Source organism: Ranitomeya imitator, chromosome 1 (assembly GCF_032444005.1).
Source record: "Ranitomeya imitator isolate aRanImi1 chromosome 1, aRanImi1.pri, whole genome shotgun sequence".
NCBI lineage: Eukaryota > Metazoa > Chordata > Amphibia > Anura > Dendrobatidae > Ranitomeya > Ranitomeya imitator.
In genome coordinates, this window is record NC_091282.1 from 160,809,070 (window position 1) to 160,953,248 (window position 144,179).

Sequence of the window (144,179 nt, forward strand, 5' to 3'; positions counted from 1 at the left end):
GTTCTTTGGTGCCAAGTGTGGAAGTTGTATTGTTTTTAACATTACTTCTGCAAATATCAGAAACATGCAGATGTGAAAGAGGTCTGAGTATTAAGAAATAGGAATCAGTTAGTTAGGACCCATCAGTTCAAAGGCTACCGTGATGTGGTTGATGGGCATGCTTATATTAGCCCATTGGTGTACTATGAACGTTGATTTCTTAAATTTTACACTTCTGTAAAAATAAACACAAAAAATTTGGGTACACAAAAAGGCTTTTATTTCTGTTGTACCTATTAGAATTATTTAATATGAAGGCTTAGCTAAGCCCAAGAGATGATTAAAAACGTTTCATACCAACCCATCAGATGTAAAATTACTGTGAAAATACCTGATGGGCACACAAGTATGCGCCAGTATGGGTACTAAGAGCCTTTCCACATAATAATGAAATATTTTAAAATGTCATAGAACATACCAATATACAGTTATTTATACATATTATTTATTATTTACATTATTGTTCTTAAGCAAAGAACCGTTGTTGTGGCATTTGCCACAACACGCAAAGTTGTCGTCTGATGTCTTTCATCCCTCCCCTCATAAGCATGTTCATGGATCCTGTGTAACTGTACCTTAAATAACAAGAATTGTCAAGAGCTGGTGAGTGCAGCCATTTTTTGTTCTTTCTTACTATTATTTATTAATTGTATTATTCTTACATTTGAATAAATAAAGTATATATGGATTCTAGACTCCCGATTCTTTAGAATCGGGCTGCCATCTAGTTAATATATAATTGCCAAAAATAACCTCATGGACTCACTATCCAAATAAAGCACTCACTTGTTACTAGACAATTACTGAGTGTGTATTTCTGCCAATTGAGCCTATTAAATGTCCTTCCTTACTGATGGTAAAAATTAGGGTGTAACAAAATAAATGCAAGCATGAGAGAAGAGCAAAAAAAAAGTCTGATAGTCTAATCCAGATATGCTTACATTTACTAATAAAACCAAAACGTTGAGAATACTTTGAGGAGATTTATTTAGATATTAACTCATCTCCTTTATTTTGATTAATAGGTCTCCACAGTACACTATATTGACCGTGGTCATCACAGGTCTACAGGTTATCCGTACCATTAAAATGCAAAATATGTTCATCAGCTTGCAAATTAAATAGGAATGATCATACCCATTTTGTAGATGGATACAGGTGAAATCAGTGTCATGGAGGCATCAGTGGGTCAATTAGCCCCCAATAGCTTACTGGCACAATGAGGCCTTTAAAATCTTTCCCTAAAAGCCTTCCAACACTTTTCATCAGGGGACCTGCTTCTATGGAAAAGGTATAATTCCTAGAGCATTATAACGTGCCAAAAAGTACTATATGCTCACTGTCTTTGCCAGCATTCCATGCTCACATCTCATCTAATCTGATGAGCATAACACTAATGTCTGCTCAGACTCACATAGTAGCTAATTGCAAACAAATTTTCATCTAACTACATTAAAGGGGTTGTCCACTACTAGAGCAACCCCTTCTCAATCTAAATCTTTGGCCCCAATAAAATAAAAAAGCCTATACTAACCTCCCATGCTGGCGCCGTTCCAGCGGTGTCGACACTCACGGTCCCAGGGCTATCGTGCGGTTGTATGCAGACTCAGACTGGCCCAAAGGGTAACAGGGGAATCCCCCGGTGGGCCCCTGTGCCGATCTGGACCCCCAACCCCACTATATAGGCAGTACTTGGCATAATTCACTTGATTCAAAACAGCATCTCATCATTCATTTACCAAACTTCCCAGTTTATTATTATATAGAGATATAGGTACATTTGTGAACCAGGGTAGTGTAATATTTGAATGCAGATGAAAAGTGGGCCTCCAAAGTCAGTTACTGGTGGGCCCTTGGCACCCCAGTCCGACACTGGTTGTATGACACATGGTGCCCGGCGCCCAATCAGCACTGATGTCACTGGCCTTGCCTTCGTACAAATTGAATATGAAAAGAAAGTCAGAGATTAGCTTAGCCTTGGTTTTCTCTTCATGTTCAATTCGTACAAAGTCGCCAAACATTTAGCTCGAGAAGGGGTTGTCCTAGCACGGTCAAGTAGACAACAAAAATGTCGCTCACAACTGCCAGGAAAATTTTTGGGGACGCAAAGAAAAAGACGAATAACATCAGCTGATATACAGGACTGTCTAAAAACTAGTGGCGTGGCTGTTTCAAGATGCACAATAAGGAGGCACTTGAAGAAAAATGGGCTGCATGGTCGAGTCACCAGAAGAAAGCCATTACTGCACAAAAGTCACAAGATATCTCACCAACAATAAACAAAACAGCACAGAGACAAGCCTCAAAACTTCTGAAACAAGGTAATTTGGAGTGATGTGACCAAAATTTAACTTTTTGGCCAGAATCATAAACGTTACATTTGGAGAGAGGTCAACAAGGCCTATTATGAAAGGAACACCATTCCTACTGTAAAGCATGGAGGTGGATTGCTGATGTTTTGGGGATGTGTGAGCTACAAAGGTAAAGGCAACTTGGTCAAAGTTGAAGGAAAGATGAATGTGCAGCACCCCAGGTAACCAGTTGCTGCAGTGATGTTGCTTTTCCTTCAGGGAAGGTAATGTCATGCTCGGAAGCAATGAAGTTCTCTATACCAGGAAAGGCACACACATGCAACACATTCTGAATCCAGGCCAGGAGGGGGAGCTCAAGACTCCGATTCAGGGGAGCTTCCCTAAGCTATATGTATCCTGACCTGGAGGAGGAGCTAGAACAGTGTGGGAGAGACACTGAAGTGGAAAGAAGTCTGGACCTGAGTGTAGGCAGAGAGGCCTGGCAGTCACGAGAGAGCTGCAGCCTCTGGAAGGAGGAAGACCTGTAGGGTTGGATGTGGAGTAGCTGGAAGGGAAGGAGCAAAGGATAGGAACAGGGCTAAGAGGGGAACTGTGCCCGGGCACCTTCAGAGCCATAGTGCAGTAGCCGAGTACTGGGAGCCCGAGGCCTTAGTGGAACTGTACGACACTTGGCAGAACCGAAGGACTAAGAACTTTATGTGATTGGCCCACACCACACCTGAGACGCAGCAGCACCTGAGGAGCCCGGGGCATGATAGAGTCCCTGTAAAAAGGCTTAAGCTGCCCATCATGCAGGTACCTGTCTTAGGAAAGGGGAATAGAGGACTCTGCAGGAAGCTTTAGGCAGCAGGGACCTCACCTTTAACGGTGTTAGTTGGAAAGGCTCACGGACCTCTACTGGAACAAGGGAACCCTCCATTGCCTCTGAGTCGGCCGGACCACCATCATCCATGCCTGGTACCCTGGACTGTGGCCTGCCAACTACAGTAAACCAGGTAAAGACCTATTACTTGTCTCCTCCATTTATTCATCGGCACATACCATCATCTTGGCTACACACCATAGGACCCCTGGGGATCCTGCTTCACCTGTGGGAAGTGTAACACCTGTGCTGCCACAACATCCTCAAGGGGATCTCTTCAATGCAGTGTCGGTCCCCCTACTGACCGAACACCACAGGTGGCGTCATGACAGACGTTGAACATTTTCCCCTTTAAAGACCGTTCTCCTTTATCGTTGAGCCCCAGGGCCATGGACTGGGTCGCAGCCACCGTGACATCCCCCTGCATACTGGACCCGGTACCAAGTACCCCACTGCCATGGCTGGGCGACTCAAATGCAGCACGTTAACAGCAAATACTGGAGGCAAATTTGCACTCATCTGCCCAGAAGCTGCACATGGGACGTACTTGGAAGTTCCAATATGACAATGATCCAAAACACAAGGCCAAATTGACCTGTTATTGGCTACAGCAGAACAAAGTGAAGGTTCTGGAGTGGCCATCTCAGTCTCCTGCCTCAATATCATTGAGCCACTCTGGGGAGATCTCAAGCACGCAGTTCATGCTAGTCAGCCCAAGAATTTACAGGAACTGGAGGCTTTTTGCCAAGAAGAGTGGGTAGCTTTAGCATCTGAGAAATAAAGAACCTCATCCACAACTAGCACAAAAGACTTCAAGCTGTTATTGATGTAAGAGGGGGCAATACACAGTATTAAGAAATGGGGTATGTGAACTTTTGATCAGGGTAATTTAAATGTTTTGGGTTGTCATTATTTAAAAAGAGAAAACACAGTAGTTTGACAATAAATGGTTTCACCCAACCACTAACCATGAGTAAAAAAAGTTCTATATTCTCTGAAAAAGGACCAAGAATGCAAAAAAAAACTTTTGAGCACAACTGTTATTGCCTTTGCCACCACAATAAATGCTCATGTTGTCATGATACCTTCACTGTCACTCTTATACAGAGAGTTTGGCTTGCTCTACCTGCGTCGGCTCTAGTGCAGGAAGTGGAGCTTGCGGCAAGGTTGGAACTGACCTGGGAGGTTCCCTGAAAATAGAAGATACTTGAGCTTGTTCCAGAGCTAGCTCATGGAAAAAGAGATCAATCCAAATAGTGACGTGTATTAGAGTATCCATATACGATGGTAGATCTGTGCCTGCCAACTAATCCTTAATTTGACCAGACAGACCTTGCCGGAAGGTCGCCATTAGGGCCTCTTCATTCCAGGCCAGCTCCACCGCCAGGGAGCGGAAGCATGAGGCATCCTGAGCCACAGTATCTGTGCCCTGTCTTAAGAGAGAGTCAGCAGGGACGAGGTGAAAGACAAGTGCTGCCATCTTCTTTGAATACTGCCCGGAACATCTACAAGAATCCCCCAACATCACGAGTCTTGTGATGATAATGAGCTCCCATGTGGGATTTGACAAAGCCATGGCTTGTTCAGACAGCAAAGAGACCATGAACACAATCTTGATCTGATTTGAAGTGAAAAGATGAAGCTGAAGCTTTGCAGTTCTACTAGACACTGGACTCAAGGCAGCTCTCCTGGAAACAATGTCAATTCTGAGGAAGGAAGTCCTGTTGCAGTTGAGGCGTGGTGCTGGGTGGACACAGATGTGGATAAATCCTGTAGCGGAGTTGCCTGTTTGTTAGGCAATCCCCACATGTATTCAAGCTGTCTAGCAGCAGCAAATCATGCAGCTGCGTCAACATAAACTAAATCTCAGAGCATGCCGAAATACTTGGAGACCACTTGAGAATGCTCAGGAAATCATCACTTGCTCATCACTACTTGTAGCCAAAAATCATACCTTCAACATCCAAAGCCAAGTGACTCAACTTGTGCACAAAAAACATAGGAACTGGAGTCAGAAAAAGCATGCGCTCTGGACTGATGAGTGCAAATATCAAATATTTGGCTGTTAAAAAGGCAGCTTGTTCCCCAAATGGATGGTGCAATAATGAGTATCTGCAGGCAACAGTGAAGCATGTGGAGGTTCCTTGCAAATTTGGAGCTGCACTTCAGCAAATGGAGTTGCGTATCTGTTCAAGATTAATGGTGATCTCACTGCTGAGAAATACAGGCAGATAATCATCCATCAGGGAGGCGTGTGAAGGGGTGGTCAAAGATTCCAATGCACCTCTGGAACTGTTTCTGTGTTTTATCTCAAAATATGTTATTTATGATATGGCCTCTAGATGGAAGTGCTGTTTCATAATGTAACAGATTTTGCCTGCATATCCTGTTAGATGTACACAGGGTTAACTTAGGTGGGTGTCAGTTTTACTGAGAGATCAATGCGGGATTTGGTATCCATATTGGTCAGTTAGTGAGTAGCTGAGGAGACCAGTGTGTGTGGCGAATACCAAGAAATAGGAACAACGGGGACAGACAGAACAATCTTACCTGAAGAGGCCAATTTGGAGATTTCATATATGTTCGAGACTGGTTAGCCTAAGGCTACTTTCACACTTCCGTCTTTTTTGCTCCGTCGCAATCCGTCGCTATGGGCAAAAAACGGATCCTGCAAATATGCTTGCAGGATGCGTTTTTTGCCCATAGACTTGTATTAGCGACGGATCGTGACGGATGGGCACACGACGCATCCGTCGTGCGACGGATCCGTTGTGTTTTGGCGGACGCGACGCACAAAAAAAGTTCAAAGTAACATTTTTTGTGCGACATGTCCGCAATTTTCGACCGCACATGCACGGCCGAAACTCCACCCCCTCTTCCCTGCTCATCGCAATGGGCAGCGGATGCATTGTAAAACTGCATCCATTGCCCACGTTGAGCTAAATTTAGCACAACATCCGTCGGTACGTCGGGCCGACGGTTTGCGACGGCCCCGTACTGACGGATGTGTGAAAGAAGCCTTATCTGTAAGGTGGATCCAAGAAAGTCAGGTAGTGGGAACATTAGAGTGGTAGTAGGAACTCCCTTACAAGTTTCAGGGAAAATTAAGTAACCCTTAGGGCTGAAGCATGCTGCAATCTTCTTTGTTTCAAAGGCTGTATTTGTGTCCATCACCATTGGAAAGGTGCCAATTTGACAGTTGCTGTTTGTAAAAAGCACTTTACGTTGTTAAGCTGGTGTAGTTTCCTCATTCTGAAGACCAACAGAAATGGCGCCCAGGACGCCAGGTCAGAAGTGAGTATGGATATCTCCTTCACTGAAGTACCATAGCACACACACACCTAGGGACCTGAATTTTTCCTTATTTCCCTTATTTCTGTAGCATGCTAGAGTGAAGAAGCATGCTACATTACATTAGCAACACTCTCCCATGGCTACCACCCTGTCCCCCATTTTTAGGCTGGGGGGCAATATCCATGTCCCCTTACCAGCCTGAGAATATCAGCACCCAGCTCTCAGCTTTAGCAAGGCTGGCTGGCAGGAATGGGTGAAACCCCATTCCGCTTTTATTAATTACTAGATGGCAGCCCGATTCTAAAGAATCGGGAGTCTAGAATCCATATATACTTTATTTATTCAAATGTAAGAATAATACAATTAATAAATAATAGTAAGAAAGAACAAAAAATGGCTGCACTCACCAGCTCTTGACAATTCTTGTTATTTAAGGTACAGTTACACAGGATCCATGAACATGCTTATGAGGGGAGGGATGAAAGACATCAGACGACAACTTTGCGTGTTGTGGCAAATGCCACAACAACGGTTCTTTGCTTAAGAACAATAATGTAAATAATAAATAATATGTATCAATAACTATGTATATTGGTATGTTCTATGACATTTTAAAATATTTCATTATTATGTGGAAAGGCTCTTAGTACCCATACTGGCGCATACTTGTGTGCCCATCAGGTATTTTCCCAGTAATTTTACATCTGATGGGTTGGTATGAAACGTTTTTAATCATCTCTTGGGCTTAGCTAAGCCTTCATTTTAAATAATTCTAATAGGTACAACAGAAATAAAAGCCTTTTTGTGTACCCAAATTTTTTGTGTTTATTTTTACAGAAGTGTAAAATTTAAGAAATCAACGTTCATAGTACACCAATGGGCTAATATAAGCATGCCCATCAACCACATCACGGTAGCCTTTTAACTAATGGGTCCTAACTAACTGATTCCTATTTCTTAATACTCAGACCTCTTTCACATCTGCATGTTTCTGATATTTGCAGAAGTAATGTTAAAAACAATACAACTTCCACACTTGGCACCAAAGAACTGACCTACAACACACTTTCAGCAAGTGCCATGCAATGTAGATGAAGCTTGGAGTTAACTTGCAGTAAATGCAGCAAACGCGGCTTCGGCAATTGCATTAAATGCAGCCACAACAAAAACACTGGTAAGTGGAGATTTTGTGGCGAAAACAGCAGAAACCACATGTGCTGCACCTGCCGCAAGTGAAGTACAAATTCCGTATACATTGCATGCAACTTACAGCAAGAGTGGCGTGGGTCAGCCCTTAGGCAGGAAGTGCAGAAATAGCCTTTTTTCCACCATAAATTCTCCAAATAGCAGAAAAATGTTGATGTGAAAGCAAAATCTCTATTCTTTCCCTATCTATCTAAAAATGTACCTATCTATATATCTATTTCTATGTACAGAACACACCTGAAGATAGAGATGTGTGTGAACAGCCATCCCACCCGTCTCTTACCTGTTCACAAAAACCTCACCCTTTTTAAAAACAAAATGAAATCTCTCAGCAGCTATACTGCTGGAGCTTCAAATACAGGTTCCTATCACCAAATACAGGCATTTGAATGATACACATCTTACATCTTGTACTTAATGTGTGTTCTACTTACCTATAAAAATATGTATTGATATATCATATTTCTAAATTTATGTACATATGATATAGAGTTATTAACCCTATATGCTAATGAGTACGTATGTTATATACGTATTTCCTACATAAGTACTTAAAATCTATGTCTATACTAATTTTTTTTTTTTTTTTCCTTATCTCTACACATAGAATTTGCCTATTGCTGTCTATGTTATTAGAAAAACTGAATAATGAAAAAAAAGAAAATTAAGTTTAAACTAAAATATTTTTGTACACAATATTACGTGTGAAGACTTTAGTACTATCAGCCAATAATTGTCCTTGAAGTGGTGTATTAACCACTTTAACCCTCACATTGCAACATTGCTTCACCCTGGAAAAAGCAACATACAATTGACCATGGGCAAAAGCAGGTTCTGGTAGATAAATGCCAACTCGATGGAGGGTCTGGCCTTGAGATTTATTTATGGTCATTGCAAATGCGGGCTTGATGGGAAATTGTCTCCGTCTTAATTTAAAAGGTAATCCAGTCTCTGATGGACACAAATCAATTCGTGGAATGAATACCACATTTCCTGCTGCTGACCCACTAATTACTTTAGCCAGTATGATATTGGCATGTAAGGCAGTGACAATGAGCCGCGTACCATTGCAGAGACCTTTGTTCGTGTTCACATTACGTAATAACATGACAATGGTGCCAATTTTAAGTTTCAGCCGATGCGAAGGCATACTAGTTGGTGTTAGTGAATTCAAAAACTCAAGTGGGTATTGATCGAGGTCATCAGCTTCATCAGGATCGATGGAATCATCACTGATATATTCAGTATAGTCACCTATCAATAAATCCATGACTTGGGAATTGACTTTCTCAACGTCCTCATTTTTTGGACATAAAATTGCATGAGATGCAGCTGTATTTATACTTTCGGTGTCATTCACATCAATACAAAGATTATCTCCAAAAATTTCAATTATTAGAGCCAGTACATACCATGTCTGGAGGAATTTCAATTACATCATCTCCAAGGTTATGTTCATTAGATAGTTCACCATTTCCCAGTTGAAGCAACCAACTGCTGTAGTGAGGATCAATGGAGCGCATGTTGTTAATAAGTGGCAGGCGAGTAAAATGTTGCCAGTGTTGTGAATATTTTATACAGCTCTCTACAACATCAGTTCTTGTCACATGAGGGATGACAGGAAGACATTGTCTAAAGTCGCCTCCAAAAACAATCACTTTACCTCCAAACGGTGTTTTTTCTTTGTGAGCTACATTTGTTGTCATGACATCACGTAAAACTCTATCAATGACATGCAATGCATATTTGGATAGCATTGTGCACTCATCAATAATAAAAAGTTTAGTGCTGTGCAAATCTTTTGCTGCATCGGTATCATTCTTAATCCTGGAAACAGATGTTTCATTCACAGGAATTGGAATCCCATAAAGAGAATGAATGGTTCGTCCACCTTGTAGCAAGTTGGCGGCAATTCCAGTAGTGGCAGCAGGTGACACAATGTCTCCTTGTCCTCTTAGCTGATGTAGGAGTAGATGATATAGGTACGTTTTTCCGCTGCCACCAGGACCATCAAGGAAAAAACACTTTGCTGTAGAATTAGTGTCTTCTAAAGCTCGAGTGATAGCATCAAAAGCAAAAAGTTGGTCCTCATTTAGAGTAGCTTTCATTTCAGCAGCTGCTGATAACTCATAATCTTTATCATACTGTGGGAGGAGGTGTTGTTTCTTGACTGGACGTGGCAAATTAAAATCAATATAAGTTTTGCCATGAGCTTTAAGAACATGTTGGACATCTGTCATAGCATAGCCTTCACAATTGACACACTCCAGAGTGTCGGAGTGGTATGCATGGCAGTAGTCTTCTACAAAGTGTTCCTTAAATTCATCCCATAAGTCCCGAGGTTTAGCTGGAGGACCAAAAATACAAATGTAGGCAAACATGTCACGTAGCTCTGCTGGCATGTTGAGAATACTGGCATCAAGTAATGTATTTCTCCACAGACTATCATCAAATAGTAAGCCAAGAGCTAATGCCGCATCTTTGAAGGTTTCATGTGTGACTCCGTGTACAGTTTTTATGCTGTCAAAACTGGTTGCACCTTTGACATGTAACAATAACAATCTTAAATAGTAGCGTTCTTGGTCTTTCACACTGACAGTATACATTCGTCCAATCACAGAACCACCTGCTCGCTTTCCAACTTCCCAAGAACCTTCTTTCCAAACATAGTTTTCGGGAATTTCACGGTATAAATAAATATGAGCATGATGGTCGTTCTGATTAAGCTTGAAGTAGGCCATAAGTGTAGAATTTTGATGGAGCTTTTGTTTGATGTTTCCAATAGAGTCATCCTCATGAAAATAGAGTGGCTGAGAATGCGGTAGATGTACAGCAAGGCGAATGATGCTATGAGATTGTTTATGCATTGGATATGAGAATATTCGCCAAGCTGCCTCTGGTGCACTGACATATCTTGAATCCATGAATTGGTGTGTTTCATCATGTTGGATGTTAGTCTGGCAGATTTCAAGATTGGCTTTATCATGTCCTTTGTAGACGTATTTAAATAAATATTTCACAGCCTGAATGGAACCACAAACTTCGACATTTATATGGCACTTGTATTTTAATAGCAGGAACGGATTATATGGAACCACCCACGAATTATCAATCATGTTAGAATGGTGTTGAAAAGATGGGCCAAAGTGTCTGCGGTAAGTAGGATAGGCGTCCTTAGCTATGATGGTTCTTGGTTGCAAATCTTTAGGGAAACCTTTTGTACACTTCCCCAGATCCATATAGGGAGAATTTGGGTTGTGTTCTCCACACGGACCATGAATCATATGTTGGAGAACAATTTTATGGAGCTGAGTGTAGTGGGTAGGATTGGGAATTTCAGCCCACACTTTATTGTCTATGTCCTCCTCAGTCCTTAATTTGGAGTTGCTGTCCAGAATAATCAAAATGTGAGCGTGTGGAAGGCCACGTTTTTGAAATTCAATTACATGAACCATAGCGCAAACTTTCCCAAATAATCCATTGTTAATGTCTTTTAAGAGTGCTTCCAGTTTTATTTTGAAAACACGTGCCACCAAATCAGGTCTATGTTCCACACGCTGCCAAGGTTCCAAATTCTCAGTAATCTCATTCCATTTCGGATTACAGGTCATGGTGATGAATAGATCAGGACGACCATATTTAGTCACAATAGCCATGGCATCCTGGTACCGCTGCTGCATATTCCTGGGACTGCCTTCAAACGAAGATGGTAAAATGACCGTTTTTCCAATGGGGATGCCCTTCTCAATGGATTTTTTCTGGAGATGTTCCTGGAGTACACAATAATCCTCTACTTTCAAATCCTTTTGGTGTTGACGGATATAATTTAGGCGATTTGCCTCGATTTTCACATAAGCATCCACTAAGTACTGCTGAGTGAGTTTGCCACCATTCAGGAGTGGATTAAACTGATTACGGACAGACATCACATAGCAGTAATATTGCAGTTGTGTAACTCTGCGTGGACTTTGCCCTTGTTGCTTGAGGCCATCATGCCAGCCCTGGTCTCCGTAAGGGAAAAATAAAGGATAGAGTAAAGCATCTAAATTACTGTGTAGAATGATGACCTGTTGTGTTCTTGGCGCCAAAGGATTTTTGGGGTCCGGTTGTAAATGTATTAAAATATCACGATTAAATGGTGGCTCTCCATTGTCATTTTCAAATACGACAGCAACTTCATTGACAGTTGGATTATTATATCGGCGAGGGTCTTGATTCCGATCTTGTTTAAGGGCCATGATGATATTTGGCATGAGAGTGCCATTAGCTTCAGCTTTAAGATGTTCTTCATGTTCCACATCTCGTAACATTTTGTAGGCAGCAACAAAGGGATTCACATTGTCTAACTGAAGAGCAATTATACTCATCAAAGTGGGATGACATTTTTGATTTTGTTCACAGTTTAAACGTTGTTCATTCGCGGTAGCGGTATCCAAAATATACAGTTGGGCATAAGCTGGAACTTGATCATCACTGGGATGTAGAGTTCCAGTACGATGATATATTTGTCCATGTATACGGAAACAGTAAGGGCCATGTCCAGGTGGAGGGGATATATTGGCACCCATGGAGGCGAAAGCAAATGAGCTGTTAATACTACGAATATTTTCCATGAGATTCTTACTGAACTCACTCTCCCCTGTCAGCAATCGTTTAAAGACCTCGGGATATTGGGGTATAGGTATATGCACTTTACTCTTGTGACAACACAGAGTAAAATTTTTATCTGCTGGTATCTCAGCATTAAAATGTAATGCTTGACAATGTTCACATAAATAGTTCATAGGACCACAGGAGTGTTCTACTATGGTACTGTCATCATTAGTAAAACCTGTAGGATGTTGAGGTACAGGTTGTGATAACGGAGCATTGGAATGTTTCTGTAAGCCAACATATATAAAGCGTGGACCTGGTAGAGGATCTTCACTGTCCACAGATTCAATCACTGAGGAGTTGGAAGGTGTATCGTGGTCAGAGTTTATTAATATGGAGGTGCAAGCGGTTTTTTTGCGCCATTCACGGCGTGCACCAGCTGCATTTGGTAATGGTTTGTTTGTTGCCTTAGAAGAGTCAGGTGTGAAGCATGTCTTATAAGCAGACTTAACAGTGTGCAGGCGACGGCGTTTATCATTTGGAGTATAAGTAGGACAGTGTTTGCGCTTACGTGCAGATTTACCAACGGTTAAAGGAGCTTCAAGCTGCACACATTCTATGAATGGAGACAAAGAAGCTGTATTGTGGGCAGAATCTATGACTGAGGACGTGGAAATATTATGTTTGCAACGTTTAGAGCGTGCAGCAGCAGCTTTATTACTTAATCTATTAGTTTTGTCCTCAAAAGACTCATTAGTAATGCGTTTATTGCAAGCAGCATTAACAGTGTCCAGGCGCTTATGTCTGTCCTCTGTAGTCTCGTACGCTGTTTGTGCTTATGTGCGGCATCGGCGGCTTTTCGCTCAGCGTCATTGGTATACTTATTATCAGACCTGATGTTACGTGTCATGATTCCAATGGCAGGGAATCACAAAAGGACAAGCACCAACGAGCTCTAGGGTGATGGAACCTGAGCTGACCGCGACCCTAAACCTGAACACACAAATAACAATAGCCGGGGAACGTGCCTACGTTGATCCTAGACGTCTCGCACCAGCCGAAGATCTAACTTCCCCTATTAGAAGAAACACAGACCTCTCTTGCCTCCAGAGAAATACCCCACAGAAATAGCAGCCCCCCACATATAATGACGGTGAAATGAGAGGAAGGCACATACACAGTATGAAAACAGATTCAGCAAAATGAGGCCCGCTAAATCAAGATAGCAGAGGATACAAAAGTAAACTGCGCGGTCAGCAAAAAACCCTTCAAAAAACCATCCTGTAATTACTTGAACTCATGTTCCAACTCATGCAACATGAGGAGCAATTACAGCCCACTAAAGCAACCAGCAGCAAAGAGACAATTACATGCAAGCTGGACAAGACAAAAATAAAGCAAAACGTGGAACAAGAAAATCAAAACTTAGCTTGTCCTGAAGATTACTGAAGCCAGAAGCTGAGGTAACAAAACACTCTGATAACCTTGATAGCCGGCGGGAAATGACAAGAAAGCCCGGTTAAATAGGAAACTCCCAAATCCTAATAGAACAGGTGGACACCAGAGACAGCAGAACACAAATCACCCAGTACCATCAGTAACCACCAGAGGGAGCCCAAAAACAGAACTCACAACAGTACCCCCCCCTTGAGGAGGGGTCACCGAACCCTCACGAGAACCACCAGGGCGACCAGGATGAGCCCTATGAAAAGCGCGGACCAAATCATCAGCATGAACATCAGAGGCAACCACCCAAGAATTATCCTCCTGACCATAACCCTTCCACTTGACCAAATATTGGAGTTTCCGTCTGGAAACACGAGAATCCAAGATCTTCTCCACAACATACTCCAATTCTCCCTCCACCAGCACCGGAGCAGGAGGCTCAAGCGAAGGAACAACAGGTACCTCATACCTCCGCAACAACGACCGATGGAACACATTATGAATAGCAAACGATGCCGGGAGATCCAAACGAAACGACACAGGGTTAAGAATTTCCAAGATCCTATAAGGACCGATGAACCGAGGCTTGAACTTAGGAGAAGAGACCTTCATAGGAACAAAACGAGAAGACAACCACACCAAGTCCCCAACACGAAGTCGAGGACCCACGCGGCGACGGCGATTAGCAAACTGCTGAGCCTTCTCCTGGGACAACTTCAAATTGTCCACCACATGACTCCAAATCCGATGCAACCCATCCACCACCATGTCCACTCCAGGATAATCAGAAGGCTCCACCTGACCAGAGGAAAAACAAGGATGAAACCCCGAATTACAAAAGAAAGGAGAAACCAAGGTAGCAGAACTAGCCCGATTATTAAGGGCAAACTCGGCCAGCGGCAAAAAGGTAACCCAGTCATCCTGATCAGCAGAAACAAAACACCTCAAATAAGTTTCCAAGGTCTGATTAGTTCGCTCCGTCTGGCCATTCGTCTGAGGATGGAATGCAGACGAAAAGGACAAATCAATGCCCATCTTAGCACAGAACGTCCGCCAAAATCTAGACACAAACTGGGATCCCCTGTCAGAAACGATGTTCTCCGGAATCCCATGCAAACGAACCACGTTCTGGAAAAACAGAGGGACCAACTCAGAGGAGGAAGGCAACTTAGGCAAGGGTACAAGATGAACCATTTTAGAAAAGCAGTCACACACAACCCAGATGACAGACATTTTTTGAGAGACAGGGAGATCCGAAATAAAGTCCATGGAAATGTGCGTCCAAGGCCTCTTCGGGATAGGCAAAGGTGACAACAATCCACTGGCTCGAGAACAGCAAGACTTAGCCCGAGCACAAACCTCACAAGACTGCACAAAAGAACGCACATCCCTCAACAAGGAAGGCCACCAAAAAGACCTGGCCACCAAATCTCTAGTACCAAATATTCCAGGATGACCTGCCAACGCAGAAGAATGGACCTCGGAGATGACTCTACTGGTCCAACTATCCGGAACAAACAGTCTCTCAGGCGGACAACGATCAGGTTTACCCGCCTGAAACTCCTGCAAAGCACGTCGCAAGTCTGGGAAGACGGCCGACAAAATCACCCCATCCCTAAGGATACCAGTGGGCTCAGAATTTCCAGGGGAGTCAGGCACAAAACTCCTAGAAAGAGCATCCGCCTTCACATTCTTTGAACCTGGCAGGTATGAAACCACAAAATTGAAACGAGAGAAAAACAGTGACCAACGAGCCTGTCTAGGATTCAGACGCCTGGCAGACTCAAGGTAAATCAGATTTTTGTGATCAGTCAAGACCACCACACGATGTCTAGCACCCTCCAGCTAATGACGCCACTCCTCAAATGCCCACTTCATGGCCAAAAGTTCCCGATTACCCACATCATAATTCCGCTCAGCGGGCGAAAATTTTCTAGAAAAGAACGCACATGGCTTCATCACCGAGCAATCGGAGCTTCTCTGTGACAAAACCGCCCCCGCTCCAATCTCGCAAGCATCAACCTCAACTTGGAAAGGAAGCGAAACATCAGGCTGACGCAACACAGGAGCAGAAGAAAACCGGCGTTTAAGTTCCCGAAAGGCCTCCACAGCCGCAGGAGACCAATCAGCAACATCAGCACCCTTCTTAGTCAAATCCGTCAAAGGCTTAACAACACTAGAAAAATTAGTTGTAAAACGACGAAAGAAATTAGCAAAGCCTAAGAACTTCTGCAGACTCTTAAGAGATGCAGGCTGCGTCCAGTCACAAATAGCCCGAACCTTGACGGGATCCATCTCAATAGTAGAAGGGGAAAAAATATACCCCAAGAAAGAAATCTTCTGGACTCCAAAGAGACACTTTGAGCCCTTTACAAACAAGGAATTAGCCCGCAGGACCTGAAACACCTTCCTGACCTGCTGAACATGAGACTCCCAGTCATCAGAAAAAACCAAAATATCATCCAAATACACAATCATAAATTTATCCAGATATTCACGGAAAATATCGTGCATAAAGGACTGGAAGACTGAAGGAGCATTAGAAAGTCCGAAAGGCATTACCAAATACTCAAAATGGCCCTCAGGCGTATTAAATGCGGTTTTCCACTCATCACCTTGCTTTATTCGTATAAGATTATACGCACCCCGAAGATCAATCTTAGTGAACCATTTAGCCCCCTTAATGCGAGCAAACAAATCAGTCAACAAAGGCAAAGGATACTGATATTTTACGATACATACATGCTAGCCACCTTAGGGAGAGACCCAAGTTGGGCTATATGTAGCGGGACGAAAGAGACCGAAAAGCCCTCTACTTAAAGGAAATACATAGTGGATGCTTTCCTGAAACGGAAAGTACTTGCAAGCAGCATAATACAAAGAATAGCAGGTTTACCCAGAATCCTTTGCAGTAGGCGGAGCTATGCAAATCATCTCTTTCCACCCCTGTCTAATCCACAGCGCTTGGAACCGCCAAGCGTGCAATGCTGCGGATTAGTTTCTAAATTTACACAGCCAACCAATTCCTACCTGTGGACACGTGTTTCGGGCTTTAGGCCCTCATCAGCACAGGGCTGGAATTGGTTGGCTGTATGGAGTGGGGCTCGGTGAGCAAGCGATACATACATGCTAGCCACCTTAGGGAGAGACCCAAGTTGGGCTATATGTAGCGGGACGAAAGAGACCGAAAAGCCCTCTACTTAAAGGAAATACATAGTGGATGCTTTCCTGAAACGGAAAGTACTTGCAAGCAGCATAATACAAAGAATAGCAGGTTTACCCAGAATCCTTTGCAGTAGGCGGAGCTATGCAAATCATCTCTTTCCACCCCTGTCTAATCCACAGCGCTTGGAACCGCCAAGCGTGCAATGCTGCGGATTAGTTTCTAAATTTACACAGCCAACCAATTCCTACCTGTGGACACGTGTTTCGGGCTTTAGGCCCTCATCAGCACAGGTAGGAATTGGTTGGCTGTGTAAATTTAGAAACTAATCCGCAGCATTGCACGCTTGGCGGTTCCAAGCGCTGTGGATTAGACAGGGGTGGAAAGAGATGATTTGCATAGCTCCGCCTACTGCAAAGGATTCTGGGTAAACCTGCTATTCTTTGTATTATGCTGCTTGCAAGTACTTTCCGTTTCAGGAAAGCATCCACTATGTATTTCCTTTAAGTAGAGGGCTTTTCGGTCTCTTTCGTCCCGCTACATATAGCCCAACTTGGGTCTCTCCCTAAGGTGGCTAGCATGTATGTATCGCTTGCTCACCGAGCCCCACTCCATACAGCCAACCAATTCCAGCCCTGTGCTGATGAGGGCCTAAAGCCCGAAACACGTGTCCACAGGTAGGAATTGGTTGGCTGTGTAAATTTAGAAACTAATCCGCAGCATTGCACGCTTGGCGGTTCCAAGCGCTGTGGATTAGACAGGGGTGGAAAGAGATGATTTGCATAGCTCCGCCTACTGCAAAGGATTCTGGGTAAACCTGCTATTCTTTGTATTATGCTGCTTGCAAGTACTTTCCGTTTCAGGAAAGCATCCACTATGTATTTCCTTTAAGTAGAGGGCTTTTCGGTCTCTTTCGTCCCGCTACATATAGCCCAACTTGGGTCTCTCCCTAAGGTGGCTAGCATGTATGTATCGCTTGCTCACCGAGCCCCACTCCATACAGCCAACCAATTCCAGCCCTGTGCTGATGAGGGCCTAAAGCCCGAAACACGTGTCCACAGGTAGGAATTGGTTGGCTGTGTAAATTTAGAAACTAATCCGCAGCATTGCACGCTTGGCGGTTCCAAGCGCTGTGGATTAGACAGGGGTGGAAAGAGATGATTTGCATAGCTCCGCCTACTGCAAAGGATTCTGGGTAAACCTGCTATTCTTTGTATTATGCTGCTTGCAAGTACTTTCCGTTTCAGGAAAGCATCCACCTGATATTTTACGGTAATCTTATTCAAAAGACGATAATCTATACAAGGCCTCAAGGACCCATCTTTTTTGGCCACGAAAAAAAAACCTGCTCCCAAAGGGGACGAAGATGGACGGATATGTCCCTTTTCCAAGGACTCCTTAACATAATCCCGCATAGCAGTATGCTCTGGCACTGACAGATTGAACAAACGACCTTTATGAAATTTACTACCAGGAATTAAATCTATAGCACAATCGCAATCCCTGTGAGGAGGAAGCGAACTGAGCTTAGGCTCCTCAAAAACATCCCGATAATCAGACAAAAATACAGGAACCTCAGAAGGAGTAGATGAAGCGATAGAAATCGGAGGTGCATCATCATGAACCCCCTGACATCCCCAGCTTAACACAGACATCGTTTTCCAGTCAAGGACTGGATTATGAGTTTGTAACCATGGCAGACCAAGTACTAGAACATCATGTAAATTATACAATACCAGGAAGCGAATCACCTCCTGATGAACGGGAGTCATACGCATGGTCACTTGTGTCCAGTACTGAGGTTTATTCATAGCTAAAGGTGTAGAGTCAATTCCCTTCAAAGGAATAGGGACTTCCAGAGGCTCAAGACTAAACCCACATCGCTTGGCAAATGACCAATCCATAAGACTCAGGGCAGCGCCTGAATCTACATAGGCATCGACGGAAATGGATGATAATGAGCAAATCAGAGTCACAGACAGAATGAACTTAGACTGTAACGTACTAATGGCAACAGACTTATCAACCTTTTTTGTGCATTTAGAGCATGCTGATATAACATGAGCTGAATCACCACAATAAAAACACAACCCATTTTTCCGCCTATAGTTTTGCCGTTCACTTTTAGACTGAACTCTATCACATTGCATTGTCTCAAGTGCCTGTTCAGAAGACACCGCCAAATGGTGCACAGGTTTGCGCTCCCGTAAACGCCGATCAATCTGAATAGCCATAGTCATAGACTCATTCAGACCCGTAGGCGCAGGGAACCCCACCATAACATCTTTAATGGCCTCAGAAAGGCCATCTCTGAACCTTGCAGCCAGGGCGCACTCATTCCACTGAGTAAGCACTGACCATTTCCGAAATTTTTGACAATATATTTCTGCTTCATCTTGTCCCTGAGAGAGAGCTAATAAAGCTTTTTCAGCCTGAATCTCCTGGTTAGGTTCCTCATAGAGCAAACCCAATGCCAGAAAAAACGCATCCACATTAAGCAACGCAGGATCCCCTGGTGCCAATGCAAATGCCCAATTTTGAGGGTCACCCCGCAGGAAAGATATAATAATCTTAACCTGCTGAGCAGGGTCTCCAGCAGCGAGATTTCAAAGAAAGGAACAGCTTGCAATTGTTCCTAAAATTCAGAAAACTAGATCTATCTCCAGCAAAGAACTCTGGAATAGGAATTCTAGGTTCAGACATAGGAGCATGTACAACAAAATCTTGTATATTTTGAACCTTAGCAGCAAGATTATTCAAGCTGGAAGCTAAACTCTGGACGTCCATGATAAACAGCTAAGGTCAGAGCCATTCAAGGATTAAGAGGAGGAGAAAAAAAAAAAAAAATCAGCCTGGCTGCAATTAAGGCTAGGCAGCAACCTAAGAGGAGAGAAAAAAAAAAAAACTTCCTCAGACTACTTTTCCTCCTACTTCAGCCCAAACATTTTGGCCGGCTATACTGTCATGATTCCAATGGCAGGGAATCACAAAAGGACAAGCACCAACGAGCTCTAGGGTGATGGAACCTGAGCTGACCGCGACCCTAAACCTGAACACACAAATAACAATAGCCGGGGAACGTGCCTACGTTGATCCTAGACGTCTCGCACCAGCCGAAGATCTAACTTCCCCTATTAGAAGAAACACAGACCTCTCTTGCCTCCAGAGAAATACCCCACAGAAATAGCAGCCCCCCACATATAATGACGGTGAAATGAGAGGAAGGCACATACACAGTATGAAAACAGATTCAGCAAAATGAGGCCCGCTAAAACTAGATAGCAGAGGATACAAAAGTAAACTGCGCGGTCAGCAAAAAACCCTTCAAAAAACCATCCTGTAATTACTTGAACTCATGTTCCAACTCATGGAACATGAGGAGCAATTACAGCCTACTAAAGCAACCAGCAGCAAAGAGACAATTATATGCAAGCTGGACAAGACAAAAATAAAGCAAAACGTGGAACAAGAAAATCAAAACTTAGCTTGTCCTGAAGATTACTGAAGCCAGAAGCTGAGGTAACAAAACACTCTGATAACCTTGATAGCCGGCGGGGAAATGACAAGAAAGCCCGGTTAAATAGGAAACTCCCAAATCCTAATAGAACAGGTGGACACCAGAGACAGCAGAACACAAATCACCCAGTACCATCAGTAACCACCAGAGGGAGCCCAAAAACAGAACTCACAACAGTTACATGCGCCATCAGCAGCTTTGGGCTCTGTGTCATTAGTATACTTAACAGTGTCCAGGCGCTTGCATCTCTCCTCTGTACTCTTGTTAGCACGCTGTTTGCGCTTACGTGCGGCATCGGCGGCTTTTCGCTCTGCATCATTACCATACTTTATATCAGACCTGATCTTACGTGCGCCATCAGCAGCTTTGGACTCTGTGTCATTAGTATACTTAACAGTATCCAGGCGCTTGCATCTATCCTCTGTACTCTTGTTAACACGCTGTTTGCGCTTACGTGCGGCATCGACGGCTTTTCGCTCTGCATCATTACCATACTTTATATCAGACCTGATCTTACGTGCGCCATCAGCAGCTTTGGGCTCTGTGTCATTAGTATACTTAACAGTATCCAGGCACTTGCATCTATCCTCTGTACTCTTGTTAACACGCTGTTTGCGCTTACGTCCGGCATCGGCGGCTTTTCGCTCTGCATCATTACCATACTTTATATCAGACCTGATCTTACGTGCGCCATCATAAGCTTTGGACTCTGTGTCATTAGTATACTTAACAGTGTCCATGCACTTGCATCTATCCTCTGTACTCTTGTTAGCACGCTGTTTGCGCTTACGTGCGGCATCGGCGTCTTTTTGCTCTGCATTATTAGTATACTTTCTATCAGACCTAATCTTACGTGCGCCATCAGCAGCTTTGGGCTCTGTGTCATTAGTATCCTTACTATTAGAGCTCATGTTGGCTAAGCTAAACAGCTTTAAGCGTGGTGGTGGCAAACAACAGGTTAATAAGAGGCAGTGTCAGGTAGTAGGAAAATAGCCAGTTAATAATAGGCAATAGTTCTTTGCAGGAATGCAGATATTAATAAATAGGCAGTTTATATTGCAGAGAAATTGCTGGGCAATAATGGACAATGTCCTTATGTGGCAAATAATAGAGCAATATACCCAATGTGGCAAAGAAGAGGTTAATAAACGGCAGTCTCTCAGTAAAACAGTCAGTGAATAATAGGCAGTATATGGAGAAAACACCAAACAAGAGTTCAAAATTGGTGTGAAAATGTCACTGAACCACTTCACAACTAAATATATATAGTTTTGGTAAATGGTATTATCATTTTTTTGACGAAATTCGGCAGGAGCTTGAAGAGCAACGTCACTGGGCCCGCCTCCACGCAGTAGAAACTTGCTGTGAGGTAAAAATTCAAAAATCACACCAAAATGGCGGGCGGAGTGTGTCACAGTACGGCACGTTTCTGATTGGTCGCTCGCAGCAGGCGGCAACCAATCAGACACTGGACACTGTTGACGTCACTTATCTCCGGACATTAGCTCCGGACATTAGCTCCGGACATTAGCTCCGGACATTATCTCCGCACATTAGCTCCGGACATTAGCTCCGGACATTAGCTCCGGACAAAGCCACGGAAGTTGGCACAAATTGCAGGAAGTAGTATTCTAGGCAATTAATCTCCGGACATTAGCTCCGGACATTAGCTCCGGACATTAGCTCCGGACAAAGCCACGGAAGTTGGCACAAATTGCAGGAAGTAGTATTCTAGGCAATTATATATTAGATTTAAATAATTTAAAAAAAACAGCGTGGGGACCCATTTATCCTTGATAACCAGCACTGCTGAAGATGATAGCTGAGGGTTGCAGCTGCTGTCAGTTTTGCCTGACTGGTTATCAAAAATACAGAGGAACCCACGCTGGTTTTTCTATTTATACTCCCATCAGCCTCCGCCTGCTCTTACTGTTATTAGCGGCAGCAGGTGTAGGCTAATGGGAATAATAGTCTCATCAGCTGCCGCCTGGTCTGGCTGTTACCAGTTGAATATAACTCTCAATATTCTCCCCTGCTCCCACTGATCTCCGGCAGAGCAGGGGAGAATGATGAGAGCTGTCTTCAGCACCCGGTGCTGTGGAACAGTGCTAACTGTACCACTGCTTCCCAGGTGCCGTTACGTGTGGTACTGATGCAGCACACGTGCAGCACATGGTTGCCACACGTATTACATACAGTGACACTGATGTCTCTAGTACTGGTTTTTTGCTACTAGAAATACAGTGGAGAAAAAAAGTATTTAGTCAGCCACCAATTGTGCAAGTTCTCCCACTTAAAAAGATGATAGAGACCTGTAATTTACATCATAGGTAGACCAAAATTATGAGAGTCAAAATAAGAAAACAAATCCAGAAAATCAACTTGTCTGATTTGGCAAGATTTATTTTGCAAATTATGGTGGAAAATAAGTATTTGGTCATTAACAAAATTTCATCTCAATATTTTGTTATATATCCTTTGTTGGCAATGACAGAGGTCAAACGTTTTCTGTAAGTCTTCACAAGCTTGGCACACACTGTTGGTGGTATGTTGGCCCATTGCTCTATGCAGATCTCCTCTAGAGCAGTTAATTTTTTTTTCAATAAATGTCAATGTTTTTTGCCCCCAATACTGTTATACGGTTATTTGTGTATTTCGCTGCCAGCAACACACACCGTGCGCAGAATAAACACACTGCGCCGTACACTTTGTGTTTTTGCCACCTCATAGCTCCAGGAGTTATTAAGTAGAACACTGCAGCTTTGTGTGTTTGGTATGGAGCTATGAGTTGTCAAAAACTAATATAACTTGTATTTTCTCCATAATCTCTTCAGTCTGCTTAATCTATGTGACGCAGACTGAAGAGACAATGGCAGTAATACAAAGCAGATCTATACACAACAGGTCATGTGTCATAAATAGTGAGTTCATGATGCACAAAACTCTGCGTCTTGAAATCATTATTTATGACACCTGACCTGGTGAGTAGAGAACTGCCTTGTATAACCTCCATTTTCTTTCAGTCTACGTAATCTATTTCACACAAACTGAAGAGACAATAGAGGACATACAAGGCATATCTATACTCACCTGGACAGGTGTCAAAAATAGTGAACTCATGAGGCTGGGTTTTGTGCATCATGAAGTCCTTATTTCTCACACATGAACCGGTGAGTACAGATCTACTTTGTATTATACCTCTATCGTCTCTTCAGTGTGCGTCCAATAGAAACTGCAGAAGAGATTCAGGATGTAATGACGTCAACTACCTTACCACTAACAACATAAGTGGTTTTTAGTGGAAAGACATAGGAGACTCGGTATAGGTATCAAAACACGTTGTTTATTAACAACAAATATTAGTAAAATTTAAAACATAACTGGTACAGACCCAAACCCAACAGCACATTTTACACAATATTATCTTGCCATGCCACATGTCCGATGTCAGAAACAAAATAGGCAGACAATTGGTCCTGCATGCGGGCAACTTCAACAGTTGACCGCAGAGGGTGATGCTGGTAATCTGGCAATGGGTTTGCAACTGGTTCATCCAGTTCAATGTTGGGTCGCTCCTTATGTAATTGTGGAGAACCACACAGGCTTTGAGAACCTCATCGACTGCCTCCTTTTTTTTAGATTAATGGCTGTCCCAAGAATGAGCCATTTTGAGACAAGAATCCCAAAGGTACACTCAACTGTTCTTCAGGCCCTGGTCAGTCTGTAGTTATAAATCCTTTTAGTGTGGTTTAAGTCCTGACTGGAATATGGCTTCAGTGGGTTTTCACACATCTGAAAGGCCTCATCCCCAGCCATAATAAATGGCATCCGTGGGCCTTAAGTGTTAGGGAGAGGTCGTGGCAGGGGAAAATTTAAATTTTTGCCATACAAAGTTGGCCCCTATCCGAGTTCTTGAAAGTCTGAGAGTCATTGCCACGGCCAAAAGCTCCAATGTCCACAACGATAAAGCGACAGTCCGCATCTGCTATTGCCATGAGCACTACAGAAAAATATTTCTTGCAGTTAAAGTACTCCGATCCAGGTCTGACAGGTTTGATAATCCATATGTGCGTTCCATCCACTGCTCCCAAACAGGAACTGCACTGCACTGCAGCTACACAGCTCCGTAAACCGTCTTCTGCCTCAGACTGATCCACTCTGTTTCCTGGCAAGAACTGTCTAACTTTCCCTACAGACCACCATATATATGGGGAGTCACCTAGTAAATAGAATCAAAAGCTCCCCCTGGTGGCCTGGAGTGTGAATGTGTTGCATGCTTGTGTTACCTGGTTACAGTTATCCCTTCTTGCCTCCAAGTGTAACATCACTCTCCCCGTGTGGAAAGCAATGCTACTGTGATGACAAGGACCATGGGGGCCACATATGCGTCTAAAAAACGCTGCGTTTGCATGCGGTTTATCATGTGTTTCAGGTTGTGGCATAAACGCTGTGGATTCTACTGCAAATGTGAAATATGTAAACTCTGGGTTGTACTGCTGGGCGTCCTGACCCTAGAGCTATCTCGCATCGATCACTCTTTTCCTTCAGTCACTTCACTGCTCAGGATCTGGCTATCTGTGACACTGTGTCCTCTCTCAATAAAAACACCCACATAATATGGCACTGGTCACATTAAACCTTAGGCCCTTTCTCTATGTTCACTGGGCCCTTTCTGACATTCCAACTTGAAACTGTGATTGTCCCTTGAGGTTAGCACCTCCCTCTCTGGGGTAGTCCCAAACATTAACTCAATTCACAATATCAACATCATTAATGCACATAACAGTTCACATTACAATAACAGTTGTTTCTTCAAGAGGGAACATGGGCAGTATGTCCATCTCCTTATACTGGCCCAGCCCCCTATCTACAGAGGGACCCCTCCTGGGACCCCACTTGCGCTGTGAATGCATGCACCATTACTGCCGGCAGTGGATGAATAGACACAGGGCTGCCACCAAGAATTTTGAGGCCCCATACTGGCAAAATTTTCGGGCCCCTTTGAGACTCTGCCCAGGCTCCACTCCAGCTCCGCATCCAACCCTCAAACATTCCACAGTCCCACCACCCACTCACAGAAAAACTCCACATCTGCCCCATGTTCTCACCAATCACACATTAACAGTTCCCATCTAACACCAGATCACATACATAGCTGCAGGTTTTGGCTTTTCAGTTTGCCATTTTTCATTTGCCAATTAAATTTTTTCAGTGTACATATAATACATTGATTTATATTAGTATAATGCCATCCCATAGTCATATATAGTAGTATAATGTACCCCATATTCATATATAGTAGTATAATGCACCCCATAGTTATATATAGTAGTATAATGCACCCCATAGTAGTATAATGCACCCAGTAGTCATATGTAGCAGTATAATGCACCCCCATAGTAGTAATGCACCCCCATAGTAGTATAATGTGCCCCCTTAGTAATAAAAGAAAAAAGTTTCTCCTTACCTGGCCAAGATCCAGCCGTGTCCTCTGCTAGATTAATCTGAGACGTAGACCGTTGTCCCGACATGGTGGAAAGGACAATGATGGTGGTGGTAGAAAGGCAATAATGGGGTAGTGAGGGAGGAGGAAATGATGAAGGTGGTGGAATGGGCAATGATGGGAGTGGTGGGGAAGGAGTGAATGATGGAGGTTGTGGAATGGGCAATTATATGAGGTGCGGGAGAAAGCAATGATAAAGGCGGTGGAGAAGGCAATGATGGAGGTGGTGAAGAGGGCAATGATGGGGTGGGGTAGAGGACAATAATGGGATTCGGGGGGAGGAGGACAATGAGGGGTGTTGGGGATTGGGATGGGAGGAAGGAGGACTTACAGCTGACTTAGGAACAGGGGGAGGAAGACAATATTATTGTTTATTATGTCTAACACAGTCCCTTAGTATAGAGTGTACGTACTTATTATGTATAACACAGTCCCTTAGTATATAGTGTACTCACTTATATATAGCACAGTCCCTTAGTATATAGTGTACTCACTAATTCTGTATAACACCATCCTTAGTTACATAGTTTCCTCTTTTATCATGTATTACATCATCCCCTATTAAGGACCATTCTCTCTAGTTATATATAGTGCCGTCCCTTATTATATACAGTTGTGGCCAAAAGTATTGACACCCCTGCAATTCTGTCAGATAATACTCAGTTTCTTCCTGAAAATGATTGCAATCACAAATTCTTTGGTGTTATTATCTTCATTTAATTTGTCTTAAATGAGAAAACACAAAAGAGAATGAAGCAAAAAATTGATCATTTCACACAAAACTCCAAAAATGGGCCAGACAAAAGTATTGGCACCCTCAGCCTAATACTTGGTTGCACAACCGTTAGCCAAAATAACTGCGACCAACCGCTTCCGTAACCATCAATGAGTTTCTTACAATGCTCTGCTGGAATTTTAGACCATTCTTCTTTGGCAAACTGCTCCAGGTCCCTGATATTTGAAGGGTGCCTTCTCCAAACTGTAATTTTTAGATCTCTCCACAGGTTAGAAGTCTCCAGTGCCTTCTCTCAAACCATTTTCTAGTGCTTTTTGAAGTGTGTTTTGGGTCATTGTCCTGCTGGAAGACCCATGACCTCTGAAGGAGACCAAGCTTTCTCACACTGGGCCCTACATTATGCTGCAAAATTTGTTGGTAGTCTTCAGACTTCATAATGCCATGCACACGCTCAAGCAGTCCAGTGCCAGAGGCAGTAAAGCAACCCCAAAACATCAGGGAACCTCTGCCATGCTTGACTGTAGGGACAGTGTTCTTTTCTTTGAATGCCTCTTTTTTTCTCCTGTAAACTCTATGTTGATGCATTTGCCCAAAAAGCTCTACTTTTGTCTCATCTGACCAGAGAACATTCTTCCAAAACGTTTTAGGCTTTTCCAGGAAAGTTTTGGCAAACTCCAGCCTGGCTTTTTTATGTCTCGGGGTAAGAAGTGGGGTCTTCCTGGGTCTCCTACCATACAGTCCCTTTTCATTCAGATGCCAAAGGATAGTACGGGTTGACACTGCTGTACCCTCGGACTGCAGGGCAGCTTGAACTTGTTTGGATGTTAGTCGAGGTTCTTTATCCAACATCCGCACAATCTTGCGTTGAAATCTCTTGTCAATTTTTCTTTTCCGTCCACATCTAGGGAGGTTATCCAGAATGCCACGGGCTTTAAACTTCTTGATGACACTGCGCACGGTAGACACAGGAACATTCAGGTCTTTAGAGGTGGACTTGTAGCCTTGAGATTGCTCATGCTTCCTCACAATTTGGTTTCTCAAGTCCTCAGACAGTTCTTTGGTCTTCTTTCTTTTCTCCATGCTCAATGTGGTACACACAAGGACACAGGACAGAGGTTGAGTCAACTTTAATCCATGTCAACTGGCTGCAAGTGTGATTTAGTTATTGCCAACACCTGTTAGGTGCTACAGGTAAGTTACAGGTGCTGTTAATTACACAAATTAGAGAAGCATCACATGATTTTTCGAACAGTGCCAATACTTTTGTCCACCCCTTTTTTTATGTTTGGTGTGGAATTCTATCCAATTTGGCTTTAGGACAATTCTTTTTTTTGTTTTTTCATTTAAGACAAATTAAATGATGATAATAATACCAAAGAATTTGTGATTGCAATCATTTTCAGGAAGAAACTGAGTATTATTTGACCGAATTGCAGGGGTGTCAATGCTTTTGGCCACAAGTGGAGCTTCCTCTGTTGTTATGTACAGTGCTGTCTCTTACAGGGGGACTTATAATGTTTGGGGACAAATTGAGTGAGGATAGGGGGATTTATTATGTGTGTGTAGAATTTGAGTGGGGATGGGGGGATTTATTATATGTGGGGTGAGATTTGGAGTGGGAATGGGGGATTTAATGTGTGTGGGGAGATTTGAGGACACAAAATTAAGAGCAAAGGGGAAGATCGGGGCATATATGATTAAACAGTACAGGGGAATAGGGGCATGTATGAAGAAACAGCACGGGGGAATTGGTGGCATGTATGCAGAAACAGTACAGAGGAATTAGGGACATGTATGAGGAAATAGTATAGGGGAATGGGGGGCATGTATGAGGAAACAGTATGCGGGATGGGGGGCATGTATGAGGAAACAATATGGGGGAATGGGGGGCATGTATGAGGAAACAATATGGGAGAATGAGGGCATGTATGAGGAAACAGTACTGGGGAATGTGGGGCATGTATGAGGAAACAGTATCCGGGAATGGGGGGCATATATGAGGAAACAGTATGGGGGATGGGTGCAGACAGTATGGGGAGCGAACGGGGGAATGTATGCAGACACAGTATGAGTAGCAATGTGAAAAATGTATGTGGACAGAGTACGGGGAGTGAGGGTGATGGGATGTGTGCAGACACAGTATGGGGAGTCAGGTGAGCAGACAGTATAGAAAGTGAGGGGGTAAATATATATGAGGAGACAGTATGGTGAACAGGGGGATGAGAGAGGAGACAGTATGAGGAGGGAGGGGAATAGTGTGAGGAGACAGTATGGGGGGAGAAAAGTGAATGGGCACAGAATAGAAACTGAGTAGTGGGGGGCATAGCATGAAGGGACATTGTAAGGGCACTGCCAGGAGGGGACAGTATACCAAGGAGGTTGAGTGTGATGAGAGAGTACAGTATAAATACTGGTCCCCATAGGAGGACACAGTAAGAGAGGACAGTGTGAAGAGGGGGCCGGTATTGAAAGGAGAGGTCAGTGTGAAGAGCATGTACCATAAGAGGGACAGTGTGGGGGTCATATTTTGTGCAGACAATATAGTGAGGGGCAATTTATTATTCAGTAGCTTTATAATGACACTTCTATCTTTAAGGGCATCCCATGGAAATTTTCTGCAAAGGAGTGAAGAAGATGGAAGTCTGCAGAGACGAGCTGTGGATGAGAAAACTCATCATGGGGTCTGGAGAAGATGAAGAAAAGAAGGAGAACGACTCCAGAGATGACGTCATCTATAAGGTACCTGGATGTAAATGTTATGTGTGATACTAATTCTCATGTTTTTATTTATGTTAGGAGCATTACAGGGGGATGTCCAGGTTTGTAATGAGTCTGTAGTCATTCTTTCTGACTGCAGACTTCTGAATTTTCACACTGCTCACTGCACGCTGTCAGGATTCTCTTGTGCCGGCGATTTACATACATGTGGTCACATGCTGACTAGACATGTGTGGCCTCACTCAATGAAAATGAACTGAGCGAGGCTAGGCACATCTAGTCGGAATGTGGTCAGAAGTATACAAATCGCATGCTTGTGCTGACATGACCGTCCACCGGCAAGGTGGATTAGTGTGAGAATTAAGAAGGCTGCACAATGTCAGGATTCAGCTCTGCAGGTTCCAGTAGTCATCACATGGACACTTCACTCACATGCGACTTTCATACTTATGGTCCTGTGACAACGAGCTTCTCTTCCTGCTTCTCTCAGTTTTTCACTGAATATTGAGAGCATTAGGGAGAGCAGCGCGTCGGTGCATGACTAAGTGTGCAAATCACATATGTCCTGGGGGGGGGGGGGGGGGGCGCCAAAATGAATTCTTTCCCCGGGTGCCAGAAACCCTATATACACCTCTGCATGCTGGAGTATCAAAACACGCTTGTAGACAGTCTTAGGAGTGGTTTTTCCCCAAGACAGCTGTGAGGCACACAGTGTGCATCACAGTTTTAGACTTCCAACCCTGGGAACGTCAAGTCAAGAAACGCAAAAACATTAGCATCAGCAGCAGTGTAAGTGGCAGAAGCAATTTCTGTGAGTAGTTTACATATTTTTTAGACCAAGTCTCACACATAGTGAACTAATGGTGTAGGAGTAGGGTTGAGCGAAACGGATCGGACAAGTTCAAAAATCGCCGACTCTCGGCAAAGTCGGGTTTCATGAAACTCAACCCGATCCTAGTGTGGGAACGGCCATGAGGTCGGCGATCTTCGCGCCAAAGTCGCATTTCGTATGACGCTTTTAGCGCCATTTTTCAGCCAATGAGGGAGGACGCAGAGTGTGGGCAGCGTGATGACATAGGTCTCGGTCCCCACCATCTTAGAGAAGGGCATGACAGTGATTGGCTTGCTTTCTGCGGCATTCTGCGTGCACGCCGACCGCCATCTTACCTCTGCCGATCGTAGCATAGGGAGAGGTTGTCGCAGCTTCATCAGAAGAAGGGATATAGTTAGGGAGGGAAGATTAAGCCCCCAAACTGCTTGTGCTGTAGCGATTTCCACTGTCCAACACCACCTTTTCTTTGCAGGGACAGTGGAGGATATATTTTTGTGCATAAGCTCTGTAGCTTATTAGGCTGCCTTATACGGCTCCCTGATAGCTGCATTGCTGTTTGCTGTGCAAACCAACTGCTTTTTTAAAAGCAAAAATCCTGTTGCTCCTTTCTGCACAGTTATCTTGTATATTTGTCCACAATTTTGTGTGCAGCAGTCCTTTTCATTGCTGCCATACTTTTCCTGAGATCATTGTAGGGAGATTGAAATTGTACTACAGCCCTTGTATTTTTTCATATATCTTCCAGCCACTTTCTGCCACTGCATCAATTCAAAGTGACAGGAGACAGCATTTGTCCAGTATGGTTACAAACTACTTTTCCTCCCTTATCGATGTTCTCCCTCACAGGTCATTCCCCTTTGATTACTGGGCATCTAAAATAGACACCTGGCCTGAATTGGCAGAATATGCATTACAGGAGCTCGCTTGCCCTGCTTCTAGTGTAAGTAGCCCATGTGTTTCTGGTTCTATAATTGTTCTCTTGTTTCTACAAGACTAGGGAGTCCACCACTCCTTATGGGTCATTTGCATCAAAGCTGTTCCATCCAGCATGTCCACATGGATATTCCCTCTCTGAACCCTGCTTATACAGGTACTATACAGATGATCAGGTTTTTAAATACATCAGATAGGGATTATATTCATTAGTTAGGACTGCTCCATATGGGTATACCTTGACGACTGGTGGAGCAGCTTAGTATACATTTTTTTGCAAAAAAACGTATCAACTAAATACCCTGTTTTTTTCCGTCTTTTGACTAGCACTTGCTTATTACTGTGATTTTTTACAACAGAGGATTTTTTACCTCACTGTGCTCTTTTGTATCTAAAATAGACACCTGGCCTGAATTGGCAGAATATGCATTACAGGAGTTCGCTTGCCCTGCTTCTAGTGTGCTATCAGAAAGAGTCTTCAGTGCTGCTGGTTCAATACTGACCGAAAAAATGACATGTCTGGCTACCCAGAATGTTGATGATCTAACCTTCATTAAAATGAACCAATCATGGATTTCAAATTATTTTGCCCCACCTTCTCCTGCTGACACGAAGCTTGCCTGAAAAATGTCTTGCTTATGGCCTCCTCTTACTGACTTCTCCAATTCCGCCATTTGCAGCTGCTGAATGTCCACCATAGGCCATTTTTATACCTCACTAAATGGGCTGACTCCCCCCACAGGGCCGTGGTCACCACCTGGTGCAAGCACCCGTGCGAGTGCCATTTGCCTGGACAGGTGGGTGCGCCCACTCTTGGACGATGGCACTGACACAGGGTCCCTCATAGTACAATGAAGTGTCTCTGACTGTGGTGGTGCACAACCAATGTCAGACACACCGTCATAATATGAGGGGCCCTGTGCCAGTACCGCCGCCCATGAGAGTGTTCCCCCCAGCTCGAACAGTGCTCTACCACTTGCAAAACTTACCTCTCCCTGCTCCACCACTGTGTAGTCTGTGCTGTTAAATCCTTCAATGGCACTGCCAATACAAATTTTTTTTTACAAAGTCGGGTGTCGCGAAACCCGACTCGATCCTAAAAAAGTAAAAGTCGCTCAACTCTATGTAGGAGCATCTCGAGCTCAATATCAATGCCATCGGGGGGAAGTTGGACCCTTTTGCATTTAGGTCTTCAAAAATGGAAGCGTCGCCTGTCACACCTTGGAGATTTTAGTACACGCCTTGCGCAGGCGTGTACTACGGAGGACAGAGAATGAACTTCAATCCAGTATTGCAGCCAGCATGCAGCCAGTGGGTAAGGAAAGGGTGAATCAAACACCCGAAAATCTCACCTCTATGGCTGAAAATTGTTCCCTCCAAATTCAGGTGACAGAGTCCCTTTAAGTGTGCTGTGGCTGCTGTTGCTACTGCTGCTGATGTTACTATCAAATTTTTGAAATGTGGAGACTCCAAGTTGGGTCTCCATCTGGTGAGTTTCCTGTAGTGGAAGGTTTATCAGAGCCCAATTATAGTATTTGTGCAGAAATTGCTGCCACTTTTCCTGGTGTCTGCCCCTAATTTTTGGATATGTTTGGACTCCAAGTTGGGTCTCCTTCATATGTCTTGCCTGTAGCAGTAGGACTCCCAAACCGCCAGGCCTGCACTTACTTTCAGTCAACTACCTGTGATACTATCCTTAAATGTTTCTAACCATAATAGTCTACGAAGATGATATTTGTGCCACCTAAGTGTGGCTGAGCAGAAAAGTAGTTTGAGCTATTGCATGAGGTATCAGAGCTCCCAGCACAGCAGGCTTACACAAGTTCCTCACCCACCTTTTAATTTGAACTTAAATTCAAACCTGTAAATGCTGGCCCAGACCCTGTCTCATGTATGGCCCATGCCTGACTGCTGCATCATTATAACCTTTCTAGTGTGGGCCAATTGATGACACTTTTCCTGGTATCTGACCATAATTTTTTGGAAATATTTGAACTCCAAGTTGGGTCTCTTTCATGTGTGTTGCCTGAATTTGTCAAGGGTCTCCGAACACCAGGCCTACACCTGTCACTCATCCACCTGTTACTAATCAATGTGTAAGGTAGAAATGCTGGCCCAAACCTTGCCCCATGCATCCATGCTTTGCAATTATACTATTTGAACTTTGGGTCAAATTGATGCCACTTTTCCTGGTGTATGTCAAAAATTTGAGCTGTTTTGGCAGCTTTTGGACACCCTGAAGGTGTTGTCTATTCATTTAATTTTGCCTCCCATTGAATTCAATGGAGTTCAATACTGTTCTCCAACATTGGGAAGTTTGCCAATCCAAACTAAACCTTGAAAGGTACGCTCATCTCTACTCCTGGCAACGTAGTCCTCACGTTACACAGCAGCGCCTGTCAGGACACAATACAGCTGCTGTTTTGCCAACCAGGAGAAGTCTGCCTTTAGCCAGCACCAAAGGACTGATAACGTTTATACTGCACCAACACCAGTCACACACACAAAAAAACACAATAGGCAGTAACCTTAAACCCTAATGTAATAAATGTAAAAAAAATTAAAAATAAGTAAATAATTAAAGAAAAATCCCAAGCGTAAAGTGATAAAAATAACAAAATCAGTATACCTGCTCAGGACAGATGATAATTTACTGATCGGTGAGTGTCCGACTTCTGGAACCCACAACCCATAGTCTGAATGGTGAAAGCTTGATTGCCGATCCTTTCAATCTCTGTGAGGCTGCCAGAAAAAGCCGAGCACAGAGGTCTGCAGTCCCATAGGAGATGAATAGAGCCCAAGTTGCATATGCACACTACTGCTTCATTCTATTAAGGATAACAGTGCCCTTTTCTGGGATAGGTGCAGGGCCAAGTGGTTGGACCCCCACGATCAATAAGTTATCATCTATCATGTGGATTCATTGTATAACCCCTTTAAGTGAAAAACTTGACTTAAAGTGCTTAACCATCAGTACTCATTGTTGTATCGGGAGGTGACATGAGCTGATGATATCACATCTACACATAATAATAATAATAGAGAAGAAATTAAGCCACTCACTAAGCTGCATAAAAAAAACAACTAAAAAGTACCCAATTGCACCCCATGTAACTTTCCCATGATATGCCCTTATATTGGAAATAGCAGAGGTTTTTAATGCAGCTTGGTGAGTGGCATAATTTCTTCTCTATGTGATGCCATCAGCTTATGTCATCTGCCCTGGCAGATCTTATTTTCACACTGATGTTAGTGTTTGGCGTTAGCGCTTACTTTTATTTTTTTACTCACATTTACACGTACCTGGTGGTACGTATGATCGCCAGGTATCATCCACGTGTCTTATTAGATAAGCTATGGGTTAGTGGATATACTGTTATTATGATAATATGAGTGCAGAATTTGGGGCCCCACTTTAATTTTTATTTAAAATCAGCCCTGCTTTTGTGTAGCAGAAACGATCATTTCACCCGAGAAATGTGTCTTGCTCATTCATCAGGTGATTGGCAGCCTGTTAAGTGTGCAATAATATTTTGAAACGGGCAATCCTACGAATGCTTGCTCCTGATAATCTTCCAGTATAAATGGACCTTAGCCCCTTATTATTTTATTTATTTATTTATAGACATATGACTTATAGATACGTCACATGCCGGCCCCCTGACCTTTCCCAAGTCTGCATCTTTCACGGCAGATGATAGCTATGATACTCAGCCATCATCTGAATCTAACAGCCGTGATTGTTAACCTCTTAAATGCTGTTGTCAATCTCTGATAGCAGCATTTACAGTGCACTATTCCATCACCAGGACGCCGATGGGTCGCAATGACAGGAAGGGGTCTGCTGAATTTCGCTGTCCTTATCATGATGGTTCTCCTTTGAATGCCAGCTTCTAGCCCAGTGTTCACACAGCGCTGTGTACAGTACAAGCAATTAAATGATCACAGGTTCAGGTCCCCCAAGAGGACTAATAAATACAGTGAAAATTAAAAAACATGTTTTTAATAATATAAGGAAAAAAGTTTTAAAATAAAGAAATAAAAAATAAAATAAAAGCATACACATGTGGTATCATTACATCTGTAAAAGTTAAATCTATCAAAATATAAAATTAGTTAACTAAATCGATAAACGGTGTAATGAGAAACAAAATCTAAACACCAGAATTATAGTTTTTGGCTAATGCAACATTGCATTGAAATGTGAAATAAGAGGCAATAAAAACATTGTACCTATCCCAAAATGAATACAATCAATACAAATGTTAGGCCATGGAGCAAAACCATAGCCCTCGCATAGCCCCTTGGTTTAAAAATGTAAAACATTATGGATCTCAGAAAATGGCGACACAAGCACAATTTTTCCTCACTTTCCAGTTCATCACATGATAAAATGAATGGCGTCATTCAAAAGTACAACTCATCCCGCAAAAAACAAGCCCTCATATGGCTATGTTAATGGAAAAATTAAAAAAGTTATGGCTCTTGGAAGAAAAAGAATAGGAAAAAGTAAAAATGCAAAGACAGAAAATTGTCCTGTCAGGAACAGATAAAAAAGGGAAAAAAATGGTCTCAATGCGCTAACACAGGTAAAAAGTTTTCTCCTTTTCACAAAACTTAATAAATTATTCTCAATCAGTAATTTGATAAAGTGCATTTCTATTAAATGGAAAAATGAAATCATTTTTAGTCTTTTGATTATTGCTGTAAAAAAAAAAAAGATTTCTTATTCGGCGTAATTTCCTTTATGCCAGAATTGTTTTAAATTACTCATATTTTAGGTAATGAATGGTGATCAGAAATGGTGATTTCCAAAATTATAGCAAATAGTTGCTTGTAGTAGGAAGGATATCTAGAACTATATGCTTATTTTGTAAGCCATGGGGGGGGGGGGGAAACAAGTGGTACCACTGAAAATACTGCTGAACATCAGAGCCGTGATATCCTGTAGAGGTTCCCTGAATAACTGCTGCCATCGTGTTATCTTGCATAGATATTGATACCATAGATTATAGGTAATAGTGTAAAGATACATATCTTGTACTACTAAATTACTAATTGAGAAGCAAAAGAATGTCATACTGTAATTCACCCAAAGGCATGTCTTGACCTGGAAAGGAACCACCGCATAATGGAGCCGTAAACATTTATCACAGCACATTTTCAAGGATCAGTAATAATATATGGAGGCTATCAATAGTGGAGCTACCAGGCAAGGGGCAGAGGGTGCGGTTGCCCTGGGCCCCACGCTCAGGGGGCCCACCTGGAGCTATGCTACCTTTAACTGTATCAAGTCACCGATACTGATAAGCATTGTCGGAGATGCGGGAGATATGATTTCCCTGCACTACTGCTCTCTGTTCTATAGGCAGCATGTCACCTTAAACCCGCGGTCTACAGAACGGCAGAGGAGCTGATACATGCGCAGAACATCAAAGCCCTGGTAACGTCTATCATCAGGGTTATGCATATTAACCTAAAGCCATAGCCATAATGATGCTGGTATACAGATTTAATAGAATGCAGAGGGGCCATGGCAAAGCTGAAGACCCTACCCACAATCCCGCTCATGATAGAAGACCCCTCAGGGATTCTTGATCCTGAGGAAGACACATTTATGATATGTGTGGAGTGCATTTCCCTTGTCTAACTAGTCTTTCGTACACAGGGGTCTAATATCATGGACTGCTAAGTATTTTGTTCCTCTTTTGCTATGCAGATTTTTTTGCTTGCAGCTCTATTTGAATGATCAATCTATAGCGATTCCTATATATAAATTTTATGAATCATCTTTTTTCACTTTATCACATCATTTATGTGTATTGTGCTGGGAACACATTTTCTGCATTTAGCATGTTCTGCCGTTGGGTGGACTCTACTTAATCTTGTATGGTTTTACAGATAATATTAATTCTATGCATAAGAGTGGCTTCTTGAATGGTAATTGAATACTTTACCTCTGTGTTTTAATATATTTTTGGTTAACAGGGGATTAATACAACACCATTATGGGTTGTATGGTTTGGTTTTATAGCCATGGGCTTTTTAATTTTTTTAATCTTCTTTTTGGCTTGTTATATATTAAATAAAAATCAATTCATTAGGTGATCCCATTTATATTTGGTGGTGGCCGCTACTCTTTATTTTTTCCCCGTGTCATACCCAACAGTTGGCCCCAATAAAATAAAAAAAACTTATATTCACCTCCCGCGCCTATGTTGTTCCTGCGATGACGGCACTTGCTATCCCCGGGGCTCTCGTGCTGTTGTTGCGACAAGTGAGCCCGGCGCCCAATCACCTTCTGTAGAATAGTGGAGGTATTTCCTCTTATGGTGTTTTTGTAGAATTGAACAAGAAGAGGAAGTCAGAGATCAGCTGCAGCCTGAACGTCCTCTTCATGCTGAGTTCAACAGTGACACCAGAGCTGATTGGGCGCCGGGTTAACATGTCAAACAACCGCACGGGAGGCCCAGGACAGCGAGTGCCGACACCACTGAAACGGTGCTGGAACAGTAGGTGAGTATTAGCTTTTGTATTTTATCGGGGCCAAACATTTAGATCAAGAGGAGGTTGTCCTAAATAGTGGAGAACCCCTTTTAGCCTAACAGTCATTTCACCTGACGAACCTTTGCTTGTTTGCAGAGCACAATAATTGGGAAATGAGTTTCCAAGAACATACGGTTCATTGTGATTATCGTGCTGTGTAAATGCAGCCTAATCATCCCAAGGGCAAGTGCAGATGATCATATATTCTCTCATCTGAAAGAATCGAGCCGATTATGCTGATCAAAGTCTGAATAGAACTTGATCAGAGTGTGATTATAGTGTGATCTGATTCTTTCCAATGAGGAGAAAATGTCTCCATCTCCTCCATTCTGTAAGCCGGTGAAAATCAGACTGCAATCAGATGTCATCTGAGTGCTGTCCAATGGTTTCCACATACTCATCGACTTGGAGGTTCGAGTGCAATCTGAAAATCAAAGTCGATCATGTAGCAATTTTTTTCTTGGACCAATATCTGACATGTGCATGGGCCCATAGACTAGCATTGCTTCGAGTTCGATCCAATGTTTTGTCGGATCACACTTGGACCGAAAATACAACCATGTGCTTGAGCCCTTATACAAAGCTGTAGAAGGGACAGTTGTGATGGATATATGTCTTATTCATACTCTGTCTTTCCACAATACTAGATACTAAAGATGATCAAATCTTTTGAAATTCAAATTCACCAAGTTTGTCGAATTTTTCACATTAATGTGATTTGCAGCAAATTGATTTGCCATAAATTGCAATACTGCATAGCATCCAGTTGTCCTGAAAAATGTATAACAATCCCCTTCAAGCTCTTTAACGCAAAACACAGCCTAAGTAATGTGAAAGTGACCTCACCATAGAAACGGATGATAACTAGTAGTAATCAACAGTCCATTTAATAACATCGTGCACTGACAGACTTTGCATGTTTTGTAAATGGAAACAAAGGCCAAAAATCCTATTACTCCACACACAGCACTTCTTCAGCATCTGTGCCTTCTCTTTGGGGACGTCGGCCGTCTCTGACAGCCAGATACCCACTTCTTGACTCCTATACAGTGACATTTTAGAGCATCAATGCAGAGTAGGAGTGGGACCACGCAGACTGTTAAAGTCTATGGACAGTCCGGTAGCGGTTAAAGACACTTGCATGAAGATATTTAAACCATTGAACTCTGATACTGCGAAATAACATAGAACCAATGTCAAAGAATATCATAGAATATCATAGAACCAATGTGCGCAGTACTTAGAGGGGTATTCCCATCTCCAAAATCCTATCTCAAAATGTAGTAGGTGTAAAAATAATAATATTATTATTAAATACCCCCCATTAGAAATGTAGTATAGTTCTTCTGATTTGCTATGTTGCTTACCCCATGTGCAGGACATTGCAGTAGCTTAGGTATCCATGGTTGTGTCTGTCACTATATGGCCGGGATCACACATGCGAGAAACACGTCCGTGTCTCGCATGTGAAATCCAAGCTCTGGCGCCGGCACTCCAGAGCGGAGCGTGCGGCTCCATGTGTTGCTATGCGGCCACACGCTCCGCTCCACAGTGCCGGCACCAGAGCTTGGATTTCACATGCGAGACACGGACGTGTTTCTCGCATGTGTGATCCCGACCTATGAGTGGTCGTAACCATGGTTGCCTAAGCTTATGCAATGCCCTGCAAATGGGGTAAACAACATAGAGAATTGGAAGAACTATACTATGTTTCTAATTGGAAGCATTTGCTAATATTATTACCGTACATCTACTACATATTGGGATAGGATCTTGAATATGGGAATGCCCCTTTAATTAATTGAATAATAATAAACTGATGCAAAACTGCAGAACATGGAATAAATAAATAAGTAATTTGTTAATAAAATAAAAAAAAACTTATGAACAATAATAAAACAGCAAAATAACTCGTAATACTGTAGATAGACTGACTGTACTGTATATGGATATATACTGCACTGGCTGTTTTGGCTCACATGGAAAAATGTGTTCTTTTATGCAACATTTTTCAATTGATGGCTAGATAAATGTAACTGTCTAAATTGTGTTCTTCGCTATACATTCTGTTATTTCAGAAGTTTCATATTATGCCTCTCATTTTTTTTTAAATTTCTCCCATGAATACCTTATTGAGTTAATTTATTTTAGAGTTGTTAAAAGTAATATATATTGTATCCTTATTTTAGATACAACTTGTAATTTTGTAACATTTTATAACTGTCCAATAAGCAAAAAAAAAAAAAACCCCTCTGAAAGCAGGTTTCAATGCTTTGCCCTTGTTATCAGAAGGGCGGGACCTTTACCAACAAGACTGAATGGCGTGAGTCACTTACTTTTATCGCTATCATTCACACAGGACTACGGGACATTGATCAGGATTTTGGTGAGTGGTGTAAATGTTACATAGAAAATCATATTTATGGAAATGTATAGTGAGTGCATCAGCTGTATAATAAGGCATACGTGGAGGGTGACGTAGTGCTAGCATGCAGGCTTGTTTTAACTTACTAATTAAAAAGCATAATTAGAAATTTAGAGATTGGAAGCAAATCGTCCTGTGTTCTTCTACCTGTGCTTGTTGTTTGTTGTTGAGTTTTATCTTAATTTTGTATTAATCCATAATCATATAAAGACGAAATCATATGGGTAAGAATAGAATACAGTACATCAGCATTTATTTTCTGTCAATATAAAGTTTAGTGAAGCCAAGAAATGGGGAAATGAAGTATTGCAGACATAGCTAGAGTATGCCAGGCACGCTGCAGGTGCTCATCATTCATTTACAAAGTAACTATGCCTCCTCAATTTATACCATTTGGATAATTTTGCAGCAAATTGTAAAAGCTTATGTAAGGGCATTTTCATGGTCAAAAACTACTACAGTCATTTACAGATGTTGATCCACCAGACTGACCACTGTGCCCGAGAGCCAGTTACTAAAAAAGTCCAAGTGCCGCCTACACCGGTTAGTTTAATTTCTGGTCTTCTTTCTCTTTATTTTTGCAATTTTTCCCATTCCCGGCTGTGGCTAAAAAAAACCTGCATTAAATGACCCTGTGATAAACTGGACTTAAGTCATATCCAGTTTGGTTTTGGCACCCATTGAGCAAGACGAAAGTGTCAGTCTACAGTTCCAGAGCTTGGCACAGCTGCCCTCAAACAACCGGCAGTTACTTCAGATGAACTGATGGCCCGGATTGACACTGCTCTGCTGCTTATGTCGTGTTCTTGGCTTTCAGGCTCTGATAAGAATATTGTCTCACGCAGCAGATTTAGAAATTTTGATGACTGAATTCATCTGAAAGTCTGAAATACGTGCTCCTGATAAAAAAAAAAATAATAAAGAAACTCCTTTTGTGAACATGCTATTAACGAAATGTTGAAAAAGTGCTTATCAACTGTCTGTCGCTGCTCTTTTTTTAATTAACCCTTTTCATTTTTGTCATAGATTGCTAAGGCCTCTATGAAGAAGGCTCAGGTGTTCTGCTTGCTCCATTCCCCACTCATTTGCAAAGTTTGAGATCTCGCTTGTTAGGTCGGGGTCACACTAGCGTAGAATATGGACGTGTGCTATGTGAAAAAACATTGCACAGCACTCGGACCAGTGTTAATCTATGGGGCAGCTCACATCACCATATTTTTTCTCATGTGTATTCAGTGTGCGAGTGAAATCACAGCATGCTGCGATTGTACGCGTATATCGCCCGAATCTCGCCAATGCAAGCCTATGGGTGCAAGAAAAAAATCGGACACCACACGACCATCAGTGTAGCTTGCGAGGAATACGCAACCATTTCCCTATTTCAGTCCATTGAGCCATAAAATTCAATGGGGAAAATCAGTGAAAATGTAAAGCCATACGCGTATCATACATATTTCATACAGATACATAGGTGCGAGAAAATCACATCATCACATTGCATTACACACGGATGACCATACGGACAACACTTGTGCGATCCTCAGCAGAGAGACTCGGACCGATTTTCCATACGGTAAGGCTATGTGTACACGTTGCGGATTTACTGCGGATCCACAGCGTTTTTTCCGCGCAGAAAAGCTGCAGATCCGCAAGTGATTTACAATACAATGTAAATCAATGGAAAAAAATAATGCTGTGCTAATGGTGTGGAAAATTCCACACGGAAAACACTGCGGATTAAAAGAAGGAGCATGTCATTTATTTGTGCGGATCTGCAGCGTTTTTTGTACCCATTCCATTATAGAAATCCGCAGGGGTAAAAACGCATGAAATCCGCACAAAATCCGCACAAAAAACGCATCAAATCCGCACCCGCGTTTTCTGCCAAGAGATGCAGAATCCACACAAAAAAATCCAGAGGCAAATCCGCAACGTGTGCACATACCCTAAGTATGACCCCAGCCTTAACGTGAGATCTTTAAACAAAAACAGCACTAAAAACAGTTTTCGATCAGTAACAGCTATAATGTCGGGTAAACGGGGAATTTAGTGGTTCGTTTGTCCATTTTTACAAATTAGTTTTATTTATCAAAATCACCTAATCTGCAACTGCTCACTGTCATTTCTCCTTTAAAAGTGCAACCCCAGAGAGGTGATGAAAGGTACTCCTTAAATTAGGAACAGTCTTTTATAAGCATTGCAGTTGTTTCTTATAACAGGTGTCACAGGTGCACTTTACTGTTTTTATTTTCTGCCATTCTCTAGTGAATAAAGAACATGGGCCAAAAGCAAACTATTGTCGCAGAGCCAGTAGAATTGGATGAATCTGCGGTCCTTGTGGGGAAGGTGGAAGACTTTAAAGCATCCAGGCGGATCAGAACCACAGTGAATGACAGAGAAATCGTGTTATTTCATCATCTGGGGTATTTCCACGCCCTGGACCTTCGCTGCTATCGTAAGTGAATCCTAGAAACTACAGCAACATTCAGACTGATAAAGTAAATCCCGGCTAACCTCGCATGAATGTGTCTCTGTTATAGATGCTGGTGGACCTCTTCATCTGGGAGAAATTGAGGTTAGTTCATTTACAAACATAACTATAGATTGCTAAGGTGCAAAAAAAGAATATAGTCACTAAGGCTGAAAAATGAAACGTCCATCACGTTTCCTAGATCAAGTCTTATATTTCATTTATTGTTTAACTATAACTCTCACTGTCATGAGATTATCATGCAGCGCTCTTATAAATGCTGGCATAGTATCTGCCAATGCTACATCACTTTAACTGTAAAGAACACTTTCCTATATTGATATCTGAATCTCTTTTCCTTTAATGAATGTCTCAGGCTAATTTTACAGTTCCGAGAATTAAAGGAAATCTTTCACCAAATTTTCCAACATAAATTAAAGCCACCACTTTAATCTGGTCCATGACCATAGCCCATAAATCTGTACATAAGTGCCCCAATTGCCCCCTGCATATAATAAAAATTACTCTTTATTAGGCTGCCGTCACACTAGCAGTATTTGGTCAGTATTTTACATCAGTATCTGTAAGCCAAAACCAGGAGTGGGTGATAAATGCAGAAGTGGTGCATATGTTTCTATTATACTTTTCCTCTATTTGTTCCACCCCTGGTTTTGGCTTACAAATACTGATGTAAAATACTGACCAAATACTGTTAGGCTATGTTCACACTTTGCAGATTCCACTGCGGATTTTTCCGCAGCAGAATTCCAAAATCCGCAGTGAAAACCCGTCGCGGTTTTTACTGCGGATTTATCGCGGTTTTCACTGCGGTTTCTTCTGCGGATTTTCATCTGCAGTTTTCTATTGGAGCAGGTGAAAATCCGCAGAAAAGAAGTGACATGCTGCGGAATGTAATCCGCAGCGTTTCCGCGCGGTTTTTTTCCGCAGCATGTGCACTGCGTTTTTTGTTTCCCATAGGTTTACATTGTTCTGTAAACTCATGGGAAACTGCTGCGGATCCGCAGCAAAATCCGCAAAGTGTGAATATAGCCTTAGTGTGACCCCAGTCTACGTCTCCTGCGCCGTATGCTAATCAGCACAGTCTCGTCTGATAGGCATCACTGGTCTGGGGTCTATACTGACTCTTAGGGCTCATTTCCACTTGCGAGGAAAACGGACGAGTGCAATCCGATAAAAAATCGGATTGCACTCGGACCAATGTTATTTAATAGGTGTCTTTTCATTTGCTTTTTTTTTACTCAGCCGAAATCGGACTGAAAAAAATCTGGGTCGGCTGAGAAAAAAATCGCAGCATGCTGCGATTTGCTGCGGGTCTCGGACGAGACTCGCCAATGCAAGTCAATGGATGCGAGAAAAAAAACGCATGGAATACGGACCATCCGTATTCCATCCGTTTTTTACGGATACCTTACCATTCTGTGGCACAGAACACTGTAAATAGTCCTGTAAATTACTGTAAAAAATAGTTGCAGAGAAAAAAAACGGATTGCATACGGATGTAAAAACGGATGATGTGAATAAAAATCACATTACACTCGCATGACACTCGCATGACAATCGCACACGTTACATCCGTTTTTTCGGTCCGTAAATTGGACCTTTTTTTCTCACACAAGTGGAAAGGGGCCCTTATCAGCAGAATCACCGTCCACCTGCCTTGCTGTGGATGATGCACCCTATGTCATCCTCATGTCCCTGCAAATCTTCTGCTTGCATAGTTGTAGCGCAGGCCTGCGTAGGTGCACTTTGCTTTGCCTTACTAAGGGCACCGACTTCACTTCTGGTCAACCCCTTCCCAACATGTGATTCACAGTTACATCGTATGTTGGGTCAATTTCAACGCACTTGGAATTTTTTCCCCCACTTTCTAGTGCATCACATGATAAAATTAATGGTGTCATTCAGAAGTACAACTTGCCCCACAAAAAAAGTTATGGTTCTTAGAAGGGGAGAAAAAAAACAAAAACAGAAATTGGCCGTGGCATGAAGGAGTTAATAGGAGGTGGCATTTTCCCTTTAACCCCTTCACGACTTTGGACGTATCCATACGTTTAGGTCGATAGGCACTGAACTTGGACTTTATAGATACATCCAGGCGATTTTGCACATACAGGGGCTGTGCGTGCTTGATCACCACCGGGTATTCAGCAATTCTGACAGATGACACCCAGCACTTTAAACCCCTATATATGACAATAAATTTCTGAGCCCTGCTGTGTGCTCAAACATTAGTTTACCCAGATATTGGGTGTCTGCATACTCAGAAGAAATTGTACAACAAATTGTAATTTCTCTTGTTACCCTTGTGAAAATAAAAAAATTGGGGCTAAAAACATTTTTGTGCAAAAAATTTGATTTTTTTTCTTTTCATGGCTGAACGTTATAAACTTCTGTGAAGCACATTCAAGGTGCTCACCACACATTAAGATACCGTATTTTTTGGACTATAAGACGCACCGGACCATAAGATGCACCCCAAATTTGGGGTGAAAATTGCAGAAAAAAATATTTTGTATAAGATGGGTGTCCGTCTAATTGTCTGAATTTACAGTATCTTACCTGAGGGCTGGCGGTGGCAGAGTAGGGTCACAGGAGGCATGGTGTCGGCAGAGGTGGGGTGATGCGGTATGGCGTGCACATGAGCAGGGTCCCTTTCTGCTTAGGTGGGTGACGCCACGGCCTGGTGTCCATGGGGGGGTTGCAGCAGTGGTTTGGCGACGGCAGAGGTGCAGGGATAATGAGCGGTATGGCGTGAGCAGGGTCCCTTCCACAGGTGAGGTGACACAACGGCCCGGTATCCATTCCAATGTGAGCAGCAGAGCCGGGTTAATTACCGGTTTATCTGCTGCGACGGCCATCTTCCTGAGGCCGCGCGTGCGCAGATGGAGTACTCTGCTTCCTGGGGCTTCAGGAAAATGGCCGCGGGAGGCCATGCGTGCGCAGATGGAGATCGCAGCGGCCATTTCCCTGAAGCCGAGATCTAAATCTGCGAACTCGGCTTCAGGAAAATGGCCGCCACGATCTCCATCTGCACACGCGTGGCCTCCCACGGCCATTTTCCTGAATCCCCGGGAAGCAGAGCACTCCATCTGCGCACACGCTGCCTCAGGAAGATGGCTGCCACCACCGATAACGCCATGATTCATCTGGCTCTGCTGCTTACCGGGCTGCTGCGTCACCTCACCTGTGGAATGGACCCCGCTCACAACGTACCGCCTCCTCATCCCCGCACCTCTGCCACCGCACCTCTGCCGCCCCCACACCACTGCCGGTAAGCCTGTATTCCAACTATAAGACGCACCACCCATTTTCCCCCCTTTTTTCGGGGGGAAAAAGTGTGTCTTATAGTCGGGAAAATGCGGTAAGTTCCCTGAGGGGTCTAGTTTCCAAAATGGGGTCACTTGTGGGCGGTTTCTACTGTTTAGGCACATCAGGGGCTCTTGAAACGCAGCAAGGCATCCACCAATTATATTATTTCAACAAATATTACAATCAAAAAGTCAAATGGCGCACCTTCCCTTCCAAGCCCTGCCGTGCATCTGAACAGTGGTTTTGCTCCACATATGGGATATTAGCATGCTCAGGAGAAATTGCACAACAAATTTTGGCATCCATTTTTTCCTGTTACCCTTGTGAAAATAAAAAAAATGGATCTAAAGTAAAATTTTAGTGAATAAACGTTAAATGTTCATTTTTTCCTTCCGCATTCCATTAATTCCTGTGAAGCATCTAAAGAGTTAATAAACTTTTTGAATGTCGTTTTGAGCCCCTTGGGTGGTGCAGGTTTTCGAATGGTGTCATTTTGGGGTATTTTCTGTCATATAAACCCCTCAAAGTCACTTCAAATGTGATGTGGTTCCTAAAAAAGGTTTTGTAAATTTTGTTAGAATATTGAGAAATCGACGGTCAACTTTTAACCTAAAACAGCCCTACCCCTGACCCTATTCCCAACCCTAACCACAACCCTAACACCACCCTAACCCCAACACCCCAACCGTAACCCCCAACACAACTGTATCCCCAACACAACCGTATCTCCAACACAACCCTAACCCCAACACAACCTTGACCCTTAACCCCACCACAACCTTAACCCCAACTGTAACCTCAACACAACCCTAACCCTAGCCCAACCCTATCCCTAGGCCCACCCCAACCCTAGCCCAACTCTAACCATAGCTCTAACCACAACCCTAGCCCTAGCCCCCACCCTAACCTCAACACAAACCCTAGCTCTAACCCTGACCCCAACCTCAACCCTAACTTCAAAGAATGGAAAAAAAACACTTTTTTAATTGTATTATTTCTACCTAACTGAGGGGGTGATACAGGGGAATTTGATTTACTTTTTTTATTTTAATCACTGTGATAAGGTCTATCAAAATGAACCAATAGGAAAAATCTCCTATTGTTGCTGGGTCCCGACCGGCAGATCTCGGCGGGCGCACCACGCATGCGCCCGCCATTTTCTTCCAAGAAGACCCAGAGGGCCGAGGACAGAACCTGAGAGTCCAGGGACACAGGAAGTACCGAGGGGGGGCTCGGGGGACGCCATTTCTCTCTCCTCTGGTATGCTAGATCATATCAGAGGAGAGAGAAATTAATGGGAAATCTGACTTTTTTTTGCGATCGGTGTTGTTTGGTAAATAACGGTGATCACAAGACTGGGGACAGTAAAAACCGACCCGACATAGTATTGCCATGTGAGGGGAGGCCTGGGCGTCCATCACATGGCAGCACCACTCAGGTAATGACTATTGCTATTTACCCTATCTTATGTCTGACTAACAGGATTAGTTTAGCGGCTATTGCCGCATTTACCCATTAACACGTCAGCACATGGTGGATATTACCTTTGTTGTTGTTATTTTTACCTGGTCTGCCTCCAGGGTGGTAATTTGGACATTGAGATTAATTTGTAAGGAAGGGAGTTACCACACTACTGTGTATTTTTGTTTTTGGATCCAACAGTATCCTTCCTAAAACTCTACTTATATATTCATAACATATTTTTCTGCCTTTTATTTTTGCCCAACGTCCCCTACGGTATTACTGCTTTATGTTATGTGATTTTCTACATTGTGTGTTTTTATCTTTTACCTTTAATAAAATTTAATATTTTAATGTTCTCAGTGGATCTCTCCTTTTTCCCATATTTATGTCCATATGGGTTTTGCTGTTATTTCTAGAAAATGTGTCACATCAAGAAGCTTTTCTGCTGTGGACACTTTGCCCTTTGGGTAATGTTCTGTGTCCCAATATGTAACTTGAATATTTCTTAGAGATATACATTCATTGCAGTAGTGTATGTTCCCAGTATTAGCGAGAAGTCCTAAAGTGGAATATCACACTGGAAATATATGTTCTGCGTAGACAACTTATGGTTTTTCACAGTAAAAGTAAGGATAGTGTCTTATCTCTTTATACAGAGGAGAACATTTGCTTCTGGGTGTTATCTCTACTAGCAGACGTAGACTGACTGACCCTGCCATGTATGCATGTATCATCTGAATCTTAGACATGAGATTTTCTGCTTAGTAAACGTGTGTGAAATTTGCTTCATTGCTGACTACAGTTGCATTAAAGCTGACACATTAGATCTCAGTTCTCTAACTTCATAATGTTAATAATACCAGCAAATATAAGAAACATGGTAACATATCAGAGAAATCAGTTTCTTTCCCCACTTATGAGACATTTCTACCTCCCAGTATTTACACTGAAAAATAAGCTCAAATCCGTCTTGCTCAAGACAAGACAGACTGGCAGCATAATAATATTTCAGGTTCAATTTCTTGTTATACTCTATGGAGAAGGGAGGAGGATGATCAAGGAGCAGAGCGAGATACATTGTATAGTTTCTAACTAGCCTGTTTCAGTGCTGGATTCACAGCAACTCTGCTTAGTATTGTTGTATAATTTCCTCGATGCCTCTGCTGCTTCTGTCTATGGGCCGCAAAGTCGAAGAATAACAGGAATCCTCTTTCTGTTTGTTTAGCATATGGGGGACATGATTTTAGCCAGGATACACACACGCGCTCAGAGTCAATTGAAAATCATAGACACTGCAGAGGAGAAAACTTTTTAAAATTGAAGGTGATAATTCATAGTCATCAGAAATCGTGTTATTTCTCATGTACACATATGACCGCTTATTCTGTAAAGTTACTTGAAAGTACGGTACCTCCTTTAAGTTCTCGTGCTTGTTCATTCATCTACTGTTGCTAGCCAAGCTTTCGGCCAGGGAGGGTGACTGTCAAGTAAAGGCTATGTCACTACTCCAGTTCCGAGAACTAGAGTTGAGCGACCTTGACCTTTTTAGAGTCGAGCCGGGTTTCGCGAAACCCGACTATCTCAAAAGTCGGGTTGAGTGAAATCGGCCGATTATGACGTAAAGTCGGGATCGACCGAAACACGAAACCCAATGCAAGTCAATGGGGCAGCATAGTCGGCAGTGAGTGGGGGCCAGGAAAACACCTAGAGTGCCCATTTTAATGTCAAAACCATCCATTCTTCTTAATGAAGCTTGTCAAGCGTAATTTACCTTATAATAATTGGAAGGCATTTGAAATTGGGGGTCATTTGGCTAAAGTTGTGGTGGGTAGGGCTGGTTCAAGTAATTAGTGGGCCCAGGAAATCTGGACCACGTCACGGCAGTGGAGCAGGGAGAGGTAAGTATTTCAACTTTGCAAGTGCTGTGAACCTGAGCAAGCAGGGGGGGCCCACTCGTTGGCATTGGCACTGGCACAGGGCCCCTCAAAGTACAGCGGTGTGTTTGCACGGCGGGGGCGCCTCCCACCGGCAGCAACACTTTTGCGTACCATGAGAGGCCCTGTGCCAGTGACGTCGCCAACTAGTATTCCTCCCCCCACCTGATGAAGGAACCTGCACTTTCATCTGCACCTTCCTGTTTGTCCCCGTGTAAGGTGGTATGGTATGCGGGAAGGGGGACCTGACTTTCAGCAGGGTCACAATCTTGCAGTGTAGCGTGCACGGGAAATGTTGCATTATGGGTCAATGTACCAGCAGACTCATCTATCACTGGCTGGGCAATGGGCAGGATGAGGAGGAAACACAGATATAGGCCCAAAGAATAAAGTGGGCTAAATGCAGTTCAAAATTGGTAACACAGGACTAATCAGGGGGCATTGCAGTGGAGGACAACTGGAATGAGAGGCTGACACAGAGAGTAGGCCCAAATCAGTAAGTAGTCGAAATGCAGTTCAAAATTGGCAACAGTAGTAAACAGGCGGCACAGCTTTGTTCAGTGGAGGAGAACAGCAAGGAGTGGCAGACACCGATAGTAGGCCCCAACCCAACTAGTAGGCCAAATGCAGTCTAACATTAACAACTACTTAACGAGCGCCTGAAAACGGAATTTCAGGACAGGAAACCAGGAGAACAGCAAGGAGCGGCAGACACCGATAGTAGGCCCCAAACCAACTAGTACGCCAAATGCAGTTGTTCCGTTTAACCACAATTTAATGAGAGCCTGAAGATAGAAGTTCAGGAAAGGCAACCTGGAGAACACCTTGGAGTGGAACACACCATCTCTCTACACCCCATACCCAATTTGTAGGCCTAATGCAGCGTAGTTTCCAACAACTACTAAACGAGAGCATGATGATCGAAGCATTGGCGAGGAAACCTGGGGAACACCTTGGAGTGGAACACACCATCTCTCTACAGTGGAACACACCATCTCTCTACACCCCATACCCAATTTGTAGGCCTAATGCAGCATAGTTTCCAACAACTACTAAACGAGAGCCGGAAGATCGAAGCAATGGAGAGGAAACCTGGGGAACACCTTGGAGTGTAACACACCATCTCTCTACACCCCATACCCAATTTGTAGGCCTAATGCAGCGTAGTTTCCAACAACTACTAAACGAGAGCCGGAAGATCGAAGCTCAGGAAAGGCAACCTGGAGAACACCTTGGAGTGGAACACACCATCTCTCTACACCCCATACCCAATTTGTAGGCCTAATGCAGCGTAGTTTCCAACAACTACTAAATGAGAGCCGGAAGATCGAAGCAATGGAGAGGAAACCTGGGGAACACCTTGGAGTGTAACACACCATCTCTCTACACCCCATACCCAATTTGTAGGCCTAATGCAGCGTAGTTTCCAACAACTACTAAACGAGAGCCGGAAGATCGAAGCAATGGAGAGGAAACCTGGGGAACACCTTGGAGTGGAACACACCATCTCTCTACAGTGGAACACACCATCTCTCTACACCCCATACCCAATTTGTAGGCCTAATGCAGCGTAGTTTCCAACAACTACTAAACGAGAGCCGGAAGATCGAAGCTCAGGAAAGGCAACCTGGGGAACACCTTGGAGTGGAACACACCATCTCTCTACACCCCATACCCAATTTGTAGGCCCAATGCAGCGTAGTTTCCAACAACTACTAAACGAGAGCCGGAAGATCGAAGCTCAGGAAAGGCAACCTGGGGAACACCTTGGAGTGTAACAAACCCTCTCTCTACACCACGGAAGGGCTGATTCTTAGGAAGGAAGGCTGTCGGAAAGAAGCAGGGCGCGTCCGAGGGTGATTATATTCTTATTAGGTATATACTCACCCTCTGACGCGCCCTGCTTCTTTATTTGTAATGAATGTTTATTTGCAATGTGGTTTTGACTTACTCTATTTTTTTGGTAAATAATGATTTTATTATTTTCATTGTTTTGCATCTTCTTGGCAATAATATAAAGAAGACGCGACAGGACAACACTCGGTGGATGCCATATCTGTGTTTAAAATTGAAAAAACCTTTCAGTTAACTACTTGCAGGAGAAAGTTATTGTAGCTGGTGGCCATTTTTAGTACTGTACCAGATTTTTGTTGTATGTGTTTGTTTTTAATGTTAAAATGTCTGCATTTGATATCTCTCCAGTATTTTCTTTTTTATAAGCAAAATACTTATTTTTATATTTTCTGATGTTGGTTCCAGGGGTACACGGGCAGCAGTGGTGTGGTCAGTGGAGGCCTAGTGGAAGGAGTGACCGCAGACAGGCATCGAAGGCCTAAAATAATAACACATGGCTGTAGGCAATTTTAAATTGGTTCCAGGGGTACACGGGCAGCAGTGGTGTGGTCAGTGGAGGCCTAGTGGAAGGAGTGACCGCAGACAGGCATCGAAGGCCTAAAATAATAACACATGGCTGTAGGCAATTTTAAATTGGTTCCAGGGATACACGGGCAGCAGTGGTGTGGTCAGTGGAGGCCTAGTGGAAGGAGTGACCGCAGACAGGCATCAAAGGCCTAAAATAATAACACATGGCTGTAGGCAATTTTAAATTGGTTCCAGGGGTACACGGGCAGCAGTGGTGTGGTCAGTGGAGGCCTAGTGGAAGGAGTGACCACAGACAGGCATCGAAGGCCTAAAATAATAACACATGGCTGTAGGCAATTTTAAATTGGTTACAGGGGTACACGGGCAGCAGTGGTGTGGTCAGTGGAGGCCTAGTGGAAGGAGTGACCGCAGACAGGCATCGAAGGCCTAAAATAATAACACATGGCTGTAGGCAATTTTAAATTGGTTCCAGGGGTACACGGGCAGCAGTGGTGTGGTCAGTGGAGGCCTAGTGGAAGGAGTGACCGCAGACAGGCATCGAAGGCCTAAAATAATAACACATGGCTGTAGGCAATTTTAAATTGGTTCCAGGGGTACACGGGCAGCAGTGGTGTGGTCAGTGGAGGCCTAGTGGAAGGAGTCACCGCAGACAGGCATCGAAGGCCTAAAATAATAACACATGGCTGTAGGCAATTTTAAATTGGTTACAGGGGTACACGGGCAGCAGTGGTGTGGTCAGTGGAGGCCTAGTGGAAGGAGTGACCACAGACAGGCATCGAAGGCCTAACATAACAAAAATGTCAATACAATGGTATTGTCAGTGGCAGGCATTGAAGGATGTCAGCGCATAGACTAAACATTGGTGGAGCTGTGAGATAATTTTGCAAGTGGTAGAGCACTGTTTGAGCTGGGGTGGGGGGAAACTGTCTTGTGGCCGGCGGTACAGGCCCAGGGCCCCTCATATTACAACGGTGTGTCTGACGTTGGGTGCGCACCACCACCGCCAGAGACACTTTATTGTACTAAGAGGGACCCAGTGGCAGTGCCGTCGACCAAAAGCGGGCTCACCCACCTCTTCAGACAAACTGTACTCTCACGGGTGCTGTCGCCAAGTGTCGATACCACGGCCCCGTGTGGGGAGTTTGGCCATTTAGTGAGGTGTAAACATGTCGTATGCTGGACAATCAGGTGCAGAAAATTACGAGATTGGAAAAGGCATTCAGAATAGTCCACAGGCAAGACCTTTTCATAGGAAAGCTAGGTGTCAGCCGGGCAAGGTGGGGCAAAAGATTTCGAAATCCAGTTGTGGTTCATTTTAATGAAGGTTAGATCATCTACATTTTGGGTAGCCAGACGAGTCCTTTTTTCTGTTAGTATTGAACCTGCAGCACTGAATACTCTTTCTGATAGGACACTAGCAATGCATATTCTGCCAATTCTGGCCAGGTGTCTAATTTTGATGCCCAGTAATCAAATAGGAATGACGGTTGAGGGAGAACATCGATAAGGGATGAAAAATAGTTTGTAACCATACTGGACAAATGTTGTCTCCTGTCACTTTGAATTGATGCTGCAGTACCTGTCCTGTCTGCGGTCATAGCAAAATCACTCCACAACCTGGTCAGAAAACCCCTCTGGCCAACGCCACTTCTGATTTCTGCCCCTCTAACTCCTCTGGTCTGCTGGCCCCTGCAGCTCGTGTGAGAACGATCACGGGCGCTGTGTGCAGGGAATGCCAGAAGCAAACGGTCAACAAGAGTTGATTGTTTGGTTGCTAATATTAGTTCCAAGTTCTCATGTGGCATTATATTTTGCAATTTGCCTTTATAGCGAGGATCAAGGAGGCAGGCCAACCAGTAATCATCATCATTCATCATTTTAGTTATGCGTGTGTCCCTTTTGAGGATACGTAAGGCATAATCCGCCATGTGGCCCAAAGTTCCAGTTCTCAAATCTGCGGTTGTGCTTGGTTGAGGGGCAGTTTCAGGCAAATCCACGTCACTTGTGTCCCTCCAAAAACCAGAACCCGGCCTTGCCGCGCCACCAATTTCCAGTGGCCCCGGAAAAGCTTCCTCATTAAAAATATAATCATCCCCATCATCCTCCTCGTCCTCCTCCTCCTCTTCGCCCGCTACCTCGTCCTGTACACTGCCCTGGCCAGACAATGGCTGACTGTCATCAAGGCTTTCCTCTTCCTCAGCTGCAGACGCCTGATCCTTTATGTGCGTCAAACTTTGCATCAGCAGACGCATTAGGGGGATGCTCATGCTTATTATGGCGTTGTCTGCACTAACCAGCCGTGTGCATTCCTCAAAACACTGAAGGACTTGACACATGTCTTGAATCTTCGACCACTGCACACCTGACAACTCCATGTCTGCCATCCTACTGCCTGCCCGTGTATGTGTATCCTCCCACAAAAACATAACAGCCCGCCTCTGTTCACACAGTCTCTGAAGCATGTGCAGTGTTGAGTTCCACCTTGTTGCAACGTCTATGATTAGGCGATGCTGGGGAAGGTTCAAAGAACGCTGATAGGTCTGCATACGGCTGGAGTGTACGGGCGAACGGCGGATATGTGAGCAAAGTCCACGCACTTTGAGGAGCAGGTCGGATAACCCCGGATAACTTTTCAGGAAGCACTGCACCACCAGGTTTAAGGTGTGAGCCAGGCAAGGAATGTGTTTCAGTTGGGAAAGGGAGATGGCAGCCATGAAATTCCTTCCGTTATCACTCACTACCTTGCCTGCCTCAAGATCTACAGTGCCCAGCCACGACTGCGTTTCTTTCTGCAAGAACTCGGACAGAACTTCCGCGGTGTGTCTGTTGTCGCCCAAACACTTCATAGCCAATACAGCCTGCTGACGTTTGCCAGTAGCTGCCCCATAATGGGAGACCTGGTGTGCAACAGTGGCAGCTGCGGATGGAGTGGTTGTGCGACTGCGGTCTGTGGACGAGCTCTCGCTTCTGCAGGAGGACGAAGAGGAGGAGGAGGGGGTGCGAACGGCTACAGCCAATTGTTTCCTAGACCGTGGGCTAGGCAGAACTGTCCCAAACTTGCTGTCCCCTGTGGACCCTGCATCCACCACATTTACCCAGTGTGCCGTGATGGACACGTAACGTCCCTGGCCATGCCTACTGGTCCATGCATCTGTTGTCAGGTGCACCTTTGTGCTCACAGATTGCCTGAGTGCATGGACGATGCGCTCTTTAACATGCTGGTGGAGGGCTGGGATGGCTTTTCTGGAAAAAAAGTGTCGACTGGGTAGCTCGTAGCGTGGTACAGCGTAGTCCATCAGGGCTTTGAAAGCTTCGCTTTCAACTAACCGGTAGGGCATCATCTCTAACGAGATTAGTCTAGCTATGTGTGCGTTCAAACCCTGTGTACGCGGATGCGAGGCTAAGTACTTCCTTTTTCTAACCATAGTCTCATGTAGGGTGAGCTGGACTGGAGAGCTGGAGATCGTGGAACTAGCGGGGGTGCCGGTGGACATGGCAGACTGAGAGACAGTGGGAGATGGTATTGTTGCCACCGGTGCCCTAGATGCAGTGTTTCCTACTACGAAACTGGTGATTCCCTGACCCTGACGGCTTTGGCCTGGCAAAGAAACCTGCACAGATACTGCAGGTGGTGCGGAAAATGGTGGCCCTACACTGCCGGAAGGGATGTTGCGTTGCTGACTAGCTTCATTGGCCGAGGGTGCTACAACCTTAAGGGACGTTTGGTAGTTAGTCCAGGCTTGCAAATGCATGGTGGTTAAATGTCTATGCATGCAACTTGTATTGAGACTTTTCAGATTCTGTCCTCTGCTTAAGGTAGTTGAACATTTTTGACAGATGACTTTGCGCTGATCAATTGGATGTTGTTTAAAAAAGTGCCAGACTGCACTCTTTCTAGCATCGGATACCTTTTCAGGCATTGCAGACTGAGCTTTAACCGGATGGCCACGCTGTCCTCCAACAGGTTTTAGCTTTGCCACGCGTTTTGGGCAAGATACGGGCCCGGCAGATGGAACCTGTTGCGATGTTGATGCCTGCTGCGGCCCCTCCTCCTCCGCTTCAGAACTGCTGCCGCCTGCACCCTGTTCCCCCAATGGCTGCCAATCGGGGTCAAGAACTGGGTCATCTATTACCTCTTCTTGTAGCTCGTGTGCAACTTCGTCTGTGTCACCGTGTCGGTCGGTGATATAGCGTTCGTGATGGGGCAACATAGTCTCATCAGGGTCTGATTCTTGATCAGCACCCTGCGAGGGCAATGTTGTGGTCTGAGTCAAAGGACCAGCATAGTAGTCTGGCTGTGGCTGTGCATCAGTGCACTCCATGTCAGATTCAACTTGTAATGGGCATGGACTGTTAACTGCTTCACTTTCTAAGCCAGGGACGGTATGTGTAAAGAGCTCCATGGAGTAACCCGTTGTGTCGCCTGCTGCATTCTTCTCTGTTGTTGTTTTTGCTGAAGAGGACAAGGAAGCGACTTGTCCCTGACCGTGAACGACGCGCTGCTTTGACATTTACCAGTTTCACGAGAGGAGGCAAAAGAGCTAGAGGCTGAGTCAGCAAGATAAGCCAAAACTTGCTCTTGCTGCTCCGGCTTTAAAAGCGGTTTTCCTACTCCCAGAAAAGGGAGCGTTCGATGCCTTGTGTAGCCAGACGACGAACCTGGCTCCACAGCTCCAGACTTAGGTGCAATATTTTTTTTCCCACGACCAGCTGATGCTCCACCACTACCACTACCCTCATTACCAGCTGACAATGAACGCCCCCGGCCACGACCTCTTCCACCAGACTTCCTCATTGTTTTAAAAACGTAAACAAACTAACGGTATTTGTTGCTGTCACACAAATTACACGGTGAGCTATAACTTCAGTATCATTTAGCTACCCCTTTACAGGTGAGTGAGACCACAACGAAAATCAGGCGCAATGTTACACACTCTGTTGTTGGTGGCAACAAATGAGAGAGATGCCACACACGCAGGACTGTCACTGAAGCACAAATGTAAATATTAATCTCCCACTGATTTGATTTTTTTTTTTTTTTTTCAGGGAGACTTTAGGAAAAAAAAAAATAGAATAAAATGATTTTTTCAGGAAGAATTTACATAGTAACATAGTAACATAGTTAGTAAGGCCGAAAAAAGACATTTGTCCATCCAGTTCAGCCTATATTCCATCATAATAAATCCCCAGATCTACGTCCTTCTACAGAACCTAATAATTGTATGATACAATATTGTTCTGCTCCAGGAAGACATCCAGGCCTCTCTTGAACCCCTCGACTGAGTTCGCCATCACCACCTCCTCAGGCAAGCAATTCCAGATTCTCACTGCCCTAACAGTAAAGAATCCTCTTCTATGTTGGTGGAAAAACCTTCTCTCCTCCAGACGCAAAGAATGCCCCCTTGTGCCCGTCACCTTCCTTGGTATAAACAGATCCTCAGCGAGATATTTGTATTGTCCCCTTATATACTTATACATGGTTATTAGATCGCCCCTCAGTCGTCTTTTTTCTAGACTAAATAATCCTAATTTCGCTAATCTATCTGGGTATTGTAGTTCTCCCATCCCCTTTATTAATTTTGTTGCCCTCCTTTGTACTCTCTCTAGTTCCATTATATCCTTCCTGAGCACCGGTGCCCAAAACTGGACACAGTACTCCATGTGCGGTCTAACTAGGGATTTGTACAGAGGCAGTATAATGCTCTCATCATGTGTATCCAGACCTCTTTTAATGCACCCCATGATCCTGTTTGCCTTGGCAGCTGCTGCCTGGCACTGGCTGCTCCAGGTAAGTTTATCATTAACTAGGATCCCCAAGTCCTTCTCCCTGTCAGATTTACCCAGTGGTTTCCCGTTCAGTGTGTAATGGTGATATTGATTCCCTCTTCCCATGTGTATAACCTTACATTTATCATTGTTAAACCTCATCTGCCACCTTTCAGCCCAAGTTTCCAACTTATCCAGATCCATCTGTAGCAGAATACTATCTTCTCTTGTATTAACTGCTTTACATAGTTTTGTATCATCTGCAAATATCGATATTTTACTGTGTAAACCTTCTACCAGATCATTAATGAATATGTTGAAGAGAACAGGTCCCAATACTGACCCCTGCGGTACCCCACTGGTCACAGCGACCCAGTTAGAGACTATACCATTTATAACCACCCTCTGCTTTCTATCACTAAGCCAGTTACTAACCCATTTACACACATTTTCCCCCAGACCAAGCATTCTCATTTTGTGTACCAACCTCTTGTGCGGCACGGTATCAAACGCTTTGGAAAAATCGAAATATACCACGTCCAATGACTCACCGTGGTCCAGTCTATAGCTTACCTCTTCATAAAAACTGATTAGATTGGTTTGACAGGAGCGATTTCTCATAAACCCATGCTGATATGGAGTTAAACAGTTATTCTCATTGAGATAATCCAGAATAACATCCCTCAGAAACCCTTCAAATATTTTACCAACAATAGAGGTTAGACTTACTGGCCTATAATTTCCAGGTTCACTTTTAGAGCCCTTTTTGAATATTGGCACCACATTTGCTATGCGCCAGTCCTGCGGAACAGACCCTGTCGCTATAGAGTCACTAAAAATAAGAAATAATGGTTTATCTATTACATTACTTAGTTCTCTTAGTACTCGTGGGTGTATGCCATCCGGACCCGGAGATTTATCTATTTTAATCTTATTTAGCCGGTTTCGCACCTCTTCTTGGGTTAGATTGGTGACCCTTAATATAGGGTTTTCATTGTTTCTTGGGATTTCACCTAGCATTTCATTTTCCACCGTGAATACCGTGGAGAAGAAGGTGTTTAATATGTTAGCTTTTTCCTCGTCATCTACAACCATTCTTTCCTCACTATTTTTTAAGGGGCCTACATTTTCAGTTTTTATTCTTTTACTATTGATATAGTTGAAGAACAGTTTGGGATTAGTTTTACTCTCCTTAGCAATGTGCTTCTCTGTTTCCTTTTTGGCAGCTTTAATTAGTTTTTTAGATAAAGTATTTTTCTCCCTATAGTTTTTTAGAGCTTCAATGGTGCCATCCTGCTTTAGTAGTGCAAATGCTTTCTTTTTACTGTTAATTGCCTGTCTTACTTCTTTGTTTAGCCACATTGGGTTTTTCCTATTTCTAGTCCTTTTATTCCCACAAGGTATAAACCGCTTACACTGCCTATTTAGGATGTTCTTAAACATTTCCCATTTATTATCTGTATTCTTATTTCTGAGGATATTGTCCCAGTCTACCAGATTAAGGGCATCTCTAAGCTGTTCAAACTTTGCCTTCCTAAAGTTCAATGTTTTTGTGACTCCCTGACAAGTCCCCCTAGTGAAAGACAGGTGAAACTGCACAATATTGTGGTCGCTATTTCCTAAATGCCCAACCACCTGCAGATTTGTTATTCTGTCAGGTCTATTAGATAGTATTAGGTCTAAAAGTGCTGCTCCTCTGGTTGGATTCTGCACCAATTGTGAAAGATAATTTTTCTTGGTTATTAGCAGAAACCTGTTGCCTTTATGGGTTTCACAGGTTTCTGTTTCCCAGTTAATATCCGGGTAGTTAAAGTCCCCCATAACCAGGACCTCATTATGGGTTGCAGCTTCATCTATCTGCTTTAGAAGTAGACTTTCCATGCTTTCTGTTATATTTGGGGGTTTGTAACAGACCCCAATGAGAATTTTGTTACCATTTTTCCCTCCATGAATTTCAACCCATATGGACTCGACATCCTCATTCCCTTCGCTAATATCCTCCCTTAAAGTGGACTTTAGACAAGACTTTACATAGAGACAAACCACTCCTCCTCTCCAATTTTTACGATCCTTTCTAAACAGACTGTAACCCTGTAAGTTAACTGCCCAGTCATAGCTTTCATCTAACCATGTCTCGGTTATTCCCACTATGTCAAAGTTACCTGTAGATATTTCTGCTTCTAGTTCTTCCATCTTGTTTGTCAGGCTTCTGGCGTTTGCGAGCATGCAGTTTAGAGGATTTTGTTTTGTTCCAATCTCCTCACTGTGGATTGTTTTAGAAATGTTCTTACCTCCCTTCTGAGTATGTTTTCCTGGGTCGTCTTTGTTCGAGTCTAATGTTTTTCTTCCCGTCCCCTCTTCTTCTAGTTTAACGCCCTCCTGATGAGTGTAGCGAGTCTTCTGGCGAATGTGTGTTTCCCAGGTTTGTTGAGGTGTAGTCCATCTCTGGCGAGGAGTCCATCATACCAGTAATTCACACCGTGGTCCAGGAATCCAAATCCTTGTTGTCTGCACCATCGTCTTAGCCAGTTGTTTGCATCAAGGATCCTGTTCCATCTCCTGGTGCCATGCCCGTCTACTGGAAGGATAGAAGAAAAAACTACCTGTGCATCCAGTTCCTTTACTTTCTTCCCCAACTCTTCAAAGTCCTTGCAGATTGTCGGTAGGTCCTTCCTTGCCGTGTCATTGGTGCCAACATGTATCAGAAGAAATGGGTGGACGTCCTTGGAGCTGAAGAGCTTTGGTATCCTATCGGTCACATCCTTGATCATCGCACCTGGAAGGCAGCATACTTCTCTTGCAGTTATGTCCGGTCTGCAGATGGCTGCTTCGGTGCCTCTCAGTAGTGAGTCTCCCACCACCACCACTCTTCGTTGCTTCTTGGCTGTACTTTTTGCTGTCACTTGTTGCTGTGTGCCCTTTTCTTTTTTGCTTGCTGGTATTGCTTCATTCTTAGGTGTGCCATCTTCATCCTCTACAAAGATTTGATATCGGTTCTTCAGTTGTGTGGTTGGTGATTTCTCCATGGTCTTCTTGCTTCTTTTGGTCACATGCTTCCACTCATCTGCTTTTGGAGGTTCTCTGACACTTTTTGCACCTTCTGTGACCAGTAGAGATGCTTCTGTTCTGTCTAGAAAGTCTTCATTCTCTTTGATGAGTTTCAAAGTTGCTATTCTTTCTTCCAGACCCCGCACCTTTTCTTCTAAAAGGGCCACTAGTCTACACTTCTGACAGGTGAAATTGGATTCTTCTTCTGGTCGATCTGTGAACATGTAGCACATGCTGCAGCTCACCATGTAGGTTGTCACATCTGCCATGTTGCTCCTAGATCCTGCTGACTTGCTGTGTGTTTTCCTTCTTGTGTAATCTACTCAGCCAAGCTCTCTTGCAATAATGTCCTACAGGCATTTAGGAATTTAGAAACCAAAGAAAATAAAATTATTTTTTCAGGGAGAATTTAGAAAACAAATAAAACAAAAAAAGGCTTTCTATGGCCCACTGAGTGAGAGATGACGCACACAGGAGTCAGGAGTGGCACACAAGCCCAGAGGCCAATATTTATCTCCCACTGATTGATGTAGTGATTTTTTCAGGTAGATTTTGGAACCCAAATCAAGCTAAAAAAATAATAGGCTTTCTATGGCCCACAATTGGAGAGAGAGAGAGAGATGGCACACCCAGGAGTCAAGACTGGCACACAAGCAGAAAGGGCAATATTAATCTCCCACTGATTTGTTTTTGTTTTTTGTTTTTCAGGGAGACTTTAGGAAAAAAAAAATAGAATAAAATGATTTTTTCAGGAAGAATTTAGAAACCAAATAAAATAAAATGATTTTTTCAGGGAGAATTTAGAAAACAAATAAAACAAAAAAAGGCTTTCTATGGCCCACTGAGTGAGAGATGACGCACACAGGAGTCAGGAGTGGCACACAAGCCCAGAGGCCAATATTTATCTCCCACTGATTGATGTAGTGATTTTTTCAGGTAGATTTTGGAACCCAAATCAAGCTAAAAAAATAATAGGCTTTCTATGGCCCACAATTGGAGAGAGAGAGAGAGATGGCACACCCAGGAGTCAAGACTGGCACACAAGCAGAAAGGGCAATATTAATCTCCCACTGATTTGTTTTTTTTTTTTTTTTTTTTCAGGGAGACTTTAGGAAAAAAAAAATAGAATAAAATGATTTTTTCAGGAAGAATTTAGAAACCAAAGAAAATAAAATGATTTTTTCAGGGAGAATTTAGAAAACAAATAAAACAAAAAAAGGCTTTCTATGGCCCACTGAGTGAGAGATGACGCACGCAGGAGTCAGGAGTGGCACACAAGCCCAGAGGCCAATATTTATCTCCCACTTTTTTTTTTTTGTTCCAGGGAAAATTTATAAACCCAATAAAAAAAATAATAAATAGGCTTTCTATGGCCCACTATTTGTGAGAGAGATGGCACGCTCAGGACTGGCACACAAGCCCAGAGGCCAATATTAATCTCCCACTTTTTTTTTTTTTCCAGGGAAAATTTATAAACCCAATAAAAAAAATAAAAAATAAATAGGCTTTCTATGGCCCACTATCTGAGAGAGAGAGATGGCACGCTTAGGACTGGCACACAAGCCCAAAGGCCAATATTAATCTCCCACTGATTGATTTATTGATTTTTTCAGGTAGAATTTAGAACCCAAATAAAGCAAAAAAAAAAAAAAAGGGCTTTCTATGGCCCACTGAGTGAGTGATGATGCACACAGGAGTCAGGAGTGGCACACAAGCCCTGAGGCCAATATTTTTCTCCCACTGATTGATGTAGTGATTTTTTCAGGTAGATTTTAGAACCAAAATCAAGCAAAAAAATAAATAGGCTTTCTATGGCCCACTGAGTGAGTGATGATGCACACAGGAGTCAAGAGTGGCACACAAGCCCTGAGGCCAATATTTTTCTCCCACTGATTGATGTAGTGATTTTTTCAGGTAGATTTTATAACCCAAATCAAGCAAAAAAATAAATAGGCTTTCTATGGCCCACTGAGTGAGAGATGACACAGACAGGGATGGCACTCTAGCAGAAATGTCAATCTTAATCTCCCACAAAAAAAAAAAAAAAAACAGGGAGTGTCCTTCAATTACTATCTCCCTGCAGTAATCTCAGCCAGGTATGGCAGGCAGCAATAAGGAGTGGACTGATGCACAAATTAAATAAAAAGTGTGTACAAACCAAAAAGATAGCTGTGCAGAAAGGAAGGAACAAGAGGATTTGTGCTTTGAAAAAAGCAGTTGGTTTGCACAGCGGCGTACACACAGCAATGCAGCTATCAGGGAGCCTTCTAGGGCAGCCCAATGAGCTACAGCGCTGAGGGGGAAAAAAAAAAAATGTAGCTTCCACTGTCCCTGCACACCGAAGGTGGTGTTGGGCAGTGGAAATCGCTACAGCACAAGCGGTTTGGTGGTTAATGGACCCTGCCTAACGCTATCCCTGCTTCTGACGAAGCGGCAGCAACCTCTCCCTAAGCTCAGATCAGCAGCAGTAACATGGCGGTCGGCGGGAACTCCCCTTTATAGCCCCTGTGACGCCGCAGACAGCAAGCCAATCACTGCAATGCCCTTCTCTAAGATGGTGGGGACCAGGACCTATGTCATCACGCTGCCCACACTCTGCGTTTACCTTCATTGGCTGAGAAATGGCGCTTTTCGCGTCATTGAAACGCGACTTTGGCGCGAAAATCGCGTACCGCATGGCCGACCCCGCACAGGGGTCGGATCGGGTTTCATGAAACCCGACTTTGCCAAAAGTCGGCGACTTTTGAAAATGAACGACCCGTTTCGCTCAACCCTACCGAGAACCTCTATAAAAAAATAATTGTTTATGCACATTTAATTTTTAAAAGCTACTAATAATCTTAATTATGTCTCCTAGGAGAAAAACAATGCCTGAGAACAGCAGCAAATACTATAGAAAATAAAGTGAGCAAAAGAGCTAAAAGCCCCAGCCTAACTTATTCCTAAGAGTATCAAATCAGAGAGAACACGGAAGCTTCTAGCCAATAAAAACATTAAAGTTTATTAATAATCCATTTAAAAACTAAACAAGTCCAATAGTACTCAATGGCGATACAGTGACAGAATCTACTGACTGCATGGGGTAAATACAACATAAGAAACCTATAATAATCAAATGATCCCAAAACCATAAACAGGTAGGCAAGTGATAGATCTTACATGTGCAAAAAATGATGTGACAAAGTTGTACACGCCCAACATACAAAGACAGGCTTTAAGAGGTAAATTACCATATATATAGTTGATATAAATCATGCATGTATCACAATAAATAAAACTTGAAGATATATGGGCTCAAATATGCTGCCTACAAGAATATGCACAAAAAATGCCTAAGTTAGCAATCACAAATATGCTACACAAAACAGGAGTGATAGAAAATACATGGCAGAGACAACTACCTAAAGCTAAATTTGTAGCGATACTAACGATCCAAAGTGGAGTTTCTACACTCACTAGTATGGTAAGTATAAAGTGCTTGTCAGCGCTAAGATACAAGGCAGGGGGATAGGTTAGGATTTATATTACCTGACATGCGGCTCAGTAGAAGGACCCCGACGCGCGTTTCGTGGTTAGGCTTCGTCCAGGGGGATAATCATACCGTCAGTGGCTATTTGGGGGTTTATATAGCGGTATGTATGCAGTGGTGGCAGCGGTTTGGAATGGCGCTCCCTTCAACACGCCGGCTCAGACGTCACTGCCGGTCAGCGTCACAAGGAGCTCGTCCACTCCCCAGCCCGATGCGTCAGAGCAGGGGGGCGGAGCGAGCCACAGAGGAGACGCGTCGCCACAGCAACCCGACGCCGGGTGTATCAACGAGCGCTCACCGCATAGGTGAAATGGGAGCTAGGATATAAAGACAGGAGAGCTTCTAACTATGCTGCTAATAGAGGACATAAGTGAAAAAGTGCTGAAGTGCAATGTCTATAGTGCAGGTACAGATATTATACTAATAAAATATATCCCAGGAGGGATACATAGTGAACTAAGATAGAAATATATATCTATAGTGAACCTGTATTGTCATAATGTGCACTGATTAACCTAATAAATCACACCAAGATATAGCCTATGCCAATCTCTATAATACGGATACATGTAATGATAAAAACATACAAAAATGTATATAATAATCCAAAGAGGAGAATATACATCCAAGCGCATAATAACTAAGAAGAGAAAAGAAAAATATGTATAAACAACCCATAATACTATAGAGTACGCTAAAAGTGTTCTCATGTGTGAAAAATTATAATAATGTGCTAAATATCTGACATACAGAGGTCTTCCAAATATGGAAAGACTCCTATATCTAGTATAAAGACCTTATAAAAAATTTTATATATAAAAGAAAAAATTATAGAAAATAAAAACAAAAAAAACCTTATATAAAGTGACACCAGAGGTCTTGCAAAAAATGCATATATACCTCCCATGAATATCATGAAAAAATTGTATTAATAGATAAGATAAAAATATACAAATATTACCAGATATGAAAAATAGAGGTGCTATAATTACAACATACAAATATATATCTATAATTACAGTGTATATGAAAAATAGACAAAAAATTACAAACACAAAAATATTTATAAAATAATATAAAAATAAAAACACAATAACACATATATATATATATATATATATATATATATATATAACATAAAAATTGTTGAAAGAAGGATGTCCCAGCTCAATAGAATGACGTACTCCAATACATAAGGCCATACACCGCAGATCATCACATCAAATATAGTGGACTTATCAGGAGCTAAAAAAACTAAAAAAAGAAGAATTAAAATCAAACATAAAAAACCGCTAAATAAACTATACATTAAAGAAAGGGGGCATAACTAAGCACCTCATTCAACCCCAGTGGTTGCACTGAATTGACTTTAGAAATCCAGCGAGCCTCCATTTGTGCAAGGTTTTTCCTCCAATTGCCTCCTCTTTGGTCAACAAAGACCTTATCTATTCCAATAATTTTAAGGAGCTTGGCATTACAGTTGTGATGGGTTTTGAAATGTCTTGCCAGTGGTTTTAGTACAGTCGTTTCATCAGCTTCTTCCGCTTTGGTGATATCTCTATAATGCTCTCTCACTCAAATTTTCAAAGCTCTCGATGTCAGTCCTACATATACTTTGGGACATGGGCACTGTGCATAGTAGACCACCCCTGTTGTATTACAGGTGATGTGTTGAGTTATCTTGAACGTTTTCTTACCATCACTATGCACAGTGCCCATGTCCCAAAGTATATGTAGGACTGACATCGAGAGCTTTGAAAATTAGAGTGAGAGAGCATTATAGAGATATCACCAAAGCGGAAGAAGCTGATGAAACGACTGTACTAAAACCACTGGCAAGACATTTCAAAACCCATCACAACTGTAATGCCAAGCTCCTTAAAATTATTGGAATAGATAAGGTCTTTGTTGACCAAAGAGGAGGCAATTGGAGGAAAAACCTTGCACAAATGGAGGCCCGCTGGATTTCTAAAGTCAATTCAGTGCAACCACTGGGGTTGAATGAGGTGCTTAGTTATGCCCCCTTTCTTTAATGTATAGTTTATTTAGCGGTTTTTTATGTTTGATTTTAATTCTTCTTTTTTTAGTATTTTTAGCTCCTGATAAGTCCACTATATTTGATGTGATGATCTGCGGTGTATGGCCTTATGTATTGGAGTACGTCATTCTATTGAGCTGGGACATCCTTCTATCAACAATTTTTATGTTATATATATATATATGTTATTGTGTTTTTATTTTTATATTATTTTATTATATAAATATTTTTGTGTTTGTAATTTTTTGTCTATTTTTCATATACAGTGTAATTATAGATATATATTTGTATGTTGTAATTATAGCACCTCTATTTTTCATATCTGGTAATATTTGTATATTTTTATCTTATCTATTAATACAATTTTTTCATGATATTCATGGGAGGTATATATGCATTTTTTGAAAAACCTCTGGTGTCACTTTATATAAGGTTTTTTTTGTTCTTATTTTCTATAATTTTTTCTTTTATATATAAAATTTTTTATAAGGTCTTTATACAAGATATAGGAGTCTTTCCATATTTGGAAGACCTCTGTATGTCAGATATTTAGCACATTATTATAATTTTTCACACATGAGAACACTTAGCGTACTCTATAGTATTATGGGTTGTTTATACATATTTTTCTTTTCTCTTCTTAGTTATTGTGCGCTTGGATGTATATTCTCCTCTTTGGATTATTATATACATTTTTGTATGTTTTTATCATTACATGTATCCGTATTATAGAGATTGGCATAGGCTATATCTTGGTGTGATTTATTAGGTTAATCAGTGCACATTATGACAATACAGGTTCACTATAGATATATATTTCTATCTTAGTCCACTATGTATCCCTCCTGGGATATATTTTATTAGTATAATATCTGTACCTGCACTATAGACATTGCACTTCAGCACTTTTTCACTTATGTCCTCTATTAGCAGCATAGTTAGAAGCTCTCCTGTCTTTATATCCTAGCTCCCATTTCACCTATGCGGTGAGCGCTCGTTGATACACCCGGCGTCGGGTTGCTGTGGCGACGCGTCTCCTCTGTGGCTCGCTCCGCCCCCCTGCTCTGACGCGTCGGGCTGGGGAGTGGACGAGCTCCTTGTGACGCTGACCGGCAGTGACGTCTGAGCCGGCGTGTTGAAGGGAGCGCCATTCCAAACCGCTGCCACCACTGCATACATACCGCTATATAAACCCCCACATAGCCACTGACGGTATGATTATCCCCCTGGACGAAGCCTAACCGCGAAACGCGCGTCGGGGTCCTTCTACTGAGCCGCATGTCAGGTAATATAAATCCTAACCTATCCCCCTGCCTTGTATCTTAGCGCTGACAAGCACTTTATACTTACCATACTAGTGAGTGTAGAAACTCCACTTTGGATCGTTAGTATCGTTACAAATTTAGCTTTAGGTAGTTGTCTCTGCCATGTATTTTCTATCACTCCTGTTTTGTGTAGCATATTTGTGATTGCTAACTTAGGCATTTTTTGTGCATATTCTTGTAGGCAGCATATTTGAGCCCATATATCTTCAAGTTTTATTTATTGTGATACATGCATGATTTATATCAACTATATATATGGTAATTTACCTCTTAAAGCCTGTCTTTGTATGTTGGGCGTGTACAACTTTGTCACATCATTTTTTGCACATGTAAGATCTATCACTTGCCTACCTGTTTATGGTTTTGGGATCATTTGATTATTATAGGTTTCTTATGTTGTATTTACCCCATGCAGTCAGTAGATTCTGTCACTGTATCGCCATTGAGTACTATTGGACTTGTTTAGTTTTTAAATGGATTATTAATAAACTTTAATGTTTTTATTGGCTAGAAGCTTCCGTGTTCTCTCTGATTTGATACTTTGTAATATTTGGAAGTGCCCTTATTTAGGCCGCGGTTTTGGGTATTTATTCCTAAGAGGCTTGCTAAAATTTAATTTTCTTATTGATATTAGAGATAAGCGGTACAGGCAAAAATCAAATTCACTTATTTACATAGATGTTCCCCGGAAATTCAATTTGCAGAGAAATTTTTCTCCATAAATTTAGGCCCCGATTCATCAAAACTAGTGATGTTCATGCCGGTCTTGATGAAGGGGTGTGTTGAAGTCAGAATCATTAAGTTAAGTCTGCCTAACCACAAATCCTACTCCAGTTAGTGACTAGAGTAAGATTACAGACGTAAGGAATTCCGCAGCTCGTCATGAATTAGACGAACCTTGCCACCATTCAGTAAAACTAAATTGAAATTGGCAAAAATGTGTATACGTTTTGCGCAAAGTAATCCGCCTATCTCTAGTCACAACATCATAACATCGCTATGTGCGCCGTGACCTTACATGTGCATGCACAGTACCATCCTTTACAATTCAGAGCTCGTTCAGAAGATGCACCAAAGACCAGACGGGAGATGGTGAGGAGTGAAGGGGCAGGAGAGATGAGCAGTAAGGTGAGCATAAGTATTTACTGACTATTGATGACCCCTTATGGTTCAGAAAATAAGCTCATAACAATTATAGGAACTGATGATCCAGACTTTTAGATGATCAAATTCTAATGGACTTGTATACTAGTGTATGAAATCTAAACACATTATAAAATACGAATAGAATAGGGCTGGAATCATACGTAGAGCAAGATACTGTGGTTAGTGAACCACTCCAGCATTTTTTCTTTTTATTTAGTCACTGGAGTTGTATCACTAAGATAAGTTGCCTGTCTGTTATGAAAGGCAATTCAGAATCACAACGGACATGGAGGTCAGAGCACATACAGTGATCTGACAATAACCCAAAATAATAGAACGAGCTCTGAGACGTGGGAACTCTGCAGACCGCAATCCCTACTCCTATCAAACCACACTAAAGGTAGCCGTGGAGCGCTCCTGACCAGAACCTAGGCGCCTCGTCACAGCCTGAGAAACTAGCTGGTCCTGAAGATAGAAAAATAAGCCTACCTTGCCTCAGAGACATTCCCCAAAGGAAAAGGCAGCCCCCCACATATAATGACTGTGAGTAAGATGAAAACACAAACATAGAGATGAAACAGATTTGGCAAAGTGAGGCCCGACTAGATGAATAGAACGAGGATAGGGAAGATAACTTTGCGGTCAGCACAAAAACCTATAAATAACCACGCAGAGGGGACAAAAAGACCCTCCGCACCGACTAACGGTACGGAGGTGGTCCCTCTGCGTCTCAGAGCTTCCAGCAGGCGAGAAAAACCAATAAAGCAAGCTGGACTGAAAAATAGCAACAAAATAACATAAGCAAAACTTAGCTTTGCAGAGCAGCAGGCCAAAGGAATGATCCAGGGAAAAAACAAGTCCTACACTGGAACATTGACAGGAAGCATGGATCAAAGCATCAGGTGGAGTTAAGTAGAGAAGAAGCTAACGAGCTCACCAGATCACCTGAGGGAGGAAACTCAGAAGCTGCAGTACCACTTTCCTCCACAAACGGAAGATCCCAGAGAGAATCAGCCGAAGTACCACTTGTGACCACAGGAGTGAACTCTGCCACAGAATTCACAACACCTGTCCCTAGTAATATACCTACAAGTCGCTGTCTTCTTCTGTTAAAGACTAGTGATGAGCGAGTGTACTCGTTGCTCGGGTTTTCCAGAGCATGCTCGGGTGGTCTCCGAGTATTTGTTACTGTTTGGAGATTTAGCTTTCCTTGCCTCAGCTGCATGATTTACAGCTGCTAGCCAGCCTGAGTACATGTGGAGGTTGCCTGGTTGCTAGGAAATCCCCCCATGTAATCAAGCTGTCTAGTAGCCGCAAATCATGCAGCTGCAGCAAGGAAAACTAAATATCCGATCAGTCACAAATACTCGGAGACCACCCAAGCGTGCTCGGAAAAACCCGAGCAACGAGTATACTCGCTCACCACTATTAACCCCTTAATCCCATTGGACGTACTATCCCGTCAAGGTGACCTGGGTCTTAATTCCCAGTACTGGGATAGTACATCCTGTGCGTTCAGCTGCGCTCACGGGGGGAGCGCGGCCGATCGCGGCCGAGTGACAGCTGACTATCGCCCCTGGCACATTAACCCCTGGCACACAGCGATCAAACATGATCGCAGCGTTCCGGGGGCATAGGGAAGCATCGTGCAGGGAGGGGGCTGCCTGTGGGCTTCCCTGAGACCCTCGGTACAAGGCGATGTGCTCATCTTGTACCGAGCGTCTCCTCCCTGCTGGCCCCAGATCCAAAATGGCCGCAGGGCTGCATCGGGGTCATGCAGGGAGATGGCTTACCAGCGCCTGCTCAGAGGAAGCGCTGGTAAGCCTGCAGCCCTGCTTGTCAGATCGCTGATCTGACACAGTGCTCTGCAAAGTGTCAGATCAGCGATCTGACCCTATGGCTGCTGTCACACTAGCAGTATTTGGTCAGTATTTTACATCAGTATTTGTAAGCCAAAACCAGGAGTGGAACAATTAGAGGAAAAGTAGAATGGAAACATATGCACCACTTATGCATTTATCACCCACTCCTGGTTTTGGCTTACAAATACTGATGTAAAATACTGACCAAATACTGCTAGTGTGACGGCAGCCTATAACATGATGCCCCCCCTGGGGCAATGTTATAAAGTAAAAAAAAATATTCACATGTGTAAAAAAAAAATTAAAAAAATTCCTAAATAAAGAAAAAAATATATATACATTGTTCCCATAAATACATTCCTTTATCTAAATTAAAAAAAAACAAACAATAAAAGTACACATATTTAGTATCGCTGTGTCCGTTTTTGTGGAAAAAAAACTTTTATTTTCACGGCTTTGCGTGATAAACTGTAGTGAAATACTTGGGGGTTCAAAACTCTCACAACACATCTAGATAAGATCCTTAGGGGGTCTACGTTCCAAAATGGTCACTTGTGGGGGTTTCAATGTTTAGGTACATCAGTGGCTCTCTAAACGCAACATGGCATCCCATCTCAATTCCAGCCAATTTGCATTGAAAAGTCAAACGGCGCTCCTTCCCTTCCGAGCTCTACCATGCACCCAAACAGTGGTTTACCCCCACATATGGGGTATCAGCGTACTCAGGACAAATTGCACACCAACGTTTGGCATACTATTTCTTCTGGTAACCTTGGGAAAATAAAAAATAGGGGGCAAAAATTTCATTTTTGTGAAAAAATATTATTTTTTATTTTTACGGCTCTACATTATAAACTTCTGTGAAGCACTTGGTGGGTCAAAGTGCTCACCACACATCTAGATAAGTTCCTTAGGGGGTCTACTTTCCAAAATGGTGTCACTTGTGGGGGGTTTCAATGTTTAGGCACATCAGGGGCTCTCCTAATGCAACATGGCGTCCCATCTCAATTCCAGCCAATTTTGCATTGAAAAGTCAAATGGCGCTCCTTCCCTTCTGAGCTCTGTCATGCGCCCAAACAGTGGTTTTCCCCAACATATGGGGTATCTGGGTACTCAGGACAAATTATCCAACAACTTTTGGGGTCCATTTTCTCCTGTTACCCTTGGTAAAATAAAACAAATTGGAGCTGAAGTAATTTTTTTGTGAAAAAAATTAAATGTTCATTTTTTTTAAACATTCCAAAAATTCCTGTGAAACACCTGAAGGGTTAATAAACTTATTGAATGTGGTTTTGAGTACCTGGAGGGGTGCAGTTTTTAGAATAGTGTCACACTTGGGTATTTTCTATCACATAGACCCCTCAAAATGACTTCAAATATGACGTGGTCCCTAAAAAAAATGGTGTTGTAAAAATGAGAAATTGCTGGTCAACTTTTAACCATTATAACTCCCTAACAAAAAAATATTTGGTTACAAAATTGTGCTCTATCATGAAGTACAATATGTCTCGAGAAAACAATGTCAGAATCACCGGGATCCATTGAAGCGTTCCAGAGTTATAACCTCATAAAGTTACAGTGGTCAGAATTGTAAAAATTGGTTCCGGTCATTAACGTGCAAACCACCTTCGGGGCTTAAGGGGTTAAAGACGCCGCTTCGGTAGTCTTCTGTAGTTTGTGACCTCCAATGTTTGTTGGTCAAGTCAGAGGGCAGTATTCAATATAAGTCTATGAGAGCCAGAACAAGGACAGTAACATAGTAACATAGTAACATAGTTAGTAAGGCCGAAAAAAGACATTTGTCCATCCAGTTCAGCCTATATTCCATCATAATAAATCCCCAGTTCTACGTCCTTCTACAGAACCTAATAATTGTATGATACAATATTGTTCTGCTCCAGGAAGACATCCAGGCCTCTCTTGAACCCCTCGACTGAGTTCGCCATCACCACCTCCTCAGGCAAGCAATTCCAGATTCTCACTGCCCTAACAGTAAAGAATCCTCTTCTATGTTGGTGGAAAAACCTTCTCTCCTCCAGACGCAAAGAATGCCCCCTTGTGCCCGTCACCTTCCTTGGTATAAACAGATCCTCAGCGAGATATTTGTATTGTCCCCTTATATACTTATACATGGTTATTAGATCGCCCCTCAGTCGTCTTTTTTCTAGACTAAATAATCCTAATTTCGCTAATCTATCTGGGTATTGTAGTTCTCCCATCCCCTTTATTAATTTTGTTGCCCTCCTTTGTACTCTCTCTAGTTCCATTATATCCTTCCTGAGCACCGGTGCCCAAAACTGGACACAGTACTCCATGTGCGGTCTAACTAGGGATTTGTACAGAGGCAGTATAATGCTCTCATCATGTGTATCCAGACCTCTTTTAATGCACCCCATGATCCTGTTTGCCTTGGCAGCTGCTGCCTGGCACTGGCTGCTCCAGGTAAGTTTATCATTAACTAGGATCCCCAAGTCCTTCTCCCTGTCAGATTTACCCAGTGGTTTCCCGTTCAGTGTGTAATGGTGATATTGATTCCCTCTTCCCATGTGTATAACCTTACATTTATCATTGTTAAACCTCATCTGCCACTTTTCAGCCCTAGTTTCCAACTTATCCAGATCCATCTGTAGCAGAATACTATCTTCTCTTGTATTAACTGCTTTACATAGTTTTGTATCATCTGCAAATATCGATATTTTACTGTGTAAACCTTCTACCAGATCATTAATGAATATGTTGAAGAGAACAGGTCCCAATACTGACCCTTGCGGTACCCCACTGGTCACAGCGACCCAGTTAGAGACTATACCATTTATAACCACCCTCTGCTTTCTATCACTAAGCCAGTTACTAACCCATTTACACACATTTTCCCCCAGACCAAGCATTCTCATTTTGTGTACCAACCTCTTGTGCGGCACGGTATCAAACGCTTTGGAAAAATCGAGATATACCACGTCCAATGACTCACCGTGGTCCAGTCTATAGCTTACCTCTTCATAAAAACTGATTAGATTGGTTTGACAGGAGCGATTTCTCATAAACCCATGCTGATATGGAGTTAAACAGTTATTCTCATAGACAGTAGAAGGTTCTCATAGACTTACATTGAGAGCTTGTGACCGGTAAGTATATTACTAAGGCCAGGGATCTTACATTAGTGCCACTACTCCAGCATTGCAATTAAAAAAAACACTGGAGTGGTGCTTTAAGTAACATTTCTTTTTTGACCCAATTACCGTATATACTCGAGTATAAGCCGAGATTTTCAGCCCATATTTTTGGGCTGAAAGTGCCCCTCTCGGCTTATACTCGAGTCATATACCCGGGGGTCGGCAGGTGAGGGGGAGCGGGGGCTGTGTAATTATACTTACCTGCTGCGGCGCGGTCCCTGCAGTCCCTGGCTTCCCCGACGCTGCAGATTCTCCCTGTACTGAGCGGTCACATGGCACCGCTCATTACAGAAATGAATAGGCGGCTCCACCTCCCATAGGGGAGGAGCCGCATATTCATTGCTGTAAATGATCGGTAACTGTGACCGCTCAATTACAGGAAGAAGCTGCAGCGCCGGGGAAGCCAGGGACTGCAGGGACCGCGCCAGGAGCAGGTAAGTATATGGGGAGCGCAGCGCTGCGCGATATTTACCTGCTCCTCGCTCCGGTGCGGCTCCGTCTCCAGCGTCCTCTAGCAGTGACGCTCAGGTTAGAGGGCGCGGTGACGTAGTCAGTGCGCGCCCTCTGCTGAGCGTCAGTGCTGAAGACAGAGCCGCACGAGGAGCAGGTAAATATTGAAAGCTCCGGCGTCCTGAGAAGAGAGGTGAGTATGTGATTTTTTTTTTTTTATTGCAGCACCAGCAGCAGCAGCATTCTATATGGCACAGCTTTATAAGGAGCAACTATGGGGCAATAATCAACGGTGCAGAGCAATATATATGGGGCACAGCATTATATATGGAGCATCTATGGGGCCATAATCAACGGTACAGAACATTCTATATGGCACAGCTTTATGTGGAGCATCTATGGGGCCATAATCAACGGTGCAGAGCATTCTATATGGGGCACAGCATTATATATGGAGCACCTATGGAGCCATAATCAACGGTGCAGAACATTCTATACGGCACAGCTTTATGTGGAGCATCTATGGGCCATAATGAACGGTGCAGAACATTCTATATGGCACAGCTTTATATGGAGCATCTATGGGGCCATAATCAATGGTGAAGAAATATACCGTATATGGGGCACAGCTTTATAAGGAGCATCTATGGGGCCATAATCAACGGTGCAGAGCAATATATATATGGCACAGCTTTCTATGGAGCATCTATGGGGCCATAATGAACGGTATAGAGCATTCCATATGGCACAGCTTTATGTGGAGCATCTATGGGGCCATAATGAACGGTGCAGAGCATTGTATATAGCACAGTTGTATATGGAGCATCTATGGGGCAATAATGAACGGTATGGAGCATCTATTTTTATTTTTGAAATTTACCAGTAGCTGCTGCATTTTCCACCCTAGGCTTATACTCAAGTCAATAAGTTTTCCCAGTTTTTTGTGGCAAAATTAGGGGGTCGGCTTATACTCGGGTCAGCTTATACTCGAGTATATACGGTACTCTGTTTGAGGTGTTTTTTTCTCCTTTGAATGAATATCGAGAACATTATCAAGCCTGTTGGGAATACATCAGTGCACTAGTGGTGCTTTTAGCCCATTTGGTAACTTTTTTCTTTCTTTTGTATGCTACTAGAACATTTACTGCTCTTCGACATTACTTTCACTGCATTGTAAATTATACTAAATTAAACCTAGATGTGTAAAGTCAATATATGGTATTACACAGGGCCATAACTAGAAATCATGGGGTACTATACCAGAAGTTCTAATTGGGCGCTCACTTACAAAATATTTTTATATTGGGTGGGGTAAGGCTAGGTTCACATTGCGTCAAGTACATGGCGTTAAACGGATTCGTTAAACGCATGTACAGAAAAGGAGCCAAAATATGTGTAAAATCGTCATCACAGTAACGCTAGCATTAATGCATGTGATCACGTTTTTTCATTTGGATGTCTATTACGAAGTATCCGTTTGGCTGCGTTTGTCACTGTCAATAAAGTTGTCCTTTTTTTTTTTTTCCCTTTTGTCATTGTCGGGTGTGGGTACAGACTCATTCTCCATTTTGAAAGCATTGAGTGAACTTCTGCTAGCAAGATGTTTGTGTCTGAGCTTGTTAGAGTTCGCTTGATGCAGTTGCAACTTCGGCAGAGAAAGCGTAGTTCGCAAAGGAGATATTGGATCCACAAAGTGAATTTCTTGCGGAATACATATGGTGCCTTTCACACCCTGTATGTTCAGCTTCGGGATCATCCCTTCAAATTCCAACGCTATCTACAGATGTCCATTGAGACCTTTGATGTTCTGCTCTCACATGTGAAGGATGAGATACATCATCATCGCAGCACTTTTCGTGAAAGCATCTGTGCGGAGCAACGTTTAGTAGTGACTGTGAGGTAATTATACATTTTTTTATCATTCTATTGACAAAGACTAGATCTCGGTATCGTGTGGCATAATGTTCATTTAGCAATTGTATATTCTATTGTAACTAGCCTTTTAGTTGATCTTTAAAATCCTAATTTTTTTTTCTTTTTGAATGCCGACAGATATCTGGCTACCGGAGAATCTTTTGCGTCATTGCATTATCAGTTTAGACTTGGGAAGTCAACAATTTGCCAACTGGTTCGGGAAACTTGTGATGCCATTTGGAACAACTTGCAACCACTTGTGCTACCAACACCAACATCAGAAATGTGGCTAGCGATTTCCCAACAGTTCGAGGATGTGGCTAATTTCCCCAATTGTATTGGTGCCGTGGACGGCAAGCACATTTTGATTCAGAAACCTGCGCAGAGTGGATCGCTCTACTATAAGGGCCCCTTTCCACTTGTGTGAGAAAAAAACGGTCCGATTTACGGACCGAAAAAACGGATGTAACGTGTGCGATTGTCATGCGAGTGTAATGCGATTTTTAATCGCATCATCCGTTTTTACATCCGTATGCAATCCGTTTTTTTTCTCTGCAACTATTTTTATACAGTCATTTACAGGACTATTTACAGTGTTCTGTGCCACAGAATGGTAAGGTATCCGTTAAAAACGGATGGAATACGGATGGTCCGTATTCCATGCGTTTTTTTTCTCGCACCCATTGACTTGCATTGGCGAGTCTCGTCTGAGAATCGCAGCAAATCGCAGCATGCTGCAATTTTTTTCTCAGTCCGATTTCAGCTGAGAAAAAAATCGCAAATGGAATGTCACCTATTGATTAACATTGGTCCGAGTGCAATCCGATTTTTTATCGGATTGCACTCGTCCGTTTTTCTCACAAGTGGAAAGGGGCCCTAACTATAAGAAATACTTTTCCATAGTATTGATGGCGATTGCGGATGCCAGGTACCGTTTTGTTGCTGTGGATATTGGTGCTTATGGCCGGACTAACGATTCCAGAGTCTTCAGAGACTCCAACATGGGCCGATGTTTGTACAGCCAAAATTTTAACATACCCTCATCACGACCTCTTCCGGGGACCGAAGGCCCAAGTTTGCCCTATGTTTTAGTTGGTGATGAGGCGTTCCAACTCGGACAAAATCTCCTCAAGCCCTACTCAAGCCGTAGTCTAAACTCCACCAGGCGCATTTTTAATTATCGCTTGAGCCGGGCAAGACGTTATGTGGAGTGTGCCTTTGGGATTTTGACATTAAAATGGCAGATTTTACTAACCTGCATGCAACTGGAACCAGAAAATGTGGACCGTGTTGTGAAGGCGTGCATCTGTCTGCATAATTTTGTGGCGAGACATGAACCCCAGGTGGTAGACCCCGATGATTGTGAGTCGAACCTCATTAGCATTGAATCGAATGCAGTTCGGTCTACAGCACAAATAATGAGGATTCGTGATCAATTTGCACATTACTTCACGCATGAAGGCCATGTTCCATGGCAAGACAGACACGTGTGAAAATAATTTAAAGTCTTAAGTTGTATCCTGATGTTTTGCTGAAATGTGTGTGGCTTTTATTGTTTGTTTTATTTCCCACAACCTTATGTCGTGTAAAAAGTTACCTTCATGTTATTATGTTGTGTTAAAAGTTAAAGTCATACAAGAATCTTAAATTTTAAACAGTTTACTAAATGTTTATGGATTTTTCCAACAAACTGTTGGTAGACAGGTTTAACATATGATATCCCATAGGGATGAAAAAAAAAGTAAAATAGAAATTGGGTGTTACAAAAAACAAAAAAAAAAACAACAAAACTTGCAACGCGGTAATTGCACCTGGCTGGGGACAGTGAACAGTACTATAGACTTTGGTACTGCGCGGGCGTATTGTCTGCCCAACTGTATGATGGACTGCTACATTGTCTATGATGTTCCATGCTCGTTTCACCCCGGCCTCTATATTGAGGGTTGTAGGCCGGCATGTCCATTCTTCTTGTTCCCGATGGAGCGGGTTCCTGGGGGCCCACAAATTCCTCAAGAAGGTTGTTCAGTCTTTGTCTAAACATAAGGTTTCTATGTGCTGGGATATTTTGAGCGACAGGCACATAGGACAAGAAAAGTAGCTTCCACTCATTAGCAGAGTATACAGACTCGCGGGCTTGCAGGTCGGTAATTTCCCGCCTCAGGTCTTTGAGCTCACTGCGACACATGTCCTCTACTCGTTGGAGTCCATCCACGATAATTGCATCAGCTTCATCTTTTTGTGATGCTCGCTTGCGTCCACGCTGTGATTGTAACCGGGCACTCACACCTGCAGCAACAGTGCTTCTCTCCACAGATCGTGGCTCGCTGATGCCAGACACATCTTCAGGTTGGGTTGGTTCCACTGGAGAAGGCTCCAGTTCCTCTGCCGGTCTAGGCGCAGCGGTACTGCATATCGTGCTGTAACCCTCCCCCAAAAAAATTAATTATTTTCCTTTCAACAAATATGTCTCGCACACAGACCTATTTGTACTTACGAGCGCTGAGACAATGTTTTTTGAAGGAAGAGCAATTGGTTGTAATGCACATACGGGGTCACCCGTTTGCCACATGATCCGCTTGGTGCATTCTGCCTGTTGCGGTAGTCACGGACAAAGCGATCGCGTATGGACTTCCAACGGGTATGGACAGCATCGGCTTTAAATTAAAAAAAAAAGTTATTTAAATAGTAGATAGATAGTTTGAAGATATATTAGTAGAAAAATTGTTGATAGTTTGTTACGATAGTTGATATATAAATAGTAGATAGATAGTAGTTAGATAATAGAGAAATAGTTTAGAAATAGTGTATAGATAGATATATAGTGTATAGATAGTTGAGAATTGAGAGATAGATAGCAGACAACAAGTGGATAGGTTGATAGGATAGAAAAATTTATTTTTATTTTTTCACATTTTGCAATGTAACGTCACCAATATTTACCAATTTTTTTCTTTGAGGTTGTCGACTTCTCCATGTATCAGGGATCGAAGTGACAGATAATTTGATCCCACAACTTGCGGTTCTTCACAATGTCATGGTGGGAGCTGTCGCTCTGGTCCCATATGGAGGGGTTGGCTTCCACAAGGTTGATCAGTGTCTCGTTGTGAATAGTCAATGGCTCTTCGTCAACGACAATCCTTTTTTTTTTGGTCGCTGACTTGGACTATGTAAACACAAAACGTTATGTTGATAGTGTCAATTTCACTGGATGGCCATATTCATATATACAGAGATAGATAGATAGATACATAGATATAGCGATAGATAGATACATACATATAGAGAGATAGATACATAGATATAGATAGATAGATAGATACATAGATATAGATAGATAGATACATAGATATAGCGATAGATAGATACATAGAGCGATAGATAGATACATAGATAGAGCGATAGATAGTTGATAGATAATTTATAGATATAGTAGATAGAAAGTGAATAGATAGATTGTTGATAAATATTGGATAGAATATTTCTAGTTTTATATTTACCACTGGCAGTTGTGGCGACGACAGACGACTAGGGACCTTCTCTCTTTTGTGTCCTCCGTGTGCCACAACCTATTGTGTATGTAAAATGAAAAAAAAATTAACATTCATTGGATCAATAAATTTATGCCTGAAAAATTCAAAATGTGTGCCATGTACCTTTGTGGTTTTTGCCTGTTTTTTGGGGGGAGGTCTAGCATCCTCGGGCTCAGAAGACTCCTATTTACAATAAAAACATGATTTTTATAACGTGCTTAGCTCAATACAATGGAGTTTCACACAACATTATTGTGGTTTTTTAAAGTGCAAGCCTACCGATTGAGAAGAAAACACCGCAGACACGCTGCTGCTGCTGCTGACATCAGTATCCGACATCTGCGTGCAACAAAGCAATACATGTTTAGTACACACACATCCGACGGACATTACAGACTCCCATGATGTATACTGAGATATATATATAGAAATGTACTTACATTTCCTGTGATCTCTTGCAAGACTCTGTCACGTGCAGTAGGCCTCAGGAGAAATGTGTGGGTAGGATATTCCTCCTTTGGCCGAAATCACATTTCCTGTCACATGACCACATGTGACCACCCTCAAACGCTATTAAAACGTGTGGTCCTATTTGGAAATTTTTCATGATTTGCGTCTGACTGCATTTGCCATAGCCTTCTATGGCAGAATGAACGCTTCCGTTAGTATTGTGTTAGCTTGGCCGGACCCGAAAACGCTGCAAGCCGCGTTCAAGGTCCGTCAGAAAAAAAACGTTATGTGACAAACGCATACCAATTTTGGGGTGCGTCATGATGCGTCAGACAATGCAAGTCTATGGGCGCGTTAGTATGTGCGTTACATTGCGTTTTTACTACTTAAAAACGTGTCCGTTAGACGGACTCACCTAGCGCAATGTGAACCTAGCCTAACAGAAAAAACATCTCACGACTATTCAACTGTTACAAAGTAATTTTTCTCTTATTGAAGACCCTAGTTTGTCCTTTCATTGCCCCCATAAGGTATGATGTCAACAATAGTATCCCCACCAAAACACAATATACCTCTACAGTGAATTCTTCCACAGTACCCTCCACACATACGGTATGATTACCCTATTCTACTCCCCTCCTCTGCAAAGTATGGTGACCCCAACACAATATGATGCCCCAACTGTGAATACAACACAGCCCTCCATGTAGTATAATGTGCCTCCATACACTACACTGTATAATGGCCCCACATAGCTCTCCAAATAGTATAATTGTGTCCACGTAGCTCTCCAAATAGTATAATTGTTTCCACATACCCCTCCAAATAGTATAATGACCCCATATAGCCCTCCAAATAGTATAGTGGCCCCTACATCGCTTTCCATAAAGTAGGATGCCCCCACATAGCCCTCCAAATGGTATAATGTTCAGACTGGCCTACCGCCTCAATGCATTAACCTAACGATCCCTGTGTGGCCTATTTATAATTAAAAAAAAAAAGTTCCTCGCATCATGTTCTCATACACTTTATGCAGTATTAGCCCTCTGTGTCTGTACTGCTACATACTTAGGCAGTTAACTGGTTCATGCAGCTTTACATGAACACCTGAGCCTTACACTATAGCTGGTCCGAATAACTAAAGCAATTGTTACCATCCACCTCTCGTGTCTCCCCTTTTCCCCATAGTTTGTAAGCTTGCGAGCAGGGCCCTCACTCCTCCTGGTATCTGTCTTGAACTGTATTTCTGTTATGCTGTAATGTCTATTGTCTGTACAAGTCCCCTCTATAATTTGTAAAGCGCTGCGGAATATGTTGGCGCTATATAAATAAAAATTATTATTATTATTATTATTATTATTATAATGGGCCCCACATAGTCCTTCAAACATAGAAACAAAAGAACTGAAGCATATTAATCACAAAGAATGTATAAGAAAAAGGGGTATACTTTATTTACAATAGAATTACAATATAAAATGCGGTCAATTACATTTCAAACCTAAGTATCATGAGCAGAGCTATTTGAGAATACAGTACTGGTGCACCCATAGAAACGTGTGCTGCACCATAGGAATAGGGTATAGGCACAGATGTACCACAACGGGGGTTGATATAACCACCTATTACAAGATTATAAAGTGCCAGTGCATGAATAGATATCAAGGCGGTTAAGCTCCCCTACTATTACATAGGTATAGAGATACAACTATCCCTCACTTCAAAAACAGTCAATGACCACATAGTAACAACCTTATGTAAAGGGAACAAGTGTTCCAATTATATGCTCTTACCCACATCCGTATCCATTGGTGCACACACGCGCCGCTACGCGCATTTCGCTTTCGGCTTCCTCGGGGGGCCAAAATGATATCACACGTTTAGCACACGTTTCTATGGGTGCACCCGTACTGTATACTCAAATAGCTCTGTTCATGATACTTAGGTTTGAAATGTAATTGACCGCATTTTATATTGTAATTCAATTGTAAATAAAGTATACCCCTTTTTTCTTATACATTCTTTGTGATTAATATGCTTCAGTTCTTTGGTTTCTATGTTAGTTGGAAGCTTGCTTCACAGGGTATTATCCCAAGTAGTTGTGGGTGGGCTCCGCAGGACTACTATTGATGATGGTATCTGTATCTGAGATCCTGTATTTGATAGTCCTTCAAACAGTATAATGGGCCCCACATGGTCTTCATACAGTATAGAGGGCGCATATAGTCCTACATATAGTACTATGGACCGCACATAGTCCTCCATACAGTAAAAAGATCCACATACTCCTCCATACAGTATTATGACACCACATTTTCCTCCATAAAGTAAAATGGGCCCCACATGTTCCTCCATATCATATGTGCCCCAGACAGTCCTCCATACAGTATTATGGGCCCCACATAGTCCTCCACACAGCATTATGGAGCCCATATAGTCCTCCATACAATGTAATGGGCTCCACATAGTCCTATAAACAGTATTATGGACCCCATACAGTGGGGAAAATAAATATTCAATACACTGCTGATTTTTTCAGGTTTTCACACCTACAAAGAATGGAGAGGTCTGTCATTTTTATTGTAGGTACACTTCAACTGTGGGAGAAGAATCTTTTTAAAAAAATCTAGAAAAATCACATTGTATTATGTTTACATAACTAATTTTATTTTTATTGTATGAAATATGTATTTGTTTAGTGAAGAAAAAAGAAATTGCAGATAGCACTCACTGGTCCTTAAAACTTCTTCCTTTATTCAAATACTTAAAACGTCATGGCTAGAGGAACAGGTTACTGGGATGTGCGAGCCAGTGCTGACGATGGCCGTTTCGCGCTGCACGGTGCTTCAACGGGTCAGTTTGTCAGAGGATATGACGGTGAGAGAAATACCTTTGTTCAAATTGACTCCTCCCCTCATATCCTCCTCCCAACCAAAAGACAAAATGCATAAAAAATATTAACATTAAAAACATTGCAACATTATGTGTTCTTAAATCTCTGTATAATAAGGGAAACAATCTTTATATATTATGTTATTACACTTAACAATATCCACTTTAATGCAATAATGACAAGAGTATCGCTCCGCTAGGCTTTACCTCTAAAGGACGGAAGGACTCCATATAATCCTCAGATCACATGATAGTCCCCAATTCACCTATTTGTTATGTACTTACCCCTTTTTATTACAGGAATATAGACGTCTACTCTATCATTTAGTCCCATCTTTAGTCGCACCTGTGCGTGTAATCCATTTAGCCTCTCGTTGCAGCAATAATATATTGAAATTACCGCCTCTAGGTGGCAGCACCACTCTTTCTAAACCTGCGAACATCAGGACATCAGGATCTCCCCCATGTTTCCCCTTGTGGTTAATCAGTCGTGGGACACCCTTTCCTGTCGTGATAGACTTGTAGTGCTCTCTAAATCGTACATATAAGGGGCGCATTGTCTTTCCTATGTAAAAAGACCCGCATGTGCACAAGACTACATATACCACGAAATCTGTTTTGCACGATATAAATTGCATTACTGTATGTTTAATTGCCCCCATGCAGATCTCACCCCCTCAAATAGGGATTTTGAATAGCATACACATATTTCTCCTCAAAATAACTGAGGAATAAATTTGCGAAGGTACATGCTGCCGGAGTCCCCATCGCAGTCCCAACTTTTTGTAGATACCATGTGTCCATGAACATGAATGCATTGTGCTTGAGGATGTAATACATACTCTCACAAGCAAAATCAATAAATGCCTGGCTTCTGTCTGTATTGTTGAGAATTTCTCTTATGACTTGCACACCCAGCTGCTGTGGTATTTTTGTGTAAAGATTTTCTACATCTATTGGGACCGCAATGGGGACTCCGGCAGTATGTACCTTCGCAAATTTATTCCTCAGTTATTTTGAGGAGAAATATGTTTATGCTATTCAAAATCCCTATTTGAGGTACATTAAGGGTATGTGCACACGTTGCGGATTCTCTGCGGATCCGCAGCATTTTTTGCGGTGCAGAAACGCTGCAGATCCGCAATTGATTTACAGTACAATGTAAATCAATGAGAAAAAAATGCTGTGCACACTTTGCGGAAAATCCGCTGCGGAAACGCTGCAGTTTAAAAGAAGTAGCATGTCACTTCTTTTTTGTGAATCTGCAGCGTTTTTGTACCCATTCCATTATAGAAAACTGCAGGGGTAAAAAACGCAGCAAATCTGCAAGAAAACCGCAGCAAAAACGCACAAAAAACGCTGCGGAACCGCACAAAAAATGCGGCAAAACCGTAGGTGCGTTTTCTGCCAGGAGAGGCAGAATCTGCACCAGAAATTCCTAAGCCTAATCCGCAACGTGTGCACTTAGCCTAAGACATACTTTCGATACGTTCATGATGTGTTCATAATATGGGATGGTACGGAATAATTATTTCAGGAGTTTGCATCATACTTGAATCAGGTTAATGATATGAATATGTCGTTCACATCAAATTATGGGGGGACACGTATGGAGTTCCTCGATGTATTGGTTGAGGTAAGGAAAGGGTCCATCTGCACTTCCGTATACCGTAAACCCACGGCCACCAATTTCATGATGCACTACAATAGCTACCATCCAGGGTATACTAAACAATCACTACCATGTAGGGTTGAGCGAAACGGGTCGAACATTTTCAAAAGTCGCCGACTTTTGGCTAAGTCGGGGTTTCATGAAACCCGATCCGACCCCTGTGCGGGGTCGGCCATGCGGTACGCGACTTTCGCGCCAAAGTCGCGTTTCAATGACGCGAAAAGCGCCATTTCTCAGCCAATGAAGGTAAACGCAGAGTGTGGGCAGCGTGATGACATAGGTCCTGGTCCCCACCATCTTAGAGAAGGGCATTGCAGTGATTGGCTTGCTGTCTGCGACGTCACAGGGGCTATAAAGAGGCGTTCCCGCCGACCGCCATCTTACTGCTGCTGATCTGAGCTTAGGGAGAGGTTGCTGCCGCTTTGTCAGAAGCAGGGATAGCGTTAGGCAGGGTCCATTAACCACAAAACCGCTTGTGCTGCAGCGATTTGCACTGTCCAACACCACCCTCGGTGTGCAGGGACAGTGGAATTTTTTTTTTTTTTTTTTTTCCCCTCAGCGCTGTAGCTCATTGGGCTGCCCTAGAAGGCTCCCTGATAGCTGCATTGCTGTGTGTACGCCGCTGTGCAAACCAACTGCTTTTTTCAAAGCACAAATCCTCTTGTTCCTTCCTTTCTGCACAGCTATCTTTTTTGTTTGTCCACACTTTTTATTTCATTTGTGCATCAGTCCACTCCTTATTGCTGCCTGCCATACCTGGCTGAGATTACTGCAGGCAGGGAGATAGTAGCTGCCTGCCATACCTGGCTGAGATTACTGCAGGCAGGGAGATAGTAATTGTAGGACATTCCCTGTTTTTTTTTTTTTTTTTTTTTTGGTGGGAGATTAAGATTGGCAATTTGGCATTTCTGCTAGAGTGCCATCCCTGTGTGTGCCATCTCTCTCACATAGTGGGCCATAGAAAGCCTTTTCATTTTTCTGTATTTTTTTTTGTGGGGTGTATAAATTCTCCCTGATAAAAATACAGTGGGAGATTAATATTGGCCTTTGGGCTTGTGTGCCAGTCCTGAGTGTGCCATCTCTCTCACAAATAGTGGGCCATAGAAAGCCTATTTTATTTTTTTTTGGGTTTTATAAATTCTCCCTGAAAAAAAGGGAGATTAATATTGGCCTCTGGGCTTCTGTGCCAGTCCTGAGCGTGCCATCTGTGCCAGTCCTGAGCGTCCCATCTCTCTCACAAATAGTGGGCCATAGAAAGCCTATTTAATTTTTTTTTTGGTTTTATAAATTTTCCCTGAAAAAAGGGAGATTAATATTGGCCTCTGGGCTTGTGTGCCAGTTGTGAGCGTGCCATCTGTGCCAGTCCTGAGCGTGCCATCTCTCTCACAAATAGTGGGCCATAGAAAGCCTATTTAATTTTTTTTTTGGTTTTATAAATTTTCCCTGAAAAAAGGGAGATTAATATTGGCCTCTGGGCTTGTGTGCCAGTTGTGAGCGTGCCATCTGTGCCAGTCCTGAGCGTGCCATCTCTCTCACAAATAGTGGGCCATAGAAAGCCTATTTAAATATTTTTTTGGTTTTATAAATTCTCCCAGAAAAAAAGGGAGATTAATATTGGCCTCTGGGCTTCTGTGCCAGTTGTGAGCGTGCCATCTGTGCCAGTCCTGAGCGTGCCATCTCTCTCACAAATAGTGGGCCATAGAAAGCCTATTTAAATATTTTTTTGGTTTTATAAATTCTCCCAGAAAAAAAGGGAGATTAATATTGGCCTCTGGGCTTCTGTGCCAGTCCTGAGCGTGCCATCTGTGCCAGTCCTGAGCGTCCCATCTCTCTCACAAATAGTGGGCCATAGAAAGCCTATTTTATTTTTTTTTTGGGTTTCAGAAATTCTCCCTGGAAAAAAAAAGGGAGATTAATATTGCCCTTTGGGCTTGTGTGCCAGTACTAAGCGTTCCATCTCTCTCTCTCTCTCAGTCAGTGGGCCATAGAACGCATATTTTTGGTTTTATTTGTTTTCTAAATTCTCCCTGAAAAAATCATTTTATTTTATTTGGTTTCTAAATTCTTCCTGATAAAATCATATTTTTTTTATTATTTTTATTTCTAAAGTCTCCCTGAAAAAAAAAAAAAAAAAAAACAACCAAAAAAACAGTGGGAGATTAATATTGGCCTTTCTGCTTGTGTGCCAGTCTTGACTCCTGGGTGTGCCATCTCTCTCTCTCTCTCTCTCTCTCTCTCTCTCTCTCTCTCTCTCTCCAATTGTGGTCCATAGAAAGCCTATATTTTTTTTCCTTGATTTGGGTTCTAAAATCTACCAGAGAAAATAACTACATCAATCATTGGTAGAAAAATATTGGCCTCTGGGTTTGTGTGCCACTCCTGACTCCTGTGTGCGTCATCTCTCAGTCAGTGGGCCATAGAACGCCTATTTTTGGTTTTATTTGTTTTCTAAATTCTCCCTGAAAAAATTATTTTATTTTATTTGGTTTCTAAATTCTTCCTGATAAAATCATATTTTTTTTATTATTTTTTTTTCTAAAGTCTCCCTGAAAAAAAAAAAAAAAAACAGTGGGAGATTAATATTGGCCTTTCTGCTTGTGTGCCAGTCTTGACTCCTGGGTGCGTCATCTCTCAGTCAGTGGGCCATAGAACGCCTATTTTTGGTTTTATTTGTTTTATAAATTCTCCCTGAAAAAATCATTTTATTTTATTTGGTTTCTAAATTCTTCCTGATAAAATCATATTTTTTTTATTATTTTTTTTTCTAAAGTCTCCCTGAAAAAAAAAAAAAAAAAACAACCAAAAAAAACAGTGGGAGATTAATATTGGCCTTTCTGCTTGTGTGCCAGTCTTGACTCCTGGGTGCGTCATCTCTCAGTCAGTGGGCCATAGAACGCCTATTTTTGGTTTTATTTGTTTTCTAAATTCTCCCTGAAAAAATTATTTTATTTTATTTGGTTTCTAAATTCTTCCTGATAAAATCATATTTTTTTTATTATTTTTTTTTCTAAAGTCTCCCTGAAAAAAAAAAAAAAAAACAGTGGGAGATTAATATTGGCCTTTCTGCTTGTGTGCCAGTCTTGACTCCTGGGTGCGTCATCTCTCAGTCAGTGGGCCATAGAACGCCTATTTTTGGTTTTATTTGTTTTATAAATTCTCCCTGAAAAAATCATTTTATTTTATTTGGTTTCTAAATTCTTCCTGATAAAATCATATTTTTTTTATTATTTTTTTTTCTAAAGTCTCCCTGAAAAAAAAAAAAAAAAAACAACCAAAAAAAACAGTGGGAGATTAATATTGGCCTTTCTGCTTGTGTGCCAGTCTTGACTCCTGGGTGCGTCATCTCTCAGTCAGTGGGCCATAGAACGCCTATTTTTGGTTTTATTTGTTTTCTAAATTCTCCCTGAAAAAATCATTTTATTTTATTTGGTTTCTAAATTCTTCCTGATAAAATCATATTTTTTTTATTATTTTTTTTTCTAAAGTCTCCCTGAAAAAAAAAAAAAAAAAAACAACCAAAAAAAACAGTGGGAGATTAATATTGGCCTTTCTGCTTGTGTGCCAGTCTTGACTCCTGGGTGCGTCATCTCTCAGTCAGTGGGCCATAGAACGCCTATTTTTGGTTTTATTTGTTTTCTAAATTCTCCCTGAAAAAATCATTTTATTTTATTTGGTTTCTAAATTCTTCCTGATAAAATCATATTTTTTTTATTATTTTTTTTTCTAAAGTCTCCCTGAAAAAAAAAAAAAAAAAAACAACCAAAAAAAACAGTGGGAGATTAATATTGGCCTTTCTGCTTGTGTGCCAGTCTTGACTCCTGGGTGTGCCATCTCTCTCTCTCTCTCTCTCCAATTGTGGTCCATAGAAAGCCTACATTTTTTTTCCTTGATTTGGGTTCCAAAATCTACCAGAGAAAATAACTCCATCAATCATTGGTAGAAAAATATTGGCCTCTGGGCTTGTGTGCCACTCCTGATTCCTGTGTGCGTCATCTCTCACTCAGTGGCCCATAGAAAGCATATAGTTTGTTACATTTGTTTTCTAAATTCTCCCTGCAAAAATCTATTTTTTTTTTTTTGGGGGGTTTCTAAAGTGTTCCTGAAAAAAATAAAAATAAAAAAAAAATAATAGTGTGACATTAATATTAACATTTGTGCTTCAGTGACAGTCCTGCGTGTGGGGCATCTCTCTAATTTGCAGCCACCAAAAAAAGAGTGTGTAACATTGGGCCTGATTTTCGCTGTGGTCTCACCAACCTGTAAAGGGGTAGCTAAATCATACAGAAGTTATAGCTCACCGTGTAAGTTGTGTGACTGCAACAAATAACGTTAGTTTGGTTACGTTTTTAAAACAATGAGGAAGTCTAGTGGAAGAGGTCGTGGCCGGGGGCGTTCATTGTCAGCTGGTAATGAGGGTAGTGGTAGTGGTGGAGCATCAGGTGGTCGTGGGGGAAAAAATATTGCACCTAAGTCTGGAGCTGTGGAGCCAGGTTCGTCGTCCGGCTACACAAGGCCTCGAACGCTCCCTTTTCTGGGATTAGGAAAACCGCTTTTAAAGCCGGAGCAGCAAGAGCAAGTTTTGGCTTATCTTGCTGACTCAGCCTCTAGCTCTTTTGCCTCATCTCGTGAAACTGGTAAAAGTAAAAGCAGCGCGTCGTTAGTGGATGTTCACGGTCAGGGACAAGTCACTTCCTTGTCCTCTTCAGCAAAAACAACAACAGAGAAGAATGCAGCAGGCGACACAACGGGTTACTCCATGGAGCTCTTTACACATACCGTCCCTGGCTTAGAAAGTGAAGCAGTTAACAGTCCATGCCCATTACAAATTGAATCTGACATGGAGTGCACTGACGCACAGCCACAGCCAGACTACTATGCTGGTCCTTTGACTCAGACCACAACATTGCCCTCGCAGGGTGCTGATCAAGAATCAGACCCTGATGAGACTATGTTGCCCCATCACGAACGCTATACCACCGAACGACACGGTGACACAGACGAAGTTGCGCAGGAGGTACAAGAAGAGTTATTAGATGACCCAGTTCTTGACCCCGATTGGCAGCCATTGGGGGAACAGGGTGCAGGCGGCAGCAGTTCTGAAGCAGAGGAGGAGGAGGGGCCGCAGCAGGCATCAACATCGCCACAGGTTCCATCTGCCGGGCCCGTATCTTGCCCAAAACGCGTGGCAAAGCCAAAACCTGGTGGAGGACAGCGTGGCCATCCGGTTAAAGCTCAGTCTGCAATGCCTGAAAAGGTATCCGATGCTAGAAAGAGTGCAGTCTGGCATTTTTTTAAACAACATCCAATTGATCAGCGCAAAGTCATCTGTCAAAAATGTTCTACTTCCTTAAGCAGAGGTCAGAATCTGAAAAGTCTCAATACTAGTTGCATGCATAGACATTTAACCACCATGCATTGGAAAGCTTGGACTAACTACCAAACGTCCCTTAAGGTTGTTGCACCCTCGGCCAATGAAGCTAGTCATCAACGCAACATCCCTTCCGGCAGTGTAGGACCACCATTTAGCGCACCACCTGCTGTATCTGTGCAGGTATCTTTGCCAGGCCAAAGCAGTCAGGGTCAGGGAATCACCAGTTTCGTAGTAGGAAACACTGCATCTAGGGCACCGGCGGCAACAATACCATCTCCCACCGTCTCTCAGTCTGCCATGTCCACCGGCACCCCCGCTAGTTCCACGATCTCCAGCTCTCCAGTCCAGCTCACCCTACATGAGACTATGGTTAGAAAAAGGAAATACTTAGCCTCGCATCCGCGTACACAGGGTTTGAACGCCCACATAGCTAGACTAATCTCGTTAGAGATGATGCCCTACCGGTTAGTTGAAAGCGAAGCTTTCAAAGACCTGATGGACTACGCTGTACCACGCTACGAGCTACCCAGTCGACACTTTTTTTCCAGAAAAGCCATCCCAGCCCTCCACCAGCATGTTAAAGAGCGCATCGTCCATGCACTCAGGCAATCTGTGAGCACAAAGGTGCACCTGACAACAGATGCATGGACCAGTAGGCATGGCCAGGGACGTTACGTGTCCATCACGGCACACTGGGTAAATGTGGTGGATTCAGGGTCCACAGGGGACAGCAAGTTTGGGACAGTTCTGCCTAGCCCACGGTCTAGTAAACAGTTGTCTGTAGCCGTTCGCACCCCCTCCTCCTCCTCCTCCTCGTCCTCCTGCAGAAGCAAGAGCTCGTCCACAGACCGCAGTCGCACAAACACTCCATCCGCACCTGCCACTGTTGCACACCAGGTCTCCCATTATGGGGCAGCTACTGGCATACGTCAGCAGGCTGTATTGGCTATGAAGTGTTTGGGCGACAATAGACACACCGCGGAAGTTCTGTCCGAGTTCTTGCAGCAAGAAACGCAGTCGTGGCTGGGCACTGTAGATCTTGAGGCAGGCAAGGTAGTGAGTGATAACGGAAGGAATTTCATGGCTGCCATCTCCCTTTCCCAACTGAAACACATTCCTTGCCTGGCTCACACCTTAAACCTGGTGGTGCAGTGCTTCCTGAAAAGTTATCCGGGGTTATCCGACCTGCTCCTCAAAGTGCGTGGACTTTGCGCACATATCCGCCGTTCGCCTGTACACTCCAGCCGTATGCAGACCTATCAGCGTTCTTTGAACCTTCCCCAGCATCGCCTAATCATAGACGTTGCAACAAGGTGGAACTCAACACTGCACATGCTTCAGAGACTGTGCGAACAGAGGCGGGCTGTTATGTTTTTGTGGGAGGATACACATACACGGGCAGGCAGTAGGATGGCAGACATGGAGTTGTCAGGTGTGCAGTGGTCGAAGATTCAAGACATGTGTCAAGTCCTTCAGTGTTTTGAGGAATGCACACGGCTGGTTAGTGCAGACAACGCCATAATAAGCATGAGCATCCCCCTAATGCGTCTGCTGATGCAAAGTTTGACGCACATAAAGGATCAGGCGTCTGCACCAGAGGAAGAGGAAAGCCTTGATGACAGTCAGCGATTGTCTGGTCAGGGCAGTGTACATGACGAGGTACCGGGCGAAGAGGAGGTGGAGGATGAGGAGGATGATGGGGATGAGTATATTTTTAATGAGGAAGCTTTCCCGGGGGCACGGGAAATTGGTGGCGTGGCAAGGCCGGGTTCTGGTTTTTTGAGGGACACAAGTGACGTAGATTTGCCTGCAACTGCCCCTCAACCAAGCACAACCGCAGATTTGACAACGGGAACTTTGGCCCACATGGCGGATTATGCCTTGCGTATCCTCAAAAGGGACACACGCATTACAAAAATGATGAACGATGACGATTACTGGTTGGCCTGCCTCCTTGATCCTCGCTATAAAGGCAAATTGCAAAATATTATGCCACATGAGAACTTGGAACTAATATTAGCAACAAAACAATCAACTCTTGTTGACCGTTTGCTTCTGGCATTCCCTGCACACAGCGCCCGTGATCGTTCTCACACGAGCTCCAGGGGCCAGCAGACCAGAGGTGTTAGAGGGGCAGAAATCAGAAGTGGCGTTGGACAGAGGGGTTTTCTGACCAGGTTGTGGAGTGATTTTTCTATGACCGCAGACAGGACAGGTACTGCAGCATCAATTCAAAGTGACAGGAGACAACATTTGTCCAGTATGGTTACAAACTATTTTTCATCCCTTATCGACGTTCTCCCTCAACCGTCATTCCCATTTGATTACTGGGCATCCAAATTAGACACCTGGCCAGAATTGGCAGAATATGCATTGCAGGAGCTTGCTTGCCCGGCAGCTAGTGTCCTATCAGAAAGAGTATTCAGTGCTGCAGGTTCAATACTAACAGAAAAAAGGACTCGTCTGGCTACCCAAAATGTAGATGATCTAACCTTCATTAAAATGAACCACAACTGGATTTCAAAATCTTTTGCCCCACCCTGCCCGGCTGACACCTAGCTTTCCTATGAAAAGGTCTTGCCTGTGGACTATTCTGAATGACTTTTCCAATCTCGTAATTTTCTTCACCTGATTGTCCAGCATACGACATGTTTCCACCTCACGAAATGGCCAAACTCCCCACACGGGGCCGTGCTATCGCCACTTTGCGCTTGGACCCTTGAGAGTGCTGTTTGTCTGAAGAGGTGGGTGTGGCCGCTTTTGGTCGACGGCACTGCCACTGGGTCCCTCATAGTACAATAAAGTGTCTCTGGCGGTGGTGGTGCGCACCCAACGTCAGACACACCGTTGTAATATGAGGGGCCCTGTGCCTGTACCGCCGGCCACAAGACAGTTCCCCCCCCCAGCTCAAACAGTGCTCTACCACTAGCAAAATTATCTCTCACAGCTTCACCAATGTGTAGTCTAGCCGCTGACATCCTTCAATGCCTGGCACTGACAATACCATTGTTTTGACATTTTTGTTATGTTAGGCCTTCGAAGCCTGTCTGCGGTCCCTTCTTTCTACAACTACTACACTGACCAGGCCACTGCTGGCCGTGTTACCCTGGAACCAATTTAAAAGTGCCTACAGTCAGCCCAATTTTGTTATGTTAGGCCTTCGAAGACTGTCTGCCGTCACTCCTTCCACTAGACTTCCACTGACCATACACTGCTGCCCATGTACCCCTGGAACCAATTTAAAGTGCCTACAGCCAGCCCAATTTTGTTATGTTAGGCCTTCGAAGCCTGTCTGCGGTCACTCCTTCCACTAGACTTCCACTGACCAGACCACTGCTGCCCGTGTACCCCTGGAACCAATTTAAAAGTGCCTACAGCCATGTGTTATTATTTTAGGCCTTCGATGCCTGTCTGCGGTCACTCCTTCCACTAGGCCTCCACTGACCACACCACTGCTGCCCGTGTACCCCTGGAACCAATTTAAAATTGCCTACAGCCAGCCCAATTTTTTTATTTTAGGCCTTCGATGCCTGTCTGCGGTCCATTCTTTCAACTACTACTACACTGACCAGGTCACTGCTGCCCGTGTACCCCTGGAACCAATTTAAAATTGCCTACAGCCAGCCCAATTTTTTTATTTTAGGCCTTCGATGCCTGTCTGCGGTCCATTCTTTCAACTACTACTACACTGACCAGGTCACTGCTGCCCGTGTACCCCTGGAACCAATTTAAAATTGCCTACAGCCAGCCCAATTTTTTTATTTTAGGCCTTCGATGCCTGTCTGCGGTCCATTCTTTCAACTACTACTACACTGACCAGGTCACTGCTGCCCGTGTACCCCTGGAACCAATTTAAAATTGCCTACAGCCAGCCCAATTTTTTTATTTTAGGCCTTCGATGCCTGTCTGCGGTCCATTCTTTCAACTACTACTACACTGACCAGGTCACTGCTGCCCGTGTACCCCTGGAACCAATTTAAAATTGCCTACAGCCAGCCCAATTTTTTTATTTTAGGCCTTCGATGCCTGTCTGCGGTCCATTCTTTCAACTACTACTACACTGACCAGGTCACTGCTGCCCGTGTACCCCTGGAACCAATTTAAAATTGCCTACAGCCATGTGTTATTATTTTAGGCCTTCGATGCCTGTCTGCGGTCACTCCTTCCACTAGGCCTCCACTGACCACACCACTGCTGTCCGTGTACCCCTGGAACCAATTTAAAATTGCCTACAGCCATGTGTTATTATTTTAGGCCTTCGATGCCTGTCTGCGGTCACTCCTTCCACTAGGCCTCCACTGACCACACCACTGCTGTCCGTGTACCCCTGGAACCAATTTAAAATTGCCTACAGCCATGTGTTATTATTTTAGGCCTTCGATGCCTGTCTGCGGTCCATTCTTTCAACTACTACTACACTGACCAGGGCACTGCTGGCCGTGTACCCCTGGAACCAATTTAAAATTGCCTACAGCCAGCCCAATTTTTTTATTTTAGGCCTTCGATGCCTGTCTGCGGTCCATTCTTTCAACTACTACTACACTGACCAGGTCACTGCTGCCCGTGTACCCCTGGAACCAATTTAAAATTGCCTACAGCCATGTGTTATTATTTTAGGCCTTCGATGCCTGTCTGCGGTCACTCCTTCCACTAGGCCTCCACTGACCACACCACTGCTGTCCGTGTACCCCTGGAACCAATTTAAAATTGCCTACAGCCATGTGTTATTATTTTAGGCCTTCGATGCCTGTCTGCGGTCACTCCTTCCACTAGGCCTCCACTGACCACACCACTGCTGTCCGTGTACCCCTGGAACCAATTTAAAATTGCCTACAGCCATGTGTTATTATTTTAGGCCTTCGATGCCTGTCTGCGGTCACTCCTTCCACTAGACTTCCACTGACCAGACCACTGCTGCCCGTGTACCCCTGGAACCAATTTAAAAGTGCCTACAGCCAGCCCAAGTTTGTTATGTTAGGCCTTCGATGCCTGTCTGCGGTCACTCCTTCCACTAGGCCTCCACTGACCACACCACTGCTGCCCGTGTACCCCTGGAACCAATTTAAAATTGCCTACAGCCAGCCCAATTTTTTTATTTTAGGCCTTCGATGCCTGTCTGCGGTCCATTCTTTCAACTACTACTACACTGACCAGGTCACTGCTGCCCGTGTACCCCTGGAACCAATTTAAAATTGCCTACAGCCAGCCCAATTTTTTTATTTTAGGCCTTCGATGCCTGTCTGCGGTCCATTCTTTCAACTACTACTACACTGACCAGGTCACTGCTGCCCGTGTACCCCTGGAACCAATTTAAAATTGCCTACAGCCATGTGTTATTATTTTAGGCCTTCGATGCCTGTCTGCGGTCACTCCTTCCACTAGGCCTCCACTGACCACACCACTGCTGTCCGTGTACCCCTGGAACCAATTTAAAATTGCCTACAGCCATGTGTTATTATTTTAGGCCTTCGATGCCTGTCTGCGGTCACTCCTTCCACTAGGCCTCCACTGACCACACCACTGCTGTCCGTGTACCCCTGGAACCAATTTAAAATTGCCTACAGCCATGTGTTATTATTTTAGGCCTTCGATGCCTGTCTGCGGTCCATTCTTTCAACTACTACTACACTGACCAGGGCACTGCTGGCCGTGTACCCCTGGAACCAACATCAGAAAATATAAAAATAAGTATTTTGCTTATAAAAAAGAAAATACTGGTGAGATATCAAATGCAGACATTTTAACATTAAAAACAAACACACAACTCTAATCTGGTACAGTACTAAAAATGGCCACCAGCTACAATTACTTTCTCCTGCAAGTAGTTAACTGAAAGTTTTTTTAAATTGAAAACACACATATGGCATCCACCGAGTGTTGTCCTGTCGCGTCTTCTTTATATTATTGCCGAGAAGATGCAAAATAATGAAAATAATAAAATCATTAATTACCAAAATAATAGAGAAAGTCAACACCACATTGCAAATAAACATTCATTCCAAATAAAGAAGCAGGGCGCGTCCGAGGGTGAGTATATACCTAATAAGAATATAATCACCCTCGGACGCGCAATGCTTATTTCCAACAGCCTTCCTTCCTAAGAATCAGCCCTTCCGTCGTGTAGAGAGACGTTGTGTTACACTCCAAGGTGTTCCCCAGGTTGCCTTTCCTGAGCTTCGATCTTCCGGCTCTCGTTTAGTAGTTCTTGGAAACTACTCTGCATTAGGCCTTCAAATTGGGTATGGGGTGTAGAGAGATGGTGTGTTCCACTCCAAGGTGTTCCCCAGGTTGCCTTTCCTGAGCTTCGATCTTCCGGCTCTCGTTTAGTAGTTGTTGGAAACTACGCTGCATTAGGCCTTCAAATTGGGTATGGGGTGTAGCGAGAGGGTGTGTTACACTCCAAGGTGTTCCCCAGGTTGCCTTTCCTGAGCTTCGATCTTCCGGCTCTCGTTTAGTAGTTCTTGGAAACTACACTGCATTAGGCCTTCAAATTGGGTATGGGGTGTAGAGAGAGGGTGTGTTACACTCTAAGGTGTTCCCCAGGTTTCCTTGCCATTGCTTCGGTCTTCCGACTCTCGTTTAGTAGTTGTAGAAAAGTACACTGCATTAGGCCATACAAAATGGGTATGGGGTGGAGAGAGATGGTGTGTTACACTCCAAGGTGTTCCCCAGGTTGCCTTTCCTGAGCTTCTATCTTCAGGCTCTCATTAAATTGTGGTTAAATGGAACAACTGCATTTGGCGTACTAGTTGGTTTGGGGCCTACTATCGGTGTCTGCCACTCCTTGCTGTTCTCCTCCACTGAACAAAGCTGTGCCGCCTGTTTACTACGGTTGCCAATTTTGAACTGCATTTCGACTACTTACTGATTTGGCCCTACTCTCTGTGTCAGCCTCTCATTCCAGTTGTCCTCCACTGCAATGCCCCCTGGTTATTCCTGTGTTACCAATTTTGAACTGCATTTAGCCCACTTTCTTCTTTGGGCCTATATCTGTGTTTCCACTTCATCGTGCCCATTGCCCAGCCAGTGATAGATGAGTCTGCTGGTACATTGACCCATAACGCAACATTCCCCGTGCACGCTACACAACAACATTGTGACCCTGCTGAAAGTCAGGTTGCTCTTCCCGCATACCATACCACCTTACACGGGGACAAAGAGGAAGGTGCAGATGAAAGTGCAGGTTCCTTCATCAGGTGGGGGGAGGAATACTAGTTGGCGACGTCACTGGCACAGGGCCTCTCATAGTACGCAAAAGTGTTGCTGCCGGTGGGAGGCGCCCCCGCCGTGCAAACACACCGCTGTACTTTGAGGGGCCCTGTGCCAGTGCCAATGCCAACGAGTGGGCCCCCCCTGCTTGCTCAGGTTCACAGCACTTGCAAAGTTGAAATACTTACCTCTCCCTGCTCCACTGCCGTGACGTGGTCCAGATTTCCTGGGCCCACTAATTACTTGAACCAGCCCTACCCCCCACAACTTTAGCCAAATGACCCCCAATTTCAAATGCCTTCCAATTATTATAAGGTAAATTACGCTTGACAAGCTTCATTAAGAAGAATGGATGGTTTTGACATTAAAATGGCCACTCTAGGTGTTTTCCTGGCCCCCACTCACTGCCGACTATGCTGCCCCATTGACTTGCATTGGGTTTCGTGTTTCGGTCGATCCCGACTTTACGTCATAATCGGCCGATTTCACTCGACCCGACTTTGGACATAGTCGGGTTTCGCAAAACCCGGCTCGACTCTAAAAAGGTCAAGGTCGCTCAACTCTACTACCATGTAGTCAGTTTTAAGGGTAAAACGAATGAACAATACACAGGAAGGATATGAACAGCAGGCTAAAGATCTATTTAATAGATTTAGACAGAGATGGTATCCCAGTACCATGTTAAACGCAGCGATGGAAAGGGTAGAGGAAAATGTAACAAATTCTAAAAAAGGGGGAAATAGTGTAGCGGGAAAGAAGTACGAAAAAAGACTGGCATTCTGTTTTCAGTACGGCCCCTTGGACCAACAAATACGCTCCTCAATAAGAAGAAAGTGGCACATCCTGGAGAGGAACAAAGATTTAGCAGAGGTTGTAGCAAGAGGGCCCCTTATTTCATGCAAGCATAGCACGAGACTTTAGAGATATTTTGGTTCATAACCATTTAGGTAAACCAAATAAAAATTGGCTAACGGGCCAGGTCAGCCACCTTGACATCCCTCTTGAGAACCAAAGGACCCGGTACCGAGTACCCCACAGCCCTACGGGAGCGATCCATATATATATTGACCCCATAGTGGCCCCCAAACTGTTTAATGTCTCCAACGCTGTATGATGGCCCCCTCACTGTAATCTCCACACTGTATGATGGCCCCCTAGAAAGCTTCCAAATATCATAATACACCAAATTATCCTCAATATAGTAAAATACACTTCTCATAGGTCTCCACATAGTATAATGCACTCCCCATAGGCCTCCATATAGTACAATGCACTCCACATAGGTCTCCATATAGTACACTCCACATAGGCAGACTCTATATTGTATAATGCACTCCCAACAGGCAGATTCTACAGTATATTGCACCCCTATAGGCAGCCTCTGTAGTGTAATGCACCCCCATAGGCAGCCTCTATAATGTAATACACCCCCATAGGCATCCTCTATAATGTAATGCTCCCCCACAGGCAGCCTCTGTAGTGTAATGCACCCTCATAGGCATCCTCTATAATGTAATGCACCCCCATAGGCACCCTCCGTAGTGTAATGCACCCCATAGGCAGCCTTTGTAGTGTAATGCAGCCCCATAGCCATCCTCAGTAGCATAATGCACACCCATAGGCAGCCTCTGTAGTGTAATGCACCCCCATAGGCACCCTCTATAGTATAATGCACCCCCATAGCTACCCTCTGTAGTATAACGCACCCCCATAGCTACCCTCTGTAGTATAATGCACCCTTATAGCCACCCTCTGTAGTATAATGCACCCCATAGCCACCCTCTGTAGTATAATGCACCCCCATAGCCACCCTCTGTAGTATAATGTACCCTCATAACCACCCTCTATAGCAGGGGTCTCAAACTGCATTCCTCAATGGCCTCAAACCATGCATGTTTTCAAGATTTCCTTAGCATTGCACACGGTGTTGTAATCATTATGTGTGTAGGTGATTAAATTATCACCTGTGCAGTACAAGGTAATCCTGAAAACATAACCTGTTTGCGGCCCTTGAGGAATGCAGCTTGAGACCTCTGCTCTATAGTGTAATGTAGCCCCATAAACTACATACTCACCTCTCTTCCTCCTGGTTTGTGCGCTGCTCCCAGCTCCCGCTAATCTCCGACTGCAGGCGCCGAGTACTGGCGTCATCATGCCCACTGTCAGTGTCGGCGTCAGTGACGTCAGACACTGACAGGGGGATAATGGGAGAGGGAGCATAATCTTCCTCTCTCATCAATGCGGTCAGCTGTATTGGCATCCAGCCAATACAGCTGACCCTGCGATGATGGGTGGAGGACCCACTGCTGGTACAGGGCCCCCCCGCCTGCTCAGGGGCCCCATAGCGGCCAGGCGGCAGAGCAGGGAGATCGATTCTCCCTGCTCTGCTGCAGAATGTAACTGTATCGGCGCACACCGATACAGTTACAGTAGCGTAGCTCCAGAGGAGGTTGTTGGCCATAATCTCATGATACATGACCCCATCAATCCTCCCTTCAAAACGGTGCAGTCATCCTGTCCTCTTTGCAGAAAAGTACCCCAAAATATGATGTTTCCCCCACTATGCTTTACAGTTGGGACGTTGTTCTTGGGGTTGAAGTCATGCTTTTTCTTCCTCCAAACATGGCAAGTGCAGTTGATACTACAAAGTTCTATTTGGTCTCATCTGACCACATGACCTTTTCCCATGCCTCCTCTGGATCAACCCGATTGTCATTGGCAAACTTCAAAATGGCCTCGGCATGTGCTGGTATGAGCAGGAGGACCTTGGTGCCTGCAATATTTTAATCCATGATGGCGTAGTGTGTTACTAATGGTAATGTTTGAGACTGTGGTCTGTTATGATCTGGTGGTTTAGGAGCAACATGGGACGAGCTCTGAAGGAAGTGGTAACTCAGTCCCTAAGCTCAACACAACACTAGAAGTAGCCGTGGGATGCTCCTGACACTCCCTAGGCACCTCGTCACAGCCTAAGATCTAACTTCCCCTAAAGATAGAAACAGGAAAACTATCTTGCCTCAGAGAAAATCCCCAAAGGATAGATAGCCCCCCACAAGTAATGACTGTGAGTGGAGAGGGAAAAGACTTACACAGAATGAAACCAGGATGAGCACAGGAGGCCAGTCTAGCTAGATAGATAGGACAGGATGGAATACTGTGCGGTCAGTATTAAACACTACAAAATATCCACAGAGTTTACAAAAATCTCCACACCTGACTAAAGGTGTGGAGGGTAAATCTGCTTCCCAGAGCTTCCAGCTTAACTGAATTAATTCATACTGACAAGCTGGACAAACATAGAAAGCACAGAACGGATAAGTCCACAACCTGTGGACAGAAAAGAGCAAGCAAGGACTTAGCTTTGCTGAACTGGTCAGGATAACAGGGAAATCCAAAGAGATGTGAATCTAACCAGGAACCATTGACAAGAGTGGCACAAGCTGAAGGAAAGAGCCAGGCTAAATAGCCAAGCAGAATAGACAATCAGTGGAAACAGCTGCTGACTGCTAAATCCAAGGAGCAGCCATACCACTTAAAACCACCGGAGGGAGCCCAAGAGCAGAACTCACAAAAGTGCCACTTACAACCACCAGAGGGAGCCCAAGAGCGGAATTCACAACAGTGGTCCCAGTTCCCTTCAGGTCATTGACTAGGTCCTCCCATGTAGTTATGGGCTGATTCCTGACCTTACGCAGAATCATCTTTACCCCACAAGGGGAGATCCTGTGTTTCTTCCATTCTGTAGTAATTCTGCCACCAGTTGTTGCCTTCTCACCAAGCTGCTTGCCTATTGTCCTGTAGCCCATCCCAGCCTTGTGCAGGTCTACAATTTTATTCCTGGTGTCCTTACACAGCTCTTTTGGTCTTGACCATGGTGGAAATATTGGCATGTTATTAATTAAGTGTATGGACAGGTGTCTTTTATACAGGTAACAAGTTCAAACAGATGCAGTTAATACAGGTAATGAGTGCAGAGTAGGAGGGCTTCTTAAAGAAAAACTAACAGGTCTGTGAGAGGCAGAATTCTTTCTGGTTGGTAGGTGATCAAATACTTATTTCTTGCAAGAAAACCCAATTTAATTACCATATTTAAAAATCATAAAATGTGATTTTCTGGCTCTTATTATTTGATTCTGTCTCTCAAAGTTGAACTGTACCTAAGATAAACTTGCAAAATCGGCAGTGTAGTCCTCCACACATTATAATGGGCCCTTTAAAGTCCTTCATACATTATTATGGGCCTTATATAGTCCTACACACAATATTGGCTCAATATAATTCTACATACATTATTATAGGTCCCATTTAGTTTTGCATACATTATTATGGGCCCCATATAGTCCTCCATAAGTATTATGGGCTCCATATAGTCCTACATACATTATTATGGGTCCCATATAGTCTCACATAAATTATTATGGCCCCATATAGTGACCCATATAGTTTTTGGGCCTTATAAAGTCAACTATACATTATTATGAGCCCCATATAGTCCTACATACATTATTATGGGCCCCATATAATCTTACCTACTTTATTATGGGCCCGACATAGTCCACCATACATTATTATGGGCCTCATATAGTCCTACATACATTATTGGCTCCATAAAATTCTACATACATTATTATAGGTCCCATTTAGTTTTGCATACATTATTATGGGCCCCATATAATCCTCCATACAGTATTATGGGCTCCATGTAGTCCTACATACTACATTATTATGGGTCCCATGTAGTCCCACATACATTATTATGGCCCCATATAGTTTTGGGGCCTTATAAAGTCGACTATACATTATTATGGGCCCCATATAGTCCTACATACATTATTATGGGTCCCATATAATCGTACCTACAATATTATGGGCCCCACATAGTTCACCATACATTATTATGGGTCTCATATAATCCTACATACATTATTGGCTCCATAAAATTCTACATACATTATTATAGGTCCCATTTAGTTTTGCATACATTATTATGGGCCCCATATAGACCTCAAAACAGTATTATGGGCTCCATATAGTCCTACATACATTATTATGGGTCCCATATAGTCCTACATACATTATTATAGACCCCATATAGTTTTCCATACAGTCTTGAGGGCTCCATACAGTCCTCCATACACTATTATGGGTACCAAATAGTCCTCCATACAGTATTATGGGCCCATGTAGTCCTCTATACATTATGTGTCCCTTATAGTCCTCTATACAGTATCATGGGCCCCATATAGTCCAACATGCATTATTGTGGGCCCTATATAGTCCTACATGCATTATTGTGGACCCCATGTAGTCCTACATACATCATTATCGGTCTCATATAGTCCTCCATACAGTATTATGTGCCCCATATAGTTCTACATCTATTATTATGGGTCCCATATAGTCCTACGTACATCATTATGGGCCCATATTGCCCTACATGCATCATTATGGGTCTCATACTGTCCTCCTTACAGTGTTATGGGCTCAACGCTGGATCCTCAATACACAGTACAGTGCAATGATACATTGTCCCCCCTGACGATGTCCCGCTGCCGAAACGTGTGTAGCGGAAGTGGCACCATCGCAAGGTTAGGTAAAGTATGTTTGTATTCCTTAAATAATAATGTATCATTGTACAGTCCTGTGCATTGAGGCTCCAGTGTTCTGATTAGCTTTATATGCACTTTCACCTTCATTTGAGTAATATGTGTTTGCTGACCAATGTAGTCTTCACATTTTTTTGGACATACCAATATTTCATCCTAATTTTATTAGTGATTCTTTGGACTGTTATTCATGTATCTATATTGGGACTTAATGTTACATCCTTGCCTGCCTTCCGGTGGTGCCACTTTATAATGTTTTTTCAGCTCTCCACCTTGGATCTTATTACCACTTAGGCTATTTTCACATTTGCTATTCAGTCCACAGCATCTTGTCTGCAACCGCAAATGCATGCAAAAACGCATGCAAACGCATGATAACGCAGCGTGTTTTATCCGCATCAGCTTACAGAAAAAACACTGCCTTTGCATGCATTTGTGTGCGTTTTTGCATGCGTTTGCGGTTTTTATGCGCATGCGTTCGATAGGAAAAGATTTTCCAGGAGAATTTCCTTGACACAAGCCACGCCAAATGGGTGTGTCTCATGGGATTTCTTGTTTACTTAGAAAACACATGCGTACGCAAACGCAAGTGAATGCATGTCCTTGCGTTCCTATGCGTTCCCATAGACTGCAATGCGTTGTTTTGGTGCACTCCTTCCGCAAGCGTCCGCATGCGTATGGCGGTGGAAATTTGCCGCCTCAAAAATTGCAACATGGTGTGTTAGCTGTGCCCAGCCGCACACCGCGAAAATACGCATGCGTAAGGGAACGCAGGCGAACGCATGCAAACGCATGTACCTGAGTCCACAATGTAAAAGATATGAAATCAAGACACATTCGGATGAATGCGTCAGAAACGCTGCGGACACAACCGCAAATGTGAAACCGGCCTTAGTTTATCATTGTCCATGTTTTATTCTTAATTCTAAAAAAAAGAGTATTTTTTATCATGATCAAAATGCTATTACCCTGCAGATATATCATATCAAACCCTGCATAAGATAAATCTGAAAGGTAATAGCATTATCGGCCCTGACAGGTTCTTTTCAACTATGCAAGGGAATGTCAGTTGAATTAGTGCTTATATTAACAAATGTTCTTTTCTGTGCAGGATATTAATGGTCAAGCATGTGTTGTTTGTCCTTGGCACAAATATAAAATCGTTCTGGAAACTGGTGAAGGCCTCTACCAAGGAGTTAACCCTCAAGACCCAAAACAATCAAAAAAGTGGTTCTCTAAAGGAAAGAAACAAAGGACTCACAAAGTAATTGTGAAAAATGGGGACATTTATGTAGCACTCTCAGATATAAATGAAGAATTTGACTCTGATTTCTTTGCAAAAGAAAAGTTCAATGACGAACAGTGTCCTAATCCTGTTTAAATGTATACTAGCAACTAACAGTGTCATCTATTATACTGAATTATGAGTCTGTAATATCGGCAATCATTCATGCAAAAGAATTGGTACAGAAAGCAGCCATAAATCAGAGAAGAATCACATCCGCAGATGATTTCAGTGGAATAAATCCAAGCAATTATCCGCTGTAAGCTCAACATCTTCACTTTCATTGTTACAACAAAATGAAAGTTACCGAGTGCTGATTGCCTTATGGGCTGCTCATCTACCTGTAGAAAAAGACACTTGCAATGCATAATGTAAAGTTATTAATTTTTATTAAAAAGTAGTGGGTGTTTGTGGGCTCTTTTTGGAATAAAGTTGTACTATACAGCCATGGATCTCACAGTGACTTGTTACATTTTAGAGATGAGCGCATAAATTTGCCAGACCCTGGTCCACTGCTCACATCAGTATTCCATGGCCACTGGACAGGAACCCTGTGAGCTGCCTGTCGGCATCAATGGCTGCTATCGCGCCAGGCAGTCTAGTCTAAAGAGGATATGCTGATTGTTCTGTTGTTTCCCGTCAGGGATCACACTCTGTTGGTATTAACAGGCTGTTTATTACATGCGGTGTAATCCTCCATTACATAAGCCTTCTCCACCACTGACCAACAAGTTCCAACAACACTATAGTACACACATAAACATAGTAAGACCCCTAGAAGCCAAATTATATAGAACATACTGCTACATCCTTTCTCTTTTAACTGGAAGAACAATGAAAAATAATAAAACAATGGATAACATGACCAAGTTAGATATCTAAGAACAATGAAAAATAATAAAACAATGGATGACATGAACAAGTTAGATATCTAAAATAATAAGTCCAGTTAGATATAATCCTTGAGGTGTGCCGGCTTTCTGATAATTCTGCCAGCTCTAGTAACATAAGATGTGTCACTGTCGAAATCCTGTAGTTCTTCTGCTTCTGGTAATAGGCCTTCTGGTATTGCCTGTCTCTGGGCCGACTCCTCACCCTAATGGTCAGCTGTCACTGTTGGTACTTGACTTGTGGGCAGGGAAGGGCACAGAGGGCTCAGGATGTGGACATTATTAAAGTGGACATAGGGGACCAGGATGGGAGTAATATAGGGGCTCAGGATCTAGGACCTTAAATAAATAAAGGGGTGACATAATTACTCTGTGGGGGTCAGGATGAAGAACATACATTATTGGTTTATGGTGGAAAGTGTGGATATAATTACTGTAGGGGCCAATCAATGTATAATTGTGCTCAAAAGTACATACCCCGGCAAAATTTGCTTTCTTAGCCTTTTTTCATTGAATATAAATGATAACACCAAAACTTTTTCTTCACTCATGGTTAGTGGTTGGGTGAAGCCATTTTTTGTCAAACTACTGTGTTTTCTCTTTTTAAATCATAATGACAACCCAAAACATACAAATGACCCTGATCAAAATTCCACAAATAACATCAGCTGAAATACTGGACTCTCTGAAAACTAGCGGTGTGGTTGTTTCAAGATGCACAATAAGGAGGCATTTGAAGAAAAATGGGCTGCATTGTCGAGTTGCCAGAAGAAAGCCAAATAACCCTGATCAAAAGTGTACATAGCCCTTTTTTTTTTAATACCGTGTATTGCCCCCTCTAACATCAATGACAGCTTGAAGTCGTTTGTGATAGTTGTGGATGAGGTTATTTTCTCAGATGGTAAAGCTGCCTACTCTTCTTGGCAAAAAGCCTCCAGTTCCTGTAAATTCCTGGGTTGTCTAGCATGAACTGCGCGCTTGAGATTTCTGCAGAGTGGCTCAATGATATTGAGGTCAGGAGACTGAGATAACCACTCCAGAACCTTCACTTTGTTCTACTGTAGCCAATGACAGGTCGACTTGGCCTTGTGTTTTGGATCGTTGTCATGTTGGAACGTCCAAGTACGTCCCATGCGACGCTTCCAGGCTGATGATTGCAAATTTGTTTCCAGGAGTTGCTGATAACTTGCTGCATTCATCTTTCCTTCAACTTTGACCAAGTTTCCTGTGCTTTTGTAGCTCACACATCCCCAAAACATCAGCGATCCACCTCTGTGCTTTCCAGTAGGAATGATGTTCCTTTCATCATAGGTCGTGTTAATCTCTCTCCAAATGTAACGCTTATGGACAAAAAGTCCAATTTTGCTCTCATCACTCTAAATTACCTTGTTCCAGACATTTTGAGGCTTGTCTCTGTGCTGTTTTGCATATTGTAGGTGAGATACTTTGTGGCATTTGAGCAGTAATGGCTTTCTTCTGCCAACTTGACCATGTTGCCCATTTTTCTTCAAGTGCTTCCTTATTGTGCATCTTGAAACAGCCACACCGCTAGTTTTCAGAGAGTCCAGTATTTCAGCTGATGTTGTTTTTCTTTGCATCCCAAACTATTTTCCTGGCAGTTGTGGACAAATTTTTTGCTGGTCTACCTGACCGTGGTTTTGTTTTTATAGAGCCCCTGATTTTCCATTTGTTAATTACAGTTTGAACGCTGCTGACTGGCATTATCAATTCCTTGGATATCTTTTTGTATTCATTTCCTGTTTTATACAGTTTAACTACCTTTTCCAGTAGATCCGTTGACAATTCTTTTGCTTTCCCCATGAATCACAATCCAGATATGTCAGTGGCTGGATTAAAGATGCAAGAGTCTGTCTGGATCCCAGAAACTCACTCAGCTTTTATGCAGACACACTGATACAAGCAAACAGGTCAGAGGTGAGGATGGTACCTTTAGTAGCCATTCAAACCCATTTGTGTTAACTTCTGCGCATGTTATCAGGCCAAAATCAGAAGGGTATATGAACTTTTGATCAGGGTCATTTGGATGTTTTGGGTTGCCATTATGATTAACCTCCTAAGCCCCGGGGGTGGTATGTACGTTAATGACCGGGCCAATTTTTACAATTCTGACCACTGTCCATTATGAGGTTATAACTCTGGAACGTTTCAACGGATCCCAGTGATTCTGACATTGTTTTCTCATGACATATTGTACTTCATGATAGTTGTAAAATTTCTTTGATATTACCTGCGTTTATTTGTGAAAAAAACGGAAATTTGGCGAAAATTTTGAAAATTTCGCAATTTTCCAACTTTGAATTTTTATGCAATTAAATCACAGAGATATGTCACACAAAATACTTACTAAGTAACATTTCCCACATGTCTACTTTACATCAGCACAATTTTGGAAACAATTTTTTTTTTGTTAGGGAGTTATAAGGGTTAAAAGTTGACCAGCAATTTCTCATTTTTACAACAAAATTTACAAAACCATTTTTTTAGGGACCACCTCACATTTGAAGTCACATTTAGGGGTCTGTATAGCAAAAAATACCCAAAAGTGACACCATTCTAAAAACTGCACCCCTCAAGCTGATCAAAACTACATTCAAGAAGTTTATTAACTCTTCTGGTGCTTCATGAGCAATGTTGAAAGAAAAAATGAAAATTTAACTTTTTAGTCATGAAAACGATCTTTTAGCAACAATTTTTTTTATTTTCCCAAAGGTAACTGAAGAAATTGGACCACAAAAGTTGTTGTCCAATTTGTCCTGAGTGCGCCAATACCCCATATGTGGGGGGGAACCACTGTTTGGGCGCATGGCAGGGCTCAGAAGGGAAGGAGCGCCATAAGACTTTTTCAAGCTAAAATTAGCTGGAATTGAGATTGGACGCCATGTCGTGTTTGGTGAGCCCCTGATGTGCCTAAACAGTCCAAACCCCCCACAAGTGACCCCATTTTGGGAACTAGACCCCCTAAGGAACTTATCTAGATGTGTGGTGACCACTTTTATCCCCCAAGTGCTTCACAGAAGTTTATACCGCCCGTGCGTGAAAATAAAAAAACGTATTTTTTCCACAAACATGATCGTTTAGTCCCCAATTTTTTATTTTCACAAGGGTAACTGAAGAAATTGGACCACAAAAGTTGTAGTCCAATTTGTCCTGAGTAAGACAATACCCCATATGTGGGGGGGAACCACTGTTTGGGCGCATGACAGGGCTCAGAAGGGAAGGAGTGCCATAAGACTTTTTCAAGCTAAAATTAGCTGGAATTGAGATTGGATGTCATGTCGTGTTTGGTGAGCCCCTGATGTGCCTAAACAGTGGAAACCCCCCACAAGTGACCCCATTTTGGAAACTAGACCCCCTAAGGAACTTATCTAGATGTGTGGTGAGCACTTTTCTCCCCCAAGTGCTTCACAGAAGTTTATACCGCCCGGGCGTGAAAATAAAAATTCCTATTTTTTGCCCACAAAAATGATCTTTTAGTCCCCATTTTTTTAATTTCCCAAGGGTAACAGGAGAAATTGGACCACAAAAGTTGTTGACCAATTTGTCCTGAGTAGGCTGGTACCCCATATGTGGGAGAAAACTGTTTGGGCACACGTTGGGGCTCGAAAGGGAAGTACTGACGTTTTTGAATGCAGACTTTGATGGAATCGTCTGCGGGCGTCATGTTCCGTTTGCAGAGCCCCTGATGTGCCTAAACAGGAAAAAACCCCACAAGTGACAACATTTTGGAAAGTATACCCCCAGAGAACTTATGTAGATGTGCTAACTTTGGAATTATTCTAATTCCTGGAAAGTAAGTTAGTAGTGCATGGAGGTGTGGTACAATTTAAAGCAATCCTTCATACACAGGCCGGGTTTGTCGGGGCAGGTGTCGCATTGATAGATGGTGTCCCTTCGAATTCCTCTTTTGTAGCACACTCGGCACCTTTTTTGCGGCTTACCTTTTCTTTCAGTTGGCGGGACCACCCCAGGAAAATGCTGGCCTGGTACGATACGTGCACCTTCAGTTCCAGAAGTACTGGGGCCCGCTCCTTCCCTCGTGCAAAACATCAGGGCCCTAACCACTACCTCCTGGAAATGAAGGTACGACGTATCGGTGTTGCGTGCACATCGAGACAGCAGGAAAGCGTTCAGCATTGCCATTTGTACGATGTGCATGGACAGCTTTTTGTACCACACCCTGGCCTTTCTCAAATCACTGTACGGTTGGAGGAGTTGATCGGAGAGATCAACGCCCCCCATGTTTTTGTTGTACCCAAGTACACAGTCCGGTTTGAAGACCTGTGCAGAGGTACCCCGAACAGTGCTGAGGGCGTTGCCATCACTGTGTATGGTGGTCAACAGAAGGACATCCCTTTTGTCCTTGTACTTGACAACCAGCAGGTGGTCGCTACATTGGGCTTTGCTCTCACCTTTTCTGAGAATCTGCCCAAGTAGTGTCTTCGGGAGGCCTCTCTGATTTTTGCGGACAGTACCGCAGGCTGCGGTACCTCGCGCAAAGAGAGATTTGTAGAGTGGGATGCTGGAATAAAAGTTATCGGTATAGAGGTGATAACCTTTATCCAGCAGTGGGTGCACCAAATCCCACACAATTTTCCCACTCACTCCCAGGATAGAAGGACACTCAGGCGGTTCAATCCTGCTGTCCTTCCCTTCGTAGACTCTAAAGCTGTGGGTGTACCCTGAGGTACTCTCACACAGCTTGTAGAGTTTGATTCCGTACCTGGCCCTCTTGCTGGGCAGGTATTGACGGAATCCGAGCCGCCCCTTAAAATGAATTAAGGACTCATCCACACAGATGTCCCTTTGAGGCACGTACACTTCTGCAAACTTTTTGTTGAAGTGTTCGATGACCGGCCGAACTTTGAACAGACGGTCAAAGTTGGGGTCACCTCGTGCGGGACACCGTGCATTATCGTTGTAATGCAGGAACTTATGGATGGCCTCAAAACGCGTACGGGTCATGACCATTCTGAATACTGGAGTGTTATATAAAATATCCACACTCCAATATTGCCGAAGTTCAGGCTTCTTCAGAATCCCCATATGGAGGACCAGGCCCCAAAACTGCATCATTTCAACTGCGTCTACAGGAGACCAGTTAGAATATGATGAACCCGAGTTTTGGTCCAAAAATTGCCGAGCATACAGATTAGTTTGCTCCACCATGAGGTTGACGAAAGCCTCAGAGAAAAAGACTTTGAAAAAGTCTAGTTCTGTGAGGCCGGTGGTGTCAAACTTGATTCCTGATTCTGCCACAAGATCAGGAATCAGTGGCTCGTAATTTTCGGGGGGCGAGGTCCATATGGGATCCGCAGTGGGGTGTGCTGGTTCGTCTTCAGCAATGGTGGGTGCTTCATCTTCATCAAAGATGGGCCTAGCCTCATCTTCTGTCCTGCGGCGTCTGCGTGGCGGTTCCGCAGGGCCAGAGGAGGAAGATGAGGAGTGGGAAGAGGATGAGGAAGAATCAGAAAAATAAAGAAAAGTGGGATCCTCTCCCTCGCTATCAGTGTCGGAGGCAAGGAAAGCATATGCCTCCTCCTCTGAATAGCGCTGTTGGGACAAACGGGACGAACGGGACATTTTTTTTTGTAAGTGTGGTGCTTGGGTGTACTTTATTGGTAACTATGTGTAAGTGTGGGGGGATAGTGCTTGGTGCAAACTACTCTGAAAAGAAAAAGCTAAAGGAAAAAAAAATACCTGTGAAAGAAAAGTATAAAACAGCAGGCCCTAGCTCTGATAAGTGAACCGCGTCACTTACCAAAGTTTGGCGGCTGCTGGGTGTGTGAACGGGGATGTGAAAAAAAAAAAAGCAGGCACGAGAGCTCTGATAAATGAACCGCGTCACTTACCAAAGTTCAGCGGCTGCTGGGTGCGTGCACAGGGATGTGAGAAAAAAAAGAAAAGAAAAGGAAAGCACGGGTTAGACGCGGCGGGGTGAGCGCACGGAGATGTGGGAAAAAAAAAGGAAAGCACGGGTTAGACGCGGCGGGGTGAGCGCACAAAGATGTGGGGAAAAAAAAAGGAAAGCACGGGTTAGATGCAGCGGGGTGAGCGCACGGAGATGTGGGGAAAAAAAAAGGGAAAGCACGGGTTAGATGCGGCGGGGTGAGCGCACGGAGATGTGAGGGAAAAAAAAAAGGAAAGTACGGGTTAGATGCGGCGGGGTGAGCGCACGGAGATGTGGGGAAAAAAAAAAGGAAAGCACGGGTTAGATGCGGCGGGGTGAGCGCACGGAGATTTAGGGGAAAAAAAAGAAAAGGAAGGCAAGGATCAGATGCGGAGGCTGGGTGAGCGCACGGGGATGTGTAAAAAAAAAAAAAGAAAGAAAACGGCAGGCACGAGAGCTTTGATAAGTGAACCGCGTCACTTATCAAAGTTCGGCGGCTGCTGGGTGTGCGCACAGGTGTGGTGAAAAAAAAAAGGAAAACGGCAGGCACAAGCTCTGATAGGTGAACTGCGTCACTTATCAAAGTTTGACGGCTGCGGGATGGGTGTACGGAATTGGGCAAAGGGGGCTGCTGAAAAAAATGCGAGCACGAGTGTTGATCGGTGAACTGCGTCACCAATCAACGCTTGGCGGCTGCTAAACGTGCGCACGGAGGCGGCGCAAAGAGGGACGGAGGGGGTAAAAAAGAGGGGGAGGGGGGGAAAAGGGGAAGGGGGGGATGGGTGGGTGAAATGAGACCGGGTAGGGGGTGTTAGCACTTACCTTTTGTAGTCTCTCTTCTTTCTTTGGTTTTCTTTCTTCTTTCTTTCGCTTTTTTTGTATCGCAGGGGATTGTGGTGTTACAGGCTTCTGTAGCACCACAAGGCCCAGCAAGACCGGATCTGGCTGTGTGACCGCTCAGCAGGAGTCCCTCAGCTAGAGTGAGGACCCCTGCAGAGCGGTCACACAGGTCACCTGCAGGTGACAGACAGGTCACAGAGCGGTCACACCGCTGCTGTGAGCTGTCATTGGTGGGATCGAATGATAACATCGATCCCACCAATCCCTGCAGGGCTTGGTGACCATGGCAACTGCCTAGGATCCCTCCAATCCTAGGCAGGTAACTGCCAGGTCACCAGCAGGGCACACAGCGGTCACAACGTGACCGCCGCCGTGCCCTGTGATTGGCGCGATCGTCGATCACGCCAATCAGCTCCTGCAGGCCCTGCTGGGCCTGCACTAGTCACTGGCCTGTGATCGGTGCCATTGCAGCACTGATCCAGGCCGCTACAGCAGGGGGCAGGGAGTATGGTAGCAGGGGACAGCAGGGGGCAGGGAGTATGGTACACCCAGGCACAGCGTGGTAATACCGCCACTGTGCCCTGTGATTGGCGCGATCGTCGTTCGCATCGATCGCGCCAATCAGCTCCTGCAGGCCCTGCTGGGCCTGCACTAGGCTCTGGACTACGATCGGTGCTATTGCAGCACCGATCCAAGCCAGTACAGCAGGGCAAAGCAGCGGTAATACCGCCGCTGTGCCCTGCGATTGGCGCGATCGATACGATCGGCGATCGCGCCAATCCGGGGGGGTTTTGCCGGTGCCTGGCGTTGCCAGGCACCGGCCCTAGGATCGAGTACATCGGTACTCGATCCTAGCCTGTGACCTTATTGTTTCAGCCGCTCCGATTGGCTGAAACAATGAGGAACGCTGTGATTGGCTGTTCAGAATTGAACAGCCAATCACAGCGATCCAGAGGCATGGGGGGCGAAGCCAGGCCCGGGGATGTCGGCGTAATCTTCCTCCAGGTAAGATGGCGCCGGAAATTTAATGCGATCAACGCGACTTAAGTCGCGATGTCGCATTAAACAGTATGACGTACTATCCCGTCGGTGGGAATTAAGGCCCACCCCACCTCGACGGGATAGTACGTCATATGGGATTAAGGGGTTAAAAAGAGAAAAAATTAGTTAAACAATTAATGGCTTCACACAACTACTAACCATGAGTGGAGAAAAAGTTTTGGTGTTATCATTCATATTCTCTGAAAATAGAGGAGGGGGGGGCTATATAATCCGATATATAATGGGTGGTGCTGTACATAATGAGAGGGCAATGTGTAATAAGGGACGGCAATATACATACATATATATATTGTAGCTTTGTCTCCATAAAAGGAGGGTGGCCCAGACACATTTCTTGCAGAGGGTCACCAAGTTGTCAGTGTCCGCCCCTGTATGTATGACTTGATGACTGATCCATACATTCCTTCACTGGGCATTTTTTGGAACCACCAAGGAGGATGAATGGCCCTGCGGTCGCACATCCCACCTGCCGCCCATTTTAAAATGGGGATAAAATGAGGATAAAAGTTCCCCATTCTTCCGATCGGTGTGGTTTCCAATTGTTGGATTCCACCGATCAATAAGTTATCACCTACCTAACCTGTGGATCGGTGATAACTTGTTTTCATCAAAGAATCCTTTAATGCAAACTACACTAATTGTACATCCCAGTTATAGTGGCGCATCGTAGATATGCAGGAGCCGCCTGTGTTTTACTGTCGATGCTCCACTATAGCGGGGAAAATGGCTAACAGGTATTTGCATATAGCTGTAGAGTGGGCCCCTAGAGTCCATTCCCCCTGTGGGCTCTAGACACCCTAGTCTGACCCTGTATAGGTCATAGGTGAAGGGGTTAATATAAAACCCTGTGCCACATGTATCAAAGTGGCTAGCCGACAGTGTGAACCACTACAAAGTGCTAAAAAAGAGAATGGACCCCACCTCCAAAAATCATACACTGATCTAATGCCGCCAGGCAAAAATACATATTACTGAACATGACATTCTTAGTTTAACATTCTGATCAAACTGCATGAAGTCTGTGCATGCCACGTCACAACAAACCTCTCAGCGGGTCCTAACTTTAACTGCCTTAAAAGAGTGGTGTTGCGTGCTAACCACTGCTGCAGAAGCAATGCACCAGCAGGGCGGGCGACCTGGTGACTCACAGCACCCATGCTGCTAGACTGACCCCCCATGAACTCCTACAAAAGTTACAATTTTTTGCATTATTATTGGTCATTTTTGCCATTGGATTTACTATCTATAAATAGTAGACAGTATTGTGGCTTGATGACTTTTGGGATGGAAAAGTAATGGCTGGAGCAAGGCCGCCCAACCCCCTCAACCAAGGCCTGAGCGGAGGCCAGCATGACAGGGGGTTGGAGGTGGGTATTTAAGGTAATTGGGAGGAGGGACTAGGCATGGGGGGTAATATGGGGATAGTTGGGGGGTGGGGCCTGTCAGTTCCCGCTCTTCAAGCCCCCGGAGCATCCCGCCCTCCCGCCCCTTTTTTCTCTTTACAAAATGTGGGTACAGTTTTACAGGGTTTTGATGTTTTGCTTTGACGGGTCATTGTGGCTGAGGCGGCTGGGGGGAGTCCTTGGAGTTGGTGGAAATTGGTTCTGGGGATCCATCAGCATATGGGTCCCCTGTTTTTCGGAGTTTAACAGGTTTTGGATCTGGTGAATTGTGGTGGGGACTTTCGGCTGGGGTGGCCGAATCCCTGTGAAGTTTTCGTGAACAGTTAAACCCTTGGGTTTATTGGTGCTCCCGAGCCAGGGTGGTAACGGCTGGGAGTAATTATGTGTTTACTGTTATGTTCACAGTTATGTTTTGGATATTCGCCAGATCCTTTGTAGCTTCAAGGACTCCTCCTAGTACAAGAGTAATATTTACATTGTGAATAATTTTATTTATTTTATGTGTTAAATAAAAGGCTGCTGTGGCCAAATTATTCCAAAGATAATTCGTGTCACGTGTCTTTGGGTGAATGGGAGTGTGGAGGGGTAATGGAGGAAAAGGGAGGTGATCAAAGGTAATAGGTGCTCACCCGGTATACCCAGGGTCTCGACAATACCAATGTCAAGCTTTACAGAAAAGTAAGGACTTAACTACATACTTCAATACCTTGGTAAAAAATAATTTACAAAGAACAAGTAGTCAAAGTATTTAAATATGCTTTAAAAGGGATTGTTAAGGGTAAAGCTTGGTCTACAGTAAAATATGTGTATTGGCTCCTAGCTGTGGTGTTCTGCCCACTTCTGTAATGTGCCTGCTGCTGCGGCTGTTGGCAGAAATTTTTGTTCATTTCTTGATAACTATGTTATTATTTGTTCTTCTGTCAGGTCACAGGCACTGTATTAGAAAATAGTCTCTGGAGAAGCTGTTGTTCTTTATGCGCTAAACTTTAAAAACTTCCTTTATCTTGGTTTGTTCTAGATTTTACTTTAGATTTCCTTTATTAATCATAATAATAATAATTATAATAATAATAATAATAATAAAAAGTGTGTATAATAAAGTGTTTATGGTGAATAAATGTATAGTGAACTGTAGAAAAAAGACATGGAAAGCACATCCAAAAATCATATGCTGATTTAATGTCGCTAGACAAAAAGTTACAAAACTGAAGAGTAAAGTGCACCTGTCACTAGGTTTGGCCGATACGAGTTATGGCAACTGCCTTTCAGGGATCATATACAGCATTCTATAATGCTGTAGATAAGCCCCTGATCCGACCTGCAAGAGAAGAAAAATAACTTTTATTATACTAACCAGCGGGGTGGTCCGGTCCGAGGGGTGTCGCAAGTCCGGGTCCGGCGCCTCCCATCTTCATGCGATGACATCCTCTTCCTTGCTTCTGTCGCGGCTCCTGCACAGGTGTACTTATATACCCTGTTGAGGGCAGAGCAAAGTACTGAAGTGCGCAGGCGCTTGGAAAGGTCAGAGAGGCCCGGCGCCTGCGCACTGCATTACTTTGATCTGCCCTCAACAGGGAAGATAAGTCAATGGGTGAAAAACGCTGAAAAAACTCTGAAAGAAGTGACATGCTTGATGTCCAAAAAAACATGCAAAGCACAAAATACTGATGACAAAAAAAACAATATGTCTGCATGAGTTTTCTGAAATCTCATAGGTTTTGCTGGTACTGTAAAAAGCAGCTGAAAATCAGTATAAAAATGCATTAAAAAAAGCAGCAAAAAATACCTAGTGTGAACTTAGAGCAAGCGTGGATAGTGGCCTCACTGTGCCTTATAGGTGAGGCACCAAGAATAAATGTATGAATGGCAGATCGGTGCAAAGTGCAGTCCGTGAGATTGACTGAAACAAGCAGACGGCCAAATGCAGCTCTCACTTTGCCCAGGTCTCATGCATGGAGAACACATACTACAAGTACCACATTCACGCCTCAACAGCTGCAAAATGAGCAGGGCATGTACCTTAAGGGTTTTCCCGCGAAAAAAAAGTTAATTGTATTTACTAGATCTTGGAATAAAAATAAGATCCACAATTGGATGTGATTAAAACAAATGTTCCTGTGCTGAGATAATCTTATAATTGTGCCCCTGCTGTGCACTGTGGTAATGGCTGTGTCTGACCGTACAGGGACATGGTCTGATCATACCACAGCTCCTGGGCATGGGAGGAAGCAAAAGAGTATACAGACAGGATAGCACGAGATCACAGCTGATTCTGTGAACATTGTTTAAAACAGGCAGAGAAATGTTTTGCCTCACAGAAAGAATCATTTGCGAGCCTGTGCTGTAATGTATGTATACTCTCTATTGCGTCTTCCCCTGCCCAGGAGCTGTGATATGATCAGACCATGTTCCTGTACGGTCAGACACAGCCATTAGACAGTGCAAAGCAGGGGCACATTTATAAGATTATCTCAGCACAGGAACATTTTTTTAATCACTTTCTATCGTGGACCTTATTTTCATGCCAAGATGTAGTGAATAAAACAAACTTTTGTTTGTGGTAAACCGCTTTAACTAAATGTGCTCTGCTTCCCTGTACATAAAGCAGCTGCCCTCACTGTAGTTATAACAGCACTGAGAGCTGTTTACCACTTGGCATAAGAGCAGAGCAGGAGAGGGCACACAGGAACAGCACATCTGATAAGCACTGCTGTGCAATCTGTGGGCAGCATGAATTAGGCATTGGCTGTATGAACTCAACCAGGTATGTTTTACTCTGAAGCACTGTGGCGTGTCAGAGAAAAACATAACATTAATAGTCGCCAGTGACTGACAGGTCTCTGCCTCTGCATAAAGGCATTGCAGCGTAACAGATTAAAACATGACTTTTGGATATGGGACGGACCCCCACTCCATCTTAAAACAACTTTAACTGCAGTAAACCTAGACACTGAAATAAGTACACAAAACAAATTATTCTGGTTGACAAAATAGCCACAGCTTTATTTCAATCACAGGATTAAAACAATCACAGTAGGAGTCAGGTGAAGTGCTAGTACATTGGGATTCACAAGTACTGTGATATCCCCAGCTGTCTGACATACAGCACCAGGACAGACAGCCATAAAGGGGCAGCACGCTTTGGGGGTCATTCAAGCAGAGCCAGTAAACTTTCAGGGCACCAATGACCCTATTATCCTCACTCCTGTGCTTAACCACCGTGCCCACCCCTGATTGACGTTACCATTACAACATTCTTGAGGCTGGCCACCAAAGCTGAGCCTGTTCACCACCATGAGGTTTTACATCCTCTATTTGTTAAAATGAGTCAACCTTAACTTGTCTGCAACTTCCACCTGACTCCTAAACTGCCACCAAAGAAGCCATTTGACACCTTAAATGGGCTTGACCACCATCACACATGCCTAGTAAAGACATCAACCAGTTCTACATGCTATGGAAAGACTGTGCATACAAGTAACACAATTCCAGGGCGCCGACAGATTAATTTATACTATGCAACTCTACCAAATTGTGATTGATAATACGGTAACTAAAGTGAAATAACAGTGGCTAAACATCCTGCAATGGGGATCCCATAATGGGGAATGAGGAAAGTAAATCATAATAAAGGGGGTAGCCATAGTCTGAATACCTGTATAATGACATCTGTCATGCCTTAAAGACTGCCTTAGATACTGCATGTATTGTAGCCAGCTGGTCACTGGTCAACACAAAAAAAATCATCAGCAAATGTAATATGTCTGTTTTATGGAGCTTGATGTGCTGCTTCAAAAAATATGCTTAGTTTTGCTCTATCACATAAAGTTTCTGTGACAGGAGTATTTTTGTTATTACGTTATTTCTGCATTTTCAATGTATGTGGTTTTTCCTATGTTATTCCCATTTCTTTGCTTGTTTTACTTAATTGTGAATTTTCTTACAGGGACAACATCAGTAAAGGTTTTAGTGAGTTTTATGAGAAGGAGTATTGACAATCCAGTCAACCAATGACTGCTTCTCGGTAAGTCACATGTTATGGGGAGGAGATAACTGTTATGAGGCGGTAAGATTTGAGTCAGTCAGAAAAGGATGGTGATGGCAGCAAGGACTGGTATGTGACACTGACAGGTGACAGGCCTCTACAGGGATCTTAGCCCTGCCACAGGGAGATAGAATGGAAGGCAGCGGACAGCCGCCATTGTGAGAGGATTTTCACTGCATTTCTGGGATGGCAAGTCGTCTCAGAAGGAAAGAAAACAGCTCAGCAACTGAGGTGTAACTGAGTGAGGGTCTCCACAGAGAAAACCTGAAAGCAGCCAATATCACACTGAGAAACTGACGAAGCCATTCAGGTGAAACGCGCGTCGAGGTTCTCCCCTCTCTGCCTGCAGCACCCTGCTTTATACCGCAACCATGTCTCAAGGTAACAGCATACCACTTTCAGTTTATCTACTGTATTTGTAACTACGCTGTTTTTACTTTGATATCTCCTGCTAACTACCATATTCAGGAGACTACTATTGGGGTATACTCACCTTTTATAACCTGTGCACACTTGGGAGCATTACCCCAGAGTATTATCTTATATTCATGGGTCTGCAGTCAGAGTAGGTTGCTCTAATTTCTTTCATGTTATCCTTAGCATTGTATTTCTACCATCTATTACATGCCATTTTTAGCTGCTCCTCTCCAATACCCGTTTTGTCTCAATTATGTTTTTTATTATAATTATTTGTTTCGTATATTTGATACTTTAATAAATTTCTATTGGTATGTATTTCTGCTGTACCTCACAACTGTACATAGTTATCTACCAGTCTATCTCAAGTAAAATCATTTCTAAATACAAGCTGCCTCTGTCATCTTTGGGAAAATATCTATATATAGTCGGAGAGCTAATTGCAATTTTTTTAGTTTGTCACCACCATTGAGCTTAACCCCTTAATCCCATATGACGTACTATCCCGTCCAGGTGACCTGGGACTTAATTCCCAGTGATGGGATAGTACGTCATATGCGATCGGCCGCGCTCACGGGGGGAGCGCGGCCGATCGCGGCCGGGTGTCAGCTGCCTATCGCAGCTGACATCCGGCACTATGTGCCAGGAGCGGTCACGGACCGCTCCCGGCACATTAACCCCCGGCACACCACGATCAAAGATGATCGCGGTGTGCCGGCGGTGCAGGGAAGCATCGCGCAGGGAGGGGGCTCCCTGCGGGCTTCCCTGAGACGATCGGTACACGGTGATGTACTCACCGTGTACCGAGCGTCTTCTCCCTGCAGTCCCCGGATCCAAAATGACCGCCGGGCTGCATCCGGGTCCTGTAGGGAGCACTTCCAGGTCAGGATCAGGCTGCAGCTGCAGCTCTAATCCTGTCCGGCTGTATGTCAGATCACCGATCTAACAGACTGCTGTGCACACTGTCAGATCGGTGATCTGTGATGTCCCCCCCCCGGGACAAAGTGAAAAAGTAAAAAAAAAAAATTCCACACTTGTAAAAAAAAAAAAAAAAATCCTAAATAAAGCAGAAAAAAAAAATATTATTCCCATAAATACATTTCTTTACCTAAAAAAAAAAAAAAAAAAAACAATAAAAGTACACATATTTAGTATCGCCGCGTCCGTAACAACCCGACCTATAAAACTGGCCCACTAGTTAACCCCTTCAGTGAACACCGTAAGAAAAAAAAAAAAAAACGAGCCAAAAAACAACGCTTTATTATCATAACGCTGAACAAAAAGTGGAATAACACGTGATCAAAAAGACGGATATAAATAACCATGGTACCTCTGAAAGCGTCATCTTGTCCCACAAAAAACGAGCCGCCATATAGCATCATAACCAAAAAAATAAAAAAGTTATAGTCCTCAGAATAAAGCGATGCCAAAATAATTATTTTTTCTATAAAATAGCTTTTATCGTATAAAAGCGCCAAAACATAAAAAAAATGATATAAATGAGGTATCACTGTAATCGTACTGACCCGAGGAATAAAACTGCTTCATCAATTTTACCAAACGCAGAACGGTATAAACGCCTCCCCCAAAAGAAATTCATGAATAGCTGGTTTTTGGTCATTCTGCCTCACAAAAAATCGGAATAAAAAGCGATCAAAAACTGTCACGTGTCCGAAAATGTAACCGATAAAAACGACAACTCGTCCCGCAAAAAACAAGACATCACATGACTCTGTGGACCAAAATATGGAAAAATTATAGGTCTCAAAATGTGGAGATGCAAAAACTTTTTTGCTATAAAAAGCGTCTTTTAGTGTGTGACGGCTGCCAATCATAAAAATCCGATATAAAAAACGCTATAAAAGTAAATCAAACCCCCCTTCATCACCCCCTTAGTTAGGCTAGGTTCACATTGCGTTAATGGGTTAACGCTAACGGACAGCGTTGCACGGCGAAAATGTCACAATTAATGCCGTGCAACGGGTCCGTTAGCACAACCATTGACAGCAATGTGCTTTTCGGGTGTAGCGCATCGCTAGAGCGTGCCATTTTCGGCTCGCGCTAGCAAGGTGCCATTCTTTTGTGGCGCGCCTCAGACGCTGCTTGCAGCGTCTGCGGCGCGCCCAAGGTCCGATCCCCGATCTTCCAGAGCGGGGACGTTAACGCGACCACTAAACACGACATCTAAAAAGACATTGCGTTAGCGCAATCCGCTAGTGCTAAACGGATTTCCCTAACGCAATGTGAACCTAGCCTTAGGGAAAAATAATAAAATTTAAAAAAATGTATTTATTTCCATTTTCCCATTAGGGTTAGGGCTAGGGTTAGGGCTAGGGTTAGGGTTTGGATTACATTTACGGTTGGGATTAGGGTTGGGATTAGAATTAGGGGTGTGTCAGGGTTAGGTGTGTGGTTAGGGTTACAGTTGGGATTAGGGTTAGGGGTGCGTTTGGATTAGGGTTTCATTTATAATTGGGGGGTTTCCACTGTTTAGGCACATCAGGGGCCCTCCAAACCCGACACGGCGTCCGATCTCAATTCCAGCCAATTCTGCATTGAAAAAGTAAAACAGTGCTCCTTCACTTCCGAGCTCTCCCGTGCGCCCAAACAGGGGTTTACCCCAACATATGGGGTATCATCGTACTCGAGACAAATTGGACAACAACTTTTTGGGTCCAAGTTCTCTTGTTATCCTTGGAAAAATAAAAATTTGGGGGGCTAAAAATCATTTTTGTGGGAAAAAAAAGGATTTTTTATTTTCACGGCTCTGCGTTGTAAACTGTAGTGAAACACTTGGGGGTTCAAAGTTTTCACAACACATCTAGATAAGTTCCGTGGGAGGTCTAGTTTCCAATATGAGGTCACTTGTGGGTGGTTTCTACTGTTTGGGTACATCAGGGGCTCTGCAAATGCAACGTGACACCTGCAGACCAATCCATCTAAGTCTGCAATCCAAATGGCGCTCCTTCCCTTCCGAGCTCTGCCATGCGCCCAAACTGTGGTTCCCCCCCACATATGGGGTATCAGCGTACTCAGGACAAATTGAACAACAACTTTTGGGGTCCAATTTGTTCTGTTACCCTTGTAAAAATACAAAGCTGGGGGCTAAAAAATCATTTTTGTGAAAAAAAAAAAGAATTTTTATTTTCACGGCTCTGCGTTATAAACTGTAGTGAAACACTTAGGGGTTCAAAGTTCTCACAACACATCTAGATAAGTTCCTTGGGAGGTCTAGTTTCTAATATGGGGTCACTTGTGGGGGTTTGTACTGTTTGGGTACATCAGGGGCTCTGCAAATGCAACGTGACTCCTGCAGACCAATCCATCTAAGTCTGCATTCCAAATGGCGCTCCTTCCCTTCCGAGCTCTGCCATGCGCCCAAACAGTGGTTCCCCCCCACATATGGTGTATCAGCGTACACAGGACAAATTGAACAACAACTTTTGGGGTCCAATTTATTCTGTTACCCTTGTAGAAATACAAAGCTGGGGGCTAAAAAATCATTTTTGTGAAAAAAAAAAAGAATTTTTATTTTCACGGCTCTGCGTTATAAACTGTAGTGAAACACTTAGGGGTTCAAAGTTCTCACAACATATCTAGATAAGTTCCTTGGGAGGTCTAGTTTCTAATATGGGGTCACTTGTGGGGGGTCTGTACTGTTTGGGTACATCAGGGGCTCTGCAAATGAAACGTGACTCCTGCAGACCAATCCATCTAAGTCTGCATTCCAAATGGCGCTCCTTCCCTTCCGAGCTCTGCCATGCGCCCAAACAGTGGTTCCCCCCCACATATGGGGTATCAGCGTACTCAGGACAAATTGGACAACAACTTTTGGGGTCCAATTTATTCTGTTACCCTTGTGAAAATACAAAACTGGGGGCTAAAAAATAATTTTTGCGAAAAAAAAAAAAAATTATTTTAACGGCTCTGCGTTATAAACTGTAGTGAAACACTTGGGGGTTCAAAGCTCTCAAAACACATCTAGATAAGTTCCTTAGGGGGTCTAGTTTCCAAAATGGTGTCACTTGTGGGGGTTTTTAATGTTTAGGCACATCAGGGGCTCTCCAAACCAACATGGCGTTCCCATCTTAATTCCAGTCAATTTTGCATTGAAAAGTCAAATGGCGCTCCTTCCCTTCCGAGCTCTGCTATGCACCCAAAAAGTGGTTTACCCCCACATATGGGGTATCGTCGCACTCAGGACAAATTGCACAACAACTTTTGTGGTCTAATTTCTTCTCTTACCCTTGGGAAAATAAAAAATTGGGGGCGAAAACATCATTTTTGTGAAAAAATAAGATTTTTTATTTTTACGGCTCTGCATTATAAACTTCTGTGAAGCACTTGTTGGGTCAAAGTGCTCACCACACATCTAGATAAGTTCCTTAAGGGGTCTACTTTTCAAAATGGTGTCACTTGTGAGAGGTTCCAATGATTAGGCACATCAGGGGCTCTCCAAACGCAACATGGCATCCCATCTCAATTCCAGTCAATTTTGCATTGAAAAGTAAAATGGCGCTCCTTCCCTTCCGAGCTCTGCCATACGCCCAAACAATGGTTTACACCCATATATGGGGTATCAGCGTACTCAGGACAAATTGGCCAACAATTTTTGAGGTCCAATTTCTTCTCTTACTCTTGGGAAAATAAAAAATTGGGGGCGAAAAGATCATTTTTGTGAAAAAATATGATTTTTTATTTTTACGGCTCTGCATTATAAACTTCTGTGAAGCAATTGGTGGGCCAAAGTGGTCACCACACATCTAGATAAGTTCCTTAGGGTGTCTACTTTCCAAAATGGTGTCACTTGTGGGGGGTTTCAATGTTTAGGCACATGAGGGGCTCTCCAAACGCAACATGGCGTCCCATCTCAATTCCTGTCAATTTTGCATTGAAAAGTCAAATGGCGCTCCTTTCCTTCCGAGCTCTGCCATGCGCCCAAACAGTGGTTTACCCCCACATATGGGGTATCAGCGTACTCAGTACAGATTGTACAACAATGTTTGGCATCCATTTTATCCTGTTACCCTTGGTAAAATAAAACAAATTGGAGCTGAAATAAATTTTGTGTGAAAAAAAGTTAAATATTCATTTTTAAACATTCCAAAAATTCCTGTGAAACCCCTGAAGGGTTAATAAACTTCTTGAATGTGGTTTTGAGCACCTTGAGGGGTGCAGTTTTTAGAATGGTGTCACACTTGGGTATTTTCTATCATATAGACCCCTCAAAATGACATCAAATGAGATGTGGTCCCTAAAAAAATGGTGTTGTAAAAATGAGAAATTGCTGGTCAACTTTTAACCCTTATAACTCCCTAACAAAAAAAAATTTTGGTTCCAAAATTGTGCTGATGTAAAGTAGACATGTGGGAAAGGTTACTTATTAAGTATTTTGCGTGACATATATCTGTGATTTAAGGGCATAAAAATTTAAAGTTGGAAAATTGCGAAATTTTCTAAATTTTCGCCAAATTTCCGTTTTTTTCACAAATAAACGCAAGTTATATCGAATAAATGTTACCACTAAAATGAAGTACAATATGTCACGAGAAAACAGTGTCAGAATCGCCAAGATCCGTTGAAGCGTTCCAGGGTTATAACCTCATAAAGGGACAGTGGTCAGAATTGTAAAAATTGGCCCGGTCATTAACGTGCAAACCACCCTCGGGGCTTAAGGGGTTAACTTACTCTACTGTTTGATCTGATTTAAAGGAGAAAAATGCCCCCCCCCAGGGTATCAATCATCCTAGCAGATTCTGCTATGTGTGTGTGGTTCTTTTACATCAAAAGGCCAAATACGTTCAGTCACTCATGATATTAAAAAGATGTACCAGATGTACTTTAAGTGTCTACTTGGTGATCAAAAGCTGGGCCCTTGTGTGATATTCTCAAGTTGTTCAAATGGTCTTCATGACTGGTTGAATATGAGGAAAGTGACTATACCATTTGCTGTTCCCATGATTTGGAGAACCCTAAAATCATAGTGATGACTGCTACTTTTGTTTTGTCAAACTGAAGGGCTTTTCTACAAAGAACAAACATAAGATTAATTGCCCTGAACTTGAATCTGCAATTAGGCCAGTTCTACATGATGGTACCTTGCCAGTTCCTCTACCACCATTGTCTGTTTGGATTGGATGAAAATGAAGTAGAATATTAAGACTAAGGCGCTGAATCTACTGGCGAAGACATGGAGACCTCAAGTCAAGATGAGTATGTACCTGATGGAGCAGCCAGAACGCTTTATTCAACCTCAATTAAATGATCTCAACGGAGACCTTTCATTGTCATAAGATAAAGCTGAACTTCTTGCATCTAGGTTGAAACAGAAGAATCTTCTTCATGATGAAGTCAAAGTGTGTTATTACAATAACAGAAGTAACACTTTAACACAATTTTTCACAGTTGATGGAAAGTTCCCACGATCTATGAACAGCCAGCAGAGGGCGCCTCACCGCAAATGAAGCTAAATATAGATCATTGACCTATATTTAGCTTCATTCCCCAGGGTTTTGCAGCAAGGAGCAGCCTGCATTAGCGGAACTCCTTGCTGCAAAATGTTTTAACCCCTTCAGAAGGATTTACATCGTTGGACTTTACAGATCTGCGGAAGGTAAGTATATTGTTGGTTTATTATGTTTTTTCTTTTACAGAACGAGGGTCTTCAGTGATTGGATTGGGCGTTAAATAAAATATTACAACAACCTTTGTTTTTATTTCATTAAAATAATTTTTAATAATGTGTGTGTGTTTTTTTTAACCCTTTCATTCAATTGGATTAATAATGGATAGGTGTCATAAATGACGCCTCTCCATTATTAATTAGGCTTAATGTCACCTTACAATAGCAAGGTGGCATTAACCCTTCATTACCCCATATCCCACCGCTACACGGGAATGGGAAGAGAGTGGCCAAGTGCCAGAATAGGCGCATCTTCCAGATGTGCCTTTTCTGGGGTGGCTGGGGGAAGGTGTTTTTAGCCAGGGGGGGCCAATAACCGTGGACCCCCTCCAGGCTATTAATATCTGCCCTCAGTCACTGGCTTTACTACTCTGGCGGAGAAAATTGCGCGGGAGCCCACGCCAATTTTTTCCGCTATTTAACCCTTTAATTTAGTAGATAGAACGGCCAAATTTTGCAGATACACACTACTGACATTAGTAGTGTGGAATCTGCAAAAAAAAAGGAGAGAAGACATGGTTTACTGTATGTAAACCATGTCTCAAATCATGTCGGGTTTAGGAAGGAGAAAGAAAAAGCCGGTAATTGAATTACCGGCTTTCAAGCTGTATAGCGCTGGAATAAATATTAATATATATACATATATGTGTCTCACTGACATATATATATATATATATATACCTATTCTATGTGTACACATTTATTCTACCTATTAGACTTGAAGCTGTCAGTGTGATTTTACTGTACACCGCACTGAATTACCGGCTTTTCTCCGCTGCGTATTTCTCGCAAGTCACACTGCTTGTCCGTGTGTAATCCGTATTTTTCACGCTTCCATAGACTTTCATTGGCGTATTTCTTGCGCAGTACGGTGACAAACGCAGCATGCTGCGATTTTCTACGGCCGTAGAAAGCCGTATAATACTGATCAGTAAAATACGGCAGATAGGAGCAGGGGCATAGAGAATAATTGTGCCGTATTTTTTGCGAGTTTTACGGACGTAGTTTCTGCGCTCTTACGTCCGTAAAGCTCGCAAGTGTGACGCCGGCCTAAGGCTGCCATCACACTAGCAGTATTTGGTCAGTATTTTACATCAGTATTTGTAAGCCAAAACCAGGAGTGGAACAAATAGAGGAAAAGTATAATAGAAACATTTGCATCACTTGTGCATTTATCACCCACTCCTGGTTTTGGCTTAGACCGTGTTCACATGTAGTGTAAATGCTGCATATTTTATGCTTTTCTTGTATAGAAATTGTGCAGTGTTTAACGGTCCACGCAAAATGGATTTCATTTCATGAAAACTGCGCCCTGTGCGTCAAAACACGGGCGGAGCTCTGCAGTTTTGGTGCTTTTTTTGTCTGGAGGCTTTTATATAAACAACAAAAAGAGGTGTTATCCCTAAAAGCATATTTGTCACTGATGTGCAGGGTAGGCTCCTTGCTGTGGTGTTCTGTGCACTCCTGTAATGTGCCTGCTGCTGAGGCCAATGGCAGAAATTTTTATTCCTTTCTTGTTATGATTGATTACTATGTTATTATTTGTTCTCTCAGGTCACAGATGCTGCACTAGAAAGTAGCATGTGGCTTTGAATATTTTGTTCCTAATGTGTTAAACTTTAAAAACTGAACTTTTCTTGGTTTGTTCAAGTTTTACTTTAGATTTTGTTTATCAATAATAAAAAATCATAATCTTTAAATACGTATAGTGAACAAAGTATGCACATACAAAGGCAGATATACTATTGTGAATGCTCCATGACGTTTTTCCTATTTTTTTTTTGTTTAGAGCACTTGAAAAACACTCAGGAAACATTTTTTTCTGTGTAGAGCGTGACTAAGGCCGGGATCACACACAGCGAGATACGGCCGAGTCTCGCAGGTTAAAACCAAGCTCTGGCATCGGCACTCCAGAGCGGAGCGAGCGGCCGCATAGCAATACATGGAGCCGCACGCTCCACTCCGGAGTGCCGGTGCCAGAGCTTGTTTTTAACCTGCGAGACTCGGCCGTATCTCGCTGTAGTGTGACTCCGGCCTGAGTTGAATTTCAGTGTGGCTTTTTGTAAGCCAACCAAGTGGTTGTGTAAATTAAAACAAAAGTGTCTAAATGTAAGAGGAGGTGACAATATTCCTGAAAAACCCTGGTGTGTATCGTTGGTACAAAAAGGTTGCCATCTTCCATTCAGACTGTACTGGAACTAACCTAAAGAAGAATTCCAGGGAGGACGAGATTGGATGTAACACCTAGTCAGGTGCCAATGATGATCGAGTTACTCAGTATAAAAGATCTGCGCTCGGAGCTGGTTTTGACAGATCGGTCCAGGCGTGCACAGGAGAAGATGGCACAGCTAGTTACATACCTCAGCAGGAAGCGTGTACCAGCGGATTGCTCTCCGCTTGCCAACACGACGCAAGCAACCCCAGATCAGACACAGAGTCCAGACTACATCAATCAAGGCCCAGGGACCCGATTTGCGCCGATCAAGACCCAAAGCCCAAATTGTGCCAGTCAAGGCCCAAATCCCATACCTGTGCCAGTCAAGACCCAGAGCCCAGATGACGTCAGTCAAGAACCGGAGCCAAGACCTCTTTTCTTTACACCTATCCGGAAGAGGATGCCTGCGGTGGTGAACGGAGACATGAGTGAGTCTGGAAATTGCTTCCAGCATGAACGTATGGTAATTTATTTCAGTTCTTCAATACAAAAAGAGAAACTCATATATTACATAGTCATTGCGGAGTGATCTATTCCAAGTGTTTATTTCTGTTAATATTGATAATTATGGCTTACAGCCAATGAAAACCAAAAAGTCATTATTTCAGTAAATTAGAATATTTTATAGCTCTAGCTTGAAAAATGATTTTAAAATCCAAAATTTTGGCCTACTGAAATGTGTGTTCAGTAAATGCAGTCAATACTTGGACGAGGCTCCTTTTGCATCAATTACTGCATCAAAGCGGCATGACATGGAGGCGATCAACCTGTGGCACTGCTGAGATGTTATAGAAGCCCAGGTTGTTTTGATAGCATCCCTCAGCTCATCTGCATTGTTGGGTCTGGTGTCTCTCATTTTCCTCTTGACAATACCCCATAGATTCTCTGGCCAATCAAGCACAGTAATACTGTTGTTTTTAAACCATGTATTGGTACTTTTGACAATGTGGACAGGTGCCACGTCCGGTGGGAGAATGAAATTTCTATCTCCAAAAAGCTTGTTGGCAGAGTGAAGCATGAAGTGCTCTAAAATTTCCTGGTAGACGGCTGCGCTGACTTTGATCTTCATAAAACACAGTGGACCTACACCAGCAGATGACATGGCTCCTCAAACCATCACTGATTGCAGAAACTTCACACTAGACCCCAAGCAGCTTGGATTGTGTGCCTCTCCACTCTTCCTCCAGACTCTGGGACTTTGATTTCCAAATGAAATGCAAAATTTACTTTAATCTGAAAACAACACCTTGGACCACTGAGCAGCAGTCCAGTTCTTTTTCTCCTTGGCCCAGGTAAGATGCTTCTGGCATTGTCTATTGGTCATGAGTGGCTTGACACAAGGAATGCCACATTTGCAGCCCATGTCCTGGATATGGAGCGCCTACGAGGGCTAGGGGTACTCGGTACCAGGTCCTTCGGTTCTCAGTGGGGGATGTCACGGTGGCTGACCCGGTCCATGGCCCTCGGAATGTCTGTGTTAAAGGGAAAGGTCTTTAAGGGGGAAATGTTCATGACGCCACCTGTGGTATTCGGTCAGGGTGACCGACACTGCTTTAAGGGGTCCGCTGTGGTGATGGTATGGCAGCCAGATGTTATATCTTCCCACAGGTGAAGTATGACCCCAGGGCTTCACAGTGTGTAGATGGTGGATGGTGTGAAGCACAGTGAAGATCGAGGACACAGGGTTGCAGTCTCTTTACCTTTTTACTGAGGGTTTCAGCATCCACAGTCCAGAGCACAGATCGCAGGGCAGGCAGAGTCGGGCCGGTTTGGAGGCAAATCCAGAGTCCCCTTGTCCAGGTAGAAATCAGTAGCCTTCCTCTAGCACCGTGTCTTGTAGTACCTTACTGCTAAGCTTCTCATAAGGTCCTCACAACTGTTGAAGATGTTACCGATGTAATGTCTCTCTCTCTGTCCCCCAGATAGGATAGGACAAACCCGTAGGACCGGTGGCTTGAGGCTTTTTACAGGGACTCTATCATGCCCCGGCCTCTCGTGGGTGCCACCTTGCCTCCTGGGTATAGGGCGGGCAGGTAACATGAAATTAGCCGTCCTGCCGGTCTCTGGAGCAAGGCATAAAGGACTGTTGCTCCCTCAGTGTTCTGGCTACCGGGATCTTGCGCCTCAGAAGGAGGCAGCCTGTGCAGGGCAGAACTGCTCTGATATCCATTCCTTTGCTACGACTTCTTCACCCTCTCTACAATACAGTTCTCTTTCCGTGTCTCTTTCTGGGAGGCTGCCGCACTCAGGGCAGGTGCAGCTCTGTGTCCTTCTGTCCCAGCCTCTGACAGGATCCCACCCCTGTCAGGGACCAACTACCCAAGCAAAGCTCAGCCAGCAACTGCCTAACTTCCTCTCCAGGCAACCAGTTTTACCTAAGTGTGAAGAGTGCCCTAATAAATAGGAGCATAGCTCCCCCTGGTGGCCTGGAGTGCGAAATGTGTTGTATGTTTGTGATACCTGGATTCAGTTGTCTTTCATTGCCTCCAAACATAACATCACTCCCCCCTAGAGGAAAATGATATTACTGCAATGACTAGAACCCTGGGGCGCTGCAGATACGTCTGTGTCTCTTGAAGCAATGACTCCAGCAGCAGTCCAATCCTTGTGAATCTCCCCCAAATTTTGAATGGCCTTTTCTTAACAATCCTTTCAAGGTTGCGGTTATCCAGGTTGCTTGTGTACCTTTTTCTACCACACTTTTTCCTTCCACTCAACTTTCCATCAATATGCTTGGCAGAGGTGTATCTAGGTTTTCTGGCACCCCGGGGCAAGAGTTCAGCTTGGCGCCCCCCCTCCAAGGACATATGCGATTTCTACACTTATGTACCCAGGAGCTCCTCTCCCTAATGCTCTCAATGTTCAGTGAAAAACTGAGAGAAGCAGCAAGAGAAGCTCGTTGTCACAGGACCATAAAATGAAAGTTGCATATGAGTGAAGTGTCCATGTGACGACTGCTGGAACCTGCAGAGCTGAATTTTGACATTGCAGGCTTCTGAATTCTCACAACGAATGCACTGCACACTTTTAGGATTCTCCCTTGCCCATGGACAGTCATGTCAGCACAAGCATATGATTTGTATACCTCTGACCACTTTCCGACTAGACGTGCCTGGCCTCACTCAGTTCATTTTCATTGACTGAAGCCACACATGTCAAGTCATAAATAACAAAATTCCAATGTGCATTATCGGTGGTGGACAGTAATTAACGCAATGATTACACCATATATGTGTATATATAGATACATGTACAAATACACCTACATGTCCAAACCACCACCTATGCATGCATATATGGATAACTGCAAAACATAATTAAGTAGGAAAAAGAAGCACCACACAGTCATGGAATCCAAAATCAAATTTATTTACTTTATTTATATTAAACAAGATAAAAGCCGGACAAACAGTGCGCAGCAGGGCTAAAAGATGACAAAGGATGTCACCAGCATCGTGCTAAGCCCAAGGTAAGGTAATCCCTGAATATAAGTAGACTCATACAGGTGAGCTATAAAGTGCAATGTGCAACATGTAGTAGCGGTGGCAACCACCAAAAAACAAACAATACAACCAGTATCACTAACTCATCAGAAATCCAATTATAAATGCAATGGCTGTAAAAGTATTAAAGCGTGCACATCACCTGATGAAGATGGTAGATAATGCAGGGACACCTGTCCACCCCGACGCACGTTTCGGTTTGGTACCTTCCTCAAGGGGCGCATGAACAAACAGGGGCAGTAGGGGAATATAAATAGGGACCCGTAAATGACACGGTGCTGCCCCGCATTGCCTCACTTCTGCCCGGTCCCAGCGTGCCGTGCAGACGATGACTGGAAGCACGTGGGGCCCCACGTGATCAGGAAGTACGTGTGCGGACACTGGGAATCAGACGGAGCAGTGGTAGAGCGGCGCATGCGCAGTAATGTGTAAGTCTAATATCGCCATCTCTACTGAGGGCAAAGAAAAGGGCAATCCAAAAGGGGATACGGTCCATCGATGATTAACCTGATTAACTCCTTTGACGCTGGTTGGCTGAACAGTAGTTTCTTGCCAATCAGCGCCAAAGGGGTTAATCTAAAATAGCCCTGGAAGCCATCTTTGTCTCATATTTGGCATGCAGAGTGCTTCTCTAGCCCCTCTGAGTCACCTGAGTAAAGAATCCGTTGGTGGCCAGTGTGATCCCCCCTGCGATCTCCTGCCTCCAAGTGCTGCTGCTCCAGAGTGATCCTCCTGCGATCTGCCTGCTGTGCTGTGTGCTGGCTACTGTGTGACTTATCTGTGATCACAGCAGCAGCACCTTCCCATACCTGTCTCAGTCCCCGCATCCCTGTTCCTGTACCCCACCCTCCCCCTCCCCTTCCAACTGAATTTTTAGCACACTTTTTTGCGCTTTTTTTGTGTGTGTGGCGTCCTGTGCAGAGCATTTGTGCTCTTCCTGTGTCCGCAGCACTTTGATCAGTATCGCTGCTGATCAGAGACTGCGCCACAGGACTTTTTCTTTTTTTAGTTAGTTAGCATAGCGGATGTCGCAGTGTAAGCGACAGACGATATTTTTTTTTAAATAAATAATAATAGTATTTAGTACAGGGTAGCTTTAGAGGTAGCATGTTAGTGTAGCCAGCGTCACAGTGTTTGGTGACGACTGATCTTGTTTTAGAGAAGAAAAAAAAATCCTACAGTGTAGTTTTAGAGGTAGCGTGTCAGCATAGCCGGCGTCAGTGAAGCGATGGCCGGGGGACCACCACGGTGCAGGAAGACTACTGTACACAAGATGAGGTGCAAACAACAAAGGACAGATTTATTGGGAGACAGGGAATGGAAGGGACAAGGAAGGTGCAAACAGGGGTTTAAAATAACAAAAGATAATGCACATGAGTTATCTTGTCTGTAAAATAACACAGTGCTTAACCCCTTAGTGACAGAGCCAATTTGGTACTTAATGACCAGGCCAATTTTTGCAATTCTGACCACTGTCACTTTATGAGGTTATAACTCTGGAACGCTTCAACGGATCCCCCTGATTCTGAGATTGTTTTTTCGTGACATATTGTACTTCATGTTAGTGGTAACATTTCTTCGATATTACTTGCGATTATTTATGAAAAAAACGGAAATATGGCGAAAATTTTTAAAATTTTGCAATTTTCAAACTTTGTATTTTTATGCCCTTAAATCAGAGAGATATGTCATGAAAAATAGTTAATAAATAACATTTCCCACATGTCTACTTTACATCAGCACAATTTTGGAAACAAAATTTTTTTTTGTTAGGGAGTTATAAGGGTTAAAAGTTGACCAGCAATTTCTCATTTTTACAACACCATTTTTTTTTAGGGACCACATCACATTTGAAGTCATTTTGAGGGGTCTATATGGTAGAAAATAATGAAGTGTGACACCATTCTAAAAACTACACCCCTCAAGGTTCTCAAAACCACATTCAAGAAGTTTATTAACCCTTTACGTGCTTCACAGGAACTGAAACAATGTGGAAGGAAAAAATGAACATTTAACTTTTTTTTGCAAACATCTTAATTCAGAACCATTTTTTTTATTTTCACAAGTGTAAAAACAGAAATGTAACCATAAATTTTGTTATGCAATTTCTCCTGAATACGCCAATACCCCATATGTGGAGGTAAACCACTGTTAGGGCGCACCGCAGAACTTAGAAGTGAAGGAGCGCCGTTTGACTTTTTCAATGCAGAATTGGCTGGAATTGAGATCGGACACCATGTCACATTTAGAGAGCCCCTGATGTACCTAAACAGTGGAAACTCCCCACAAGTGACACCATTTTGGAAACTAGACCCCTTAAGGAACTTATCTAGATGTGTGGTGAGCACTTTGAACCCCCAAGTGCTTCACAGAAGTTTATAACGTAGAGCCGTGAAAATAAAAAATCGCTTTTGTTTACACAAAAATGATCTTTTCGCCCACAAATTCTTATTTTCACAAGGGTAACAGGAGAAATTAGACCACAAAAGTTGTTGTGCAATTTCTCCTGAGTACGCTGATACCCAATATGTGGGGGTAAACAACTGTTAGGGCGCACCGCAGAGCTTGGAAGAGAAGGAGTGCCGTTTTACTTTTTCAATGTAGAATTGGCTGGAATTGAGATTGGACGCCATGTCGCGTTTGGAGAGCCCCTGATGTGCCTAAACAGTGGAAACCCCCCACAAGTGACACCATTTTGGAAACTAGACCCCTTAAGGAACTTATCTAGATGTGTGGCGAGCACTTTGAACCCCCATGTGCTTCACAGAAGTTTATAACGTAGAGCCGTGAAAAAAAAAATTGCATTTTTTCTACAAAAATGATCTTTTTGCCCACAAATTTTTATTTTCACAAGGGTAACAGGAGAAATTAGACCACTAAAGTTGTTGTGCAATTTCTCCTGAGTACGTCGATACCCAATATGTGGGGGTAAACCACTGTTTGGGCGCACGGCAGAGCTCAGAAGGGAGGGAGCACCATTTGACTTTTTGAGCGCAAAATTGGCTGTCGTGTTTGGAGACCCCCTGATGTACCTAAACAGTGGAAACCCCCCAATTCTAGCTCCAACCCTAACCCCAACACACCCCTAACCCTAATCCCAACCTCATCCATAATCCTAATCACTAACCCTAACCATAATCACAACCCTTACCCCAAAACAACCCTAATGTCAACCCTAACCATAACCCTAATCAAAACCCTAAATCCAACACACCCCTAATCCTAATCTCAACCCTAACCTCAAACCTAACCCTAATCCCAATACACCCCTAATCACAACCCTAACCTTAACCCTAATCCCAAACCTAACCCTAATCCCAAGCGTAACCCTAATGCCAACCCTAACCCTAATACCAACCCTAATCCAAACCCTAACCCTAATCCCAGCTCTAATCCTAACTTTAGCCCCAACCCTAGCCCTAACTTTAGCCCCAACCCTAACCCTAACCCTAAGGCTACTTTCACACTTGCGTCGTTTGGCATTCCGTCGCAATCCGTCGTTTTGGACAAGAAACGGATCCTGCAAATGTGCCCGCAGGATGCGTTTTTTGCCCATAGACTTGTATTGCCGACGGATCGTGACGGATGGCCACACGTCGCGTCCGTCGTGCACTGGATCAGTTGTGTTTTGGCGGAGCGTCGGCACAAAAAAACGTTCAATGAAACATTTTTTGTACGTCGCATCCGCCATTTCTGACCGCGCATGCGTGGCCGTAACTCCGCCCCCTCCTCCCCAGGACATAGATTAGGCAGCGGATGTGTTGAAAAACTACAGCTGCTGCCCACGTTGTGCACAATTTTCACAACGTGCGTCGGTATGTCGGGCCGACGCATTGCGACGGCCCCATACCGACGTAAGTGTGAAAGAAGCCTAACCCTAAGTTTAGCCCCAACCCTAACCCTAAATTTAGCCCCAACCCTAAATTTAGCCCCAACCCTAGCCCTAACCCTACCCCTAACCCTACCCCTACCCCTAACCCTACCCCTAACCCTAACCCTACTCCTAACCCTTCCCCTAACCCTACCCCTAACCCTACCCCTAACCCTAACCCTAACCCTAAGGCCATGTTCACACAGTGCGTTTTTTACCGCGGAACCGCGGCGGTTTTGCCGCTGCGGTTCCGCAGCTGTTTTCCATGCAGGGTACAGTACACTGTACCCTATGGAAAACAGGACACACTGTGCACATGGTCCGGAAATTGTAAAAAAAAAGCCGCGCTGAATAGCTCCCGGAAAAAAGAAGGAGCATGTCAATTCTTCTTCCTGAACCGCAGCGGTTCTGCACCCATAGACCTCCATTGTGAGGTCAAAATCGCAGTAAAACCCGCAGATCAAAAATATATCTGCGGGTTTTACTGCGATTTGATGTGCAGAACCGCTGCAGCAGGAAGTGCGGGGGAGCGGGCGGAAGTGCGTGGGCGGAGTGTGGCTGCCCCCCCGTGCTCCGATCCCGCCCCCCCGTGCTCCGATGCCCCCCCCAGTGCTCCGATGCCCCCCCCGTGCCCTAATCTCTCCCCCTTATAGTTACCCGGCGTCCCGGTGTCCGTCCGGCCGTCTTCTCCCTGGGCGCCGCCATCTTGCAAAATGGCGGGCGCATGCGCAGTGCGCCCGCCGAATCTGCCGGCCGGCAGATTCGCTCCAAAGTGCATTTTGATCACTGAGATATAACCTATCTCAGTGATCAAAATAAAAAAATAGTAAATGACACCCCCCCCACTTTGTCACCCCCATTGGTAGGGACAATAAAAAAATTAAGAATTTTTTTTTTTTTTTTTTCACTAAGGTTAGAATAGGGTTAGGGTTAGGGTTAGGGTTAGGGGTAGGGTTAGGGGTAGGGTTAGGGGTAGGGTTAGGGGTAGGGTTAGGGGTAGGGGTAGGGTTAGGGTTAGGGGTAGGGTTAGGGGTAGGGTTAGGGGTAGGGTTAGGGTTAGGGGTAGGGTTAGGGTTAGGGGTAGGGTTAGGGGTAGGGTTAGGGTATTTTCAGCCATTTTAGCCCTAAAAAGCTTCCTAGGAAACACACAGTAAAAAAAGGATAAAAAAACGCATCAAAAAACGCATCAAAAAACGCATCAAAAAAGGACAAAAAAAGGACCTGCGTTTTCTGCCAAGAGCTGCAGTTTTTTAAAAAAACTGTCCTGAAAAAAAAAGGATGGAAATCCTGAACGTGTGAACATACCCTAACCCTACCCCTAACCCTACCCCTAACCCTACCCCTAACCCTAACCCTACCCCTAACCCTACCCCTAACCCTACCCCTAACCCTACCCCTAACCCTAACCCTACCCCTAACCCTAACCCTAACCCTACCCCTAACCCTACCCCTAACCCTACCCCTAATTTTAGCCCCAACTGCTGTTCTCCTGCCGGCCGGCAGATGGAGACAGATGGCGGGCGCACTGGGCATGCGTCCGCCATGTTCTGCTGCCGGCGGCCAGGAGGAGCAGCAAGAGGATCCAGGGACCTAGGTGAGTATGCTAGGGTCCCCGAATCCCCCTATTTCTCTGTCCTCTGATGTGCGATCACATCAGAGGACAGAGAATTACACTTTACTTTTTTTTTTTTTTTTTGCGGTCGCCGGTAAACAGTTAATTACCGGCGATCGCAAAACAGGGGTCGGTAATACCGACCCCGATCGTGCTCTTTGGGGTCTCGGCTACCCCCAGCAGCCGAGACCCCAAAGATTCTCCCGGTGCCGGCCGGCGGGCGCACTGCGCATGCGCCCGCCATTTTGAAGATGGCGGCGCCCACCGGGAGACACGAGGAGCATCGGGGGAGCTAGGTGAGTATTGGGGGGCCACCTGGGACCCCTTTTCTCTGTCCTCCGATGTGCGATCACATCGGAGGACAGAGAAATTAAAAAGAGATCGCTTTTTTTTTTTTTTTTTTTTTGCGATCGCCGGTAAACGGTTAATTACCGGCGATCGCAAATGCGGGGTGGGTTAAAAACCCCCCGAATCATGTTCTCTGGGGTCTCGGCTACCCTCGGTAGCCGAGACCCCGGAGAAAATCGGCCTCTGGGGGGCGCTATGGACTTTTTCCACAGCGCCGTTAATTAACGGCGCTGTGGTTTAAGTACCCTTAGCGGCCGCCGTTAAAAGGCATATCGGCGGTCGCTAAGGGGTTAAACAATTAGAAACTCAGTATCGGTCTCACAAGAAACTTTACACAATAAAAAGGTATATTGATGCTACTCTGCATATAACCTTCCTGGCTTTTACTACGCAGGCCACACGGCTACCGTGCTCTAACTACTGAAGCCTGCACTAGGCCCTAACAGGTGCACCAAACAGGAACAACTCACGGTGATGTTGGGGACACCAGTACAGTCCCAGGGGGCCCCCGAATTCCAAAACGGTGGTGCGCACAGATTCCTGTCAGCTCTGCGAAGCGTGGTCTTCTCCTTGCCTCTGGATCCTAGGGATGCTCCCGGAAATTGTAAGTCCCCTTCTCAGTATCTTCGTGGCTTCACAAACTAGCACAGGACTGCCACCTCTGCTGTAACCCAGAAAAGTCTTGCAAAGTTCACAAGTAAACTTTCGTCCCAAGCTGTGGGACCTTTCTTGTAGCAAAATAACACACAGTTATCTCTCTCTTGCAGCTTCTGATCACAAGCACAGTTCAGGCTCAACACCTCCCCTCCTCCTGGGGCATTTTATCTCCACCATCTAGCAGGGGGAAGCAGGACATTCCATCGTACCAGACAAAGAGGTGCTGTCTATTAAAGTGGCAGCGTGTTTCCGTCCATAACAGCACTACCCTCTTACATGAGTGTTTGGTGACGTCCGATCTTGTTTTAGAGGGGAAAAAAAACACGTATAGAGTAGTTTTATAGGTAGGGAGGAGGCGTCTTTTTTTTTGCATAAAAAAACTATCGACGGGTAATTACTAGAGCAGAAGGGTACGTGTCCACGTTCAGGATGGCCGGCGCTTTGGACGGAGCGGAAAACTCGCTTCGCCCAAAGCTCTGCCCCCTTCGTAGACGCGATGATGCCGGATGTGTTCATTGCACACATCCGGAATCATCGCACCCCACACATAGGGCCCTGTGTTTTACCTTGCGGTGGCGCAGCGTCGCCGCAAGGTAAATGGACATGCTACGATCTAAAAAGACGCGCCGCATGACCGGAATCGCAGGGCCGCCGAATGCATGTTAGGACGCATAGTGGAGACGGGATTTCATAAAATCCCCTCCACTATGCTGTAACATCTGGACGCTGCGTGTTTGATGCTGTGACTCAACGCGGCATCAAACACGCAGCGTTTCCTGAACGTGGAAACATACCCTTAGGGGGGCGTACATCACATTGTTGGTGACATTCATTTTTCTTTTGTAAAAAAAAATAGTTGAGTCAAGTAAATTTTTAGTGAGTGCATGGCCACACAAGACCTATTCATGAATAAATAAAGACACAAGTATATTGGAGAAAAATGGCCAAGATATTTAATTTTGGATATCTTAAAAACCAAATAATATAAATCTTAGATAAAATACTCATATAAATGTCCATAAAATTCAATACCAATAACCAATCCACCCATTGACTGGGCGATTTTCCCACAAACAAAACATCACGACGAAATAAAATAGGGGAGGGGGTGGGATCTTCTTTCTTCATATAAACCAACGGAATGAAGAATAGGCTAATACAGGGCTTTTTATATGATAAATAAGCCCGCCAAGACAAATAAAAAACAATCAGAGGCCGTTAAAAAGGCGCCAAAAGTACCAGACAGAACCAGTTTAAACAGGTCACAAATGTTACCTCAACTAAATTGATGACCTTTATTTGACCCTGAATTGACAGGACAAATCAGACTTAAATAGAATAGAATGAAGGCTATTCTAGCTCTGTGTTGCCATGAGACCCCCCCCCCTTTATTTCAATAATAGTGACGGGGAGGGCTACCATTAGGGCAGCGTACGTTACAGTGTTGGTGACATTGATTTTTATTTTGTAAAAAAAAATAGCTGCGTCGAGTAAATTTTTACTGAGTGCATTAGGGAAGTGTACGTTAGTGTTGGTGATGTCCGTTTTTCTTTTGTAAAAAATAATTATCTGCGTCAGGTAAATTTATAGAGAGGGTATTAGTGTAGTGAATGTTTGTAATTTTTTTATACAAACCTTTTTTTTTACATCTGATTTTTCTTTTCTTTTTTTTTTCTTCTAAGTGTCTCTTCTACATTTTTTCTCTCAACTTTTTTTTCAGGTTTTTTTTATAATAAATTGTACCCTCTGCCTCTGACAAGGATTCATCCAGTGAGGAAGATCCCACATTCGTCTATTCCTCCTCTTCCTCCTCCTCATCTAGTGAGGAAGGACCCCCAGCAAGGCACACTAGGACCCAGGCAACTCTTGCAGCAATCGATTCCATATGGATTGCACCCCAAAAAAATTATCAGCCCGTCATTCCGGATTTCATCGGCAGCTCAGGAATCCGGTTTGACACCACTGGCCTCACTGAAATTGACTTCAAATTCTTTTTCAGAAAGGAAATAATAAATCTTAAGGGGGCCCAGACGAACTTGTAGGCCAAACAATTTTTCACCCAAAATCCCATGTTTTCATATGCCAGATGGACCCCTATAAATACAGCACATATGATGACATTTTTGGGAATTGTGCGGCATATAGGCATAATAAAAAAAGCATAGCTTCGGCAATACTGAAGTACTGATATTCTCTACAGTACACCAGTATTTCGTATTGCCATGACAAGGACAAGATTTGAGACAATCCAAAAATTTTTGCATTATAAGTTTAATATATCATAACAATCCTTATTACAGGATCAAGAAGTGCCATCACACATAACTACAAAACAACGATTTCTTTATTTCAATATAAAATACAACAACATTAAAATAGGTGCCTCAAACCAAACCAAAACCAGAGGCTAGGAAGGCAAAGTGGAATATAGTTGACTTAAATATATGTGCAAATCATAGAATTTGTGGGGACATATGCAATATAATTAATTCACCTGACATAATGCAATCTTGTAAGAAGGAAAACACAGGCCAAATTTATAGCAGGTGCTGAGGTTATAATTAACCTAAAGCAAACAGACACCCCTCATCAGTCAGATACTGTCTGTTCCTTCTCCCACTAATAGAATATAAAGTGCATGTAATCAGATCCTCCTCATATTACCTGGCATGAAGTCCTGCACACAATGCCACTGCCGAATGACTAGCCGAGCCTCCGGACCCCTACGCACGTTTCGCTGTCGCTTCTTCCTGGGGGCGTGTCCATGAGCAGGCGTCATGTGATTTTATATGATCCCATATCCAATCAACATGATCGGGAGGAGTTTTGTCAAAGAGGAACCAATATATGTGTAAGGAGTAAAGATATAGGAGGAGCTTGAACGTTAAAATCAACATAAGACCAAAAGGGGGCTGAGAAAAGACACGCATGTACACAAACGGGTGATTATGCGTGCTTGTATGTCCAAAAAATCCAAGAAAATACACATGCAACGATGTTGTAATATAGGCATGTAAGTGAAAACAAGCTACGAGAGATTGTAAAAATAGCGCCGCGACATAGCCAATCACCACAAAGTGGGTGGAGTGCCGACACACACCTACATCTCACATGGCCAATTGTATGAAAGTAGGAGTGAATTAAATCCACAGACTGACAGATAGAATTAGCGCCGTCCACATATAAAAAGTGTCTGTAACTCCTTGGACGCACAATGTATGCATGAAAATCAGGTAATGCCACGAACGCATAATGCGAGCTTTAATCAGAGCATATAAATGCCCGAAGAGAGTCCTGCATTAGCGCGGCCGTCCAGCCATTCAGTATAGAGTGGGCGGAGCATTCACATACGCCCACATCATCTAACCAATCGCTCCAAAGCGGAAAGAATTTTCAAACCCAGACACAGCCAATCAATTTACAACCAGCCATATAACACTGATCATGTTGCTGGCCAGGGATTATTCCTGGGAGAGGCTTGATGAAACACTTCGGAGCTATTGGCTGTGCCATATGTGGGTGTGTGTTACTGCTCCGCCCATCCCTTTGAGGATTGTACTGCGGCGCTGAGGAATAATCCCTGGCCAGCAACATGATCAGTGTTACAGCCCTTATTTATTTCTCTTCTGGCACTGCCATGTCTATATATGTGCATTATTTCTGTGCACAGATATTTATCGTGTTATATGGCTGGTTGTAAATTGATTGGCTGTGTCTGGGTTTGAAAATTCTTTCCGCTTTGGAGCGATTGGTTAGATGATGTGGGCGTGTGTGAATGCTCCGCCCACTCTATACTGAATGGCTGGACGGCCGCGCTAATGCAGGACTCTCTTCGGGCATTTATTTGCTCTGATTAAAGCTCGCATTATGCGTCCGTGGCATTACCTGATTTTCATGCATACATTACGTGTCTTTTCTCAGCCCCCTTTTGGTCTTATGTTGATTTTAACGTTCAAGCTCCTCCTATATCTTTACTCCTTACACATATATTGGTTCCTCTTTGACAAAACTCCTCCCGATCATGTTGATTGGATATGGGATCATATAAAATCACATGACGCCTGCTCATGGACACGCCCCCAGGAAGAAGCGACAGCGAAACGTGCGTAGGGGTCCGGAGGCTCGGCTAGTCATTCGGCAGTGGCATTGTGTGCAGGACTTCATGCCAGGTAATATGAGGAGGATCTGATTACATGCACTTTATATTCTATTAGTGGGAGAAGGAACAGACAGTATCTGACTGATGAGAGGTGTCTGTTTGCTTTAGGTTAATTATAACCTCAGCACCTGCTATAAATTTGGCCTGTGTGTTTTCCTTCTTACAAGATTGCATTATGTCAGGTGATTTAATTATATTGCATATGTCCCCACAAATTCTATGATTTGCACATATATTTAAGTCAACTATATTCCACTTTGCCTTCCTAGCCTCTGGTTTTGGTTTGGTTTGAGGCACCTATTTTAATGTTGTTGTATTTTATATTGAAATAAAGAAATCGTTGTTTTGTAATTATGTGTGATGGCACTTCTTGATCCTGTAATAAGGATTGTTATGATATACTAATATGATGAAGTGTGGCCCATTCCTTTTTGAGGTCTAGGGTCAGGGTAGTATGATTATTATAAGTTTAATGTGCAGAGTCTTCCCGAGACGATCCAAATTTTGATTGTCTATATAAAATTCGGCCAGTGGTTGAACACTTCAGCAGAAAATTTGCTGAGGCGTACACACCCCAGAGGGACATAGCTATAGATGAATTTCTTGTTCATTTCAAAGGTAGGCTAAAATTCCGACAATATCTGCCCAGTAAGTGGTCCAGGTACAGAATAAACTGTACAAACTGTGCGAGAGTACCTCAGGGTACACCCACAAATTTGGGGTGAGTGGGGAAATTGTATGGAAATTTCTGCACCCACTGCTGGATAAGGGTTATCACCTCTACAATGATAACTTTTACACCAGCATCCCGCTCTTCAAGACCCTCTCTGCCAGAGGTACAGTTGCATGTGGTATGGTGCAAAAAAATCAGCTAGGCCTCCCTAAGCCGCTAATTGGGCAAATGCTGAGAAAATGCGAAAGCAGAGCCCAATGCAGCGACAACATGCTGGTGGTCAAGTATAAGGACAAAAGGGATGTCCTTATCTTGACCACCATACACCGTGACAACAGCTCCCTTGTCACTGTTCGTTTTACCACAACAAAAATCCCAAAGCCAGATTGTATCTGGATTACAATCAGTACATGGGTGGGTGTAGATCTCTCAGATCAGGTCCTCCAACCATACAGTGCAATGCGAAAAGCCAAAGTATGGTACAGGAAATTGGCTGTGCACATTGTACAGATGGCACTGTACAATGCTTTTATGCTGTTCCGATCTGCAGGCAATACGGCGACCTTCCTTCAGTATCAGAAGACAGTCATCAAGGCCCTATTGTTTGGCACTCAGGGAGGTGAGGGTCCCACTACTTCTGAAACTGAGAGTGCCTGTATTGTCCCTGGTCAACATTTCCTAGCAAAGGTACTCCAAAGAGCGAAGAAAGGACGATCACAAAAAAAGGGTGCAGAGGGTGCTCCAAGGAGAAGCATTGTGAAACCTGCCCTGAGAAGCAGTGTCAGACTGGCGAGCCAAGGGCCCACCAGTAACATTGACTTTGGGACCCCACTTTTCACCTGCATACAAATATTATACTACCCTCATACACAAATTTACCTATATCTTTACATAATAACAAACTAGGTAGTTTGGTTACGGAATGATGACAGCTAATTTTTCTGTACAGATTAATCATGTGAATTATGCCAAGTACTGCTCATACAGTGGGGTTGGTGGCCCATATCTGCACAGGGGCCCCCCGGGGGATTCCCCTGTTGCCCTGTGGGCCAGTCCGAGCCTGCTGAGAAACCTGCATTAAGAATTGCTCCAAAACGTACCACTTTACACATAACACCACATTATAAATTCATACACCAGAAAAACCAAAAGCATTATAATAATTACTATAAAACTATGCCTCTAGATAAATTCCTTCTGGGGTGTAGTTTCCAAAATGGGGTCACTTGTGGGGGTTTCCACTGTTTAGGCACATCAGGGGCTCTGCAAATATGACATGACATCCACAGACCATTCGATCAAAGTCTGCAATCGAAAACATCACTCCTTTCCTTCTGAGCCCTGCCGTGCACCCAAATAGTGGTTTTCTTCCACATATGGGATATCTGCATACTCAGGAGAAAGTGCACAACAATTTTAGCAGTCCATTTTCTCCTTTGATTTTTACCTTTGTGAAAATAAAAAAAAAATGCTGCTAAAAGATCATTTTGGGAAAAAATGTGATTTTTTTTAATTTTCACGCCTCTACACTATAAACTTCTGTGAATCACACAGGGGATAAAAGTGCTCACCACACAGCTAGATAAGTTCCTTGAACAGTCTAGTTTCCAAAATGGGGTCACTTGTGGGAAATTTCCACTGTTTAGGCACATCAGGGGCTCTCCAAACATGACATGACGCCGCAGACCATTCCATCAAAGTCTGCAATCCAAAACGTCATTCCTTTCCTTCCGGGCCCTGCTGTGTGCCTAAACAGTGGTTTTCCCCCACATATGGGGTATCGGCGTACTCAGGAGAAATTGCATAACAACTTTAGAGGATCATTTTCTCCTTTGATTTTTTATTTTCATGGCTCTATGTTATAAACTTCTGTGAAGCACCTGGGGGTTCAAATTGCTCACCATACAGCTAGATAAGTTCCTT

At 43.5% G+C, this 144,179-nt stretch overlaps 1 protein-coding gene across 1 annotated transcript; it reads left to right on the forward strand.

The window, feature by feature from the left end:
- Nucleotides 1-39,994: 39,994 nt before the first annotated feature.
- Nucleotides 39,995-104,427, forward strand: RFESD (Rieske Fe-S domain containing). Its single transcript, XM_069751962.1, has 4 exons — nt 39,995-40,086; nt 42,391-42,580; nt 42,666-42,700; nt 103,798-104,427. Exons 2-4 carry the CDS (start codon nt 42,403-42,405, stop codon nt 104,065-104,067), a joined length of 483 nt encoding a protein of 160 aa, XP_069608063.1. The 5' UTR covers nt 39,995-40,086; nt 42,391-42,402; the 3' UTR covers nt 104,068-104,427.
- The last annotated feature ends 39,752 nt before the right edge of the window (nt 104,428-144,179 follow it).

Bases quoted from the DNA above. Each gene is read 5' to 3' on its own strand.
- RFESD (XM_069751962.1), top strand. From the start codon at position 42,403: ATGGGCCAAAAGCAAACTATTGTCGCAGAGCCAGTAGAATTGGATGAA. The intron at 42,581-42,665 runs GTAAGTGAATCC...TCTCTGTTATAG, and splicing joins CCTGGACCTTCGCTGCTATC to ATGCTGGTGGACCTCTTCAT. The intron at 42,701-103,797 runs GTTAGTTCATTT...TTTTCTGTGCAG, and splicing joins TTCATCTGGGAGAAATTGAG to GATATTAATGGTCAAGCATG.